The following is a 135214-nucleotide window of genomic DNA, read 5'->3' on the forward strand; positions in this document are numbered from 1 at the left end:
AAATTACACATGCTGTTTTCACATTTATGATCTGACTGTGCATGCTGCTATTAAACATGTTCTAAGTGATGTACAAAGAATTACATAAATTATATCACATACACAGTAGAAAAAGGGAAACCATATTTAAATAGGGTAGTTGAGCTACCTGTGGTGAGTTTCTCTAAGAGACTCCTTGATGGGTAAATGTGCCTCAAGTATAATGCCAAGTAAACTCACTGTGAATGCTGTAATCAGTCCTAGCATCCTCAACAGATGATAATACCTCATGTGGCTAAATTTGACTAGCAAGAAGAATAGTATCTGCTATACTGTATGCTCAGTGAGTGCACTTCTGTGGTCTGCTTTAGAGTTATCGGGCTCTTCTTTAATTTCTCCATGAAACACAGCACTACAATATTGGACAGGATACAGGATTAGGCATTACAAGTATTTGACGCAGTAGGTATTGTGCAATACTGTGGGTTGCTTTGAACTATTCAATTCTACATAGGCCACGGCATATTTATTGTGGCTGCCATAGCTAGTTTTAAATTTATAATTGGTATCTTCATGCCTATGATATGCCTCCTTAGATGTGTTGAGATTAAAGTTAAAAATGTCTTGTTATTTTCTAGGTGATTATTTTCAGGGAAGAGCCTCTCAGATGTGGCTGTAGACATAGCATACTGTAATTTTCTCCCATGATAAGTGTAAAAAATGGCTAATGACAACCTAAGACTTTCATTTTTCTAGCCCATTTAATTTAGACTGAAAGATGAATATAATAGTTTAATTTTAAGAAGCAGATTACCCATAATAAGCACCTGTCAGATGTCAAGGTGCTTGATGTCTAGAGGAAAGTTAAGAAGATTAACAAAATTCTTCTTGTGAAAACTTGGGTTTTTTAATGCTTTCAAAATTTTACCAATCGGTTGTTGAAAGTTCAAAATTTTTGCTGCTATCTGTTGGGAATAAAGAATTAGAGTCAGTGATGCCAGGAATAAAACATGGTGAACACCTCACATGTTCTATACAAAGATCAAACAGTAGAGCACTTTTCAATTCTCTTACTCCACTGTAAGCACTTTGAAGAGCACTTCAGGAAGTCTTTTTTTTCCAACCGCAACTCCAGTGCCCTGTGTTGTCAACTTGAGATGCATGTGGTGACTGGGGATGGTTCCACTTTAACATGAAGATGATCTTGCCCTTGGCTGATGCAGACAGCTGTTCTCTGAGGACTTGTGACTACAGTTGCTCCATAGTTCAGGAGTGGAATTTCCTACAGTCTACCTGAGCCTGCAATAACGAACTGGACTCCATATTAACTTAAAGAAGACATCAAGAAAGGACATCATCTGTTATACTGAACTTCCAGCCTCCTAACACACAGTACAATATGACTGTAGATCAATCCGTTATTACCCAAATGAGGATGGGTTCCCTGTTGAATCTGGTTCCTCTCAAGGTTTCTTCCTTTTGCCATCTCAGGGAGCTTTTCCTTGCCACAATCGGCCTCGTCTTGCTCATTAGGGACAATCTGATCATATTGATTCATACACATTTTTTACATTTCATAGACATTTCCATACATTTCTTTTGATTCAGTAAAGCTGCTTTGTGACAATGACCATTGTACAGTATATATATATATATATATATATATATATATATATATATATATATACACATATATATATATACATAAATATATATATATATATATATATATATATATATATATTTTTTTTTTTCTGCATTTATTTGTCATAAAATATGATCTGATATTTATCTAAGTCAAGATTATTGGCAAATAAAATGTGCCTGAAATAATAACACAAAAAAATCTGTTCTTTCATTTCTTTATTGAGAACCTTAAAAAGCTCAAAATGCTCAAAAAGGGTAATTGCAGTCAGGTTTTAGCATACCTGAAGTCTTGTTAAAAAATATCATAATGAAAACATCATCCCAACCGTAATGTATGGTGGAGAAAACATCATGATTTGGGTCTGCTCTTCTGCATCGGGCCTGGCCAGCTTGCAGACATTGAGAGAAAGATGTATTCCCAAAACGTATCTAAAAATTCTCTATGATAATTTACAACTGTCGGGACATCAGCTAAAACTCTGTGGAAGTTGAGTGATAAAAGAGAACAATGACCCAAAACACCAGAACAAGTCCGCAACAGCGTGGCTTCAAAAAACAAATCGACCTTTAGAAGGCAGAGCTCAGACCTCAACCCAATAGAGATGCTACAGAATGACTTTAAGACAGCCATACACATGTGACATCCAAAGAATATAACAGCGCTGAAGTAGTTCTGCAAGGAAGAATAAATTCAAATTCCTTTTGATCAATCTACAAGCTACAGGAAGCACACGGTTGCGGTGTTCAATAAAGACATAAAAGATCAGAATTTTTCGTGTTACTATTTTGGGCATTTTGTGAATATTCTTGGCGTAAAGAAAGATCAGATCACATTTAATGACAAATTGATACAGAAAAACATTTTAAAACACTTCTTCTTGGCACTGTATATTCTGTTATGATTCTGATATTTGTATCTGTCAGATATCTCTCTGCTTCTGTATGTTGGACCACAGGTCTGTTATAGGTGGGTGTGGTCTGTTAATCAGCTGGAGCTCCTGATTGGTTCTACTCTCCTGATATAAGGACCACCCCAAACACCACAGAAATTCTGATTGACTGTATGTTTTATCATTTGTTTTTGAGTGTTGTGCCAGAGAGAAAGATAGTTTGTGTGTCATAGTCTTTGTTGTCTTTGTTAAACCCTGTACGGACTGACTCTCCTGTTTATCTGAACCTTTTCCTGTTTGTCTATGATATGGATTCCGATTCGGCTCACCCAGTTCTCTCTTTTTGTTTCGGCTAACTCCTAGAGGTCGTAACAATTCACACACACTGAGTTATCCTATTGATGATATTGCTACTGGTTGTTGACTCCCTAGGAGGCTTCTGCATAGGATAGGATCTGAACTTTTCCCTCTTGTTCTAAATACTGGAGCAGAAAGACAGTTACTCGGGTCAATAGGAGTCAGACGAGCTGCCTGATGATTCCTGGCTCTCTGTGTATACAGTAGCTGTGAGGTAATTAAAGTGCGTACACGTCTGCATTTCTCTATCGTCTGTGCGTAAAGTAAAAAACAGAGAGGGAAAGTGCAGTGGAACATTAGTTCCATGAGCATGTAGGATAAATAAAAAATAAAATAGGGTTTCCACCATCAGCACCAAAAATTCAATTATTCTGATGACCTTGATAATGATGTAGAGTTAGCATTGGCCAGCATTACGGTCTCCTGGCACGCCCAGCTGCAGCCAAATGTTGCTGAAGAATCCAATCACTTATCGTCTGTAACCCTGGAATTCCAGCAGCAGTAGTGGCAGCATTTCTCAAATGACACCATCGAATTAGGCTGCACGGCTTGTTTTCAGCCTTCCTGAATTCTCCCACACCACACCACTTCTCTGCTCCCGCATGGCTTCCATTAACAACACACATCAAATTCAAAACACTGATGCTTGCCTTCTTAGCTGCAGTAAACCTGCTCCATTGGAATGGTGCACACGTTTTCAGAGAAGAAGTCCATACGTCCATGAATGATGATCCGAACTGAGGTGGCTGGAAACCCACTGCAGTTCCTGTGAACATTCAGTAAGTGGAACACACGATCCTTAAAAATCAATGTCTGTCATCTGTCTGGGGAAACTGTACACACAATCCTTCATGAACACCAAATAAGTTCCTGGAAGAACAGCATTTCAGATGTTTAGCAGGCGAAAACTCTCCACCTTGATGGTATTTAAGCACTGGTGAAATACTGGAATAACTGTAGTAAGGGATTATATAAAGGTAGTTTTTATTATCATCCTGTAGCGGTGTTCTGTTTTTCTACACAAAAGTCCTGGTTTGACTTGTTGTTGGGTTTACATTGAAAAAAGAACTATCTATTTTAAAAGAAAGCTTTGAAACAATAATAAACTTCTTCTGCAGTTCACCCCTAAGATCTATAGTGGTCAGGATGGTGGAGACCTGAGAAATAGAGTGATTAAATGGGGGTAGGTTTCGGGAACATAAATGGAAACAGTTTTTCTACAGGGATTGTAATTGGATTGGATGTCATATTTTCTTTATTTTTGTGTTGTTGTCAAGGAGTTTTGCAGCAATCAAGTGGCTATACTACTAGGCATAAGGGAATACGACAAGTCATAAAAATGTATGAGATTGCGTATGTCTCATGGGACCTTGTAGCTAGCTGTGTGTCCTCAAAGTGTCAGAAATGATCTGTCATCTCTATTGTCACCCTAAATCACCTCTACTGACACCTTCTAGACTGGCTTATTCAGGCTTCATGAGAAGTTTTCTCCTGCTCTGTCTGCTTGTTTTTCCTTCTGACATCACATATAAGCTAAATTGTTGAACTGCAAAGCTCAATAGAGTTTATTGTTTGTAAAAGAGTTTAAGGTTTCCATGTTACATAGTTTGTAGCTTTCACCTCTCATGCTGTAAAGACTAGAAAATGATGAGCGTTTGTGGATTCATTTGAAATTATGACCATTGTAAAGTGTAAACATTTGTGTGTGTGCATGTCTTTGTGTTTTTGTATGTGTGTATATGTTCCTATACAAGAAACTGGGCAAAGTAAGAATTTATTTGTAATGTTTAAACTGGTGTTTTAACTGTGCACATGACAAGAAACTGAAATTTAAATTCCATTTAAATTATTAAGGCATGAACATTCCTCTCCATTTCCCCAAACCCACTTCAGGTACTGTACAACGTTTTGGCTGTAGTGCTGCTGTCTATAATTTCTGTGTGCTAAACTCCACTGTAGTGTGAAGGACTACGACATATTGCAGTATATTTATTGTAAGCCTAATGTTTTACAGAACCAGCCATGTCTAATGTCCAATATTCCTTCTGTTTATAATATAGCTGTCATGTGCTGCATGCTTCATCTGGTGATGTATTCACAGGACACAAAAGCACTTTATTTCCTAGGCCCTCCAACACTTGTAACTTGTAGAGAATACAAAGTGTTAGATATATACGCTTTCTAGTAAAATTGCGATTGTGTATTCACTGGATCAGCTCCCAGTGCCTAAATGAATACATGCAAAAAGTACTATAATTTAGCAATTCAAATGCAAGTTCATGCATCACAAAAAGAGAGAAAATTGCCAAGAAAGGATTTTTTTCCCCTAAAAGGACAAACAGCATTAATTAGAGCAGTGTTTAAGTTAAAGCTATTTATGTGCGTTAAAATATTTGTTGGAAATGTACAATTCATGTCTAATGTACCAGCATCTTCCAACACAGCTAAAAGCTGAAATTTTCCGAACTGATGCATACGAAGAGTTAGAAGTTAGTCAGCCAGCCAGATACATTTAAAGTTGAATCATGAAACAGATTACGTTAATTTAAGTCTGATGTAATGAGTGCAAAGTTGAAAGACAGAAAAGAGCTTTCATCTGCATGATGAAAAAGCAAGTTGTCTATAACATATGCATACACTTCACATACAACTGTGTGTGCATTTATGTGAGTGTATAAGTGTGTGTGTGTGTGTGAGCGCACACACACATTATCATACAGTTTGTGTGGGTGAATGCATCTGATGTCTAATATGCTCTCCGTGTGGTTCCACCACTCTGAGCTCTGCTTCCCTCTTCGCTTTGGGCTTCGACTCCGTTTGCTTCACTTCTCAATGATATCATCTTCTTCATTGCAATTTCGTTCTCAATTACCTTCCCTGATGCTCTACCTGTGGTTCTTGTTTATGTGCTTCCGGACACCCTACACCCCTAAAATACCCCACACACAAAGAAACAGTGTCAGAAATAAACAGGAACATGTTGACTAAAGTGATGCTTGCCTGAATGACTTCCAGGCCAAAATGATAGCCTTTAGCTTCTCGTTGGGAGAATGGGGGAGCTTTGCCACTAGTGGGTCTTCACTGGATTAAAAAGGTCTTGTATTTTATTAAATCCAGAAAAAAATTCAACATTTCCACAAAGGGATCCCCTCAGGAATTCTATGGTGTCTGGCAACTATTCTTGAAAATATAGAGACATAGATAAATTGGATCTGTAATGTAGAGTTTCTTATTCAGTTGTTGTTGTTATTATTATTATTATTATCATTATTATTATCATAATTTTTATTTGATGCCTATTTATATATTTATAAAATAGCTTTTTTATATACTTTTTTTTCCTACTGACTGGCTGTTGTTTTCGTATGGGCTGGGGGAGGTAAATGAATGAGAAAAAAATAGTGTTACCATGCATTCATCTTGTTTTTAAAAAAAAATATTTTGGTGGGACATAGGACAAGTAATACTGTAGAACACATCAAGCAGGTTTTTGGATTTTTTTGTCTGTTTGTCTGTGCATACATAAAAACTACTAAACAATGCTTTTCACAGGTGTATTTGGCCGAGCTTGGGGAAACATATACAGTAGGTATTGTTTCATTGCAATTGACCCACTAGAAAAGAAGATGTGCTACATTGAAATGTAAAACTGTAAAATGTAAAACGCCCTTATTTCATAAAAAAATACACCAAGTTCTCAAAATCAAAATTTCAACAGATGGTGCAGATATGCAATTATTCAATTCAATCGCTCATTGTCTATACTGCTCCATCCTGTATTCTGGGTCGCAGGAGGCCTGGAGCCTATCCCAGGAGACTTAGGGCACGAGGTGGGCAGGGCACACACATTCACACACTACGACAATTTGGGAATGCCAGTTAGCCTAATCTGCAGGTCTTTGGACTGTGGGAGGAAACCCACCAAGCACAGGGAAAAAATGCAAACTCCATGCACACAGAGACGGGAATTAAACCTGGCCAGAAATCGAACCCGGACCCCGGAGGTGCAAGGCGATAGTGCTAACCACTGGACCACGGTGCCACCATTATTCAATTATATTTTAATTGTGTAGCGCTTTTAACTATTGTCATTGTTGAGCAAATCAGCTTTACACAATCAAAAAAGAATTACGGAAATTTGTATGAAATGTGAAAAATGTATATGAATCTAAATGATTAGATAGATGAGTTTTATTTAAAGTTCTGCATGCTTTATAGTAAAACAAAGTAAAACCAAAATTCAACAGATGGCACTGTAAATCTTTTTTAAATATGTGCTTGTGAGTGTGCAATTACATTTGCATGCACATATAGATTCCAAAAAAAATTCATAAAAAAAAGAAAGAAAGAAAGAGAAGCTAATTTTATTCTATTTTTATTAACACACTGTGTTGCTCTTTTTTTAATCATCTCTAGCCCTTTTTCTTTTGCTCATGCTTATTCTGCATGTAGACACAGAATAAATAAAAAACAGCCGACTTGCCTCGCTATATATCCTTACCTCTTTGTTGTTTTTGTCACAGCTACAGTATGTGTCCAGCAGTAATCCAGGTTTCTACATGAAAGCTGTTGATGAGTCTCATACACTATATGCACTACATATACGAATCCGTCTCATATATTTACTAGTTGCAGTGTGGGGGACTGTTGAGTGGTGGGAAAATTTTATAGAAATACTGATTGAAGTGTACACCTCATATTTGTTAGAAAGAAAAATACATTTCACACTAGATGAAGTCAATCCTACAGTCAACTGCACAGTGTGTGAGGTTTTTCTGGGGAAAAGCTTTTCTTGTTATCTTTTGCTTTAATTCAGCAATTTCACTTTAACAACACTTTTATGGTTAAGCATAGAGGAATGTATGGACAATTTATTTATTTATTTAAAATCCCAGCCCTGTCTGCTCCTGAAGGAATACTGACTAATCTAGCATTCTCCCGTGGTCATTTTTGTTTATGATAAAAAAAAAGATTAAATTACAATTCCTCATAAGAGTAAGGCCTGTCATTGGCCCTGCTGATTGACATGAGCTTCTCTGATTTCTAGATGCACAAACGTTAGGAATTGTTGGACACTTGTTTTTTTTTAAGTGAGAATTACTTTGATGAAATGATGTTGGTCTATATGATGCTGGGATAATGCTGAACAAATGACCCTAACATAATGTTTAGACAATATATGTTTGAGACATTAATAAATACCATGCCTATCTCTCAACTAAAATACAATACAACCTTGAAATAATATTGCTCCCAGCGGTTTCTTTTTCCCTGACCTTCTGTTCCTGAGCCAATACACATGAATTGGACACAAGCTTGGTCAATGCGTAAGAATGCTGAGAATGCTGAGTGCTTACTACTGGTCCATAAGGGAATCTTCAGCTGGTGCTAGTAAATGCACATATATTGCTTTGTCAAATGATAAGCAACACAAAAGAACTTATCCAAGTAGACAACTGCGATTTTATCTAACCATTTAATTAAGAATCAAGCAGGACAAAAAAAAAAGATTACACCCTAGATCCATTCTTCTTTTGAGGTTGTTTTGCATTTTAAAGGTCCTACACATTATATTTTTCATTAAATGTTAATATGATCTTTAGGGTCCTAATGAAAAGTTTGTATTATACATTAATTAAAAATTCAAAAGGATTGTGTAAACAAAACACTACTTTTACCTGGTAAAAACTAGCACTGTTCTCAGCAACCTGTTTCAGTACATGCTAATTTAAATGCTCATGACCTCTGCTGAGCCCGCCCCCCCCCCCCCGTTCTGTGGGGCGTGACACGTGGGGTATAGCGACGGAAGTGTAGTCCAGTGCGGGCAATGCTTTGGACTGCATTACCCACAAAGCATTGCCACAACGCAGTGCTTTGTGGGTAATGCAGTCCAAACTGGAAAACTATGGATTATAGAGCCCGAGCCTGTTTTCTTCAGTCGTTTTTGGTTTGATTTAAGTACGGAACCTACGCGGAAGTTTGTAATATCGCCTGACAACGCAGAAATTAAAAGAATGGACATGCATCGACCCGTTTGTCTTTCTCATCACTGCATGGGCATGAATTAACGGGCTGTTACGCTGCCGCGAGCAACAACAACAAAAGCGGAGAAACTTACTGAGAGAGATACGGACGCGATGTGTTTACTGATGTGTTTACATGACTTCTTAATCTTCGACAGACATCGTTATAAACCATCTAACATAACAAAGGTAAGCATAATATAGTTTTCCGACTATGTACACAGTTTGCAACTAGACAATCACCTTAATGCATTGTTTATTATAAACGGGCGATTAGGGATTATATAGAGACGGATGTACATAGAGAAGAAGCCATAACCATGTTCTATGAGAGTATAAGTTAACTTGCACTCGCATTCATCGTGATTATTAGAAAAGACGATCTGCAAAGAGTCATAGTAAAATAAATTACTCACTGAGCCTGGTGAAAATGAAGCAGGAACACAAAGCGTTAGTACAGATCCACTTTTAGGAGCAGCTTCCTAGTAAAACCTGCTTTATATTGACCCTCGTTTATAAAGCAGTCTGGTGAGAAATGATTATCGCAAACATGAACGCATTTAGGTAAATCAGCGGGGACGTTAGCTTTAAAAACAAAATTCAGCCACTGCGTCCTCAGTGGCTCAGATACCTAACCCTAGGTAGGTACCCTAGGTCACTAACCCTAGGTAGTGAATGACGACTGCTGTGTTCGCTATTACACCCAACAACTGTACACAACACTCGCTTAGGCGTCATTTTGCTCCAGCGGCGAAAAAACAATGGCCGACAGCGTCTTCTCACTCGGGGCGGGTCTTTGCTAAAACACCAGTGTTAATCAACTTGTGTAGGAACGCCCTCTTGTGGTGTGGCGTCACATCGACAGGGTTTTTTCGATTGGCCTGATTTCAGAAGGGGGATGTTACTGTAATAAACGAAAAGAAAACCACTGGGCGGCTCTTTATCATCGTAGAGTGGTTGTGTACGCACTCTCCTAACACACAGTTTAGTCCAAACAGCTTAAAATAGTGCATGTAGTGCTGTATGACCCCTTTAACAAATCATTATAACTTTCAAAAACATTGTCATGATGCTGTGTATTATAACTTCATTACACCGTCATACAATGTCACCACTAGTTCCTAGAATGATACAAAGATTTACTATTGTGCATATATATTCATTGTACTTTTATTTATATTTTTTCTTATCAGTGTAGCATAAAAAGTGATAAAGCTAGAAATGCAATCTGTAGTGGAACTCAGCATGTCAAAATAAACTAAATCTGTTTCTGCTCTAACTATATAGAAAGACTACTATTTTTTTTATTTACGGTTAAATACTACAAAGATATTGTTCTGCATCTTCGCATTGTGAGTTTGCAGTGTGTGAGCACCACTGAGAATAAGAATATGTATTATAATGCAAATTTGCATGTGTATAAGCAGCTCTCCTCCGCTCTCCAATAAGTTGTTAATTCAAGTCAGGTTGTTGGACTTTGTTCTCTTATAGAAAATGCTCTGTTTTCTTCACATGGCTCACTTTCCTCTGGGACTCCTGCACATCCACTGCATGATTGCGTCCCCCTGAGTATGTCTGCTCTAGCACATGAAGTACCGTGCCTTAGCATTCTATCTGACATGCACGCACACACGCATAAACCTTCAACCTTTTTTCTAGGGGACTGCTCTATATCTCAATAGCTGGCAGGCAAATTGATGCCCATGTCAATTAGATTTTTTAAAAAAAGAGAAAAGAATAAATAGCACTTCACGGGGAGAAGGATGAGGCTTTCATTTAATACCCGATTTCAATATTTGTCCCGGTTTTTCCCAACACTGACATTTTCTCCTGCTATAAGTGAGGATTTAAATTGATCTGATACATTGAATTTTTGGATTGTGAATTTATTACCTTTGTGAACTCTTTTGTAGCCTTACTAGTCACTAATAATCATATATTAAGAAGCACACAAACTAAAACCTAGCCAACTAAATAAATACATTTATTGTCATTTAACAAATTTACAATTTACAAATGTAATAAGGTTTTAATACTATAAGTATGGCCCAAGAACAAAGACTAAGTAGTATTTTAAACTACCGTTCTGATTGACAGAGGTGTATCGAAGGTGTAGCACTGCTGCCTCACCATACACATAGTAGTAGAAACCTGTAGTCAGGCGATGTCTTCATCCATTAGGGTTCCTCAGGGTTTTATGGTTTCCTCCCACCTCCATAATAACATGCAGATAGGTCGATAAGCTATTTTTAATGGCTATTGGTGTAAACGAGTGTGTGTATAATTGTAAAGTGCCCTACACCAATTTTCTTTATCTTGTTGTGCATTTAAAAGAACTTTTTTCCCTCTCCCTTCTGGTTTCAATGTCTAGAAGGTGCTGAGTGCCTGTCAGTACAGTGTAAAGATTAGCACTAACCTAGAAGAATTGCAGGACTTCATTTCATTACAGTGGAATATACTCCTAGAAAACTCTCTGACCCCTGTTCCATGCAATATCTCACAATATCTAACCACCCTGTAAAGCCTGGTGTGTCAATGCAACTACTGGAGCTCACATGATAAATCGAATGATTATAATCTTTTCATGGTTATGGTATTGCCTTTTTTATCCCCAAATTGTCCTACTCTCCACAAAAGCAAGCAGATAACACCACAGAAACTGAAATAGCTATCAGTATTCTCAGTTTCTTTTACTGTGTGCACTAGATGTAAAGAACACATGGTGCTGAATACTACACAGTTTTCTGCAAGCTCTGGCTGGTGCACAAGAACCCACTGCCAACTTGTGCCACATCATCTAAAGGGCAATTACTGAGGTCGACTAACACAAGTATAGTGATGCAACCCTGATCAGAGGTCAATAGGAGGTCATTTACTACTTTAACAAGTGCTGTCTCTGTGCTGTGATGAGTCCTAAATCCTGACTGATGGAGACTTTAGTGTTTCACAGGGTTCAGTTTTAGACTCGCTGCTTTTTTCCCTCTACATGCAGGACAACATACAACAATTATGTTGCCCCTCTGGGCAACATAATTAGTAAGCATGGTATTAGTTTTCATTGTTATGCTGATGACACACAATTATATGTCTCAGCAAAACCAGACGAGAAAAAACAGTTTAGTAAAGTTGAGCAATGTGTGCAGGACATAAGAGATTGGATATCAATTAACTTCATTCTGCTTAATTTTGATAACATCAGAAATATTGCCAAAATAAGAAATATAAATGATGCAGAAAAACTTTTTTTTTTTTTCCTGCTTTTATCACCTCTAAGTTGTAACGCCTTACTGTCAGGCTGTTCAACTAGGTGCATAAGCAAGCTTCAGTAAGTCCAGAGTGCAGCAGCAGAGTCCTCACTAGAACCAGAAGATACTACTGTAGCACATCACTTTTTCGCATTGATTTTAAAATACTACTAATGACAGATAAAGCATTAAATGGTCTTTAACACATCTCCTGTTATACTAAACTTCCAGTCTCACACCGTATGCAGATCACTCCCTGCTATCCGTTATCACCCAAATGAGGATGGCTTCCCTATTGAGTCTGGCTCTTCTCAAGGTTTCTTTCTATTACCATCTCAGGGAGTTTTGTCTTGCCACTGTCGCTTCCACCCTCGGCTTGCTCATCAGAGACGGTCTTATCATTTTGATTTATACACTTTCACATTTCATACAAACTTAAATAATTATTTTGATTGTGTAAAGCTGCTTTGCGACAATGTCAATTGTTAAAAGTGCTATACAAATAAAACTGAATTGAATAATTACCAGCTAAAAGCTGTTGACAAGCCATTGATTAGAAGCTAGGTAGTTAGTCACAAATAGCTAAATTTTGCCTAATGTCCATTTAGTTGAAGAAAAAAAAATCTGAAAAAGCAATAGTATAAAACAAGGTGCATTATATACTGTACTGTAGCTATTTCACTGTGCATAAGATGTAATACTGTATAGTACAATGTGAGTTCCTCCTACTGTAGTACAACCTGTACAGGTTTTAATTACCACTATAATCTATGTATAGTAACAATTTCATATGGAAGCATATGAAACATTATGTTCATTAACGTGCTAGCGGCGCTAACGGCTGCAGACAGGAAGTCACTGCCAGCACCGGAAGCGCGTTCATCATTACCGAGCATGACGTGAGGAGAGCCTTCAAGAGAGTGAACACCAGGAAAGCAGCAGGACCAGACAGCATCTCAGGCCGCATTCTCAGAGCCTGCGCAGACCAGCTAGCACCTGTGTTCACTGAGATATTCAACATCTCTTTATCTCAGTCGGTGATCCCCACATGCTTCAAAGAATCCATCATTGTTCCTGTCCCAAAGAAACCTCATCCTGCTTCCCTCAATGACTATCGCCCTGTAGCCCTCACCTCAGTAGTGATGAAGTGCTTTGAACGCCTGGTCAGAGACTTCATCATCTCTTCACTACCAGACACACTTGACCCACTACAGTTCGCTTATCGTCCAAACCGTTCCACGGACGATGCAATCTCACATCTCCTCCATACATCTCTCACTCACCTGGACACTCGGAGGGGGAATTATGTGAAAATGCTCTTCATCGACTACAGTTCTGCATTTAATACCATAATTCCCTCCACACTTACCACCAAGCTGGAGCACCTGGGACTCAGCTCATCAATGTGTCAGTGGATCTCCAATTTTCTGACTGGCAGACCACAGGCAGTAAGGATGGGCGGACATGTCTCAGCCTCCCTCACTCTCAGCACTGGAGCCCCCCAGGGTTGTGTTCTGAGCCCCCTGCTGTACTCTCTGTACACCCACCACTGCGTGGCCACTACCAGCTCCACCACCATCATCGAGTTTGCTGACGACACTGTTGTGGTGGGCCTGATAACGAACAACGATGAGACGGCCTACCTGGAGGAGGTTGGAAATCTGGAGAGTAAGACAAAGGAGCTGATAGTGGACTTCAGTACAAAGCAGGTGAGGAACTACCAGACCCCCCCGTCATCAACAGGAGCCCAGTGGAGAGAGTGGACAGCTTCAGATACCTCGGTGTTCACATCATGCAGGACCTGGCATGGTCCTGTCACATCAACACTGTAGTAAAAAAGGCCCGGCAGCGTCTCTACCACCTCAGACGCTTAAGAGACTTTAGACTGCCCTCCAAGGTGCTCAGGAATTTCTACTCCTGCACCATAGAGAGCATCCTGACGGGAAATATCACGACCTGGTTCGGGAACAGCACCATGCAGGACAGGCAAGCTCTACAGAGGGTGGTGCGATCAGCTGAGCGCATCATCCGCATCGAGCTCCCTGACCTGCACTCGATTTACAGCAAGCGGTGCTTGACCAAGGCCAGGAAGATCGTGAAGGACCTCAGCCACCCCAATAACAGACTGTTTACTCTGTTGCGGTCTGGGAAGCGATTCCGCTCCTTGAAGGCCAACACAGAGAGACTAAGGAGGAGCTTCTTCCCGCAGGCGATAAGGTCTCTCAACCACAACCACGAACTAACACAATCTTTCCATAATTGATCAAATCTATCAATCCTTTTACATCCATGAACACTATGGACAATTACACGCTCACCTTCCTTCATATCTACACTACATGTTGTACATTCACATCCTGGACCATTGCACAAAGACACTTTAATAACTTTGCACACCTACCTTCACAACTACACTACATGTTTACGTTTACATCCTGGACCAGTTCACAAAGTCACTTTAATAACCTCTGCACAAAGACACTTTGTTCTTTGCATATTTGCACACCCAGTACAGTATATTTCAATTTGTACAGTATATTTCTATTTTTATGCACATCATATTTCTATGTACAGTATATTTCTATTTTTATGCACATCATGTTTCTATTTTTATTTTTAGTTCTATATTTTCCTAGTTTAATTTAATTTTTCTATTTAATTTCTATCGTATTCTTTTTATTTATATTTATTTCTTATTTGTAAACTTTAATTCTCTTTTAGGGTCAATGGCAGTCGTATAATGCATTTCACTACATTTCGTACTGTGTATGTTTGTGTATGTGACAAATAAAATTTGAATTTTGAATTTGTGAACAAAAATTGTCAGACAGTGTAATGAGCAGAATGAGCAGAATGTATGTGTCTTTCTTCCCTAACCGATTCCTCCTCCTGCAGAATGTTAATAATGCTTTAATGGAAGTGAAGTTATTTGCTCAAGCTCAACAACTAGAGAATAAGAGACATAAGATGAGAGATAAGGGAGGCAGACAGAAAGAAACAAAAAAGAGAGAAAAAAAAAAAAACACAGAATGCCAGAAATGTCAAAAATCCTTTCAAATGCAAAGAATGAGAAAAGCAGCGTTACGGTAAAACCTGTTTTTTTTTAGAGAGAGAGGGAGATCTAAGAGATCATTATAAGTAAAAGGCCTGTGGAAATGAGGGATACTGAGTAGAACTGCACCCCCACCTGCGTATGCTGACCTGAAAGGTGTTGTATTTTCCTGGTTCTTATTTTTCCCTGCTTTAAAAGCTGTGGCTTTTCATTATTTGCCAATCATCCTGTGCACCCAATTTCTGCCAAGGGCAAATATTGCACTTAAAATTGACATTTAAATGGTACATGAAAAATAAGTTTGTTTTTTGTTTTTTAAGTATTTTAGGGAAAATTTTAGAGAAAATAGTATAACTGTATTTTGCTATATAGTAGGTACATAGAAACATATTTCAACATATTATCATTAAATTTATTTATTTGACAAAAATTTATTAAACGGTAATACTGTTAACATTTGACTGTTAAAGGTTAGTCTGACTTACCAATGCTAAAATTTCCTTAAAAGCCAAAAATGAAATGTTTTTTTTTTTTTCAGTTCAAATAATGTTCACATGTGAGACAAAATAAAGAAAAACAAACTGTTACATAGTTTATCATTTTTAAATCCCACTTAAAATTCGAATTCATCAACGAGCACACTCACCTTTCAACTTGAAATATTAGGTTGCCAAAGTTCAAGTCAAACCAGGACTTTCTTATGAATGAAGGTGTAAAACCATTTGACATTTCCAGAAGACCTCAAGCACAGTACGGTGATAAGACTCATAGCTGCACAAAGAAATTCAAATGGTTAAAACATTTTTAAAAAGGTTGTATGTCTATGATGGACAAGGTGGCTTGGAACTCGTTTCGTGAACATTCAACCACTTGCATATTATAGGAACTTTCTACTTTGATGGTATCCAAGCACTAGTAAAAGTAGAATAAGTGCATTAGTGTAGCAGGGGATTATATATATATATATATATATAAAGGGAAAATAAAGGGAGTTTTTACTCTCATAACTGTTCTGTTATTCTGCATCAAAAGTCCTGGTTTGACCTAAACACCGCTTGTATTTTAAAATAGTAAGCAATTCATTTGTTGACATGAACTGTTTAAATATTTGAAAATATTTCAAACTGGTTTATAGATTATATTCAGATGATTTTGTAAACAAGGGGAAAATAGCAGCTAAATTTATAACAAGTAGTCTTTACAAACTGCATGAATCATGTTTACATAAAATATAAGAATAGGAAAAAAAATTTATTTCGAGTATCTTCCAGTCTCCTGGGCCAACCTTTTTAGAACAGGCTAACCTAAACTGGACAGCTGAAAATTTTAAAAATATCACTTTCCAATATTATAAGTACATAGTTACACCTACAAAACATTTTTTAGGACTATACTAATACTGGGTAGGGCCAACCTTTTCTATCACATTGGGCTAAATTCTTAATGGGAAAGATTCCACAGAATTTTAGAAACATTCCTTTGATCACATTATTTTTGTGGATTCTTCAGTTCTGTATTCTATTCCATTCAGGTTTGGTGACTGGGAAGGCCACTGAAAAACACTGAACTAATTTTCCTGTGCATGAAACCAATTATGATAGGGTACATTATTATTTGGAAAGTAGCTATAAGGATATGGGTAAAAATTGTGGCCATGAAAAAAATTCACATGGTCAGAAACTATACTCAAATAACCGGTGGCATTCAATTGATTATTGGTTGGTTTTAATGAGCACAACCACCTCCACCAACCTGGATCCATGGATTCGGCAAATGGTGCCAAATTCTGACTTTCAAAAAGAAATCGAGATTCATCAGACCAAGCTGTTTACTAAGGCGGCACCATTCTGAGAAAACTCTGAATTAAAATTGTATATGAAAATCACAGGAGATTAATAGTTTATCAAATTTGAAAAGAGATTATCAAATATGGCAATAACAAGCATGCCATGGTCAAAAATGACTGAGATAGCATTTTTCACTAATTCTAATGGTTGGTGTCAAGCTGCTGGGCGGTAACAGCATGTTCTTATGCACTGCGAAACTGCCACATGACTATCTGATTAGATAATTGCGTGAATGAGTAGGTGTACAGATGTTCCTGACAAAATACATGCCGTGTGGTTGATTTCATGATGATTCATTAAAAACATTCTCTAACTTGATATCTGAACAGTTTCTTATTAAAATCTTCCAGGACACTGACCATCACTTTGTCAAATTTGAAAACTTAGTAAGTGCAGAATTAAACACATTATTCTCACAAGTACAGTATATAACAAATGCTCCAAATAATGAAACTTTGATTTTTTTAAATAAAAGATTTACAGATGGGGTCTTGGGTATACCCCTTAATCTCAATCAGTGAATACTGAATAAAAAAGATTCAGCCACGGCAATTATTTAGAAGTGATCCTGCAGAGAAGTAATTTGTCCCTCTGAAACTTTTAAAACCACTCTAAAATTTGCTGGTAATAATGACAATTGTCAGTGATCAATAAATAAAAAGATACTTAACATCCCTGAAAATCTTGACAAATGTGCTTGTTGTTTTCAGCCATAGTTCCATATTTCTGGTAACCTATAACTATATATCAGAGTTCGTGCGGAGTACACACAGTTAGTGTATGTGATTGCCGTGTCAATGAAGTTGTCAATTGACATGTTTGCCAAAGCACTTAAAGTGTACAGCCTCACTGTACAGAGTGTACAGCCATAGATGATGCTATTGGCAGAAGCATCAAATACCCCTTTTTACAGACCATTTCCTACTTAAAGAAGAAAATTGCATAGAAATGGACTTTAAGTCGTTTACCGGTTAAGTCTCTTCTCCTATAAGATTGTACAAGATAATTTAATGTCTTTATCACACAGACTCACAAGACACTGACATGTACACTTACCTAACCTTCGTCCATGCCGACGTACAGTACAAGAGGTTTTTGGAGTAAAAGTCTGGGTGGGAAATGTGGGAAAGGATAGTGAATTCTTAAAGGACCGATTCATCTCTCATTGCCCTTTGACCTAGACAAGGATTAGCCAGTGTCCCCTGGCACCCCTCAGATGTTGATGAGAACATGTACAGGAGCAGCCCAGTTAGTGCTGCATGAGACCTGGTTCATGTTGTGATAAAAGAATGGAGAGCACCAACGAAGCCACAGATGGTGATTCCTATCTGCTGACTAGGCTTTTCCAGCAAAGAAGGCAACTTCAAGTAGGAGCATAAGGAGAATGACTGCGTAGCTCAGTGCATCCTCAGAGTGTATGATCTCGTAGGGCACCTTGGTCAGGCCAATTTCATATCAACCCTGGACATACTGTAATGACCAGTACTTAATACTTTTATTCAAGCTCCATGGGGCACCCATGACCTTCCAGGACCTAATGGACATTGCCTTATGGCAAAATTGTCTACCTGAGCCAACCCAGTGCACCACCTCTGCAGCCAACCGTCTGTACCACATCTTCAAGAAAGCAGTACCACATGAGGGCAAGCAAGGCTGGGGTACCAAATTTGCTATGAGCTGACGAGAAAAAGTACTGTAGGTGCGGTTTGGAAGAATACCCAGCTCACTACAAAAAATCTGAAACTTTCTTTGGATTGTCAGGGTATTACCCTGAAAGGGCTGAGGCATTAACTAATGTCTCTAAATGACATTCTGTTTAACCCTCTTAAACATTAAAAGTTAATTGACAGAAATGAGGTCAATTGTGTGTTTATTGTACATATATTGGATCAGCTATTGGTTTTTTCCCTTCCCACTAGCCTCCAAATAACTTGGTGGTTATGCTTAGTGCATGTGGTTTTTATTTAGTATTTTTGCTCATTGTCAGAAAACTGCAATAGAGTAAACTCCAAAGCCTGAAGTGCATGCTTGGTTTAAATTGCTTTTTGAGTGCCTTTACTGGTCATATAAATTCTACACATATGTTGTGGCTGTGAGTGCACACACATCCCAGTGACCTTGAATGTTATTTTATCTAAAATTGGCCACAAAACTCTCTCCGTAATCCATCAATGGTACAGTATGTTTCTCTTAAAAAGAGATTATTTCATCCACAATCCTACTGTAATGCAGATGCTTAAGGAATTTTTTTAAGGCCATTCTTTTCCAGCACACATCTGAAAATCAACCATGTAATAGAATTACATTTCCAGCAGCATCCCTGATTTTTTTTTTTCATTTATTATGATGCAAAACCATTGAGAGTTAATTCTAGTGCTAGTGCATCATTACCTATATACATGTATGTTGATCTGAATATTCAGCTATGAAGTAGCAGTATAGGACACATTAATACGTAAAAATAGTCAGACATAACTTACATAATAACTAATACATAACTACACAAATAGGACATTCAGACTTTATGTAATGTAGCATTCACGATATGTCTTAGAGCCACCACAACCATGACCATGATAAAGCAGTTATTGAAGATGTATGAATGAATGAATGAATGAATGAATAAAAAAATAAATACATTAATCAATGATAGGAGAGAATGAGATATGGAGACTACTCCTGTTTCTGGCTTCATTTTATAAAACCCATTTGAAATGGGTATGTAACTAAATACAAATACTGTATGTTATTCAGATTTTAAAAAATAATGTGTTAGAAATACAGACGCAAATAGGAGGTGAACTGCATTGTTCAAAACAAAAATAAGAGAATAATAGTTCAAACAGCGGATTAGGGGATTGCGGGTAATCTTGCACTGCATACTCTGATAAACACATTCCTCAAAATTTGCATTATTAACAACCCTTACTATCTCAATTAAACTTTTAAAGGCAACTAAACAAATGCCTTTCAAAATCTGAACACATAGAGGGATTCGTTTGCATGGAACACCTACACTCATACTTATGAGCAAATATGTTGATTTAGCTGCCCTTACCTGTTGTTGATGAAGTGCTTTCCATCCTCATTTCACATAAATCGTGACTAATACATGGTCCTGTCCTTGCTCTCTTTGCTTTTAAAAGAGATGGCCCTTAAACTTACTCTTACTTTGTTTACAGTACCAGTCAAAAGTTTAGACACATGTCTGGATTTATTTTCTGCATCCTAGAAAAATTCTTTCAAAACTATGAAATAACACATATGAGATTAGGTCTGTTAACAGCTAAAATCACTCAACAGCAGTCACAATTGTTTAGAAAAAAAGAGGATAAAAACTTACAACCTGGTTGAAATTGGTTGGTTTCATTTCCTTATAATACAGCACTCAGTGTCTCATTTGACAATTTTATTGCACTTGCACACTTGATCTTTCAAATGTCCTATTCATTGGCCATAAATTGAATATAGACTCTATAAGGCTCTGACTGGCAACTTCTGATGTGTTAATGATCTTTTTCTAAATCTATTCTTTTATTCTTATATTTATTTTTTGGCAGTTACTGTGTTGTTAGGTGAAAATTTTCTTAATCTTTATCTATGCTAATTAATGTTTAACTTTACTATTAAAAAGTGATGTTATAGCCCAGCAACAAACAAATCTTTCTAAAAACTATGGCAAATTAATATATAAACTTACTTATCAATTCAATTTATGCAAAATTTATCATTAACCTTCCAAACAACAACAGCCAAAAGTCTCCTAGAATCCCCTGAACAGGAAATGACATTAATTCTGTGTCAGGCACTGGGAAAAAGCTTTAAGTAAATGCTTTATTAATTGAAACCAATAAAACAGTTAACACACAGAAAAAAAAGCTAAAGAATCAATGCCATTTTACTGCTTTAAAAAGGTATTTGGTATTGTCAATATTTGAGGCTAGTAGGGGTGCATAATTCATTTTTTAAAAATCACGATGTTGATTCATACACATTTCTGAATGATGGCAATTCGCTTGCATGTATTTACTTGCATTCAGATCACGCTGCATTCACATATTCGCTTATTCACTTGACTACACTCCCAGATGCTGTATTAAGTCACGCTCATTGGTCACACACAGTGCAACACAAAACACTATTAATTTAGCAATCAGGTCAGACATTAGCAAATGATTAATGCAAACAACTCGATCACTTTACTCATCTCGCTTCATGGTGTTCCGTAGTTCTTATTGGGATATAACTTACTGTAGTAGTTAAATCTGACATGTTGATTGAGCAATTAAAACTTTGACAACAATAAATTCTACACTGTAACCTGTTTTTAATTACCAACTTTTAACAAAATCAGTAAAACTTACCTCATTAAACTCACCATCTATACTGCTTTATAAACGCTGGGGGGCCTGCAGCCAATCTCAGGAGACTCAGGGCATGAGGCAGGGTACACCATGGACAGGGTGCCAATCCATCGTAGGGCAAACACACACTTACACACTCCCACAAATTCATTCACACACACAACAGGAAATTTGAAAATGCCAATTAGCCTAATCTGCACATCTCTAAACACACCAAGCACGGGGGGAACATGCAAACTTGTTGCACACAGAGACGGAAATTGAACCAAGAAACTGGAGGTGCAAGGCAACAGGCCTTATTAAATAATAATAAAAATAGATTGGCCTCCAAGTGGGGCAGTGGTAAAATGCTCGCCCTATCATTGCGAATTAGCCGAGCTCTCTCAAAGGGGAGGGATTAATCACGGCTGTACAGCCAATCAGGGGCGTCTGTGAGCTCACACAAGAGGAAGGAGCGGATAGTGCTGTCCTCCGAGTGTGTTACGCCGCCCCCAACAGTGCGTGAGCGAGCAGTTCGGTCAGCTGGCGTCACGTGGTTCGGAGGAAACACGTAATAGTCTTAGGCCCTCCCGACTGAGTGGTAGTAGTAGCCTTAATGTGGAGCCCCCAATTGATGGGAAGGAATTGGACATGACTATTAAGAAGAAAATCGAGTAGTTGATGGTTTTATTTATTATTTTTAATGTTCTATTTATGTTTAACAGCTTATTCATTTTAAGGATTCTAAAATAAAATGTATAAACACTTTTTATACAACAGAGTTGAAAGTGTAGACACCCGAGTACAATAAATGTGAGAAAAGTTAGGATCTTGGTTACCATGAAAAATCATGATTCACATTTTGACAACAATAGTGCAGCCCTAGTGCATAGGACCGTAATATTATAAAATTATTTTCAACATTCTTTGTAGTAGGCTAGTACATGTTAACCCAATTAAGAATGCTCCAGGGGATCAGGTAACAATTAAATTAGGTAATCCATAGATGATGAAATTGAAAGCTGAGGACAATCTCCTGCATTGTACAGCATCCTCATCCACAGCATATTCAGGCTCTAAGTAAGATAGAGATAACAGACATGAATAAAAAAATATATAGCATTAGTTTAAAGAGAGTCAGTTTCTAAAATACATGAGCTACACATGAAACACATCTAAAGCTCAACACAATCATCTGTTCACAATCTCACACACACACACACACACACACACACACATTCACCTTACCGGTCTGTGTCATAGATGCCCTTGTTCGCAAAGCCTGGACAGCCTGACCAGACGTCAGTCGTGTTTTCAGGAGAGCTGTGTCACAGCGACAAATAAACACTTGTTTATACACAATAAACAGTTAGAAGTGTGTGTGTGAGTGTTGGGGGGTCTGTAAGATAATAAGTATTTGCTGCTGACCTACCTTCCATGATAGCTTCCAAGTTGCGCGCATCAGTCCTGGTGCTGCTGGACCACTGGTTCATCATTATTGACTGAACTCCACTAAGAGTGATCAGGTAAACACACTCTAAAGGAGTCTCTAAAGCAAGTTGGTCTTTACTATTATACACAGAAAAAGACAGTCAAAGGACATCAGACTTTGTGATATGTTTTTCTTTATGTCTAAGATGGTGTAGGAAAATTTGTTTGATGTTAATATGGCTGGATTCAGGCAAACAACCATACAGTATTAAATATATGCATATATCAAGCCATGTAGAGCATTTTACACATCATATATCATATTTTCCCTAAACCATAGAATATCCAAAATAATTATTTTAATTCTTATCTATAGTATGGTGATAGGCATTAATATTTCTCTATTTTTAATATTTTTAATTAGTTTTATAGCAGTTTATGCCATCTATAGTGTTCCATACTGTATATTCATTAGTATTCAGATTTAACTCAAAGTAGCCATGGCCTAAACTAAAAAATATATACTCACGTAGGTATGTACAGTATACATGTATTAGCAAATGTAATTTTAAGTTTGTTTGTTACAAACCTATGCTAAAATTATGGATTCATAGAGAATGTTCACCCAGCATTTTCACTTGGTGAAGGAAAACATACCTGGCAAAACTTTTTATGTACATGTAGCTAAACATTCCTGACTTCATAAACTACCTCAAACAAATTACTTTTTAATTTGAATTACTAATTCATTGCTTACTGTTTTTCAAGTAGATGAAAAAAAAAAAATGGAATTACTTTATAATTTGCATTACAAAATGCTGGTACACGTATAAAAGTACAAGTTAGTTTGCAGATAAAAAAAAAAAAAGAGTGCTTACAGACCCAACGCGCTGTTAGACCTGGCTATTTGAAAGAATGCGGGCCTTCATAAAAGCCAGAGAAAAAGCGAATAGGTACTATCTAGCAAGGAATTTTGGTTGTTAAAAATGGCAATTTTTAAAATGTTGATATTACAGTCATATTCAAAATTTAATGCCGCCTCTTTTAAAATGTTTTTGTTTATTAGTCAAATACAACATCAGAAAAACTTTTGTCCATGTTATTATTGATTTTACTTAGTACCTCCATGATTGCACTATTAGCATCTATAACGTGAAGTAATCGTAGGGCTGGGTGATACAGCAAAAAAAAAAAAAAAGATCACAATATAATGTTTCATATCATTCGGTATCGGTAATTATTAAATATTTATAAATGAAAACCATTAGAAAAAAAAATTTATTTAACCACTTTATTTTAATTTACCAACATTACTAAGACAAATAATCTAGTCAAAAACAAAAAAAAAAGTGAAAAAAATCTTGTCTTTTATTTCTTATAATAAACTAAATGTGTTAAAAGGACTCACAGTTTATAAATAAAATGTTACAAAGTGTGTGCAATTGTTAAGTGTAACACTGAACACTAAAGTAAATTTGTAAGTGTTAAAAAGACTCAAACTTAATAAATAAAATGTCACAAAGTGTGTGCAATTGTAAAGTGTGAACACTGAACATTGAGAGAAATTTTGATTCACAATCTCCTCCCTGCTGTGTGGCACCGCACTCATTTTCGCGTGTTATTCTGACATGAGTTGGTGATGACACAACGCGGCATGGCTGCATAAGCTTATTGGCTGTTTCCTGGTCACTCATCACATGTTCATTCATCGGGAGATCTGATAGGCTGTTGAGATTAACGCAAGTTGCATGCTCAGTCAGCCAGCTGCATTTTAATAAAACTATAGCGCCGAACATTTTTTCAATCTTTATCGACAATAGGGTACCGTCAATAAATGTCGATACTGTTTTATCGCCCAGCCCTAAGTAATCATTTACTGTATGACTTTATTAGTCTCTCATATCACTGTAAAAGAATTTTACTTCCACGAAACATTGATCCTTTTCTTTTTCAGCCATTCTGATGTACAGTAGATTTACTGGTATACTTCAGATCAATGTCCTGTTGCATGACCCAATTTCTACAACACTTTAGCTGTCGGACAGGTGGCCTCACATTGCCTCTAGAAAACTCTGCTTTACAAAGGAATTCATGGTTGACGCCTTGACTGCAAGGTGCCCAGGTCGTGTGGCTGCAAAATAATCACCCCTCCACAGTTGAGCTTGACAGTTTGTATGAGGTTTTTCTACTAAAATGCTGTTTGTTTTTCCCCAAACATGGTGCTGGGCATTAAGGCCAAACAACTCCACTTTTGTTTAATCTGTCTATAGAACATTGTTTCAGAAGCCTTGTGGCTTGTTTAGATACAGTTTTGTGAAGCTCAGTTGTGCTCCACATGTTCTTTTTAGACAAAAAAAGGCTTTCTTCTGGCAACCCTGCCTAACAAACCATGTCCAGTCTTCTTCTAATTTTGCTGTAATGGAAATGTAACATAATCAATAAAAAGTATGAGGTGTGAAATGTGGCTCTTGTGTTTTTGTATTTCTTTGAGCATTGCACGGTCTAACCTTGGGGTGAAGGTCCTGGGAGATCCACTCCTGGGAAGATTAGGCAACTGGCTTTCCATCTGTCTTACTGTAGAACAATTAACTCCAAATTGTTTGGAAATTGTTTTAAAACCCTTTCCAGATTGATGTCCAGCAACAATTGTTTCTCTAAGATCATTGCATTGATTTCTTTCTCTCTTATCATTGTGTTAACATACCTGAATGCTCTAGACCATCAAACTGCCAAAAAAAAATCTGCTTTTATAAAGGTCTGCACGCCTGCTGAGGATAAATTAATTAAGGACTTATAATTAACAGCACCTGGCTGCAACTTACCCTATTAAATCCTGTGAAAGCAGCAAGGGGGTACTTATTTTTGCCTGCATGTTTTTTTTTCTTTTTGGCTGTATTTTTCTTTATTAATGGTGCAGTAAAAAATATTTAATGTTGCTATTTATCTAAGATTGTATTTGCCCTAAGACCCAATAGGATCTTTAACATTTTTATTATGTTTATGTACACAAAACACTCAGAAAAAGACAGAATTAAAATAGAGGGGCACTAACCTTAAAACGTGACTGCAGGTTGTTTTTAAAAGTTGGAAATACTTTGATAAAATAATGTTAGATGATATTGAACACAAGACATTAAAATTTAAAGGACGAGTCCAACATATGTACTAAATACAACTTCAAAACAGCTTTAAAAGAGCTTTTATTTTTTCTCTATACTGAAATACTGGTCAGTGACGGGACACTGATAGATATTCTATGGTCCATATTGGTTTATCAAACATAGAGAGCAACAAAATAACATCCTTCAAAAAATACTAGAAAAACAGTTGTGATAAACAGAGCCATATTTTTTTTACTGAATTGTATACCTTTGTGTTGTTTAATAACCTTTTGGTTCAATTCCTGAACAATACTTTGCTTCTTGCTTTTATCACCAGCACTGGTTATATTGCATTTGGGAGCCATAATGCTTCCCTCCAATTTTTTTTTTAAAAGAAAATTAAAGAGAGGGAAACAGAGAGATTTTAACAACACTCAAGAGATGAGTGGACACTTTTTTTTTACAAGAATACACGTGCTGATGTATAGGCTATAACCAGGTCTGATATGTTTACTTACGTCCAATCTGGATTACCGAGTGTAGCCGTATATGTGGTCAAACATAGATATAGCATAAATGCTATGGACAAATGTTCATATTCTGTTATTAGATCTTATGAACAACACTGTTATGTGATCATTCACTCATCATTATCCACACATGTGATTCTAATTTTTAAAAACAATGTTGGTGCAATGTTGTTTTGCGTGGATGACATCACAACCTGATTACATCTATAGGACATTGTCATACAACATTAGGGTTCCTGCTGGCTAATTATGATTTTTTTTTTTTTGTCTGGTTCATGATTCCATAATTTTTCCCAATATTGAGCGATTCAATATTTAACCACATTAACCATGAAAACAATGGCAGCCAACCCAGAGGTTGAAACGGCCACATTATAAGCATGGTCTGAGAATTACAACAGTTCTGGTTGTAATTTGCAAAATTAACAAACTAGGAGCCAGATTTAAACCACTGAGACCCTAAGAACAAAAACTGACAAAACTACAAAAAATGATCATAACCAGGTAATAAAATGCTCAAAATATGAGGCAAAAAAACTCTCGAATGTCAGTGTGAATATTACACCCAACCGAAAGCATGAGGCAACAAGACCATTGCTCTGACAAGTGAAACCCTGAAATATTAACCAGATGGCAGTGTGTGTCTTCTCACCTCTTCTGAGCATCCCACTGAGAATGATGCCACATACTAGTGCTCTTATGAACTGAGCCAAGGACGACAGCCAACTGGCATTCTGAAAAGGGAGATGTATCAAATAAGCAGCAATAAAATTGACTATAATCTTGGTATATGGAAAAAAATTATTTTAATTACTGGACAAATATAAAACGCATCACACCATTTAAATATTTTATCCCGCGTTTGTTAAATTCTTGAATCTGATGGGTACGTTTTGCATGGTTTAAATAAGCTTTCCTTTATACTCCCACACAGAATGGTCAAATTACTTTTTGTTACTGTGATGTTCCAACAAATACTGACAGAAAACTTGAAAGGTTCTAAAGACATGAAAATAAATGATGCCCGTTGCCTGTAATGGAATAAAAACTCTCAATTTCTCCTTTAAAGACCACTGAATGCTTAACTTCAAATTTCCATTTTCACTTACGCAAGCCTGGCCCCCTGTTGGTTTTAAATCTCAAATTTCACTTTGATTAAATAAAAATCTTTTGGCATATTCATTACCTTTCATCAGCCACTTGCTCATAGGGCTCTCATATTGCTATCTCATATTCTCATCATTGCTGATCACGTTGTTTGCAAGTATTTTTGTGAGAGTTTGAAAGTATACTGAAAATCAATTGCAATTAAACCTCAGATTCAGACAGTGTAAGTTAAACACTATACTGCTGCAGAGAACAATTAAACTCTGTTTTATTCATACAATTTATTTACCAATAACTAAAAAAAAATTGCACAGACTGAATCTAAATAAATCATGATTAGACATAAAAGGTGCAGTCCAAAGTACTGTTACAGGGAGAAGAAACTATATGAGTGCAAAATAACTTTAAATTGGACTCATTGGGATGTCTCTTTCCTGAATATTTTTTTTCTGTCTCACAGCTCTGGGGTCTCTGCTTCAATCCTGAGGCGCAGGTTTTTGTCTGGAGTGCCTAAATGTGCAAGGGGTTCGTCTGGGTGGACAAGTAAAATTTTCTTTCCCATTCTTTTCCATTCATTATTTTATATGAATGTGTATACCGAGTAAAAATAAGACTACGTGATATCAAAATACCGGCACACATTTTATATCAGTCTTCAAATATGCAGCATTGACACAAAGAAACCTGCCCGTCAGTGCTTCACCCATGTATTTAACACCTATACCCTCTAATAATTATGTTGAAAGAAAATAAGTGCTAAAAATTTAATCTTGAGCTACATGAGCTGTAAGGGATGGGTAGATTAGGATGTATTTAGTGTGGGGGGAATGGGGGCATACCACTTAGATTGAAGTTGGCCAGTCTGTCAGAAGAGATGTGGGTGAGAAAGTGTTGTCCACCGAAGAAGATAAAAGAACTGCAGTTTGCCAGTAGATGCTCCAAATCTTGAGGACTGAGAGATATGCCAGTTTTTTTCAGACAGCTATGCTGGAATATGCTATAGGAGGAATACATACATATGTATCACTGTTCAGGTCTTACCTGTAGGGCTGCTCACTGCCTATGACTCCTTCCCAATGAGCTGTGAAGGGCTGTGAATACATGTCTAGAATCTTTCTCATGGTCTCTGCTCGACTGCCCACTTAAAGAAAAGAAAAATACAATATTTGACATCAATGCAATGCAAGATAAGTAAACAATAAAAGCAAACACAGTTTGAAAACAAGAGTTTAAAAAAAGAAAACAAGATAAACTTCTAGAAAGGGTAATAGGTAACTGACAGGTTCCACTCAGCTGTCTTTAATATAAATAATTCACCATAGTGAGAGCTCATACAGCTTTCTGCAGTAACACTACTGCAAGCATCCATATAAATGCAGTGCATGTAGGCACATCAATCCAGATATGTAAAGTACAAATTCAGCGTGATTTTATTACAATTTATTTTTTTAAATCTACTTTCATACAAAATTTCATACAATTTTATTTAATTTATGTTCATCAAATCCACTTTTTCAGCCTACAGACTGTGAAATTAAATAACTTAGTCATTTTTTTACTAGGCTGCCTCAGGCATCTTAAATCATGTGAGAAAACAACTGTTCTAATTTTGAGCAGGCTTCTGCGGGTTGAGACCCGGCTCTCATTTGAATAACCTGGCCTGCACCTGAGTATCAACACAGACCCGGACATTTTCGAAAATCTACGGTTTTGTTTTTACTGCTAACGGCGCTGCTAAAAGGGTTATGAGGATGGCTACAGGTAGGCACGGGAGCAGCTGGGTTGTGGGCTGCACAAACGAAAAAAAACATTAAGTTTCTGCTTCCTGGCTCAGTGAAACTAAGAGCTAAATTGACTAACTTTAGCAAAAGCCCACTGTTGTGTTCCAACCACTGTGTCCAACTGCTTCACCACTCTGAGGCAGTCCAATGCTGGGATGGCCAACAAAACATTTTACAAAAAATGGCAAATGTTATGCTGTGTTTATATGGCCGTAAATATCACAAGCTAAAAGCAGATGTGGACTACGGTTCAGAAGATCCCAGGTTCAAACCCCACAACCACCAAGTTGTCACTGTTGGGCCCTTAAGCAACTGCTCAGATGTGTAATGAGATAAAAATGTAAGTCGCTCTGGATAAGAGCGTCTGCCAAATGCCCAAATGTAAATGAAAGACAAATAAGATGCAAAGTGCTTGACAAAACTGGCTGTAACTCGCTTAATTCTGAACCATGACAAGATTTTTTGTTGACTAACGTTTAATACAAACTTGTGCAGTACTAAGTCACTTTAGCAAATATGCTGAATGTTCTCAGAGGACATGAAAAGTGCTAAAAGAACTGTCAAAGCAAAAAAAAGCTAATAACTAACTCTTTCAAAACCTCATGTGGTATTTTTGGTGGAAATCCTTTGGGAGCCTTTTCATATTCTGTTTGATCCAAAACTAGTTTTAAACGTATGATTGGACAACAGCCAGCTTTCTATCCTTGCTGAAAAGTTTCCAGAAAAGCAGGGAGTGTGCCACTCTCATTACAGCAATGCTTGCTGAAGATGAGGCCAGGGTAAGGAATGCTCATTTGCATTTAAGCGACAGGCACAAAATCGTGCTATTTAAAAAAAAAACTATTTTAACACAGTGAGAAAGACGCTGTTGTGATTTATTCCTGAGGTATTTTGACCAAAGCTCATCACAGACATTTTATTAAGACTACACCGGATTGAATAAAATTGTGCAAAATGGGATATAATATGTCTTCTTTAAGTGCAAAAAGAGGCCATGCAACTTAAACAGGTCTAAAACAAGAGTGTATATACACCCAAACCTACTGTACTGTATATACACATATATATACACAGTTTTGTATAAACAGTGATGCTGGACAAGATGAAGAGAGTGCAGCGATGCATTCCATTTTTCCTGCTCAGAGTTGTGCTCAAGCAAGGACTAAAGGAATACAAATCCTTTAGGACTGTCCAGCTAGTGGGCTATGATGTGTGGTTTGACAGAAAAGTCATGTGACAGAAATACACTGCAGTCCCACAGTGCCGATTTTGACTGCATCAGATTGAGGTAGGATGCGTTTAGAGATTATGGACTGTAAAAATATAATTTGGTGAAATTCACAAGAGCTTTGCAGCAGTTTGATTGACAGATATCCTAGTTATGAGATGAGGATTGTGGATTGTTTTGGTTGTTAAACATTAAACCACCACCAAAACAACAACAACAAAATCCAAATCAATAGGCAATATCTGAGATGATCATATGTAGTATATCAGAACCAGGACCAGGACCCATACCCACAGAAGCACACTTCCAGGAATTACTCCTATAAATTTCAGGAAGAGCATGATTAATCCCTTATCACTCAGTGCTTAGAGCAACTCTCAGGTCATTCCAGTATTGTGTAATACACTACTTGGCCAATTCTGAAAGGTCAACTTATTATGCTGCATCAAGCAAAGAAAACAACTAAGAAGATTCAATATTACAGGAACTGGGTTAAGAACCCTACAACACATTACAGTATCAAAACCTGGAAGGGTAGTGCTAAAATGTTTGACTTGAACATCCCTCATAAAAATGGGTAGAGGAGGAGGCTGGAGGACGTTTTTGCATTGTTTATAAGGTTTTTCATCATCTTCAACAATCTGTGTAATTAAAAAGACTGCATGCAAAACAACTCAACACTTTAATTTGCTTTCACTCCTTGCGTAAGTTTTTTTATTACTGAACCCAGCCAACGTATTATTCAATTTATGAATTGTATACCTAAATAACCACAAACAACTAAAGGCTAAATTATTAATTATGCCAAAACTGTCATATCACTCATGTAAATTCACACTTGGATAGCAAAAACAACTTTGACAAAGCATTTTGGAATTTGTGCTTTTTCATCCACAAAAAATTCTTTTTCAAGCTGATGTTTTCCAAAACTGCAAAAACTGTGTTCTCATTTTGCTATCAAACTGTTCCAATACTGTTTACTAATACATAATGATTAAAAATTCCGCCATGAGAGACAAGCCCTGCAGGCCATGAGTAAATGATAGGAATAACAGCTCACTGAACTGTGATATAAAGAACTTAACTCTTGAATCTCGCTGGCCAGAATGTGGTGCTCAGTTCTAATATAGCACAGCCCCAACAGTTTTTCTGACCACAAAGCAAATCACAGATATACTCTATACTAATGCATGAGATCTATCATGTTGTTGTTCTCAGAAATGTACACAGAGACTTGAAAGGTTGCTGATTTAAATTATTTGCCAGAAGTGCATTTTACAAGCCTCTGGTAAAAGAGCCCTATACGGTGCGTCTTATATTACAGAGACACAAAGAAACAACGTCTTTGCTCTGCAGTCAGAAAAAAGTGAAGGAGCTGTACTGTAAAAGAAAATAATAAACACACTTTGCAATAATTACAGGTCAGTACAATTCAAGAATTTAGTTCTTTATGTTGCCATTTTGATAGAGAAACATAAAGAATGTCATTCTGGGATTTCACTGGCCTGTAACTGGGAATGTGATGATTATTTTCTATTGCAGCACAGCTCCTTCAATTTTTTCAGACTGATGTAGGATGCAATCCATTCTCCCTAAAGACAAATGACTGTATGTTTTTGATTTTTCTGTAATATGATGGGCATTTAAAAAAATCTTATTTACTTCAATAGAATTAAAAAGAGGGATAAAAGGGTTAGGGAGAAGATATGTGCTTATAGTTTTTATTCTGTTCTTAAATGATCACAGGGACTAACTTACATGTTCCACAATTTGGCACAATTGATAATAAGCAAGCCTGTACTTACTGTGATCATCATGTGGATCAACAATATCTGTAAACAACAGTTAAAGAAATGCCAGAACTGAAAAGAGAACTAAAATCTTTTAGAACAAATAGTTTTCTTTTTTTCTGTTATATGTAAAAATGTTAGGCAGGTGATGTATTTGATGTGACATTAATAGACTCATTGTCCTCTTTTACACCTTACATTAAAAAAAGGATACATGTGAACATGTGTGAATCCACTGAAAGAGTGTGCGCAGGTAAAACACGGTTCACCGGTGCCTATATGAGGAAAATGGAGACATTCATCACAAATTGTGCACGACACATCATTTTAAATAAGAATTCAAACAAGTGTAGTAACTTCAGAGGATATAATTATGGAGTGAACTACATTTGGTGGAAGAGCAGAAATGTGATAAAAGGAAATAATTTTTTTTTTTAATAAAAGGGCATCTGAAAGATTTAAAATAAGAAGAAAAAAAAAAGGCAAGGAAAGAAAAATGTCTGGGCACCCAACCAGGCAGAATCATTAGGCAGCTGATTGAGAGAAACCGAGTTAAAAGCAAAGGAAGGGTCAGTTAAATATCGGACTGCTGTGAAGACACGTAAAAGTAATATTCCACCAGTCTGCCAGCCAAAGATCCATTTAGCGAACTCACCACTTTGATGGATTTGCTTTGATCTCCTTTTTCTTTAGCTGCCTTTGCACTTCGTCTGTCCTTTTTGTTGTCACTTTCAACTGTAATCAACAGAATGCAGGCTTTAACACAGGAAATGGCAACCTGACGGTGAACTTTAAACGATGAAAACCTTTCATCGAAAACTAATACCAATAATAAACTATCACTATATTTCACTCACAAAATAACCTTTAGCATCAGTGACAGAGTAAAGGTTTACTGAACTTTTGTTGCTCTGTATGTCTATGGCCAATATAATTGAAAAATTATATACACACACACATCACTATGTCAAAAATTCAAATGCAATGTGTTGAGAACAAGTGGAAAAAGAAGAGAAAAAAAGAACAGCATTATGAACACTTTTATTGAACACTGTAATTAGTCCCTTTGTATCGTAAAACGTTTCAAATGTCAACTAATTACTCTACGCCATATCTTTTTTTGACATAATAGAAAATTACAAATTAAAAAAAGGCTAAATAATTAAAATTATTAGTCCAAAGAAAAAGTGTTACATCTATTCTTCCACTTAACCTCTTCTCAAAGCTGATATGTTAGAAGCAAAAATATAAAACCGATTGGGTGAAAATATGAGTACACACATGGACATCATTCCTATCCTCATCATCATCAATATCAATGACTGGTTACAAAATCGATCTTCTGTTCCACAGTATATGCCCATTTTAACTGGGACTCTTTACACCCCTTGCTGGTATCCTATCTCCATGATGATGTCAGAATAAATTCTCAGTTTGAAGCCACTGTAACTCCCACTAGTGGAAATATGGAAAGAAAATGAAAGCAATATTCTGAACAGCTTGGCAAGTTATACATAGCATGTGCTTGGGGACTGGAAATTCTACTCTGACCTCTCTCATCAAGAATGTTCTTCTAACTGCATAGCTGCTTCTGTTTTATTTATTTTTATTTTCCTTAGTATTCTGTGTTTAATTTAAATAAACCAGCCTGTTTTGTACCAACAACCATGCTACAGTTACAAACATTTTCCGCCTTGGATAGTAATTATTGGCAGTCTGAAAGGTCTGACCTACTGTATATACGTAAGGGTCATGACTGCTAGGCAGTGCAGCTCTGATTCATTATCTGAACATCATTTGGTGTTCATTTTAATTAATTACTTAAATGCAGACGTCTCTGACATATTAGCAAATGCTTTTTGTGCTCCATCTTGTCATTGTAATTTTTCCCTTTCTGTCAGATGTGAACATTAACTAAAACCCTTCCCTGAATGGCATGAGTTTATGTGCTGTGTTACCTGAGCTACCTCGGTTTTTAGCCTACAGATCACAAGGTGCACACTTAAAGACTGGAACTATCTAGTACAATTGCTGGGCCTTAGATATACTCAGTAACCCAGTTAACTTCTAAACAGTGTTTGAGCCAGAATTATATGGGACAACATAATATGTCAAATATTAACATGGTTACACTAATCATGTGGCATTTGTGTCTTCAGAACAAATAATTTCCTATTTTGTTTGAAATTTCTTGCTTCATGCATCCATATATAGTAATACATTTACATTTATTTCTAATTCGGATGAATTCTGTGCTTTTGCAATTAAAATGGTAAGATAAAAGGAGCATACACACATGATTTCCTTGCTAATGCTACTAGCTGTTAATTTGCAATTTACATGCACAAATTGCACATGCATTGAAATGGAATAAAAATAGTTGCATAGCATGTATAACCCAGTCTTACATATAGAGAAGGAATTTCTATGAATTATAAAAGAGATTATGATGATGTAAACCCTAAGTAGTTTCTTTGAGAGGATTTAAATTAGCATTTGTTTTAAGGGCTTTTTGAATGAGGTCGAAAGAAGAAGAAGAAAAAAGATTAACAACCTTTAGACAAAAATGCCTCAAAATGCCTTAAGACTTTCCTGTAATACCTTAGGGTTTTTTGTTTTGTTTTTTTCTCATTTTTCTTGCTACCTACAGCCATGACATTTAACCTTCCAGTAAGTTGTAATTTGAGTCAGGAAGTTAACACAGTGGCACTACACAAGTGCACAAGCAACCATGTGCTGGCCATTTTTATGACACATTTACACATACCTAAAATGTTTGTTAAGAACTCTTTAAAAATATTTGATTATGACATCAACATGCAAACATGGACAACAAACAACTCTCTTTTCCTGTGGGAGACATTTTTCTGTAAGCTGACATCACATTAGAGGGGAGAGTCATTACAAATCAATGTAAAGTTCAAACTGCCTGGTTGTCTTTTTCCAACAATTAAACATTCATTTATGGATGAGGGAGGAAATATTTTAGATCAACATTATCAAAAGACCATCTAAGCAATTATATTTTTGGACAATGGTGTTCTGCACTTTAGTATTTTTCCAAAGATATGCAATATCTGTAACACGCCTGAACAACATTACTAAGCCATGTTGTGTTGTGTTATATCTTCCCTAAATCTGAGCAGGCTTTGGGATGTCAAATGTAAACAAAAAGATAATACAACCTGCGCATATACAAGGACTGCACGCCAACTACTATCAGAAACTGTGTTGTGCCCACAACAGCTATATAAAGTATATACTAGAAATGCACCGAGCGATTGGCCTTGGATGTTTTTTCACTTGATCTGTGATTGGCCGATCAGCCTCAGATTTGACCTATTTTGTGCCAGGCATGCATTAGCTCCCAAGTGGCTTAACAGAAAAGCAGAACACAACCGTCTGCAGTGGGAAGTCTAGGTATATTGGCCACACACTCAGGGGTAAGGGGTACTTGCACTGTAGTCACACACTGGCCAATTATAGGCATCTGTTGAACACAGGTGGATAGTGCTTTCATCCTGACTCATAACTGTGCAGGGGTTAGTAGGTATCTTAGCTAAGGTAAGATTAGCTTTGTATCTTGTAAAGAAAAAGGATAATTCAGAGGCAATTAATAACAACTGTGGTATATAGTGGTATATAGTACCAGACCGTACCAGCCTTCTTTCATCCATGGCATGAGCAGCAGTTTGAAATAATGCGGTCGGCTAGCAACATTTTTTTGGGAAGAAGCACATGATCACCTTTGCTCTGCCTAGTTTGTAGCAGTTGCCTCGTTTTCAGTTAGACTTTATTTGTATTTGTATAAAAAAAAAGCTCTGTCCAGTAGTAACCTAGAGCACTTTTTTATTTTGAGATTTGTTTGAGTGAGAAAAATTGGTGTGACCTTATTTAGTTTTAAATAAATTTTTTCAACGATATGAATTTTACATTAAACTAAATTTACAAAAATATTTCTGCATACTGTCAATTATAGGTATCAGGAAGAAAAATCTCAAATCAACCGAAATTGAAATCAGCACATCACCAAAGTCAGAAATCGGAAACGGCAAAGAAATTTGTAATCATTGCATCTCTAAAACAGTTCAGATTTAAAAGTCTACATTTTTGCGAAGTTTAGTTAGCATAATCAACATTTTCTTTCTACACAAAATATAATCCACAATAATTATGCTGTCTGTTGTAGAAAACACAAAAGCTCACACAAAGTCATTAATTCATGAATGCTCCAAACCAACAGTTTTAAATAAAACATTATGTGATTTTACCCTTTTGATTGATGTGTGCATATTAATTACAGAATTTAATGTTCATTCTATTTATTATGCAATAATTCTTTTGAAATGCATGGAAACATCAACATGCAGGAGGTTCAGGTTCAGGAAGTTCTGATCTTGCTTACCTTGCTCATCCATGTAGAGACGCGTGTAAAAGACCTGCAAGGAGAAATCCCGTGAGATGGAACTTATTCCTGGTCCCTGCAGAACAGCAAGAGCTTCTAATGGCAACTCCAGCAACAGAGAGTCTGCTAAAACTACTACAGATTCGCCATGCTCTGAAAGTAATAAAATATGCACAAGACATACAGCCTTCTATGAATGTGCACTCATTCCCAAACATCAATCTACATCTACAACAAACATGCTCAATGCACTTATGTGAGGGTGTCTGCCAAATGCCACTAATGGAAATATAAATTACTTGATGGAAGGGTTTCATTTTTATCAGCAACACATCTTTTTCTACCTAAAGAAAGGACCATTAAATATCTACACAAAACACCCATGAATACTCATGGACAACCCATGCTGAAATTATTTGATACAAGGTATAGCGACTTGCATCTATATCTAATGGGACAGGCTATGTTGAGACTGACGAATGGATTTGTCTTCTATAAGCATAAGTGCTACTATGCGTTAATTATGTTGGCACTAAAGCAGTGATTACCAGGCAAAGCTTTATCTGTAGCCGCTCCCTCTTTTTTATCTTTGGGCCGGGCTGCCTCATCGATGATTAACGATTGAGAGCACTGGCTGAAAGAGACAGGAAGAGAACAAAAAGGAAAAATACATGCAGAAATAAATAAATGTAAAAACAGGGATTTACTCAGGTGAACTCTTATTGGTACCTGCTTATGTACATGTATACTAAAGAGAGTGATATAGACTAATGCAAAATGTTCCTCGTTTACCTGTTGCGTTAATTATAATAATATTAACATTAAGATACGAGGCGATAACAAATAGTTTCAAGATTAGTTTTATAACACGACAACAGATGGCAACACAAGGCTTCATGCGCAGTCACAGAGAGCTCAGAATTTCATTAGTCAGTGTGCCAAAAGACATTGTCCTGTGTACATCAGGAGCTGTGCAACTGGTGCTATTCAGGCCACCTACATTATCACGTCTGCTATTTCATCACGGACAAGATGTTAGAATAAACAGTGAACGTGAAAGAGCGGAAGAACATAACTGGAAGACGGCAAGAAATCAGGAAGACCTTCAATGAGCTCAAGCCATCAACTTAAGCATGAGATATTCCATCAACTTAAGCATGTGGATTGTTCTTCGTTGCAGATGAAGAGCCTATCATTCCCGTGACTAAATAGTGTGCTTTAGTTTTCTAAATTGGATTCTTCTCCACTGGTAAGGTAGGTTTTTAACTTTTGTACTGTTTTTGAAAACACACTTAGTTCATACTGTATACTGTACCTAGTTTTTGCTGTTTGGTAGTGTTGATTGCAGTGTGATTGAAGTAGGTCTAAAGCAATTAGTTCTCAGGTAATTAATCAAGAGTAGTTTCAGGCTTCCTTAAGGTGTGAATTGTGGGCAGGGCTTAGCTACATATATTGAAGGTTAATAAGAATATTCTGCAACAAAGGTAGTGCACAGAGAATTGATTATAAAAACTTGTAACTTCTTGGCAAACAAGAGTTTAAGACAGTTACCTCAGTCTAGCATGTGTCTTCAACCTATCGCTGTCAGTTCTCACAGACCAAGATGGTTTTACTCACACAGCAGAGGCAGATCTCCCAGAAACCTCATCTACCCTCCAGTACCGTCTCATTGTCCTGCACTGGTGGTAGGTGGGCTCTGGAACTGCCAATCTGCTGTAAAGAAAGCAGACTTTATCTCTGCCCTAGCTACTCATTACTCTTTTGACTTTCTGGCACTAACTGAGACCTGGATATCTTCTCAGAACTCAGTTACACCGGCTGCCCTATCCTCTGCCTATGTATTTTCTCACACTCCACGAGAAACTAGCAGAGGTGGTGGTACGGGTCTCCTCTTGTCCAAGAGATGGTCCTTCTCGCCCATCACCCTGTCTCATCTCAGTTTTTCATCATTTGAATTTCATGCAGTTAAGGTAACCTCTCCAATTAACCTCCACATCTTAGTTATTTACCGTCCTCCTGGCTCTCTAGGAAACTTTCTAGATGAAATGGACATACTTCTTAGTCTTTTTCCTTCTGCTAACACTCCTCTCACTGTTCTAGGAGATTTCAACCTTCCATCTGATAAACTCCAATCCTCTTTCCTTCTCCCTCTTCTTAACTCCTTCTCTTTAACTCTAAACAGCTGCCCTCCTACACACAAGGCAGGAAATTCTCTCGACCTTGTTTTCTGCCGCCCTTCCCCAGTCACAGATATAACTACTATTCCTCTTCATAAATCTGATCATTACCTGGTATCCTTCACCATAACCCTTCCCATTCTATGTAAACCTAACCACCAAAATGTCTCTTTTACCCGCAAAAACCTTCACTCTGTCTCCCCTTCCTCTGTGTCTTCATACACCCTATCATTCCACCCAGACTCCTTCTCCTCTTTACCACTAGAGACTGCGACTGAAACTTTCCTCTCCTCTCTCTCCTCATCCATAAATCTCCTTTGCCCGCTGTCATCTAAACCAAGGAAGACGTCTTGTCCTGCTCCTTGGCTATCTGATGTACTGCGCAACAACAGGAGAGAATTAAGAACTGCGGAGAGAAGATGGAAGAAATCACAGCTTGATGGAGATCTCATCTCTTACCAGACTCTTCTTTCCAAATTCTCATGTGATGTGACTTCTGCCAAAACTACCTTCTTCAGACAAAAGTTGGAAGCGTCTGCACATGATCCTGGCAAACTCCACAACAATATCTCCTCACTACTCAACCCACCGACTCCTCCTGCCCCTTCCTCTCTGACTGCTGACGATTTTGCCACATTCTACGATGGGAAGATTGCAGCAATCCGCCAGTCCTTCGCTCTCAACCAAACTCCTAAGGCAAAACCTCAGGACCTTTCCTTCCCTCCTTTAGCAGAATTTTCCAACTTGTCATCTGACGAGATTCAACAGATCATCTCGTCATCTAACCCCACCACCTGTTCATTAGACCCAATCCCTTCCACAATGCTCCAGGCCATCTCACGAGACCTCCTTCCCTTCACCACAGCCATCATCAACCAATCCATATCATCTGGTCATGTTCCTGCCGCTTTTAAGAAGGCGAGGGTTATTCCCATCCTCAAGAAACCCTGCCTGGACCCATCAGAAGTTAACAACTATCGCCCGGTATCACTGCTCTCTTTTATTTCCAAAATTCTTGAAAGAACGGTTTATAATCAAATGTCTCTTTATCTCTCACAGAACAACCTTAATGACCCAAACCAATCTGGATTCAAAGTGGCACATTCCACAGAGACAGCTCCATGCTGCTAGATCTGCTAAACTTTCATCTGTCCTCATCCTCCTGGACCTGTCAGCTGCATTTGACACCGTAAACCACAAGATTCTATTATCTATTCTTACAAGCCTTGGAATTTGTGGAACAGCGTGGCAATGGTTTGCTTCTTACCTAAAAGATAGGTCATATGAGGTAACATGGAGGGGATCTACATCTGCCCCACGTAGAACTTGGTCCTCTTCTGTTCTCCCTCTATACCCGGTCTCTTGGTAAGGTCATATCATCGCATGGATTCTCATACCACTGTTATGCAGACGACACCCAACTTGTTCTCTCCTTTCCTCCCTCTGACACTCAGGTTTCCACCCGGATCTCAGCATGTCTGGCAGACATCTCATTTTGGATGGCTGCTCATCAGCTGAAGCTCAATCTCAGTAAAACCGAACTGTTGTTTATCCCTTGTGACTCATCTCCAGGTCAAGACCTTGTGATATCCATGGACAACAACCAAATCACTCCCTCAACCACTGCCCGCAATCTTGGGGTAACCGTGGACAATCATCTGTCATTTTCCCCACACATCGCTAACCTTACTCGCTCTTGTCGATTTCTTCTTTACAATATCAGAAGAATTCGCCCATTTCTTTCTTCACAGGCTACTCAGGTGCTTGTTCAGTCCCTTGTTATTTCAAGACTGGACTACTGCAACTCACTCCTGGCAGGCCTGCCTTTGTCCACGATTCGTCCTCTGCAACTGATCCAGAATGCAGCAGCACGACTCGTTTTTAACCTTCCCAAGTTCTCCCACACCACCCCACTCCTCCGCTCCCTGCACTGGCTTCCTGTAGCTGCCCGCATCAAATTCAAAACACTGATGCTTGCCTACAAAGCTAAAAATGGCCCAGCACCCACTTACCTCTCTGCGCTAATTACACCACACACTGCACCACGTTCCCTCCGATCCTCCAGCACTGCTCGCCTCATCCCACCATCTCTCAGGGATCGAGGGCGGCATTCATCCAGGCTCTTTTCTGTTCTGGCACCTAGGTGGTGGAATGAACTTCCTCTAGATGTCCGTACATCAGAGACTTTGAGAATCTTTAAACGACGACTCAAGACGCATCTGTTTCTCCAGTACTTGGACTAACCCCCCCCAAAAAAAAAAAAACCCTCTTCTCAGATGTGTTGGACTAATGGTACTTAGTTATTAACCTAGTTAACCCAGTGTAAGTATGTATCCAATGTTGTAAACATTAAAGCACTTTTTGTAAGTCGCTCTGGATAAGAGCGTCTGCCAAATGCCTAAATGTAAATAAGGCGAGGCAGCTCCGCAGCTTCACCAAGTGCAGGCTCATTGTCTATTTCAACATTCTCGGCACTGTGCATCCAGAAATCATCCTGCCAGGTTTTAAGGCGTCTGCCGGAGGATGTACGACAAAAGCGAACAAATCTGTAGCATGCAAATCTTGAAACTTTTTTGATACCCCCTCGTAACAGACTAAAAGACAAATACCTGCCATGTTACAGTAAATCATTTAGACTGGGGTTCTTTATTCTAGTCCCAGAGTCTCACTGCCTTGGACAAACTGAACTTTCCTTACTGCTGTCACTCCTGATTAAAACTGAGCAGTCATTTATAAAGTCCTTTATGAGCTGGTTCAGGTGTGTCAGCAACAAGGCAAATTAAAATGAGCAGGACCATGGGGGTCCCAGTCCTAGATTTAAGTGCCCCTATGCTTTCCAGATTTTTTTTTTTTACTTGGGGAAACCCAGATGCCAACAAACAATGAATACAAGCACAGTGGCACAGGGATGCATACAGTATAGATCGTAAAGCAGCTTGTGTACATTTCAGCTGCACTTCTTATCAAAACTTAGACAGCCTGACAGATCAAGCAATAGTAACAGAAGTAGCTTAGTAGCTTCTTACTCTGAGCGTGTGTGCGCACCTGAAACATGAGAAGTCAAACTGAGAGATGACCGGATGCAGATAGTCGTCCATTCCTTTAACCACAGCTTGAAAATGCTCCCTTAACTCTTGTTCTGTAGTTTGTTTCTGTACAGTAAAAAGAAAGGACAAGAAAATATGGAGTAAAGAATTTACTAGTAAAGATTTTTTTTTGTACAGGGAGATAATGATTAAGATAGAAATAACATTTTGGCCCGTATTCACAAAGCTTCTTAGAATTCTTTCAGAGAGGCAACCAATTTCCACGCAGTGGTTGCTATATTAAAGTTCTTACATTTATTTACCATACTGATTTATTACTTGTTGTAATAAAATTTTAGATTGATGGGAGCAGCTCTGTTTTAGTTTCTCTAACAGCACCTCTGACAGTAGTCGGGAAAGAAAAAAAAGTTGCATACTTTATATTTCTCAGTGATATGGAAAGCTGTATTTTTTGTCTCGCTGACTTGTGAAGAAAATAAAGTGTAGTGAGGACCTTTCGATCAGCAGCCGTTAAACACAGAACCAGCTCTACTTTATTGCATATCAGTTAGTTAGTTACTCATCATCTGTACCACTTTATCCGTATATAGGGTCACGAGTGTGTGTGTGTGTGTGTACCAGCTGTTTGTTTTCATCATTCTGCACAGCATTTCTCAGCCAGCAGGACTCTTTGATCATGGTTTGTGCAGCGAGTTGTCGGAAGGCTTGGGCTTGCTCTCGAAGCTGGAGCAGGACAGACGGCTGCACCCGGGCCCTGGCCACCCTTGAACATGCTAACCCACCTGCAGCAGCACAATTTTTTTCTTGAAGATGCATGCTATTTCAGGCAGGTCTGAACAGTAATAAGTCCCACTGAGCAAATACTTGGTTTAAAACACTGTGCGCCCCTCTTCATATCCTGGACATTCAACTCTTAATAGTGCATTCTGAGTAGAACTTTTTCTTTACTTTACCTTAGTCTAACTACAGTATAACCTTAAATGTGGCTTAGCAACACTGCAATACAGAAAATTTATTTAAAAAGTATACAAAGAAATGAACACAAAACTTACATACTGACATACTATTCTGTACATCTATATGAGCAGGGCATGGAAGAAATTCAACAGGGAAGTGATAAGACTTTACCTGCTGTATGCAGACCTTTAACTTTCTGACTTTCAGATGACTTTTCCGATTTTGCCATTTCATAAAAAGCCCCATAGAGCACTGAACTGCAAGAGAAAAACAGAGTAATACTGGGGCCCACAAAGTTTAAATATTACGTTTACACTGATTCATATGAATTCATTATGATTGATGAAGCGTCAGAATTATTAGATGCACAATGCATTTTGCTACATAACTTTGTATGCATGTGTATATTTATAAAAGTGCAGTGTGAGCCGCACCATGTCAGCAACCTTTACAATCGCTGTATCACTAAGCATCACTTATAGCACCCTCTAGCAGTGAAGCCCTGAAACTGCATTAAATGTACTGCTTGTAGAATGCAATATCTTATTCAGTGCACAACATAATGAAATGCTATCAGATGGCATATAGGGTAAACAAAGGCATGCATTTAAGGTTACACATGCACAAGCTGGAAATTTGGAAAAGCTGTGATACTGTAAAAATCCCTCATTATTGTTGTATTTAGACTTGAAATGTATTGCAACATGCATTATAGTATTATAATGTGCCCACTGGTATAAAAAAAAAAACTAAACAAAAATGGACAGTGATACAACTGCAGCATTTTTAAAGCCATCACCCTCAAATTCCTGATCAAATAAATATATATGATTTAATTTCTATTTCAAATGTCTGCAACTCTGCAACTTCTTTTGAGCACCACAGTCAGTAACTAAGATTAATCATACTCACATGATGGACAGTAAAGCCTTTTCAGACATGGGATACGTAACGCTGATAGCTTCAATCAGTTAACAAATAAAACTCAAGTGGCACGGATCCGTGCTGGCATAAAGTCTTATACAGAATGTTGTTTGTCGACAAAGGAGGCTTCAGACATCGAACTGTGCATTTGGGTTTTTGCATATGTCAGATAGGACCAAAATTATTACCTTTATAATTTGTAAATTTGACCTTTACCAAAATATGGGAATGACTTCACAAAAATGTTGACTTCACCAAATGCTCGTATTATTATAATTTGTCAACATTTACAGTGAAGCATTTCGCAGACGCCTTATCCAGACGACTTACATTTTTATCTCAATATACATCTAAACAGTTGTGGGTTAACTTGCTAAAGGGCCCAGTAGAGGACAACTTACTGGTCGTGGGATTTAAACCTGGGACCTTCCGAACCGTAGTCCAATGCCTTTACCTATGGCTTGTTAGGAAGTTTTACTTATTTATGTGTGTCTTCCTGTGTTGGCACAGAAACAGAATATGAGATTGTGTATGTTTGTTTGTTTGCTTAAAAGCAATAAGGGTTTTGAGCAAAACCTCAATAAGGGTGACAAAATGATGTAAATCTTTGCTTTGATTTGATTAAATATGCATTTATTTATGCTGAATAAACACTACACCATGTGAATTTTAAACTGTCACTTGACACTTGACTGTGATTATTAATAAACCTACTATACACACAAAATCAGGGTTCTCAAAGTCTGGACTCTGGTCCGTATCCGGACCCCACAGCAAGTCGATCTGGACCCAGCCCACACCTCAAATTAGCAATGCAATATTACAAGGTAATAAAGTGTATGTTCCTACCTTCTAATAACACTAAAAAACGTGATATATTCAACAATAAAGTGTTAGTTTTTTAGTCTATTAGGAGATCGTTGCGGCGAACCTGGCCTGAGATTAAGGCTAAATGTAATAGTTTCCCTGTTCGACATCGTTATGTACCTATACGGTGAGGATGTTACCATACAAATACGCAAATAAAAGGTCAGTGTCTCCATCTACTGACCTTTTCTGCCAAGGTTTAGGTAGCTACCTATATTCACTCTTTCTGTCCTCCTTGATCACGTTGTAAAATTCTTTGTTTTTTTATTTTTGCTCCAAGGATTGATGTAAAGCACAATGGCAGATGCCACAAAAGCACAAGCTCACAAGCACTTTGGACGGGAGGAAAAAGCGGCGTTTTACACACGTTTTTAAACGTGACATGTGAATTGACCCTTTAAGCATCATGAAACTGGGACTTAAAATATATATAATTAGTGTCTTTTGTTGTCTATAAAACACCTATAAACTTTTTTATGTTGAAAGTTGGAGCTGTTTAGGTTTACAAACAACAATTTGCACTAAATTTGAATATATTTTGAATCTTTCTGACACTTGAATGTAAATGACTTTAAAGTTAGAGTTGGTTTGGTTTAAGCTTCTGATTGCAGTCAAAAAGTGTCATTTTTCTTACTATGTTTGAATGTATTTGTCTCAGACTGCCTTAAGCTCGAATGCATGTTGCTTGTAAACTGTAACCTTGTGCTAGTTGTGGTATGTTTTTAGTTATCTATGAATGTTAGCAGGTCCAACACAGAAGGACTGCTGTTGTGACTTCTATGTAAAAATGACCAGGGTCCTCAGGCATGAATTGGCATGTCCAGATGCTGTCATATTAATAGAAAGAAGTTTGCATGTCTGAAAGGGTATGATAGCAGCTCCTGGTAATAAAGTTATTGTGATTACACATTTATACTTACTAATGGTTGCTGCATATACATGGTCAGAAGTAGTAATTCCACAACAGAATAAATTGAAAAATTAGGTTCAATGTATAAAAATGTATGTACTATATGTATAGTTAATACAATACTGTGCAAATGTCTAACGCACCGTATGTTTTTTAGTACAAACTTCTCATGCATGGTTATTGTTTGACTCTGTTATTAAGTTTATATATTTTTTTTTTAAATTCGGATTTTCAAACATTAGATTTCCAGGAAAATATCTGCACACTAGAAAAGATCGATGTTGTGCAAAAGACTGCTATTCAGACAAAAACAACAAAAAAGAAAAGAAAGCTTCTGGGTTTTGCTGCATGACAAAAAATCAGGTGTGACTGATCCTCAGAAGGACTGTGGCTGGTTCTACAGGATGTTCAGTAAAACTAAGCGGCTAATTTTGTTATAAAAACTGCAGAATTTCTATCCAAGACTATATTTTAAACAAAGGTTCACAACATTGATTACTGACTTTGTTTCATTAATTACTGTATACTGCTTTGTATAGTATTTTTTTAATGTACTAAAAAATGTTAAGACATCATTGCTCTACAGCATTGTGTCTAATATTTTGTACGTGTCCACAAGGTTGGGGTGATTAGGCCAATAGACAGGAAAAATGCTTTTTACCAAAAAATTTACCAAAGAGCTTCTCCTCTGTATGTTTGTATAACACACTACTCTGTTTAATAAAAATACAGTATGTCCTCACCTGTCTTTATTATGCTGCAACAACAGAATTTTGAGATTGGGTGGCAGTTCTCCCAGGAAGTTCTGATGGTTAGGGTTTACAATCAGTTGCCTGTAGGCCTAAGGTGGTTAAAACATAAAACAGTGTAAGCAGCCGTAGTGAAAACAAAGAAGTTGTGAATCTCGCTTTAGTGCCTGTTGTCACTTGCATTGGGGGAATTGCTTATCACCCCTTCAGTGTGTACTACTCCACTTTCAACTGCACAGGTGTGTCTGAACATGAAATGATTTTTGTTCTAGTCTAGGGTTTAAAAGAGCAGCACCTTGGATATTGTCTGGAGTGAGTGGTCAATGGCTGAAAGCAGACTGTGCTGGCTGGGCTGAGATAATTTCAGGTTGTTCTGTAGGCCCAGAAGCGCCGCCAACTGAGATTGACTACTGTCCCAACAGGCAGCACGTAACACTCTGGACATCTCGGTACAGCACACACAGCTCTGAGATCAGTGGAAAGGCAGGGTAATCGTTAAACAGTAAAAATAAAAAGTAAGAACATTAACGTGCATACAGTATAAACCGTCCTTTACTCCCAAAACCATGTATGTATAATAAAAACAAACCCAGAAAAATTTAAATCTCTCTCTCTTTCTCTCTTTATATATATATATATATATACTGTATACATATACACAATATATACACATCCTTTAGCAAAATATAACTTTATTTACAAACCATTATCTACATGATTGACATTTGTTTGTAAGCACACACAAAGTCATCTCTTGCACTCATGATGAACATGTGTGAACACATCAGGCGTTATTCATATAATTTTGATTGTGTAAAGCTGCTTTGGGACAATGCCAATTGTTAAAAGCGCTATACAAATAAAATTGAATTGAATTGAATATAATTGCATAATTAGATTATTTTTACCCATGTATGGAAATTTTTAAAACACCCAATAGTTGTGCACTGGGACGTAAAAGGCTAATCTTTACCCTAATATTATATCACTTTGCATCAGATAATGTGCGCGAGGTCTTTTTATTTAACAGTAGAAGAACTTATAACCTGTAGCAGGGCGAGGTACTGGCCTAAGACAGCTGGGTCGTTCTTGCTGTGAGACTCCAGTAGCTCTTCGCAGACATATGAGAGTAGCTCAGGCAGGTTTTGCTGCAGCCCAAGATTCAAAGCCTCAGTTAGAGTTTCACTGGCCTGCGCCAGCATCTGCTGTACTCCCTTTCCATTGTTCTGTAGGACAGCACATGCAACAACTCATGAAACGGGTCACACTTATTAGCGGAGATTTGTATGTGTGCAATTATTTTTAACCACCAAAAGTGAGAGAAATACTGTATATACTCATATCCGAATAGGAATTATGTACACAAAATTAGGTTATGTAATACAGATTTAAATCAGATGTTATTATACATTAGGATGAATAATGTTTGAATTTCAAACTATTGAAGCAAAATTAATTTGGCAACATTAAAGATGTTGAAAGACAACTGAAATTCTGACACTTTCGATCTGGTCTAATAATGGTGAATTAAACAACCTATAAACCAGGCCAGATTATTTTAATTTATTAATTAAAATAATTTATTCCTTGTTTTGAAAAGCAGATACTTTGGGCCAAGAGGAGAGGACAATACACCACAGAGGTAGTGGACAGTCCTTTTGCGAGCTAAACCTTGTAATTTTAAATGGAGACGTGCAGCAAGTGCGCTCATAATATAGAGCAACACAGTCAAGATAAAAAATCTCAAATTTTCATAATGCCGCAAGTGCACAGCAGCTCATGTGACAAGAACCAACCAATCAGATTCACTCTTTCCCCTCCTCCTTGATCATGGTGAAATTCTCCATGTATTCTTCTTTCTTGAAGAAGAAAAGCACGCCCCCATCAAGTCTACTACCTCCAGATTGGGAATGACTGCTGTCTGGCTCACGGATTGCATAAATTGTCTAAATTCTGGATTACATTAAAAAAAAAAAAAACCTAAATAACTGAGTACTTAAATGGCGGATCTAACACGTTAGATTACCTGTTACATCAAAAAAGTAATCCAAGTACAAAATAACACATTACACCCAACACTGTTAGTGGACATACTACAGATTGTGCTCTTATCTAAAAATTGTGGACTTCTGAGGTAGTGACACTTCATTTGTGCATTGTGCAGCACCACACACACTATGAGGTGTACTACTTTTGTATATCAGTATGTTCTGTCCTGTGATATTCTTTAGATAAGAGGTTACACTCAAAAGCATCCTACCCAAAGGAATGTAGGAATCTGTGAGAAAACAAATTGATTTGTGCTGCAGGTCCGTGAATGAGAAACTCGTTAGGGTTGTGTATGCAGACAGGGTATGTTCAGTCACACTCTTGGCAATGTCATTATAACTCTGACATATTAAAAAGTCCTTGTGAATGGAGCTTAATAACGATGTGTAATGTGTAATTAGTTTTTCCCACCCAATCACAGATGTGTGCGTGCGTTTGTCTTGGGCGACTACTCAACCTGCATTTCGTCACTTTTAATAGTGTCTTCTCCCTCTGCTCTGTTTTCCACCTGGTGCAACAGAAGGACTTGAATGAGTACTTTGCATATGATTAACAAATAAATGTTAATTAGAACAACTATTTACACAGTCAATCTTTGTATTAGTACTGATACTGATTTGAGAATTACAATTTCATCGTGCATACCAAGGCAAATATGGTCGATACGCTCCATAAATGCAGCAAATCACCAAAATGAACTAACAAGGACCAAGTAAAAAAGATGACAAAGAAACACAATGATTGTCTACACTAATTTAAATAATAATAAAATTAGACATGCTAAATAAGGAGCAGTGCTAAAATTATAAATGCAGTGGCCCCACATAACTGGTGTCAGACACCCCTGGCTTAGATTGTCTAGTAAATATACTTCTGATATGAAGAGTATACCATGATTGGCTTGTCCCACATATAAGTGGGGTAGAGTGGATCTCTCTGCAGTGCTAACAGCCTCAGGCACTTTCCCAACATGCCCAGTGTCTGCATTCTAGTTTCAACACAGTCCTTCATAAGAGACTGGACCACAGTCAGCTGGGTAAAGATCAGCTGACCCACAGACTGACCCATTGTTAGCCATTCCTGCAGGAGAAACACATGACATTTGTTGAATCCAAAATTCGAATGAATGAATGAAGTGCATATTGAATCTTAAGCTGCATTTTCTTGCAATTATTTCTGAATAGTTAAAAAATGATGAGACAATGTTATTAAATCTGGACAGACATTAAATGGCAAAAGGATTGAAAAACAAACTTGAAATACAAGTGTGTTTGGCATACATAACTATTATTTAATTAAACTAAAAGTTGCATCAGAAAGGGCATCCGGCGTAAAAAATTTTTTTAAAAGTTGTATGTGGATCGGATGGTCCACTGTGGAGGAGCCGAAAGATCAACAACAACATTTAATTAAACCGAAAACAGGAAAAGAATTTACTGCAGTGTTTAGGGACAATATATACTTATGGGAGAAATAAAGTTTACCCTTCTACAATTCAGCTTTTTATAAACAAGCGTTATATAAAACTCTCATGCGGCCACAAAAACAATAAAAACAAACAAAGAGATACATTAAATATATATATATATATATATATATATATATATATAAAACTTCTTGTAAAGATCACTTGGGATCATTGTTTTGTTGCAGGACTCGATTTTGGTCTACTGTAGCTTATATTACTGGATGGATAGTCTCACATTTTTCTCAACAATATTCTGCTTTAAAGCGGTGTTCATTGTCGTCTTAATGCCTGTAAATTTGCCATGTCCGCATAAAAAGAAAAGTCATACCCAGTAAGACTGAGGCAGAGATGTTTGGCATTCATGCACAGCGTCATGTTTGGCAAAAAAACATGTGTTTGGCATGTAACCACAAACACCTCATAACAATTGACAGGCATGGTGGTTAAGGGGTGTTTGTGGTCACATGCTTATGTCTGTTTTTTGCCAAATATGGCGCTGTGCATGAATGCCAAACATCTCTGCCTCGGTCTTACTGGGTCATTCGATAATACAGTGAAACCTCGGATTGTGAGTAATGCGGTTTACGGGAGTTCCGCAAGACTAGCAAAGATTTTTAATAAATTTTAACTTGAAAAATGAGCAAGTCTTGGTTTACGAGTATCGAGTAGCATGTATCACGCATGCGCTTCTTGTTTTGATGCAGAGCGTCACGTGATCACAACTGAGCCAATGGTTTTTCTCCCTCTTGCGGAATTGTGGGTAATTGTCTCCCCTGCTCGGTCTTAGTGTGTGTCTCTTACTGGTATAATCAACATCCGTGCACGGGTAAACTGTTTACTATAACCATGACCATGTGTGTGTGCGTAAAACATCTTTTATTTTGTGTTCGTATGTGTGTATACAGTGCACATGTACTGTTTATTATAACACACATGTGCGCACGCGTAAAGCAAAAGAAAGTCTCATTAGAGAGGTTAAGGATACATTTTCTCTCTCTTTTTTAGCATCCCGTTGTGTGCCCGTAATTTGACACCATGTATTTATTTTTTTCATTTATTTTTTTGGCCTGTGGAACGAATAATTTGAGTTTCCATTATTTCTTATGGGAAAATTTGGACCCGGACAGGTGATCTTGGACTGAATTTGCTGAGAGGACCCGCAACAGACCCGAAGGCTCTCCATTTGTAAACAATCCTTCTCGTCGCAAAATAATTAATTTAAAATTGTGTCTTGAGGCCTTTTAACTTTTCCAAGATTACTGAGCAGCACCAATCATTTCTCTGAGGTCATGGCTGATGTCCTCTTGGCATGATGTAGAAACACACCTGAGTGCTCCAGAACCCAAACTGTCCAAACTTCTTGTTTTGATGAAAATGCAGACACACTTCTCGATGATAAGTTAATCGTGTGCATTTCATTAGTAACACCTGTCCGGTAACTACCCTAACTTGATGATTATGAAAGAAAAAAAACATACTTATTTTTTCCCACCTGGTTTTTAAATGATTGTTTACTTTTTCAGCAAAATGGACTGCAGTGGGCTCCATGCCACCACAGCCAGGTCTGTCAGTTACAGCTTTCTTTAAAACGTTTGCACAATTCAAACATTTTACTGCAGCTAAAAGTGTCACAGCTGTATTGTGCAAAAACAAATGTTTGTTTAACATTTATGGAAGGTTCTCTAAAAGCTGTCTTTTCCATTATTTTAAGTCAGAGAATGTCTCATAGTAACTGTTACAAAACAATTAAATGCTACATGTTTCACAGTTAAATAACATTCAGTTCTAAACATCCAAGCATGTTTTATTGCTTACTCCTTAAATATTTTCTGTAATAACTAATTGCTAAATGAAAAATATCCACATTCATAGATACTTTTAATAACATGCCTCTAATATTTTTGATATGTTTTCCATATTGGCCACACTAAAAAACGTTTGTGCAGATGAATAAAATAACACTTGAATTTTTATTCTAGTTATGTGGTGCTATGAGTCTGAGAAGTGCGTTTTCTACCCTTTGTAGATCGTTAAGGTCTGCGGTGCTTCTTAAATACTCGTCCACAGCTCGCTCAGTGGAACTCATCCTGCTCCGGATTGTTGCTTGGACCGTTTCCTCTTCACAGTTCTTCTCCAGGATCAACAAACCAAGGTCAGCCAAAGCTAGCCTAAAACGCACAGACACGCGCATGGCAGGCAGCCAACACCACCCACCCTGAACACACACACACTCGCACTGTAAACAACATGCTTACTGTTTGCCAGCCTTTAAAATATATATACAAAAATAAAAATAAATACATGTTCAAATTCATGTAAGATCATGTAAGGTTATGTACTTTCTCTATCAAAGATATGGACATAAAAATAGAAAATCCTTAAAGGGATTGGGAGCTACAGCACTGGTCATAAATGATTCAAAAGCTTTATGAATCATAAAATCAATCATTATTATTTGAGAGTCAAAATTTGGATTCACTGCAGACTGTTTACATGATTATTTCCTAACCATTCGTGTTGTACAATGCTCAAAAGACTATGGGGTTTGCTGAAGGTCATGTGTAAAGCTCTCTGGCATCTTTTAAGAAAATACTTGCTATATTAATGAAATTATTACACTGTATGTGAGAATTTGTGGAAACTAGAGATGGGGGAAATAAATCGATTCAGATATGAATCAAGTGCATCAAATACCTTTGACTTGCCCTTTTCTCCAAACTTTGTGAGCGAATTAGTCTCAAACACACCCATTACACACAATTACACCTGTCTCAAAACATGCTAATTAGTAAAAAATTGCATACGTTGGAAAAAGCGTGTGTCTGTTAGAAGCCGCACGCTCCCACATGCTTGCAGTTGATATTTGAGACTTTGGAGGCACTTGAGGAGGGCATTGACGTTTTTTTATAATCCTACAGGTAGTGCATGTTTATATCCCGTGTGGTAGGAGTGAATTGTTTAGAAATAATAATTATGGTGGATGACAGAGAGACGTGCTGAATTAAGTATTAAATTCTTGCATTTAAATCATGTTTGTAGTGTTTAAATGCAGTCCTTGGTTTTTAAGTTAGAAAACCAATGTAATAAGAAATGGGCTACTTATTTTTTTAAAGGTTTAACATTGTAACAAAAGTGGGAAAAATGTAACATCGAATCGGGATATTTACAAAATCAAAATACTTATAAAATCACAGTTATATTTAAAATGGCACCTAGGTATCAGGATAATATTGTATCAGGATGTAACTGGTAATTCCTATCCCAAATGGAAACCGGTCTATGCATGATGTGTGAAGATCTATTTATACATATTTATAATTTAATAAACTAATTCAAATTCAATAAAAATAATAATTCTGAAGAATTTTTCACTTGACATTAATGTCTCCCTGTCTTTCACAAAACAAGTTAAAACAATATGATCGGTCCAGGAATCTGATTGCTTCGGCACTTATGACTCCCCCAACACAGTTTGAGTGTTTATTTTCTAATTTAGCATAAACAACCGCTGAAGAGGATGCCAAAATCCTCCAGTTGGAAAACTGAAACAAAACAAATTACTGCCTCACACTAAGACACATTCACACAGCTAATAAACTCATAAAATCTCATCACATAGACTGTCAGGATATAATAATAATGTTTCCTGCAGCAACAGAAAACTGCTGGTCAGGAGGTAAATAATCTGTTAAAATTATAATGAGGGCCACAGCGATAAGCAGGAATGGTTATTATTTGGACAGTCTATGTGACATTGGCTGTCATAGTCTCCAGCTGTTACTGACCCATTCTGCAGTCATGAATTTGTTATGAGACACCTCAATTTATTTATGAAAGAAATATCTTAAATATCTTAATTGGAAAAGAATAAGTGAATATAAGCAAGGCATTTCAATTGTCTGGTGTCTTATTTGATCTGTATTCCCATTTCACCCCCAATGTTTATGATGGGCTTCAGATTAACCATGACTCTGATCAGAGTAACATATTAGTGAATAAAATGATAAAATTTAAGCAGATATGTGCACCTAACACATCTTTTCATATGGCTCATAGCATATTTAAAAAAAAAAGTCAAATGTTATATACTATACACTTACAGAACACTTTATTAAAAATGCCTGTACACCTATTCATACATCAATGCAATTATCTAATGTGGTAGCAGTGTAATGAATAATATCATGCAGGTACAGACCAGCTGCTTCAGTAGTTGGTAAAAGTGACTTATCGTTGTACAAGTATATGCATTATTATAACTTAATTTTCAGGTTTATATACAGTACATAAACGGGTACCTCTTGAGTTGGGAGAACGCTGAGGCATCTGGAAAGTACTTCCTCCTGAAGGGATCCAGCCTGCTGTGTGAGTGAGATCGCATCAAGCAAATGCCGTTGTTTCTTTTCTTTTGTGGAGCTGAAAATAGCCAGCATTCTTCATAAAATGAAAAAAAAAAATAAAAGGGATAAGTCAAGTAAAACTTGAAGTGAACTTTTCTGAATTTTTTCATATAAATAATATAAATGTATAAGGTAATATATATATAAAATCATCAATAAAAAATGTAAGGTAAATGGTAAATTGTTTTGTAGGATGAGTCAAAAAATTGGCGGTCCCTTCGATGATCCCTGACCTTTATTTTGTGGAGCTTTAACATCCAATACAGTGCCTTGCAAAAGTATTTATACCCCTTGACCTTTTCTAAATTTTGTCATATTATAACCACAAACGTAAATGTATTTTATTGCGATTTTATGTGACACCAACACAAAGTGGCACATAATTGTGTAATGGAGGGAAAATAATCAACAGTTTTTAAAAGCTTTTATCTGAAAATGTTTGTAGATCCCATTTTCATTGCAATTACAGCTGCAAGTCTTTAGGATATGCACATCTAAAGAGTGTTATTTTTTAAATTTTTGCTGATTCTTCTTTGCAAAACAGCTCAAGCTTAGTGAGATTGGATGGAGCATCTGTAAACAGCAATTTTCAAGTCTTGATTCTTGAATTCTCAATTGGATTTAGGTCTAGACTTTGACTTGGCCATTCTAACACATAAATATGCTTTGATCTAAACCATTCCATAGCTTTGGCTGTATGTTTAGGATCGTTATTCTGCTGGAAGGTGAACCTCCGCCCCTGTCTCAAGTCTTTTGCAGTCTAACAGATTTTCTTTGTATTTGACTTCCTCCGTCTTATCATCAACTTTTCCCTGTCCCTGCTTAAGAAAAGCATTCCTACAGCAAACGCCATGCTGCAAATACCGTGCACAGCGTTAGTTTTCCACCACACATAGCATTTTGCATTTAGGCCAAAAAGTTCACTTTTGGTTTTATCTGACCAACATTCTTCCACATGTTTTCTGTGTCCCTCACATGACTCTCAAACTGCAAACGAGACTTCTTATAGCTTCCTTTTAACAATGACTTTCTTTTTGCCACTCTCTAATAAAGGCCAGATTTGTGGAGTGAACAACTAATAATTGTCCTGCGGACAGATTCTCAATGGCCTCTTGCCTGCTTCTCCAATTAATGCTCACCTTGCCTGACTGTTAGTTTAAGTGCACGGCCATGTCTTGGTAGGTTTTTCGGATGATGGATTGAACAGTGGTTGATAAGATGTTCAAAACTTGGAACATCTTTTCATAACCAAACCCTGCTTTAAACTTCTCCACAACTTTATCCCTGACCTGTCCTGTCTGGTATGTTCCTTGGGATTGATTACTAACCATCTCTAACAAACCTCTGAAGGCTTATTTACAATGAGACTAAACTACACACAAGTGAATTATTTAATTCTTTCCACTTGGTTTTAGTTTGGAGAATTAGAGCAAAGGGGACTGAACATAAATGCATGCCACACAGATTTTTATTTGCAAAAAGTTTCGAAAACTATTTCATCACTTTACTTCCACTTCAAAATTATGTGCAAGGCCTGGTGTTTTACCTCAGCGTGGTTGCCTGCTCTATGGTTGTCTCTGCAGCATGAGTCGTGTAGCCATGCTGGCAGAATGTTGCAGCACTGTCCTTCAGCATGTCACACACTGCACTCAGCTTCTTTACAGTCTCAGCACTAACACTGTGACCAGGACAAGTGACCCTCAGAGACTCGCGACACAGAGCTGCACCTCTGTGGGAGAACATACTCGCTGAAATGTAAGCTTTGCAGTTGTATGAGAATATAAATAAAACATACGAGATATTTTTCCAATTTTTAACAATAAAAGGTTCCGTCCATGGGCACATGTTACACCCTTACATGGCTTGTAGTGATGCAATGTAGAAGTGGAAAACTGGGGCACGATTCGGTCTTTGCTCCAGAGCAGACCTAAAGAATCTAATGGCTGTATCTGTGATCTGATACACCTGTAAAGCAAAAACAGAGCAAAAATGGGTTTTTTTTACTGCTGCTGCAGTGGTTTATTGTAAAAAAAAAAAAAAAAAACTTTGTTTCAACCAGCAGAGGGTGCTCCAGTTTTAGCATAAAGGCTAACCTGGATTTAATTTGGACAGGAAGCCAATTTCAGACCAGTAACCATGTAAAAATTGCCATGATACTCTTTCTCTCCACTTATCCTATTCAGGGGTGCAGGGACCCTGGAATTAACCACCATGCCACCTACATGATAACCTTAAATGCGGGTTAACCTTAAATTCATGATACTCTATTATCATAGCACTGTTGCATATGCAGACATTAAAGAATTGCACCTGTGAGTAAATATCGCCTCTCTTAAGCTGTGCTGTGGTGTTCAAGAGGCTCTGAAAGAGGTTGTACCAGAAGTCCTCATCCCCACCAATGTCCTGAGCCTGCTCCAATAAAGCAAGAGCCTGGCCATGCTCCTGCTCCAGACTGGCCAGAACAGCCAACAAATAAAAACTCTTAGCCAGTGTGGTTTGGTCTCCAAGTTCCTGGGATACAGAAGGGATTTCATTCATAATCTATTAATACAGATCAAACATGCAGCCAGTTGCCTACTGCTTAATTTTAACTATTGACATAATTCTAATGACACTTAAGTGCTGTTTCTCACCTTGGCCACTTGGTGGGCCTCAGCTAAAAGAGTTTTAGCAGACTGATACAGTCCCATACTGATGCACACTGCAGCCTTGTCTAGCCACAGCTCCTGTATAGTGTATCCACTCAGCCCCTTCCTGCACATGCTGCCTTCAGCAACACCGTGAAAAGGTATTGTCTAAGGAGTCAAGCAATGCCTACTATTAGCTTCCATATAAATATTACAGAAAAAGGGTGAAAACAATGTAAGCTGTCTTCTCTTTTAGGCTCTAATGCCCTCAACAAACTCACCTTCTGGATCATGTTGCCTTGAGCCTGTATACGAAGTCCTGTTCTTTCCTTTTCGAGACCAACAGTCTTTCGACATCTTGATGCACAAAAATATTGACAGTTAATATACAGGGAAATTATAACTTTCTTACCCAAGTCAATCCACACAGTCATGTAAAATGTAAAGAATTTTGCCATCAGAATGAAAATAATGGTTCACAGCAGAATGGTAAGCTACATACCCTAAAATGATTCAAACTGAAAAGAAAATATAGACTATTTGTCATATACACATATGCTATCTCTTAAATAACATTACATCACTTTGTTCCTGTCACTTTCATTTTTAAATATTTCCACAACGTAATGTGGAAATAAGTAGACTGTAATGAATTCCATTTTACATGCATTGCTATTCCTTTTTTTTTTTCATTCAACATTATGCAATTAAGGCAAGTACCTAAAATTAAATACCAAACCTGTGTGTTTGTTTTTTATGCTTTTCATTGTGTATTTGTGTCAAAGGTGTATGAGGCTCAGTTTGTCTGACATACAAACAAATCCAAATTGTTTATAATTTGGGGATTTGCTGTATTAAGAGTATTCCCTAACATTCCTTACTACAACCACTATCCCATTACTGATAGCTGTATGCCGTACATATAATATCTGGTCTCATGTGACAATCTGGTTTCACTGGGCTGCTTTCAAATTGTGCAGTCAGATCAGACCACTGAGCAACCCATTCTCTAACACATACCGTAACATGTACATTCAGAGAACCTCACCAGTATTACCTATAAGCTCCTCTAAGCCCTAGTTATAGATTACTGTAGAACACTGATCACATGAACTGCAATCATGCAGTGTGCTACAATGGATGAAACAGTTCCTTTTGTTTGTTGTATTCATTAACGATCTACCAGATGGTCTTTGTTGTCAGGTAAAAATCATTGCTGATGACACAAAGGTGTGCAAAGAGGGGTCATTGAAAGGTGAGACTGATAGGGAACAACTTCATGAGGCAACTAAGGGGTCATTTGGCTCGCAGTTTCAGTTCAATAGAGCTACTGCTTGTACAAAGTCCTTTATATCAAGAAAAGCAAGACTACTGTACCTTCATATGGCCGATGTGAAACATCCAGAAAGGTTCAGTTGGAAGCAATAGAAGTGCAAAGGGATTTGGGTGTCGAAATGAATAGGGATTTTACCAGTATTTCTTCAGTGTTCTTTAAGCACACTAAGGCCCAAGTAAATAAAGTCACCAGGCTAGGTGAAATGATATGAAAGTCATATCAATTCCCGGATTGAGCAAGTTTACTGAATGCAACTATTTATTGTATTGGTTAGACCTCATTTGGTGTGCTGTACCATTGTTTGTACGTCCTGTTTTGCAAAGAACCAGAAACATATTGAATGTCTGCAATATATAACCACAAATCTAGTGCCTGATCTAAAAGATCTCCCTTATAAAGAGAGACTGAGGAAACCGAAGCTGCCTAATCCATATTACATGCAAGCACAAGGAAATATGATTAAGAATGAAGTATACTATTGACATGTACTCAATTACCAAGCACCTACTGAGAAAGGACTCAAAGAAGATTGCATTTAGGGTGGTAGAAGTAAATGCAACCACAGGGGGCACAATCCAGTGCTTTCTTGTGCCAGTCCCAAATCTGCATTAATGCAGAGGGCTGTGGCAGGAAGGGCATCAAATGTAAAAAAAATTGCCAAATCAATCATTCAAATAATTAACAGAATCGTACCTTCCATACCGGATCGGTCGTGACTGATAAAGTCAGAGAGGCCAGTTTGAGGTGGTTTGGACATGTTAAGAGGAAAGATTGTGAGCAAAGTGGTAGAAAGATGCTGAGGTTGGATGCAGTGAGAGGACATGAAGGTAGTTGGTGTGAGAGAAGGGGAGAAACTACTTGGAACAAATTTTGATAGATGTCACATAGCATTTTCCCTCAAAATTTTAGGGTTAATATTCCCACGTCACATATGTCAAAACAACAAAGAAATGCAGTAATATCAGATTAAATATTAAAAAAAAAGATATTTTATAATTATAGTTGTTAATTAGGATCAAACTTCAAAAATTTACTTGTTCCGCCACATGCTACCCAGGCATACGATTGGTAACGATATCATGGGTATAGAAATTCACAGAATGCCACATGACTGCAACAGGACATCGATTAAATTTAATTGGGAGATCATGAGGTACTGTAAAGTCAAGGATAAATCTGATTCTTCTGGAGACTCAGGGCACGAGGCGCAGTACACCCTGGACGTGGTGCCAATCACAAGAATTTTTAAAAAGAAAAAATAATAATATTATAAATGTAATAATTTCTAACTGTTGTTGCTCCTTTTAAATGCAGTGTTACTTATTTTTACCGGCCCAATATCAGCTCTTACTGAAGATACTGTTGGCTAAAGCTTAATCTTACAAAGTACGCATAAAACTGCCAACTCCGTATAAATGTCTCTTACAACATTTGCTCATCTTCAGGAATATGAGCAAAGCTTAGCAGTGCTTCTTTGTAGGGTGAGGAAGACTCAAGCCCCAGTTCACAACAGGTCTTCACTATCCTGAAAAAAGAGAAAAGCCTGTCCAGGTATACTGTGATAATACAGCATAAAATCACAAATAAGCAGAGATACATAAGGAATATAGAGTGACACGTAAGCAAAATGGCTCAATACCTAAGGCGATAAAGGTCAGAACGGCTCTTGCTGAGTGAGAGATTGCAAGCAATGACCTCGGCCAGGTGCAAAGGGGGCAGGGTCAACAACGTCAGAGAGATGGATTCCAACTCTTTCACAAGGACATCTAGATAGAAGAGAGTCCGATTCTGAAAGCATATAAACACACACTCAAAGAAAGAACTCATCCTTAACAGGTTTAATATATATTGACAACAGTGTAAAAGAGCCATATGTTAACAATAGATTGGCTTCCCTTCTACTCAATATTCCCCCAAAAGAGACAGCAGTAACCCGAAGTGTAAAAATAAAAATCCATGTTCCTTTAAAAACTTAAAATTCTATGCTAGTTTCCACATTTCAAAAGCAATGTTTTTTTTGTCCAGTGAATAATTTAATTTAATTCATTTACAGCAGATCAATGGCATGGATTTCTGTCTCTAAGTTTAAGTGGAGTAAAATCAGCCTTCAATTTCACACTTGCTAAGCTAAAAGGTTAACATTATTACCTCATCCACAAACGAACTACTGAAACCTCAGCAGGACATAAGGGAAAGATTTTTCTATGGTACTCAAGGTGAAGGGATGATTTCGAAAAGTAGTTGGACTGACCAGTGAGTGACACAGGTGACTGACACTGTAAAGAGTGTGAATGATCCATCGTGGAAAGTCACTGACCTGCATACCAATGCTTTGGATGTTGATGGAGCTAGGTTCGCGCACATGTTTGATAGCCCGGCGAAACTCTGCGGGGCACTCAAACTGAGCCCATTTCTCTGGGTTTAACTGATAAGAAATGTCCACACATGGGACCTTGGGCTTCGTCTGAACAGTTGAAGGCTAGAGAGTAGAGTGCAAGGTTATGAGTTTTCCAGTTTGTCCAATAAAAACTATAAGCTAATATAAGTCTGTGAATGTTTGTCATTTTGTATGCAAATTGGCACTTTTATAACAAGTCACATAAATTTGAGGTCAAACTGCCCATGATGCCCATGTGCGCCGTCTTAACATCTGATCCAGAATCAGACTTCCCTTTGTTGTTCACAAGAGCATTATTGGACAATCACTGATGTCAGGCGAGAAGTGACTGTTTGATGGTGTAAGCAAGGTAAACCGTGTCTTCACGTAGCACACTTTGTCCACCTTTACATTTTACTACAAAACCAAGTTTAAGCTTTTGGTTCAAGTGAACTGAAACTAGAATGTTACGGCGTACAAAAACATTTTTTGTAAGACTCATTCATGAGTTTAATGGTTGGTTTTCCAAATACTTAGATATATAAATCTCTCTCTATATATATATATATATATATATATATATATATGTGTGTGTGTGTGTGTGTGTGTATGTGACAAACCTCATTAGACTTTAAGCTTTCCTCTATATCTTTCTCCTTGGCCTTTTTAAGACCATCTGCTCCAACAGACTGGGACATGGCTTCCTCAGCCGTTTCCATAGACACCTGGAGAAATAACCTGAAATGTTAACTTTACCAAATTAAAAACACACACGCACTTTACTACAATGCAGTGGGACCGTGTGCAAATATTCAATAAAGTTTGCAAGACACTAAAGTGTCATTTGTTGTTGCTCCAAATTGTAAAAGTTTTGCCAACATGGAAGAAATACTAAAACGAATTATGTTAAGCAGTAATTTACTCTTTTGCCATTGTTAAAATATCATTTTAACAATATTACTGGCTTATCTGATGAATCTACAATATATTGCGAAAAGTATTCGATCACCCGCCTTCACATGCATATGAACTTGAGTACTATCTAATTCTTAATCCATAAGGTTTAATATGATGTTTTTCCAGCTATAACAGCTTCAAATCCTCTGATAAGGCTTTTCATAAGGTTTACGAGTGTGTTTACGGGAATTTTTAACTCTCGTCCAGAAACGCATTTGTGAGGTCAGACACTGATGTTGGACGAGAAGGCCTGGCTCGCAGTATTTGCTCTAATTCATCCCAAAGGTGTTTTATCAGGTTGAGGTCAGGTTGTGCAGGCCAGTCAAGTTCTTCTACACCGAACTCGCTCATTCATGTCTGAGTACTGATGCGCAGTCATGTTGGAACAGGAAGGGGCCATTCCCAAACTGTTGTTACAAAGTTGATAGCATGAAATTGTCCAAAATATCTTGGTATGCTGAAGCATTAAGAGTTCTTTTTACTGGAGCTAAGAGGCCGAGCCCAACTCCTGAAAAACAATCCTACATTATAATCCCTTCTCCACAAACTTTACACTTGGCATGATGCAGTAAGACAAGTGTCGTTCTCCTGGCAAACGCCAAAGCCAGACTCATTTATCGGATTGCAACCAGAGAAGCGTGATTCGTCACTCCGAAGAACACGTGCCCAGTGACATTTTGCTTTACACCACAGCATCCGATACTTTGCATTGCACTTGGTGATGTAAGGCTTGGATGCAGCTGCTTGGCCATCGAAATCCGTTGTATGAAGCTCTCCACACGCTGTTCTTGAGCTAATCTGAAGGCCACATGAAGTTTGGAGGTCTGTAGCTACTGACTCTGCAGAAAGTTGGCGACCGCTGTGCACTATGCATCTCAGCATCCACTCACCCCACTCTGTGATTTTATGGCTGAGTTGTTGTCGTTCCCAATCACTTCCACTTTGTTATAATAGCGCTAACAGTTGACTGTGGAATATTTAGTAGCAAGGAAATTTCATGACTGGACACAGGTGGCATCCTATTCATGCTGGAATTGACTGAGCACCTGAGAGAGCGACCCATTCTTTTACAAATGTTTGCAAAAGTGGTATGCATGGCTAGGTGCTTTATTTTTACATGGATTGAAACACATAAATTCAATTATTTGAATTTGGGTGAGTGAATACTTTTGGCAATAAAGTGCATTGATGTATATACACTACTATTTGCACTTCTGGTAAATGCTGTACTTCAATTCGTCGCTGAGTACCTGTACTATGCAATGAAAACAAAGTTCTATCTATCTTTAAACTAGATTGTTTGCAGAACAACAGTTATTAAAGGTAACTGTAAAAACAATCACTAACCTGCCAGATCTGCACAACATATTCATGAGCTTGTAACAGGTACTGCTGGTGCTTGATAGATACTCTTGCCTCCATGACAGCAAGTAGTGTGTGTGCTTGCACCAGCATATCTAAAGTGCGCACATCTTTCAGCCGAGTTTGGCTCGGCCCAGACGAAGGAACCTGTACACTCGGCTGAGACGGACTGCTCACTGGGTCAAACGCATTCACCTGATCAGGGGGTTCTGACGAAAATAAGATTTCATGCATTATACAAGCAAACCAAATATGTAAATGTTTTTGGTAGCAAGCTTAAAACATTGTGCCATAAATACATTGAATACATACAGAAACACATTTACCAAATATACCGTCTGCATGTGTTATTATAGTTGGATCAACTTGGTTACTGTCACTCTGTCTGGCTTCCACTCCAGTGGAGAGCAAAATGTCTATGGCTGACTGGGTCTGCAGCTGTGCTTCGGTCAGAGGGAAATTATTATAGTACAGCCACTCTGCAAACTCCAGCAGTATTTCACACTTTTGCATCTGATTATCAGCACTCTAAAGAGCGACAGCACAACAAATATGAAAATTAATTTTTAAAAAATTATAATTTTTAACTGATGAAGCTTAACATTTTGAACAAATGAGGAACGGTTGTTAACATTAAATACACCAACTTTAATTAAATATTGATCAGGTGGTGCCACATAAAACCACACAAAATACTGAATCAATGTTGTATTATTATCATATTTGATACCTGTAATTCGTTGATTGCGTTCTTATAACAGTGCTTTTTTTGCTGTGTGTCCCTGCTAGACAGAGCCACACGATGCCACATCATAGCACAGGCCACCTCTCCGAACTCCGTAAACTTGGGCATGTCCAACTCAATGCTCTCTCCCAGCTGAGCCTTCACCAGTACACTCTGCTTATAGAGGGTACTTCACACACAAACACAGCAAAAACAATGATGCATAAAATACACAAGCAAATAAGCTGGCCCTGTCAAGTAATCTGAAAGAGTTTTACTGTTAATCATTTGCCTCAGTACGGTCAACGTTTTGCACACCTGGAACTTTGCACAATGTTTTGCTCATGACTGGACGTGGCTTTTCCATTTTAATTCCATTCCAATTTTATTTTATTTTTTGTACATAGTATAAATTTTATAGCTAAAAGCTTTATATATTTGTTTATTTTTTATTATTATATTCTTATTTTATATTATTTATTTTAATATTTTCTTTCTTATACATATATTTTTTCTTTTTTTCTTCTTAGTTTTATTACAAAAACAGAATTCCAAATTATATGGAATTATACTAAAGAAAAATGTACATAAAATTAAAAAACTATTTCCAATCCCACATCACTTGCTTTACAGTATATGCATTCTTTGAAAACTCTATTATTGAATAATTGTTGACCTGTATACTGTAGTGAATAATTGTTGACCTGTTAATACATTAAAAGAGTATAAATACAATATTTAAAAAAATATATTTTTTTGTAAGTCGCTCTGGATAAGAGCGTCTGCCAAATGCCTAAACGTAAATGTAAATAAAAAGAGTAAAACTCACAGTCTGTGAGGGCTCCGAGGCATGTCTATGATGGCCTGATCCAGGACCTCCAGGCCACTTCTCAAACTACCACCATCTACATGGATTTGAAACATCACATTGTACATGGCTGCTCTCACTGCCAGATCATCTTCAGCTATACCTATAGAGACAGTGGGTAATCATGAGAGTTATGCCTTACCAGCAAAAGCAAAAAAAAAAATTATTAACAACAAAAAAATTTACATTTAGTATTAAGTATTTTTTGTGAGCATGAGTGGCCAGGACAGCAAGAGAGGCAGACACAAGAAGGAAGTAAGGACAAAAAGAGAGGAACTAATAAGACAAAGGCAAAAAAATGGTTTCTTTGGGCTCCTGTGTGATTTTTCATTGCTCAGGAACTGCTTAAGGCCTCTTAGCCCTATCCCTTTTATGGCAATGAGTGATACTAAGCCAAATAAAGTTATCTTGTTTTTTTCTGTGCTGTAAATGTGTGATTATGCTCTGTCCAGTAAGAACAATAAGACAGTGACCATCATATTGCAAAAGCAGTTTCTTAGCACATGGGTACATCCTAAATGCCTGTTGCAACCTAGAGTGTCTATAAAACCATCTGTGCATTAGTTTACTATATGATTTAAAATAAAACCTAAACTAATAAAGTATTTTATTTAGATTAGATAAGGCATGACTACAGTTATACATACATTTTATTTCTGCACGATCACTAAGAGCACATTTGCTTTTCTCATTGTAATAATTAGGCGATGAAGACATGTGACCTGTACTAGCTGAAGTCGAGATGCTGAAGTGTAATAATAATGTAATGCTATGGATATCTGGGCAAGCACATGCACAAGCTACTACAAATAGTAGGTTTTTAGGCAACATCTACATGGAGGCAACCAGGTAAGATATGCAACACCTAGTCACGTCCCTATGTAAGCCTTCCAACTGTCTAAATTGGCATGCAGGTATTATTTCAACACCAGGCTTGAGAGTAAACCTATGTTACACTGTTTTACCAAAATACATTAAAAATAATTAAACTTAGACAGTTAAAACTTATAAATGGTTCAAATGAGTTATCAGCTATTTGATGGATACTTTTTTAAATATTCTATAAGACATGGTAGTGCAGTTGGGCATTATAATTTATGAGTTGGGCAGCACAGGCAGCTAACAGCTCCAGGTTGATCCTGTGTTTTGTTGTTTTTCTTCCATGCACAATCTTCCCCTATATATGCATGGGTTTCCTTTGTGTTCCTTACCTGTCTTGATGACCCAAAGGCATGTCAGTAGATTGGCTGTACTAAATTGGCCCAAGAGGTGAATAAATGTCATTGTTTTATATAAAACACAGCTTTCTCATAACTGCTTCTTCCAGAGGCATCAGTACAACATATCGGTACACAAATATTATTTGTGTCTTTTGTGACCAAAAGGTTTGTTTATCAATTGATATGCAAACATTCATTTGTATATGTTCTAGCATTTGTCATTCTTCATTTCTAGCACATAATGTTACATTTTCTTAAAAGTCAGTGGCCGTATTCATTGAAAAAATCTAGTGCAAAGAGTTGTTCCTAGTGCCGAAATTCTAAGACAATTCCTAGAACTGTGAGTATTTTTCAAGAATTCGACTTAAAGATAAAGAGCAGATAATACTGTCATTACTTAGAAAGCATCTTAACCCTTAAAACCTTTAAGAGGCTTATACAAACTTTGCCACCTCAATGGATGCTCCAGCAAAGTAACTGAAAAGAGCAGAGCCATTTTTCTCCACTAACTTTCAAATAGATTGAGTACAAAAATTACTAGAATGAAAAATAAATTTAAAAAATGTGTGTGCGTGTGTGTGCACACTTTGGGTAAAATAGGCAAAAAAGCTCTAAAAGCTTATATAATATTTTGACCAAAGTTTCGCAGTAATGCGGGTCATGCTTTTTTCATACCCACATCCAACGTACAAAAAAAAGACAAGCCACCCACCTGACCTGATCTATTATCCATAAATCAAACACCTGCACTTATGCACTCACTAACACACACACAAACACACACACACACACACACACACACAAAAATTAGCACAAGACTATAAGGGACAACTTTACTCTTTGTTCCTCACTCTCATGGGGGAGAATCTAATGCAGTAAATAAAAAACAGATAGTAAAAACAGAGTTCTACGTGTAAACACAATGCAAACAAAATCCAGACACTATAAGGAGAAAAAGCGTGCCTTTTTATAATAAATCTGCCTCTGCGTGTAGGACATGTGTACATTTAATGACAGAAAGAGGGAAAAGAAGGCTGAAAGTGATTTTCTTTCTGTACATTTATTAATAATTAGCCCGACCCTGAATACTCTTTTAGTCATGGACCCTCACGCCAGCAACCCGCAATATTCGCTCCAAAGATTATCTGAATCTGCCCAATATAAGGGGACAGTATGTGTGCGGGTCCCATAGGCTGTACTGTTAAGCCAATCGTCATAGCTAGACGTTTTTAAACTATGTTCGCAGCTCTCTAAAAGGATTCTTGTAAGCTTTTTTAAAATGGCTCCGAAGGTTTTTTTACATGTTAGATGTTGCTAGTTAGTACTGGTGTAACTGGAGTGTCCCGAGGACAAAGACTACTAGGAATGGAACTAGATTAGTGAGGAATAAAATAAGGCATTATAAAATTAGACAAAAAAATGTAAAGACAAAAAGTTTTCTGTGGCTGTAAGCCGTAGTTCCTCACAGAGCACTTCAGGACTCGCAACCCCTCCCCCGCTCTTTTGTCTGCAGAGCGCTAACTGCTAGTGCTTCTCATTTCAAACCACACACACATGCTTGTTTTACAGTCTCCACTTAATTACTGATAGGCTTCTCAAAAAGCAGAAAACCTATCAGCAACACACAATCAACATTTACTTGTGAGAGTGTACACTTTTTGTGCATGAATGGCCAGGACGGTTAGAATGGCAGATACAGGGATGAAGGACAAAACGACAGGAACAAATGAAGCGCAGACAGAAAAAGGTTTCATGGGGCTTCTGTATGGCGTTCACTTTGCTGAAAAGTGCTCTCAGCCCTCCTAGCTCCTCCTCTGTTGATCAGGCAACGAGTTAGAAGTCCTGCTTAAAAGGACATGCCTATTTTTGTGCTTTCAGTTGAGCATTGGTGGTTCAGTGGTAGAATTCTCGCCTGCCACGCGGGAGGCCCGGGTTCGATTCCCGGCCAATGCACATACATGTTTTTCCCTTTACTTTTCAGACTTTATTAAACCTTACAAAGCTTTTGGTAACTACAACAAAGTTTGCAGAAATGTTTCAGCTATGTTTTACTGTGACTTTTATGTTGTGGTTATAGAACCTAACTAGAACTTACTGTTAAAGTCAGGCACTGAAGAAGCAGGTCCCGTTTGTCCTTCTGTTTGAGCAGTCATGACTTTATTTCTCACCTGCCAAAAGTCAAAATGATATGCTTTTATTTAAATCAATGTTGCATGGTAAAACAGATTTTATCATTTTCCTATTTGTATTGCATCAATCAAATGAACAAAACCTTTTTTTTTTTCTTTTATTCTACATATTACAACTGTATATGCCATTGAATGCACAAATCAGTAATTTAATTTTATTTTCTATTGTTTTATTGTTAAAAAAAAAAGATATAAATTAAGTAGGTAAGCTCAGCAATATCACAGCGGATTGAGTTTAACTACACCACAGCAAAGTTAAATTCACTAATCCAAGTGGTCAGAAGGTGCTGCTTAATGTTATTATAACAAAAACTCTGACAAAAGAAAAAGAAAAGTGCCATTTGTTACAGGATCCAATATGTTTTCTCTAAAATGTAAAAAATAACTACTTGATACTATAAATAAAAATACTATTTATGCACTGAAAAGCCTTCATAACGGCTCTAATCTGAGGTGCTGTTTGTTAATTGGTGATTTTTCAGGCTGGTAACTCTAAATGCACTTCTTGTCTGAAGCAGAGGTAAGGTTTAGTCTTGATTTCCTAAAAAAAGATCTTCATGAGAGCCAGTTTCATCATGGTGCTTGATGGATTTGCATGGGCAATTGCATTTGATAATACCGTTCTTGTAAGAACTTTACCAGAACAGCTGACCTTTGTGACCGATGTGAAGCAGCAACTGACTGTTCTTACTTAATTGCCTAAATTCATGTGTGTTACTTTATAATTTTGAAATCTCCGGTATTGTTCTAAAATGTAGAAAATAAATCCACACTTGTGTCCAAACCTTTGACTGGCACTGGAGAACTTCCCATTTTTTGCTGTTACTAGCTTAATACCAATACTACATATTACATTGGTGCCATTTCTAACATGTTACATTAAACATATGAAATACAAATAATGGAGTTCAAGCACTTACGCTGTCTTGTTGATGATATGTGTGAGTTAGTGCCCTGACAATAAGCTCCAGTGGTCCTTTGAGCTGCTGTCTCTGCTCAGGCGAGTCCAAGAGAGGAAGGCAGGAGTTCCAGTAATGCCTTGCTGCGGTCCTGCAGAGAGGCCAACTACCTGCCTGCACAGCATAGCTAAGGGATAATTAAATATGTTTTATTTATAATTAATTAATTATAAATAAACATTTATTAAAAATAATTAAATATGTTACTCAGTGCAAATATGTTAATTTATACAATGAAGACTCTTTATATGCAAAATTCAAAGAACTTTATTAATCCCAGAGAGAAATTGCTTTGTCTAGGTTATACAGTTGCTCTGATTAATTTACCGAAAAATAGATTGGAAAATAAAAAGATTAGACAGAAAAAAAATGAAATGAAGGAATAAAAATTTAAAGAAAAATAACAATAAATAGAAGTAAAATAGAATAGAATTAAATCATGTGGTTTTATGTACATGGTTGCCTGTTTTACCTGAGACAATATTGTATGTGTTCTTTCAAATGCATTGTATGTATTAAAAAAGACACAGCTACAGTGTAATGATATTTTAGACAAATTTATAGTACATGGTAGAGTTGATCGGCTATCATCTACAGGTATATTTAGATGGTAGATTATTCATATATTTATAGAACCACTTACTGTTGATAGGATGGATTTAACAGACTGACCTGATGCTAGTTAGAAGCATAGCAAGAGCCTCAGTGTGTTTGGCAAGATAGCCACAGGACTTATAAAGCATGCTTAGTCCCCTCAAACATGCAGCACTGCTCAGCATCTCCTGCACTGTTGTCACGTTGTACCTAAATGCATACAATACATTTTGTAGTATTTAAAGAATATGGTGTAAAAGGATAACTGCAACGAATATATGCTTTATTTGCCTTACAGTCATTTTTACTACTAAAGTGGAAAAATAAAGTAAATGTAAGTGCTCTGTTTTGAACAGAGATCAAAATTTAACATCAAAAGGAAAAAATGTTGCTGCATTGGCCGGGAATCGAACCCGGGCCTCCCGCGTGGCAGGCGAGAATTCTACCACTGAACCACCAATGCTTAGCTGAAAGCACAACGGCAGGCATGTAACTTAAAGCAGGAAGCACCAGCCCCCACTGCTACATACAGAAGGGATGGGGGGAGGAGCTGAGATGCCTAGAGCACTTCTTCAGCAATGGAAACACCATACTGCAGTCGCAAGAAACACTCTTCTGTCCTTATCTCATTTGCTGCTGTCTTTTTGTCCCTATTTTATCCCTATGTCGGCCACTCTCGCATTCCTGGTCATTAATTCTCAATACACAAGAGTTTACTCACAACTAAACGGATGTAATGTTTACATGTGTTGAGATTGTAAAACAAGCATGTGTGTGGTTTCAAACAAGGAAGCGCTAGCAGATCACGCTACATCGACAAGGGACATAGGGGGAGGGGCTGAGAGTCATGAAGTGCTCTGTGAGTAACAGGAGGCACGCATTGCAGCCACAGAAAACGTTTTTGTCTTCACGTTTTTTTTCTCCTTTTTTAATTCCTTGCTTCATTCCTGTGTCTGCTAGTTTTACCTTCTTTTACAATGCTGCACCAATATACAGTAATCCTTGTCCTTGTGACACTTAAGCTTCAATAGTACTAAATGCACACAAGATGTATAAATGTCTAACTCTTAATGAAATAGAAATGTTATAAACGAAGTGAGAGATGCCAGAACGTCCCTATACGTTATAAATGAGGCTCTGCAAATAAATAAAAAGACGTACTCTGTAACCCAAAACATCCAAATGCATCAGCGTCCTTAAAAAAGATTCCTTTAACCCTTTATGAACCATATTTAAGTGTTGTCAACTAAGCCTTTCTTTCATTGGTATGGTTTTCCTCCTATCCTCTGCTGAAACAGTGTTGCAGTAAAAACTACTCACAGGTTACACTCTGAGGTGTTCGCCTTATGGATGGCGGTCTGATCCAGCTGAAGTGCATTCTGGGTGCAAATTATAACAAGGTCATGATCAGCACTCTGATGGGCAAAGCGAGCAAGCTGAGTCCACGCGTAAAGCTCCACTACAGGATCAGACCATTTACAGTCACTTGCTATCTGCACAAGCTGTCTCATAGAATAAAAGACGGGGTAAAAAAGGAGAAAATGAGAAAGAATTAATGAGAAAGGTCACAAAAAAAAAAAAAACAACAACAGAAAACTTTTAGAGGCAAGCACAGGATTAATAATACAAGCCAAACTTTTTTCTTTTTCTTTTTTTTAAAACAGCGTAGTAGACCATACCGTTGTAAGACTGGGCACAGAGAACTCCATCAGTCCGGGGTTACTATTACACCGCAGCATCTCCACTCCAACTAGTACACGTGACATGGTCTGCACCGCCTCATTTTTACACTATGAAGATCAAACATGCCCATATTGAAATAAAATCTACATGTAAGGGTTTCAATACCTTTTATAGTTATTTACTCCAAATAAAATATTTAATAAGTTTAGAGGTTATCATAAACCTATAGTAAACTAAGGCCCAGATGGATTCGTAGACACTCCCACACACACCTCATCATCAATGTCAAGGTTCTGTCCAATCTGCTGTTGCAACAGGCGTTTGGTGTTTACCCATGTGCTGAGAAGCTGTTTTCGAACCATGATGGGCACTGCGTCGTTGTTCCCATTAGACAGACGCAGAGCATAGTCACAGATCTACAGCACAGAAAAGACAAACATAATTCTATTTGTTGTAATCCAAGGCTTAAAAGTAATTTCTCACAATAGAGAGACAAGCATGCAAAATTAGATGATGCAAAACAATGAGGTATTACACTGTAAATCACGTGAAACAACATAGACAAACGTTTTAATACATAATTTTTTTTATTTGTAAACAGATTTAAATATATAACAGATACCTTCAAAAGGTATATTTCAAGCTATTGATACTTAGTGGAAGATTTTAAGGACTAACTAGAACAGCCAATCAAACAATGTCACACATTTACTGTGGCTATCAACAAGAAACTCAATTTCCCAGACTGCTGTGCAGCCTACAAACATGGAAGGAATGGACTACAACTCCCAACAACACTTTTCTTTGTTTAGGATCTCCTAATTACTAATCTGCAGCAACTGTGTTCGGTTCAGTGCATGGTACTTCAGCTGTAGTCTGACATTATCAAGCCGGTGGTTTGCCTGTGATATTTTGATTGTGACTCTGATTATTTGTTTTGCCCTTGACATTCTGGTTGTGCCTCATCTGACGCTTACATGTTTTTGACTTTGATTCAGTCCCACATTGTAAATCGTCTGTTATTGATAAATAAACCAACACTGATCTCCATTTGCATTTATTTAATTCCATCACTATTGTGACAAGTAATCATCCATTCATAGATCCATTCACCCAGCCACCTAATGCACTCAAAGGTCTAAGCTAATTTAAGTCAAGCCACTTTTGGCAAAAGTTTTTAAAAATATATTTTATCTAATCTAGATTAATGTTTGGGCAGATTCATCGTTACAAACATAGATGACTCTCCAAACCAGTGTAGAATGGCTATTACTTATTACAGAGTTTAAAAAGAAAGGCTAGTTGATAGCATGAATTTTAAGATTACATGTAGTTAAGTTTGCAGTAGGGCAAACCGTGACCTGCTCAGTTTTGTACATACAGTATCTCTATCCTGATTTGAGCTTTAAAATGAAACTTAAATCAAACAATCCTTCCTCTACAAATCTTCCTCTGGCAGCCATGTTGTGTGACATTTTTTTATTCTGCTATTTGGAAATAAATACAGTCATGGCCGAAAGTTTTGAGAATTACATAAATATTGGAAATTGGAAAAGTTGCTGCTTAAGTTTTTATAATAGCAATTTGCATACACTCCAGAATGTTATGAAAAGTGATCAAATGAATTGCATAGTCCCTCTTTGCCATGAAAATTTACTTAATCCCAAAAAACCTTTCCACTGCATTTCATTGCTGCCATTAAAGGACCTGCTGAGATCATTTCAGTAATCATCTTTTTAACTTAGGTGAGAATGATGATGAGCACAAGGCTGGAGATCATTATGTCAGGCTGATTGGGTTAGAATGGCAGAATTGACACGTTAAAAGAAGGGTGATGCTTGAAATCATTGTTCTTCCATTGTTAACCATGGTGACCTGCAAAGAAATGCGTGCAGCCATCATTGCGTTGCATAAAAATGGCTTTACAGGCAAGGATATTGTGGCTACTAAGATTGCACCTAAATCAACAATTTATAGGATCATCAAGAACTTCAAGAAAAGAGGTTTAATTCTTGTTAAGAAGGCTTCAGGGCGTCCAAGAAAGTCCAGCAAGCGCCAGGATCATCTCCTAAGAAGGATTCAGCTGCGGGATTGGAGTGCCACCAGTGCAGAGCTTGCTCAGGAATGGCAGCAGGCAGGTGTGAGCGCATCTGCACGCACAGTGAGGCGAAGACTTTTGAAAGATGGCCTGGTGTCAAGAAGGGCAGCAAAGATGCCACTTCTCGCAAAATAAAACATCAGGGACAGATTGATCTCCCGCAGAAAGTATGGTGAATGGACTGTTGAGGACTGGGGCAAGGTCATATTTTCCGATAAAGCCTCTTTCCGATTGTTTGGTGCATCTGGAAAAAGGCTTGTCCGGAGAAGAAAAGGTGAGCACTACCATCAGTCCTGTGTCATGCCAACAGTAAAGCATCCTGAAACCATTCATGTGTGGGGTTGCTTCTTATCCAAGGGAGTGGGCTCACTCACGATTTTGAAAAAAACCAGCCATGAATAAAGAATGGTACCAAAACACCCTGCAACAGCAACTTCTTCCAACAATCCAACAACAGTTTAGTGAAGAACAATGCATTTTTCAGCACGATGGAGCACCGTGCCATAAGGCAAAAGTGACAACTAAGTGGCTCGGGGACCAAAACGTAAAAATTTTGGGTCCATGGCCTGGAAACTCCCCAGATCTTAATCCCATTAAGAACTTGTGGTCAATCCTCAAGAGGCGAGTGGACAAACAAAAACCCACTAATTCTGACAAACTCCAAGAAGTGATTATAAAAGAATGGGTTGCTATCAGTCAGGATTTGGTCCAGAATTTGATTGAGAGCATGCCCAGTCGAATTGCAGAGGTCCTGAAAAAAAAGGCCCTTCAAATACTGACTCTTTGCATAAATGGCATTTAATTGTCAATAAAAGCCTTTTATGCGTATGAAGTGCTTGTAATTATATTTCAGTACATCACAGAAAAACTGAAACAAAAATCTAAAAGCAGTTTAGCAGCAAACTGATATGAAAACTAATATTTGTGTCATTCTCAAAACATTTGGCCACGACTGTACATAACTTTGTCTTTTTGCATCTTCTCCTCCAAAATGTACAAAATGTTAAATGTATCCAAAAAAAACTTTTCCAAAATGTACAGACCAAGGCCAACAAAAGGTATCATTTTATTTTTTTTTTATTTGTAAAATTATTTGTTTGTGGTTGGATGTTACTCTGACTCTGGGGGTACCCAAGAAATCTAACAAAAATCTGGCAATGGGTGGCGCTATGGCACTATTGCAAATTCCACATTGCATTTCTATGTGCAACTTGTAAGAGCACCATTTGGTGGCACTATTTCAAATAAGCTTTTTGTAATAATTGACTTGCAAATTGCAATGGCGCCACTTGGTGGCCCCATTGCAACTTGCACATAGAAATGCTATAAGTAGTGTTTTATCTCATTAATGCTTTGTCTTTTTCACATCATACTTTGAGGGGGCACAAAAAAAACTTGACACTTTGAGCTATGTATCATTTATCTAATCAATCATCTCAAGCGGGGACCTGGAGCCTATCTCAGGAGATCCTATCCCAGGTACACACTGGACAGTGTGCCAATTTCATTGCAGGGCACATACACACACTACAGGCAATTTGGGAACACCATTTAGTCTAACCTGCATATCTTTGGACAGTGGGAGGAAACTGCCGTACCCACTAAGCACAGGGAGAACATGCAAACTCCATGCACACAGAGACGGGAATCGAACCCGGACCCTGGAGGTGTAAGGCAACAGTGCCAACCACTACACCACCGTGATGCCTCAAGCTATATTTATTCAATATAAACTTTTTGTGTGTAAAAAAAAAAATAAATTAATTAATTAAAAAATCCAGCTGGAAAACTCCTTCCAGTCCTACACAAGCCCAGCTTGTTAGGGTTTAATTCAGTTTATCCAATCCACATTTTACTAAAACTTTAATAAATCCCTAATTAATTAGATATTTAGTACAGGTTCTTTTGCGATATATAAAAAGAAGAAGACAAAGGCTCAGTTGAAGCATACATTTCAGACTCCCTTGCTACAGGCACCCAAACTCAGACAACAGATACATGATGATTTGGAGCTCAAGGCCCTATGTTCTACTTAGATATTTAGGCAGTCCTCCAAATTATCCGTCAGCCATACTGCAAGTGTGAATATGATTGTAGTGTGTTCCAGAGGTGCATGCCTACCCCTAGTGTGTGCTGATGCAAATATTTCAGGTTAGGAAGGCAGATAGCCAGAAGGCAGTAATCTGGTTTATCTGCTTCAGGGTTAAGAAAAAGACAATCTAACTGACGTAATCATCTCAGGATTAATCTCTTGTTCCTTCCCTCCATCTCTTTCAAACATGAAATTTTATGTGGCACTCTATTAGTCATTATTTGGGAAAGAATTAAGTGTAAGCACAAGACAGATTAGAAATCGGCGAGAAAATAAACCAGGGTAAGATCCAGTACAATACCTTGAAAGTTAAAGATAGTGCTCTTGTTGGAAAAAATAAATAAAAAAAAGACACCTGGGATAATGGATGATATCTGATCATAACAATGTTTTCTATGATGTACAAACACTGTCTGGAAATCAGATAAGTTGTCAACTATTCATGCCAGCAAAAAAATATTATAAGGTATGGGGGTAGTGCATTTGAAATTTCCACACTGTGGGACGAATAAAGTTTTTTTTTTTCTATGAGGGCATTGTCTAGACTTTAATGATCCACAAAACCCCTTGCATATGAGAAGTCACATTCATTCGAACAAGGCATTCAAATCATTTGTGAATGTGTGTTATCCTGGTACAATACCATGTAAAGAGTTACATTTATCAAATCCAGGGTTGGTAGGAAGAAAATGCATGGTGTCTCACCTGCAGAGCCTTCTTGATGTCCTCTAGTGGAATGGCAAGACCGGAGCCTGATTTCTCTGTTCCTTTCTTTACATTTTTTTTAGTCTTGTCAGCCTGACCAGTATGTACAGATGCCCGACACCAAGGTTGGATGATACCCTGAGCCACGGCAACACACAACAAGACAAGCAGCACCACTTCCCTATGGTGACAGTAAATAGCATCAGCGTGACTGTATATTTTGTGAAATATAATTAAAAGCATGAGGACGCCTCACCCTGCATCGCCTGTCTGTCTGAGCAGATCAATCAACTGGCTGAAAGTGGGTACGAGCTTGTCCTGCCCCTTAGTGGCAAGAATGTGGTTATTGTAGTTCCACAAGTATACGGCAGCATTAACCACAAGCCACGGCTCCTGCAGCTCTGCCCCGAGTTCTGCTCCTCGCAGGAAATTAGCTGTAGCATAGACTGACATCTCCTGAATCCATTCACTATGAAAACAGAAAGTAAAAAAAAAACCAGAGAAAAAACAAAACCAGAAAGACAGATAGTAAAACAGAGTAAGGAATATTGATTATCTACATCTCACAGCTCATGTCTGCAAAGAAAACTGATAAAATTTTGTCTAATGTAAGCAGACCATAATATGACTTTATATCCCTGAATATGCAAGTAACATCATTCTTTGTCACATCACGAGGCTATTTTATGGCATTTGTTTTCCAAATCTTTAGCTTGAAACTGAAAATGTCATTAAATGCATGCTGTGGTGCTGGATAGGGTGTACCAATTTCCCTTCTCAGATGTTGACTTGAGCGTGAAATAGGCTTAACACTTAACATGATGAGGCAGTTATGTGAACAGTGGTGCTTGGGAAGTTTAGAACACATTGTATGTTACTATTCCTTCTTTTGTAAACATAGGGTGTCTGTAGAATGTGTGAATGTCTATACTTGGATTTGCAGTGATTGGATTTCATAATTGATGATTGACTGTGGCCTAATTATAATAGTATTTACACCAAGGCAAATGTAAACAAGATATTTTCTTGTTTGTAAAACCTATAGCATGCACTTAATTGTTCATTGGAATATTACTGGAATTCCCAGCATATGACATCCAACACTTATCAAGATGGGTCACTGCCTTTAGATTAATTATAAATGTTTAAATATTTTTTAACTAATCATATACCATTAACAAAAAAGGAACTGTGTATTATATACAGTGGCGAAAATAAATATTTGACACATCAGCATTTTTATCAGTAAAGAGATTTCTAAGTGGGCTATTGACACAAAATTTCCACCAGATGTAGCCACCAAGCCAAATTTCGAATTCATACAAAGAAATCAGAACATTTAAGTACACAAGTTGAGTCATTATAAATAAAGTGAAACGACACAAGGAATAAGTATTGAACACACTTTATTTAACACTTTATAGAAAAGCCTTTGTTGGTGATTACAGCTTCTAGGCGCCTCTTGTATGGAGAGACCAGTCGTCTGCATTGCTCAGGAGTGATCCTGGCCCATTCTTCCAGACAAACTGTCTTTAAAGAGAGCCATTAAAGATAGAGCCCATCCCTCTAGTTTGCCGGTCCAAAGGCACTGTCCCCGAGGTTCATGTGATGTTGTACAGTATTGTCAACCATCACATTCCAACAGCATCAAAAGCCTTAAGCATTTCGGAGTTGTTTGACTACCTCAGTGACTTCAGACCGAGACATGTCCACAGATTCACATCCAACTTCCAGCCCAACCTCCTGTAAGGAATGCGTGTCCCTCAGGTTCAGGAGTTCCTCAAAACGCTCATTCCAATGTTCGACAATATCACCAGTCAAAGTCAGAGTCTCACCACCCTTGCTAAACAGAGCTTGGGCAGTGTCTCTCTTTCCCCTCCTGAGCTGCAGAACAATTTTTCAGAACCTCTTTGAGGCGAGCAGAAAGTTGCTTACCATGGTCTCTCTTAACCTTTCCCATGCCACAGATATTGCTTTGTAGTGCTATTAATAAAAAATATTATTAATATAATATTCAGCAACAGATATTAAAGTCGCAATGTAGATAAAAAAAAATCACTTTTGCTTCATCAGTGGGAACTGTTTCCAAAGAAACCATATCTGCAAAGCACATAAACTGCACGTAGTGTAGAAATGATATAATTATAATAAATTGCCACTACTATTACTGAGACTTTATGTAGCAAACAAAAGCAAGCAGATTGATAAAACAGAGTGAGATCTTGGATTATTGCTGTAATATTAAATATCATCACTCCTGAAACACAACTTGGTTCATCTATTTAGTGGACTTGAACTAACAGCTGTATAATTACAATTATAGTGTATTACATAAAAAGGCCAATGAAACTCATATTATGCTAGAAAGGGTTTTAATGTACGTGGGTCAGTCACCAAATTGTTCGGAGAGCATCCTATTTTTTTTTATATTAATTCCCTATTAATATTGAAATATACCACTTGGTGCTATTTGTGTGTACCTGTAAAGAGTCCACTGAGGGTCATTCTCAAGTGCGGGTGCTCTTCTGTTAACAGGCGGGACAGGCAGGCCATTGAGTTCTACCCCTTCAGAGCGGAGTTTGTGAATAGTTGCCTGAGGGGACACACAACAATGTATTTAAAACGAGTGCCAGAGACTATACATCATATAGCCAAGCAACTATGAGATCATCATCATAGACAGATAGTGTAGGTTAAGGAAATAGGCACGGCTGGCCAATAATCATCTTTAATGGATCTCGGCCTTTCTCTTGTCATAAAAACTGGTCTGAAAGTTTAGCTTGAGGTGCTGGAGGTTTTAGGAAAGAAAATTGTTGGAAGCTAACAATGCGGAAGAGTGGCATGCGGGCGGGGTTATGTAACGCACCCCAGAGACAGACACCCCAGAAGGCATGAAATTGAATGCCGCCGTCTGATCTCCGCATTTTAGGACAGCCGTGAAAAGACTGCTCGAGCTCCAGCGGCACTTTCACGTTCAAACAGAGCCAGCTTTCATGATCCTGCCGCCGAAGAGGAAAAGGCAGCTGAGTCTTCATGTTAAGGCCCTAGTTCCCAGCTAGGATAGCCGTCCAGCCGCCGGACATCAGGAGAGAATTCCGTCTGTGTCCGCACCCAAGGAGAGGTGTGAGGGGCAATCAGCTCTTTTCACACCCTTCCCCCCTCCATTAACCCATTATGCTAAATAAAATGACCCCCTTTTTTCCCCTAACACCCCTATCTTACCTACGTGGAGTCAGCGCGGTTTCGCACGTAGGCCGTAAGTACGGTTCATCGCGATTCACCATGGGTTTTGGCATAGTGACTACGTTTCCAATTGCTCCGCGCAGAAAAATGAAGCGTTACACTTCTTTGCCGGACCTCGCGGAATGTATTACACATGACACAGTGCCTACTCTCTACTCACCCCTCTATGATGTTTCTGCGTATTCGCAGGTTTACCCTTTCTGTTCATTTTTTAACAATAAGTGCTTTATACTTCTTATGAAAGCCAGTTACATTCACTTGTGATGCTAATTGCAACCTAGTATTTCAGACTGCATTTGCCACGTTGCTTCAATTATGTTAAATAATGCTGGGGTTGGCCCCTCACAAGACCGGCCCAACAGGAAACTTTTTAAACGTCCTTTTGATCAGTCGACTTCTGGCTTTATTAGAAAATCAGCTAAAATAAAATGTACATGGAACCTCTTTTATTTCATGTCATTACATACATTTGTCAACAGAAAGGCAAAAACCAATATATCCATTCTGATTCAGGACTGAGTGTAGGCTAAATGTTTGAAAGGAATAAAACAAATTTTTTTTGCCAAATGTATGTTCCTGGGTTCTGAGCGTAATTTACCTCAGCATTGATGGAGTGAACCTCAGCCAGCAGACGCAACAGCTCTCGAGTTTCACTCTCTTCCTCGCCCATCTGTTTATCTGGGGTCACAAAACACACACACACACACACACACACACACACACACACACACACACACACACAGTTCTTTTAATAGACACCAGTATTCATCTTTGCAAGAATTCAAGCAAATTTGCCTATGCTGTCTGCACACTCAATGTAATGGCCGTCATTAATCAATTACACCTGGAGGGTGCAATATATTTGCAGTGTCAAATATTGGTCCACATATTTAAAATGATTTCAATATTGATCATTCTAGAGTGTTAATCCATTCAAATGAACCTTTGACACAGACCACTGAGGGCCCATAATGATTCCAAAAAAAAGAAACATAATGAAAGTAATGCAAACAGATCTCTTACGCTCGATTTTCCATCTCTTGTCATCATAAAGCAGACAGAAGCGGCAAGCTGCCCTGCACACATCCCACACCTCGTGTTTCCGTGCAGCTTTAACTAGGGATGCCCACAACCTCGTCCTGCCACAGATGCGAACAGAAATACAAGACAATACAATGACAAACTATACCAACATTTCAGCTAAGCAATATGAGGTTTTAGTGGGGTTTTATCTGTATTGGAGCTACACCAGGATTGAAATTTGAATGGGATCTCTGTACTCATATACACCTAAGGGCAATTAAGTAACCAATCCACCTACCAGAATGTATTAATTTATTTATTCTTTGGTGCTGTGGTATTTTTTTTTTTTTTTTTTCAAAAGGCAAAAGTTAAAAACTTACAGATTTGAATACAGGAACACCACTGTGTTATTATTATTAGTGTGTTATTGTTGGGCATGGACTTTAAATTCTCTCAGGACACTCACTAAAAATAAACTTTAAATCCTTTGAACTTTGCACAGAAAAATTAAAATGAAAAACATTCTAGCTCTGTATTTATTTACTCTTTTCAGGTAGTTTCAAATGTATTTTCAGCTTGTTTTCAGTAAGTCGTATAGTACACTATTTCTATTTACAGACACTTTTCAGTCTTTTTTAGTAATTACAACAATTTTTACACAGAAACATGCACATTTAGTTAGGTAACTAGGTTAGGTAACAAACAATTAATGCTTTCTAGACCAAGCTATTCTTAATGCCATGTTCTCTCTCTCTCTAGTTCTGGTGCGAGCCCTCTTAATGAGCTCCTTGTGGATTCCCATAAATCACACAGAGCTGCTTCACATGTTTTCACCACAATAATCCTTGAAACCTTTTGCAATACTCCTATGAGGTTAGGAAACACAGATCCAACTATAACTCAGATTTCACAGAGATGTCACATCTTGGAAGTAAACCGGTATGCAAACAAGATAAGCAACTTCGAATAACCCTATACTGCACCTCTCTCTGTCATCTGTGTCTCTCTCCAAGCTGGAAAGATGAAATTCTATTTTTTGTACACACGTCCTGTAGTGCTTGGCCTTAGCAGCAAGTTGCTCCACTTGGTCCTGTAGGCTGCTAGCAGACACTGAATGTGAAACATGAAAAGCAAAACAAAGTTAGAAAGTAGTATCAGCCAAACTGTATCCACAAGAAAAATGTGCAGAACCAAATAATCAGAAAAACAAGTCATAAGGATGGGCTGTTATGGAAAAATAACACTGCACAACAAATATTTGTAAAGGTTTTGCTTCCTGAAAATTTTTTGCTGATTGTGATAGGGACCTTATAGGTAAACACAAATATAGTTTTAGTTTGGCTGCACCACGTAGACATTTTGATAAAAATAGACGGTTATTATTTTATTGGCAATAATGTATTTAAACCACAGTAGGGCTGTAGCTATAGAATATTTTAGTAATCGGGTATTCTATCTATACAGAGCCAGTGCTATATTTTAGGAAAGACATTACAAAAGAGGAAATTTTGGGGGAAAAAAACGGTACATGATAGCGTTTTAAATAAGCAGTTACTAAATCGATTATTAAGAAACCTGACCTTGACCCCTGTCAGCTGTCCAATTACAGGCCAATATCAAACCTCCCCTTTATCTCTAAGATTCTGGAAAAGATAGTAGCACAGCAACTATGTTCATATCTACATAGAAATAACATACATGAACTGTATCAGTCAGGATTTAGGCTTCATTATAGCACAGAGACAGCACTCGTTAAAGTAGTAAATGACCTCCTATTGGCCGCAGATCAAGATTGTGTTACCATGCTTGTATTACTCGACCTCAGTGCAGCTTTTGACACTATTGACCATAGTATTCTTCTTCAAAGATTGGAAAATGTAGTAGGAATTAAGGGTACAGCCCTCTCCTGGCTCAGATCCTATTTGACCGATCGGTATCAGTATGTAGACTTAAATGGTGATTATTCTGCATGTTCTCTAGTGGAGTTTGGTGTTCCACAGGGTTCAGTTTTAGGCCCACTGCTTTTTTCCCTTTACATGCTTCCTCTGGGCAACATAATCCGTAACCATGGTATTAGTTTTTACTGTTATGCTGACGACACACAGTTATACATCTCAGAAAAACCTGATGAGATAAACCAGATTAATAAAGTTGAGCAATGTGTGCAAACCATAAGAAATTGGATGCTAATTAGCTTCCTTCTGCTTAACCCAGATAAGACAGAAGTTCTAGTCATAGGACCGCATACAGCTAGAAGTAAGATTCTAGATCACTCTGTAACTTTAGACGGCCTTTCTGTCCCATCAAATGCAACAGTAAAAGACCTTGGTGTGATTATAGATTCCAGTCTTTCATTTGAAGCTAAACGATGCAGAAAAACTAGTTCATGCTTTTATCACCTCTAGGTTGGACCATTGTAATGCCCTACTGTCTGGTTGTTTAAGTAGGTGCATAAACAAGCTTTAGCTAGTCCAGAATGCAGTAGCGAGAGTCCTCACTAAAACTAGTAGATACGAGCACATCACACCTATCTTATCTTCACTTCATTGGCTCCCTGTGAAATTTCGCATTGATTTTAAAATACTACTTTTGACATATAAAGCATTAAATGGTCTCGCGCCGCAGTATCTGAGTGAGCTAATAGTGTCTTACGATCCGCCACGCCTACGTCGATCAAAGGATGCAGGCTGCTTATCAGTACCGCGTATAATGAAAACTACAGCTGGGGGCAGAGCTTTGTCTTACAAAGCCCCAAAGTTATGGAATAGTCTTCCAAATAATGTTCAGGACTCAGACACAGTCTCAGTGTTTAAGTCCAGGCTAAAAACCTATTTAATTAATCAAGCATTCTTATAAATAGATTTGCCTTACAGTAGGTAAAGGAACAGATCTGGTGGACTCATGGACGTAGAGTATTATGGTGAACTGGTATGTTTAGATTCTGTCTTTCCCACTCTCATTGATCACTCAGGTTTGTTGATGGTGAGGTGATTGGTTGCTTTCATGAATGTGATGTAACAGAGACCTGAGACTTCACAGGCCATGAAACTGGCCCCCGGGATTCTGCCGCCAAAGAGGAAAAGGCAGCTGTGCTCCAGGTTAAGGCCCTTTTTTCCCAGCCTGGATCGCCACTCCAGTGCCTCAAAATCAACAAACTTCCAAGGAGCGCTGGGTGGGGCTGGCTGGCCAGTCAGCAAAGAGGACAATCGTTCAATGGAGCATGCAGGATCTGCTGCCCACACAGGCCCATCGCTATCACTCGCCAGCCTTTTGCCTGAATGCCAGCAGGGCACTGCCTCCAGATCCGCACATGCACAACCTCACAACTTTACTTGCCTTTTTTCTTTCCTACCTCCTTAAACCCTCTCCCTCTCTATTATCCATAATAAAATTACTCTTTTCCATAAGACCTCGCCTTGTGTCTGTGTCTCTGTGGTGCTGCCCTACGTTAAATCTGTTACGATCTTATAGCAATTTATTTTTGAAGCATCAAAGAATGACAAATAAATAATTTCATCCATAATTATACTTACTGCTATAAACCTAAACAGTCTTTTTTTTCCATTTTTATAAAATAAAGCTTTTGAACATAACTATTATTGCATAAAGTGCAAAGTCTGCTGTCCTAAAATCTTTACTGAGTAAAAACCAGATTTTGGTTGGCCTGAAATTACATTTACGTGATTGTAAACTTCAGCTTACACAAGATTCACAATCACTGTGTATTACCACTCTTAGCCACAGGCACAAGATGAGAAAGATCAATCAGTGGTATCAATTTGCCACAGAGCTCTGGGACGTAGGGTGAATGTAAGGAGGAAATAGAAATGCCAACAGCAATATAAGTGGTACCCCACGTAACTGTTTTTATGTGCTTGTTAACTGCTGTGACTACTACCACCCACAGTCGTTCCAATGGCAAAACATTAAAAGAAAATAAAAAATAAAAAATAATACCTTTAGCTGTGCTTTCTGCATCCAGGACCATCTGGAAAGTGTCAGGTGCCAAAGCAATACCAGCACTAACCAGTGTGGGGCGCCAATTCTTCACTGGCTCGTCACCCAGCCACTCTTTCGTCTTTAAATGCAAAAAAAAAAACCCTCCAATTATTACAATACTGAAAGCTGTAATTTTAATTGTTCTGCTTGTTTTTTTGCAGTTTCACATATCTACCCTAAAACCCCAGACGCCGGTTAGAGCAGAAATACAATTGTGTAGCACTCAAGTGATCAGACCTGTTGGATAAGCATGGCTGCCTGGTCCTCTGGGCGTGTGGGAGTGATGTAAAGCTTGCTACGAAGTTGAAGGAGGTGAAGGGAGAAGGAAAGACGCTGCTGGAACTTGCCGCTCTCATCCAGGCTTAGAGCTGCACGGAGGTGCTGTATTGCAGGCTCCAACCTCTCCGCTTCCTCCTCTATAGCAGCCAGCTCAGCATGGATCTGACACCGCATGTCCAGCAACATGCTTATATTACAAAAAAAAGATGTACATTTAACAAACACTGAATATGCACTTAGTTTTTTAATATATCATTTTAACAAAGAGGACCATGCTTAAAAACAACCACTGATATAAGAGTCAAGAAAAAACAAAATGTTAATAACGTCCAGATGTAAATAGGAAATACGTGCCTATTAATGTTTTCTAAGGCTTGTGAGAGAGTGATCAGGGGGCTTTTGAGGTTTTTCCGTAGATTATGCTGAAGTAGAGGTAAACAGCTGTTCCACAGAGTGGCACACACACTCTGTGTCACCTGAGCATCTCCCTCTCTCACTGCTCTTAGAAGCAATGCTTCCAAACGTCTTACTATACTTAACTGGGCCTAAGAACAGAAAGATTTCCCAGGTTAATCGATGCACAGTACCACAGACTATCAGTGCATGTAAGAAGAGCTGAAAGAAAATTTGGTAAACATACAGAGTGTAAATTCTAGTGATGTAATTACACTTCACTGTGCATTACGGTGTGCATTTGTACAGTAGCACTAACCAAAGCTTAAATTCAATTGATACATAAAAAAATAACAATTTTGATCATATTCAAATCGTCCAAGCTTGATCAGTTCAAACCTTCATAACCCTTTGCAAGCCATATGAAGTTTTATATAAAATATATTAATTTTTACAAGTGTTTTATGTTCATGCACGATATTAAAACTTAATCAAAAGAATTTATTCATTAGAACTTATAAAGTTTGTTCAGATCAAATATATTTAGATTTACAGGTGTTTCATGTCATTTATGCATAATATTAAAACCTAAATGAAAGAATTTCATTCATCAGAACTCGTTTTTATAATGTATTTTGTGTAGGTTTAACTTTGTGTCATGTTCGCAAATTAATCTCAACCCAGTCACTTAATGAAAGGAGTGTGGGAGTGTACAGTAAAGTTGAATGAAAACTCAGGAAGTGAGAGGAAAGAGGGACATGAGGAAGAAATCTAGGTGCTATTAGAGAGTATTGGACTAGCCGGGAACAGGTAAACTTGTGAACTTACGATTTAGTTATACTCGTATTTTTAACTGCCGATGATTGTTTGCTTATATGAACATTTTCCATTGAAATATCACGGATATCGCCACAATGAATTACACCCACTTGAAGCTAATGCATTCAATAAAATCAAAAAACCTTTACCTCCACACTGCCTTTGGTATAGTCTGCAATGTTGCTGTTCTGTTTACTAAGAGCCAATTCACATTCAACACACTCCACCATGATACGCTGAACAGCAGCCTGGAGCAAAAATAAAAACAAGCACAATCTTGTTCTCTACTTCACAGAAATTGCAGGTAATGAGTAACTATTTTGTGAAATTACAAAGTAAGAAGGACTCAGTCCACTCACAGTGTCATCGATGGTCTTTAGCTCATTTACACACTCCTCAGCCATGAACTGCTGTCTTAACTGGAGAGAGAGGAAGGACAACTCCAAAAGGAGCTCAATCCTGCCAAAAACCTTTACTTTATTGATCACTATATCACTCAGCTACATCAGAAACTTATTAGAATCTATAAATGTATACATTTTATAAGGTTTACACTATCGAAGGATAACCGATTTACCTGTCAGACAATGGGATGTGAGACGTGTCATCAGTGTCATGACTATAACGGTTGGAGGCAGCTGATGGGGTCTGAGATGATTGAGTTAACAGGAGAAAAATCTCCCTCAGTTCATCCAACTCTTTTCCACCTTTATTCACAGCCCTGCAGGAAACAGCAAAGATACAAAAACAATCCAGTGTATTATTTACCATCACTCACCCTGAGGGTGAAATTACACAATAACAGCAGAACACTCTGGATCTTTAGAAAGAAAAATAGAGCCATAAACTGTACTACATGAAGCCAAAGCCTCATATAAAGACCACACCACAGGTAGTTTTTTCCCCACTAAGTAGCAACCCCCAAAAGCAACCATAGCGGAAGATTCTATTAAAAACTGATGCTTGTAGTTTAAAGCCAAAACAGTAAAGTGTGTGCTGCAAATTGAACGGTTATTGTACCTCAAATTTTTTAAGTTACCTACTCAACAGGTAAAGTGTACTAAAGGTTTATTACAACAAACGAATGGCTTCATTGACCAGTTATTAATTAAAATTAACGATGTGTTCTGTGCAGTATCGTATCATGATGTGTTCCTTGTATAAAAATTAAGATGTATTAAGTTGATGATACAGACTTTAATCTATTTAAAATAACTGTGAGATTGGATTGCTGATGTGATGGTGGTGAAACAAAACTTTTGAGCCAGATAAACAATGTGAACACACACACAGTGGTTTCTCGGCATACTCATGGCCCAGCTCACAAATTTTTGCCTTAAGAAGAATGTTGCCTCAGCATACAAAGCTTTTTTGGCATATGAGCGTGTACAGCTTGAAGCCGTTCAAAATTTGTTTGTGTCAATAGAAAGCCAAGCGCAGCAAGTTTACATATTTTTTTGTGTTTTTTTTTTTTTTTGCATTTTGTGCAAGATTTAGTGGTCATAGCACCATGGGTCCCAAGAATGTTTTTTAAAAAGCGTAGCAAGAAAAAACTGGGGGCCACTTTTAGTTTTGTTTTTAAAGCAGCCAGTGCCAAGAGGAATCATAAATTAAGGTTCAGTAAGGTTTAATGACTATTTCATATTTATCTGTTTCATATTTTACTTAATACATGTCTTTTCTAAATGTTTTTATTGTTTTTAAATGCAAAAATATGATTATTGTGTTGGAAATTGGGAATATTATTAATAATTAATTGAATAAAAAATTAATAAAGCTTTTATTATAAAACCAGGGACTTTTGTGCATGCAGCTGTTTCCAAATTTTAATAATGATTAATTTGTGGGTTGTCCTTTTCCCCTACCAGAACACATAACCATTAATTTAAGGCAAATTTAATTAATGAACTAAACACACGTGCATTCAAGCACTACAGCTCAACCTCTCAAACATGAGGTCTTCACGTGCTGACTGCGTGAGCGACCCTGTGCGCATGCGCCAATAAGAAATAAGTTTTAAATAAATAAATTTAAATAAATATAAACCACTATATTACAAGTTATTAAACAAAATATATTCATTTGTATTGTTCATTGTTTATATTGTTTATATATTCCTTATGTCATAACTAAAATATAAACACGTTTTACTGGCAGAATTCACCATAACATCTATGACTTCACCAACACCAGAATCCTAACCACATTACAACCACATCACTCCAACATTACCCTAGTAATGTTATACTACGCATTATACATAATAAGAACAGTCATACTTACTTAACATGCACGCATAATACACCAAGTAAGTAAATAAACTAACCATTAAATAATCTTAAAAAGCTAAATTATCTTAAAACTGAGTTTAGTGCTCGTGAATGGCGCGTTCTGATTGGTCAATCCAGTCAATCTTATTTAAAGGAACCACAGCCTATTTACAACACAATTATCTCAGCTGAAAGCTAGCGTACACACTAGTGATGGGAAGTCTGAATCATTTAAGTGACTCGGTTCTTTGAATTAAGTTCATCAAAACGAACGAATCTTTTTTTTTTAGTCATTTAGCTCATTTCGTTCTTTTGATCCGACTAAAATTCTAAATAAACAGAACAACACCCCCCACCCCACCCCCATATCTTCTGGTCCGAGTCGTTCGTTCTCTTGAATCTATTAGACTGCATAGCATCTATGGGAGTCACGTAACAAAAGAACAAACGACTCGGAGTAGAAGACTCATTGAGAAAGAATCGCTCAATTCTGTCTACTGTGTACTGCACTGCATAGCGTCTATGAGAGTCACGTGACAAAAAGCCGAACAACTCGGGCTAGAAAACTCAAAGACGAATACTCATTTCTTATTCCTGTACATAACCTAGTAGTTTTGCGATGCTTTGCGCGTGCGCGCCCAGTAGAAACTGAACGAATCACTCTCTGAGGCTACCATTTCTTCTGAGTCACGTTAAAGACTCGTTCAAAAAGAACGAATCTTTCATGAACGACTCATGAATGAGCTTTGCTTTTTCATTTTGAGGGGGACTTTAATGCTGTCCATTTCCTGTTGAGCCACATACCCAAGGTGTTCTTTTGAATTAAGATCTGGTGATTGTGAAGGCCACTGAACTGTCAGTCAAAAGTAATAAAATCATAATCCTCCAAGATGCAGAAGAACTGACGAGTAATGATATAAAATTTCACTGTACTTCCTACATGTGAAGATGCATTTATTTATTTTCCACACCATTTGTCTTGTAACGTCAGGAGGGGCCTGAAACTTATCCCAGAGGACATATTTGAAAGGGCTTGGAATTACATTGCAGGGCACAAACACTCATAAAATACATTCAATTTGCAAACACTAAACACGTCTTTCTATTGTGAGTGTAAACTGGAGTATCTGGAGAAAACCTATAAAGCAAAGGGGATGCAAGCTCCACACATACACACAAAGCACTCTGCCCTGGAGGTGTGTTTCAACTAGAGTTAATTTTGTCAACGAAAATAATGATGAAAAATATTATTTGAGGCGCTTTTTTCCTGTGACTAAAACGAGACGACGACGAGACGTCACGGATATCAATGAACAGTGACGAAATTAACTTGCAATATTGTGAACAAGTAAAGATAACTAAAACGTGGTTTTAAAAAAAGAAAAACTGATAAAACATCTGTCTTTATTTTTGTCAACATTTAATTTTTGTCACAATCCACTGCAATATATTTTAGTTGACTAAAACATGACTAAACAAAAATAGGATAAGATTGACTAAATATGATAAAAACCAACAGGGACACTTGTATTAGCAGACTCCATTTTTAAAGATATACACAGATCAGCCATACCATTATGACCACTGACAAATGAATTAAACAAAATTGATTGCAAATTATATACCAACAAACTGTTGACAGGATTATGGGCACCAAGGCTCACCCATACTCAGAGGAACCAAAAGCCAGCCCGTTCACTCCAGCAGCAAAAAAAAGCAAAAAAGTCAAGGCTGTAGAAGGCAAAAGAAAGGCTCCAGAACACCCAGTGTACCATAGCCCACTGCTCGCACAGCAAAGCAGGCAAGGAGGCCAAGACTGCAACCAGGGATCCAAACTAAACTACTCAGATCCAAATCTGAAGTCCATCCAAAGATGCCCCACCCCACAAATTACAACATCTAAAGAATATTGGGCCCATCTCTCTTCCTTGAGTAGCAGGAAGTCCTACATCTTACCAAGTTTCACCCAGTGTATTTTCCCGTAAAGGTTGACCGTTGTGTGTTATTTTGCACAGAGTGATGGCACTTTAGTTTCATTGTACTGTACTTGTTGTAATAAACAAAACCTGTCTAGCACATTATATACACAAGGGCTAACTATGACTGTTATCATCATTTAATCTGCAGGACACAGCCATGTTTTTGCTATCAATGGGTGAATAATTGGTCCACATAACCATCACTATTTTGACTTGTAGCAAACCTCAAGAAAGGAAATCCAGTATCATACATTACATCTATAGGAACAATTACATGGAAGTAAAAACAATGCAAGGCTCACGGACACATTACTTAAATACAAATTCGAAAAACAAGCACAAAATTAGTTATCTCCCTACAGATGCATCAAAAAGCTATATAATCCAAAAATAACATCTACCTTAACAAATCTCAGGTGCATAGTACAAAATGCTTGTGTTTAAATTAATTAGAAAAAAATATCAATGTGGAATCAATCAACCTACTTTTTAAGCTTCTGCAGTTTATAGATAGCAAGTAATTTTGGACTTGCTTTTGTCAAAATGTTGGAGACATCTATAAGATCGAGCTGTACCTGTAAATAATGGCAAACAAAATATTAGCACATAACAGTGCATAGAAATTCTGCAACACATCTAGAAAACTGACATATTGAAAAATAAGGGAACAGAAAAGGAACTACACAAGGCTTATTTGGAAGCATATTGACAGGACCAAGCAGGCGAGGATGCTCAGCTGTGTGGCCAGAATGTAATAAACAGTATAATTGAGCAGAGGGAAGGGTGAATGATTTACCTGTATGGAGAAAATACGTGGATACAGCTCGGGGGTGTGCTGCTCTATAAAATCAGAGGTGACCTTGGAAAAATCAGCAGCCTCGTTCTCTTTACCAGCATCCACCAGGCACTCCACAAGGAGTCTGAGCATAAATGCAGGGGTATTTAAAAAGTTAGCCTCAACTCATGCCACCAAGTTTGCTAAGCAAAAAAGTAATTAAAAAAACATCTGAAGCTCATATTACATCATCAATTCAGCCCGCCAGACAAAGTCAGGCTCGGCTACCTCCTCCAGAGCACTGAGCACCTGTCTGAGAGAGGAAACGAGGTACCGCCTCCAGCCAGGCCGCAGGAAAGCCCGTACCGTCTGAAGGTACAGAACAGAAGCGTTGAAGACTAGAAAATGGTATCTGTATGAGTAAGAGGGAGGGGAAGGAAAAGATATAGGCAGAGAGAGAGGGAAAGAGACAGCAAGAGAATTAGTAGTGCAAAAAAATTTATATGGAGATAAGGTTTTAGACGTTATTCACAGGCCCTCATAGAATTCTTGTTAGGCTGTGATTATATTCTTATTGTTTACAGACTGATATATGTCTTACATTAGTATCTTTATCCCTTGGTGGTATTCTTAGACCATGACCTATTTGTACCAGGATGAGGATATGCTTTGATGTAAATTACAAAGCACTTTTGTAAGTCTCTCTGTATTAAGGCGTCTACCAAATGCTGTAGTTCCAAATGCAATGGATATTTTTATAAAGCAAAAATAAAAAAATAATAATAATAACAATATTGACAGAAATACTGTATGTTATGTTAAGCATTAGAGAGACGGAAACAGAAAAACAGGAGTTGGCAAATAAAAGATGGGATTAAAATATTCAGGGCATGTTATCCCATAAGATGGCCAAGTAAGCATCACTTTGAACACTTTCTAGCTGTTAAGATTATCTTAACACAGCAGTGCTTTGGGGGAAACTGAGCCTAGTTCAATTATTCAGAGCTGTTGCTCTCTCATGAGTGCCGCTGTCTGATTTCTTAGTACGTCTCAATTTCCACTATGCTCTCTCCATGGATCAAAGACGTTGCAAAAGGCAAATGAACGTTGGATGGTAACAGCCTTGTATTGATGTGCAAAAGCGTAGGCAGCACAGTGACCAGTTTCCATTTAAATCAAAGCAGTGATTATGGCTGCAAAGGAGAATCACCAAACCAAAAGGGCACCTGAAGACTCTATTAGGAAGCTAATTTAACCACTAGAGTGCTAATGTGTCTGCATCTCAATTTCATGGGAAAACATATCTGTGACCCTTTGACTCATTTTTTTTTTTTTTTTTACTTTTTTTGTCCAGCACATCCACACAACTTAATTGAGATCTCGGGAAATTTTGAAGCCAAGTCAACCTTAATGGCTCCTGCCATTTTTCATACTTTTTCTTCTTCTTCTTTGTTACTTAACGGTGATTCTAATCCAGTAGGTTGCATTACCGTCAACTGTAAGTCTCATCTCCTTCAACTTCCCAAGCTCTTAAAAGGGGTGTACTTAGTCTGCAACAGTGTTTAATTTGGTTGTACAGAAGGTGGCGGTACTGCAACATATTGAATGCCAACCACTAGTAACCACCAGGAAGACAAGAAGACAAGTAGGTAGTACGTGTCACAGTAACATCCACCTGAATGCCAGGAACCAAGGCTTCTCGGCAGAACAATGCCCAGAGCATCAACCTGGTGCCATCTGTTACCCGGGTAAGCGACACACATGCACCCAGCCATCCATTTTTTATAAAAGGAGCCATGATTCATCAGACCAAAATACCTTCCTCTTTTATTCTATGGTCCGGTTCTGATGCTCAGTTGCTCGGTGTGGGCCCTTACAGTATGTACAACATAACAAGATATTAAGGTTTATCACTTGTTATTCATTGTTAACCACCAGGCAGTGTTTTTAGGGTATGGAAGATCAAATATGCTGTGGTTGAAAAACAGATCATTGAAGTGATTTAGTTGAAAAATGGCATTAGAACAGACAGATTTGTTTTTTTTTTTTGCCTAAACTGTACCTCACTTATCAATAACTACTGAAAGCTCGCCCCAGATTATAACATTTCTAATATACTGGGATTGTGTGTTGAGATATTACTCTGGTTTATGATTAGTCTTTATCTTTTCTAAGGTCTAAATGTACAGGGTTTAAATAAGGCTGCTTATTTTTCACCTATCTGAGATTATGTCCCAAAATATACCTAATCTAGTTCCTTTTGCGCTTAGACAAGATAGCAATTTTTTTCATGATACACCACCAAAGAAACGGCACAGCATTAGTTTCTCTCATACTTAAACGGCACTTAAGGAGAATAAATGGGAAAGTAATGTTCCATTCTCCCCCCACCTACACAGCCTACCTCGGCTTGTCTTTGGATATCTCTATAGCCTTCAGGTAGTAAGTCACAGCTTTATCCATGTCCTCCTGGAAACAGAAAAATAAATATTGCTTTTCATGAAATACCTAAGAATAAAAGATGTTAAAGAAATGATGTTACAGTCCACGGTGCCTAAGCATGCACCAAGAAGAACTATACCCTCATGATCTATGACGCACATCCTTCTTATATAATGTTACCCAAAAGTGACTATAAGGCCTCTAATGAATCTAGGAAGCATGGATTCTCACCACAGAGGCAATAGTGCGTGGTGAGTTCAGCTGAGCCTGGCAGAAGTATGCGCGGCATAGAAACTGATTAGGTGGGGGTTTGCTCTCTAAGTACATCATTAGGCAGTCCTCTGTGATCTCCTTACATCCCAGCTGAAACGGCAACAGGCACACACAAACACAGTCAAAATACAACAGTATGAAAATGCACTCCAGATGATGAGTCCAGATGATGAATATTTCAGCCCAGTGCAGCATTCACCACACTACCTCATTAAAATCTCCCTTAAGCATGTGAGTTATAATAATGTGAGAGACATATTAAAAAGCACTTTAAGCAATTATTTGTGTTATATTTTTATATATCATTATATTCACGTAATATGAATAGCCAGTAGGTTCCTATCTACTTCATGTCGATACAAAACGTCTTCATGAAAGGGATGTGATAATAATCTATAGGTGCAAAAGATCTCAAACTTTTTTCTTTTTCTTTTTTTAATTATAAGCTACACCTCATTTTTATTCTCTCTTGAAAACCAAAGTATTGGGTCTGTGTATTATTCCAGTACTTGTTGCCATGGTGGGATAATTGGTACAGTAAAATCACAGCACATCTGAGTGGCATGGCAATTATAAAAAGGTTGTGACCAATCATCTTCGCCCGTGTTATCACTCCAAAGCACACCATGGTTATTGCAGTAGAGATTTGCACTTAATTCACTCTGTCTCCGCTGCAGATTAAGATGTTTCATGCATTTCGCAGATAAGAGCTCCAGTGTCTTAACATGTCAATCTTTGGTGCTTGAGATTTATTTCAAACAACTCTTTTTCGAACTGAGAGCACCACCACACGTATTCAAAGGAACATTTTTTTTATCACACAGCAGTTACAGATAAGATTATTTTTCCATGCATGAAGAAGTGTAAAAATTGTCAACGTTCATAATGGGAAAAAATATGCACCACATACCAGAGCATTACTTTCTTTTATGATCATCCTGACTAGCTATAGGAAATATGCCTAGAAACACCATTAGATAACATTACATGTGCTTATTTGTTTTTGCTGCTTCATTTTCACCTGTAAAGTGAATAAGATTTGTTGTTGTGTTTAATATACCTGTTTTATACAATGCTTTGATTTATTAATTAAAATGTGATTGTTTTCAAATTATGGGTTCATGTCTGCCAGGTAACCAGTTGCTGAAGCCAGTTAAATCAATTCGACCTTCCACTTTGCAGTGATATCACCTGAGCTTTAGTTATTGGTATTATAGTTCATCTAAGGGGATCCGACATATTATGCCACGTAACTGCACAAACACACAATCAGTGACTGTAGTCTCTGTTACTATGCATTATTCCCTCTACGCTATGCCTCAATAGTGCTTTCCATCATTACTACAGTAAAAGACAATTTCCAAGCAACAGTGGCACAACTTACACATATCCAACTTGTCTATTTCCGTGCATAATTCATCGCCAGCAATCATTCTCTAATTCATTATTAGGATAATTTTATAAACAAGTGACCGCTGTTGACTAAATATTTGGATTCCTTGACTTTTTCCCACCCCCAGCAATGACAATGTTATATTAAAAAGGAAATTTTCAGGAACACTACTACACCCAACACTTATAATATATTTGCATATACACCCAATACCATACTACTACCATGCTAGTGTTACCAATAAGAATGGGTCATGTAATATCTTAGAAGTGGTGTCTGGTCCTGGAGTATGCTTTTTCCTGCATATTTTGGTGCAAATATATTGTGATGTGATTTTTTTTTTTACTTGCTCTCAGTTAAGCTTAGTTAAGCTTTATTTGAACATACATAAATATATACATTACAGCACAGTGAAATCTCTTAATATTATCCCAGCTCTATTCATATTCCAGCTTTGTTAGGAAGCTGGGGTCAGAGCTATTATATGGCTCCCCTGATGCAGACAGGGTTAAGGGCCATGCTAAAGGGCCCAACAGCGTAGCTCAGAGCCGCAACCTGCTAAACTACCGCTGCCCCAAAGGTGTGATGGCCAAGTGTTCTATTATTAATATCTATACAGTATTTTTTTTGTCTATACAGTAAATATCCTATGAGTGTAGCTACAAAGTAGATGCAACCATGAACTGTTGTTATATGTGTTCTATTTAAATCAATAAATGATTTTGAAATCTTATTGCTTTGGCTGTGTAGGAGCTATTGAAAAAAAGCACACATCTTGACACTAAAGGTGACCCAAAGAGAGAAAGTACTGGGCTGGGAGTAATTCTTTCAAAGGTTGAAAGGTACAAAGGACTTTTTCGAAGCTGGTTTGATAAATACTTTGGATGAATGCAGGATGATAATAAATGGTTGTTAAGTGCTTACCCTGAGAGCTTGCTCAGCACACAGAACAAACAGCTCAGGGAGAAAACACCTAGTATCTGATGCCGAGATAGCATCCTTAATTGCTGCATAAGCTTTCCTCACAGCTTCAGGATCTGCAAGAGACAGAGTTACCAATTACAAAATGTCGGAATAACTTCTCACTTTCATATATATATATATATATATATATATATATATATATATATATATATATATATATCTGATACGTGTTTGATTCATGTTTCAGACATGAATCAAATACGTATCAGACAGGCAGTCCCATTATGGCTCTAGCGTACTGAAAAGACTTATATTTAAAACTTTAATTTTAATCTCTAATCTGCATCATCAAAAGTCCTGGTTTGACTTGAACGACAATTAATAATACATTTTAAACTTGGTTATGTAAATACAGATATGATTATGTTTAAAAAAAGGCGTTCTGGAGCAATTTTTACCGTCTTTGTCCTCTGATTGAGTCAAATATTGTCGAATTTTGAGATCCATTTGCCACCAGGAACCAGTTACAGTCTGATGTTTAAACTGGAAATAAGAAGCTGGGTTATTCTAAAAGCAAAGTACAATAACGACATTTAATACACCTAAAATATCCGGTGTGTCTGGTAGCACGTCGGTATTTAAAGAAAAAAAAACGGACGAAAAGTTAAGTTAAACAGCTAACCAGCAGCCGCTCGAGGTTCGCGTGCCTGTTACTAAGACCCGTATCATAGCAACCAAGAAACCCAGTGCGCGCGCGCGCTCATGAAATGTAGTGTTACGTCATTTCTCTAGTCTAAGTCTGACTGTGCGTCTGTAGTACTGCTCATATACGTACAGTATATAAACTCATCATAATACTTGTCACGTATACTAATCGCATCTTTTACGTTTATTTACACATTAATATTACGCAGAGGTGATGTCATTGCATTACCAGTGTATTAGCAGTTCTGGGGAAGTTACTCAAAAAACGTAATCTGCTACAAAATAATAATTACTACCTTAAAATTATAATTTGATTACATTACTGATTTTTACATGTAAAAAGTGATCAGATTGCTAATTACTTTACTTTCAAGTTACTTTAAAAACATGTGTCACGGCGTGCGCCTCAACCTGTTGACCCACTCTGTAGGCTCCCTACGTAGCCGTCCCTCCTCCTCCAGCATGTGCGCAAAGGGGCGTGGCCGCCAGGTCGGGCCGGCTGGCTATAACTGATATTATTGAATCTCGGGCTTTCTCCGCGTTAAAAATCCTCCCTCTTCCCCCTTCCTCCCTACTTTAACCTTTGTCCTTACTTGTTTTGTTTTTTTTATAATTAAATAAAATCGTAATGTTATGGACATTTGTAACTGTAATCAAATTACATGCATTTAAAATGTAATACCTTACATTATTGAGTTATCAGGAAAAGTAATTAGATTTGTATTCTAATTCCATGGATCTAATACACCTTCTAATTCCATTGCTTCCCAGACTTTTATTTCTTTACAAGGTTGAAGGCATTCAGAATATGCAATAATCTCATATGAACATATGATATTCAGATGTGCCTTAATAACATAAGTAGGGCAGTGGTCAGAATGTCCCAGGTTGCCACTGTTGGGGCAGACACCCATAAAATGGGATTGTTGCACCAGGGAGGACATCCGGTTTAAATCCTGTGCAAAGTTGTTGTGCAGATTAAATGAGTCCACTGTGGTGTTCCCTTAATGAGAGCAGCTGAAAGTCCAACAACCCTAAATGAACTTCTCCTCTGCAGCAGAGGTAAGTTTTGGTCTTGCTTTCCTAGGATGGTCTTCACAAGAGGCAGTTTTATCATGGTCCTTGATTAGTTTTGCAAATGCATTTGATAATACTGTTCTTGCAAGAACTGTTCCTGACCACCATGTCTTAAAACAACAACCAAGGGTTTTGCCAAGGATCCTGCACAGAGCAATGACCTTAACATCACTGAAAACTTTTGGAATGACCTAGGATGCCTAATCCATGCTAGATCTTCTTGTGTGATGCCAGTACCCAACCTTACTTATGCACTATTTTTGCTGAATTAGTAGTCTTGTGATTATAGTAGTGTGCTTGTACTGTACTATACAGTAAGTGATTAATGGGTAGTTCATAAAATATAGTTTTGAATTGTACATGCTATACTCCCACAGCTAGGTCAGAGGAAAGAAGTGAATGGAACAGTAATGATGATCTGGAGAGAGTTTTAATACTATGATATGTTTTTGGGATATAGTACAAAAATAGCTCATATATGAATTTGTTTGTAGAAATGCAAGTGATGGATAAGACCAGGATGATAGACAAAACATGAACAAGCCTTGCCCAGCTAAAAAGGGAAAGCAGCTAACGTAAAATTATAAGAATTAGAAAAAGGGAGTGAACTACACATACCTTTTTAAAAAACACTACAAGGTATCTGCACCTCTTTACCTGTCCTAGGCTTCAGGATACACAAACAGCAGGGAGATTTATATTAGGTTTTAAATTCTGCACTAAGTTAGCAGTAAGGAAAAAAAAAGATACCCACAGACAATATATATAAAAAAAAACCTTGAAAGGAACCAGATTTAACAGGGAACCCATCCTCATCTAGGTAATAAAGGAAAGCAGAAATTGATCTGCGGTCATACTGTGTGTTACCAGGCTGGAAGTTCAGTATAACAGGAGAGGTGTTTAAGTTAACATGGAGCCCACTTTCTTTATTGGAAGCTCCTGCAAACAGCTGCCTGCATCAGATGGTAAAGTGGAACCGTCCCCAGTCAGTACACTCATTCCAAGCAGACCACATGGGGCATCCATGCAATGAGATCTCCAACTAGAAGTGTAGCTCCAGGAGGAGTCAGACAGGTCCAGTGGGGGTTTGAATCACTGGGAGCTCAGTAGCGGCATGTGTCACTTAACAGATAGATAGAGAGAGAAGAGAACAGTTATGTATGGTCACAGTCTCATGTATAATGTATATTTTGTGCAGAGTGCCAGCAGTCTGTGACAAGACTAACGACGACAGAGTAACTGCAAAGAAGAGCCAGAAGGAAACACAGACACGAGGGATCCCTTGGAGGTAACCCAGCAACCAGGAAGAGAAGGGAGAGAAAGAAAAAAGAAATGAAAAAAACTCACCCAACTTATGTTAACTGTTGTGTGGACATCTGGATTGAATGGAAAAACACCTGTATAGTTAATATAAACGGAGATGAACAGAAGGTTTTGGTAGAGCAGAAGGGATTCTCACCTGTAGCCAATGACGAGAGAGAGAGAGAGAGAGAGGTAAACAGCAGGGCCACAGGTACAATAGGTAACAGTAGAGTTTATATCTGTTTAATGTGTTCAACTGGGATCTTAGTAGTTTCCTAAATAAGTCAGAAATCATCAGCTATATGATGGTCAAAGTGTGACTTGTAATGACACACAACCAGTAGCACTGAATGCACTCTATCACAGTACAGGTCACGATGGAATTCTTCATGCCATGGTGCACAGTTTTTCGACAGAACAGCAAAAAAAACATTTTTTTTCTTTTTTTTTTGTCATTTTTTTCTCTCTTAGTTTTGAGTACAATGAAGTCCTGGTGCATCTTATATAATGAGAGAATATGCACTCGGGCACTTTAGATACTGTATATGTTTTAGATACTTTTCAAATAGGCCTATTTATGGCAAATGAGGAAATTCCGCTCTGAGACTGTAAGAACTCGGAACTGTATTACCTTTTTTTTTCTTATTTTCATTCAGCTCTGAGTACCTTTGATTGCTTGTCTCATATACCCTTTGTAATCATCTTGAAAGCCAACATATTACATGTTTATCCAGTACTTTACCTTTCTCTTTTTTTCTCTGTCTGTTTTGCAGGTTTTTACTTGATTTTCTGCTCTGCTGGAGTTTCTTGTGTGCACTGTTGTACTGGGCCCTACTGACAGCAGGAGGACATGTTTTCAGATAATCACAATCTTTTTTAAGAAACTCAATGCCTACCAGTGGAGATATAATGTACATTCCACAGTTAAGGCAGCTCAGACCCTGGCACAGCAAGGAAATATCTATCTTATTGCTTGCATACTCCTGGTTTCACACAGAACATAATTCAATCAATAGTAACCTGAAACAATAAAATATAGAGTATGAATGCAGTTTATTAGTTCACGGCTCATATTTCACTTTAATAATATCTTTATCAAACTCAAGGTCATTTTTCAAAAGTATTGCAAAGAGAGAGAGAGAGAGCTGAACCGAGAGAAATGGTGTTTTAGTTCAGATTAGGGACTGATGAGGATTATTGCATGCACTTTTGTCAAATAGCTATTGCTCTGTAAGCTCCACAATAAGAAAATTAACTCAGTAACATAATTGTGACAAAAATGCATGTAAACACAAGATACAGTTACGTTTACCATGTACATTTGTGTACATTCCAACTACAAGTGTACATGCATGACCATCGAATACCCACTGGCGCAGAGTTAATGTAGTGATTTGATTTGATTTGAACAATTTAAAGTTGATTTTTCAACACTTTTTAGGAGTCTAAACTAAACTCATATGGAGGTAAAATTCTATTACCATATATAAAGTAAAAATTGATCTCTTAACTAGATTTATTTTTAATAATAACTCTTTCAGAGAGTTAAAATCCAAAGTATTCGTAACAAACATGAGTTAGACTGCTGACTTTAAAGTCTGTGAGCTCTGTGAGCAATTCCAATTACACCCCATTAAGCCAACAATACCAGCAAATTATATAGAACCTGAATTCCGGAAAAGTTGCTAATATACACAAGGCCTTTCCTGAAGCTTATGTTGTTCTAAAACCTTTATATACCTTTCAGCATTCATAGTGCCTTCCAAAACATGTAAGCTGCCCATACTGTATGCACTTAAGCACCCCCATACCGTTAGAGATGCTGACTTTTGAATTGAACGCTGGTACTGTAACACCCTGAAAGGTCTTCCAACAAAAATGTCACATTTGGACTCGTCTGACCATGGAACACTTATCCACTTTAAAACAGTCCAGTTTAGTAATGTCAGTGACACAATCATGTCGTCTGAGACCACTGGCAACCTACAAAGGTTTTCGGCCTTGTCCCTTACACACTGGAGTATTCTCCAGTTTCTCTGAATCTTTTGATGATGTAATGCACTGTACATGATAAGATTGCCAAAGCCTTTGCAATTTGACGGAGAGATATATATTTTTTTAGCCTGGCTGAATCTTGCCCCCGTGCCAACTTTTTAAAAAGTTTTTTTGAAATGAGCTCATTAAGTGGATAAAAGTGTAAAATGTCTCTGTTTAAACATTTGTTATGTTCTCTATGTTCTATTGTGAATAAAATAGTGGCTCATATGATTTGAAAGTCTTTTAGAGTTTCCTCTGTGTTTCTCAGTTTCCTCCCACAATCCAAAAACATTCAGATTAGGCTAATTGGTGTTCCCAAGTTGCCCAATGGATTGGCAGCCTGTCCAGGGTGTACCCCGCATGGGATAGGCTCCAGCCCCCTGTGACCCTGTATACAGGATAAGCGATATAGAATGATGAATAAATGAATGAATGAATGAATGAATGAACACATATTTACATTTAGCAGACGCTCTTATCCAGAGCGAGTTAAAAAAGTGCTAAAGTTCCCACACAGACCCGAGGCATATAATAATAATTATATGAGATTAATAAATTCTCCCAAATAATTATTTATTAAAAAAAGTATCATTTAAAAATGTAAAAAATGCTGAGTGTGGCACAATGCTGCTCACCTTCAGTTAATCCCACTTATCAAACACAATATCAAAACATCCTACTTTAATTTGTTTTAATCACAGAAGCAAATGTCCCAGCACAGCAATACAGTTCATTAGTCCATTTATATTTAATTTCATGGGTAAATGAATAATAATAATAATAATTCCTTTGAATTTTATAGCACATTTTTCACATTTGATCTCACCATCGGATAAAAAAAACGTTAACTAGAAAAGTGTTACGTATAAGCGAACATCTGGAAGCTTTGAAAGAAAATAAGTAGCATCTGGAAGCGTCTGGAAAGAAAACAAAGAGGAACAGTAATAGGGATAGAATTAATTATATAAGTGTCTGTAGCACTTTAGCAGTCCTGAGAGAGGGGTGTTTTGTTTTGGTAAACGCCTGAATGTAAAGCATATAAAGCCCTGTGAATATTTAAAGATGTGACTGCAATGCTTCTTCCAACAGCTTCATAAAATATCCTCATAATAGCAAAGATTAGATTATGCAAGCTGTTTAGCCTTTGACTATATATTTGCCTCAGGCTCTTTTTAAAGCCATCAGTGGAATTAACTACAGCTTAAAGTTGTTTAGGTCACTTTTCAACATAACATTGTAATAAAAACAACCTAAAGATTGTTACTTCTACAGTTAAACTTTACAGCCTACCAATCATGTTAGCAGGCTCAGGCTTCCCTCATTTACTCCAAATAAGAAGAGCTGATAATGGGAAACTGTCATTGTCATCACCCGAAGATTGAGCAAACTCAACCACAAATTCTCAGCCTGAGTCATAACTCCTTGCTGACTTCAATCTCCCTTTCATTTTCTTACTTTTTATCTGTTTCCCAGCTGGGTGCTGAACTAACGCTAACAATGTGACTAAAGGAAATTTAACTTTACATTAAAATCTGACAATGCAGAGGGTTGTCCAGACAAGCTGAATTGCAAAATAAGTGAAAACAGGATCATGGTTTTGTTCATAAGTCTAGCACATTCAGCCACAAAACATTGGTGATTCATGGTATTGGATGAATAAATACAATTATTTGTCACATATACGTCAGGGCATTGGTGGCTCTGTGGGTTTTTCAATGCTTTGTAGAAGGCCTGGTTTCAAACCCCAGTGGATCCAGTGCCGGTCCCAAGTCTGGATAAAAATGGGAGAGTTGTGTCAGCAAAGGCATCCAGGGTAAAAACCTGTGCCAAGTTGTCTGTGGATCAGATGGTCCGCTGTGGCAACCTTTTGATTGGAACAGCTAAAAATCCAACCACATTTATCACATGCATTACAGCACAGAAATTATAATTAGTGTTATTTCATTTTTGTAAATCCCAGCTTGTTAGGAAGCTAGGGTCAGAGCAACGGGTCAGCTAGATCCACCAGTGACAGAACCCCAGAGCCAGAACTACTGTATTGAACCACCACTGCTCCGGCCTTCCAGTGACCACGAGATGAGGAGACCTTGGGGTTTCCACCATTCCGGTTCATTTCAAAGTCATTCAGTGGGGTTGAGGTAAGGGCTCTGTTTATGCTACTGAAGTTCAGCCACACCAACGTTTCTGCAAGATGTTTGGGACATTTGGTCCCAGTCAAGAGAAATTCTTAATGCTAATGCATAAGGCCCACATATGGGGGAGTCATATGGGGGAGTCATAGTCCAGTGTCTGGCAATTTTTGACCACACAGTGTACAATAGGTAGAGAAAAATCATCAAGTTACAAGAATGGATACATGTGCACTTTGTAAGATTACTAACTTACTGTACCTATATCTTCCAAATTAATTTTAAAGCACTCTCACTGCCACTTATAGGGGTCTGTCAGAAAAACTGATTCCTATAAATAAGTGTAAAAGCTAGAGGTTCCGAATAATCAAAAGGGCTAGGTTGTATTTTGCATGTATACGATTCATTATTGCATGCTTTTCTTCTAAAGGTTAGTAATGAAAGAATAGGAAATTGATGGCTTCCGACACGACCATATGCACAAATCACTTCCTATTAAATAATGATGAAAAGTCAGTTCAGCACTGGAGCAGAAAGATTAATTTGTGTAAGATTTGTGTGAAGTTAATTCAGTTATTGATCAGCTTTACCTAAGGGTCAAACATTATTCATAGTCATGGTAGCATATTAACATACACATGTCAGTTTTTCTCTCTTTTTTCTGTAAATACTACATCAGAACAATTAGCATCAGACTTAAATTAATGATAGGACATGCTATCATTTATCTTTAATGAGAAAATATATAAAATCTTTTAGCTTTGTTGGTGGAACAACTTGCATCACTTCACTTTGCTAAGTCTTCTAATCTGCCCTTTAAATTTACATGCATTAAAAAAATTGAATCTCATTAGTCTATTTCACTGGTTTCGAGTTTCCCACTTGATCACTCTATATCCGGTAATTATGGTGCCTTAATGTAATTTGCAGTTGAAGGACCAAATCTGAATTGAGTGTGCATTCATTTGTGGTGGGGTTTGACATGGGCAAGATGGATGAATCAGAACCATGTGAAGCTGTGCACCTGCTTACAAGTTTAATAACGAGTGCAACTGATTGATCACCTTGTTAAATTTTCATCACATTTATCCGGAATTGTTTTTTTGTTTTTCCTTGTGTGTTTCTTTTCTTTCTCAGCTATCTGTTTGCCTTTCAAATGCTTTGTGCATGTTAATCAATTGGGCAATACAGTACTAATGTCTCATGAACTCTCATTAGAAGTAAAAATATATTGAAGAAATACTAGATTTATGACTGTAGGGTAAAATACTCAGTAGGGTCCCTATCTTTTCTGAGGTGGTTGACCATTCGGTCAACCACACACTTTGCTGTTTCTACAATCTGGCCCATTGACCATGTTGGTTTCTCTGCCCTATCTACCAAGTCCAGTCTTCGTGCACTTACAAGGGTGACATCCCTCAGACTTATCTTCAGTAAAGACAAGTTCACCTCACTTAGTTTAGCATGCTAGTCGAGGTCTCAGGGTATGGCCAATCGTGTGCACTCCCATTTACTTGGAGTCATAAGTGATAGTTGAGGTGTTATGGAAGACCAAACATCAGATGCCTTGTCATCAGACAAGCGACTGCAGCCATTTGAGAGGTGCTAGTTCTCATAACTTACCCCCTAATACTCCTAATAGTATGTATTATGACGTACTACTGATATCAGGGCAGAAAATATCCCTTGTGCTTAACATCATGAAAGAAAGAGAAAACTTTCAAATAAAACTATTAGAAAAAAAATATGTATATATATTATGCTGGAATGACACATCCTATGAACCATGCAAAAGAGCAGCATGGAACCGGGTGGCATCTCATGACCTCCAGTGTTCAGCGCGAAGATGGAACTGGATGATGATGACACAGAGGACTTTAACAGAGGAGATTTTACTCCTATGGAAATTTTATGCTGGCTCACACAGAATTCAACTGGACTTAAGTAGTCAGTTATCAAATCCCTGTGGAATGGCATACTTATATTTTCATCATGAAGCTCTTGCTGTGCCTCAGGGTACCCACACAGACATGGTCTTCATTTAAGCCAACATTGAAATATGAAAGCTTTAAAACAATTACTGCAAGACATCTGTTTCTGACAGAGACACTATCTGAACACTGCATGTTTTATCCTCCTGTGCATAAGCAATACACAGCTGAGTGAGGACCGGTGTAGACTGGGTTTTAGTGACGGGGTTTTGCTTTATGTCTTTGGTCATGATGCCTTCTTTACACTGGTTATTAACTGTCTTGGTAATAATGTACCTCTTTTTTACCATAGAAACATAAGTCATGTACCAATGTTATAGTTTGTTGTCCCTATGTCTGCATAATTGTCCTCCTGATTCCCTGGTTTCCTCTCATCTTTCAAAACATGAACATAGGTGGACTGGATATGGTATAAACAGAAGGTTTATATCGCCTGTAGGTGTAAATGCTGCTCTTTGATGAATTGGTGGATGTATTCCCACCTCACACCGATGTTTCCCAAACAGATTCCGTATTCGGATTTCATAAGTAGTGATGGGAAAGAAACTGTTTAAGCAACGCAATAAAAAAAATGCAGGCAAAATAATGCTTTTCATCCATATCAAGGGTTAAAACTGTCAAAAACAGTCATAATAGTTAGCACGCGGTAAAGGATGACTGAACACAAGTGTTTGAGCTTGGCATTACGTTTATTAGGGTACACACTATCAAAAAGAAAACATAAAAGCAGGGACAGGAGGTCATTGAGCTGCCCCTAATTCTCAGCTACAGTAAGCTTGTTTTTAGGATGGAAGTAAAAAAATAATTACTTTTGACTACGTAGAGGTAAATTCTAGTTATGAAGTGGAATAAAGTATTGATATTACTGTAATTGACCTATATACATTTTTTTTTTGTATTTTCTTGTTAAAGCACAAGACTGTAAAACTACACTGACCAGGCATTGTAATAATAAAATAAATATGAATACAAACTTTTTTCAGTGGCTCTGTTTTAAATGCCGTTGGCATTAGAGGGATAATCGTGCACTGAATAGCTAAGCCTAGATGTACTGCGGTAAATAATGATTTTTGAAAAACATTCTGATTGTTTTGAGAGACTAAGATATGTTTTACATAAACTTAATTATTCAGACCTAGTAAATGATATAATTATGTGTTCAGTGGAAGAAAATGCACTTTTGCAAATTTAATAGATACTTTTTGGTTGCCCCCCTGAAGTTCCAGAAGTGACTACAAGGGTTATATCCCACTGTGGATACGAAATTATTTGATTTGCATAAACACCACCATGCATTTAGCAACTTAAAGTGAAATCATCCCTGATTGCATATTCATTAAAGCAAATATGCAAATCAAAAAGCTATTTCGGTCATGTGACAGATGCAGTCTTTTGTATGTTCAAACGAATGCTTTTGGTCCTAACTGTAGCATTTTCTAGTGGTAAATATGAAACTATTACATTTTTTACTTTACAATCCATGTGTTAGAAACTAGGCTAAATAAGTGAAAAGCTTTTAGCTCTTAGAAGAAATAAAGAAAATGAAAAAGGGACCATAATTAGCTGATTCTTTTTTTAGCGTTTTTTCTGACGTTAAGCGTAAGGAGGTGTGCAGAAAGCCCACATCATTATTTAAAGATGCATGTAAAGAAGCAAAACCCTGCCATATTTTTCCCGCACTAATTGGTGAAGTGAAAGAGCACACCCTCTCAACAACATCTAACCTTTGTCAAATGGAAGTTCAACTGCCGGTTAAATTACCAAAGCATACACTGTTCTTCGCTGGCTTGTTTGCTATATACCTAATCATTTCTTTTGATTTTTTTTTTTTGCACATGCTAGAGGGTGAAACCTGACATAACTAATAGTTTTTCTCTTTTTTCTAAAGCCCAGTTTCTGAAATTTGTAAACAGAAATGATCTGTTTAATGCGTGAAAGTGATTTTTATAATATTTATGCCATGCGCTTTATTGGATTATTATCAGCAGGCTCTTACACACACAAACACACACACATGCACACACACATATTAATGCATCAATTTCAGTAGGTCTGAGTGAACTTTCATTTAACTACTACCTAAAGCTGCAGCAACGTAAATAATCATGTCTGGTCATGCAAGTTATGATATAAATTGCCTGTTAATTTTTTTTTTAGAGTATGACTATAAAAGATCAGAGAGAGAGAAGACAGAGACATGATACTATTCTCATTGTTTTATATTCCATCCTTTTTGCGTTATCTCCACAGGACTGACTTGAAGTTCGTAGCACCTTCAAAACGAACTTTATTTTTATAAGACAATTTTATTAACGGATGTGCCATTCAAACAGTAGCAAGGAGTCATATCATTATGCACTGTCTCTCTAATTTGATTTCAGAAAAGACAACACGTAATTTTTTGGACATAATCTTGCTTTGTCCAACTGTCAACAAGCCTTCGTATTCCCTCATTAAAAAATGTTTTAGGCTGAGCCTGCGAGCCACGAATTCACAGCTGTCTTCATTTCTTCATCAGAAGTAAATCTTCATCCTCCTAGGGCTACATTTAGTGGACCAAATGGGTGAAAATCTGATGGAGCAAGATCAGGACTATAGAGAGGCTGCCTTAACACCTTAAAACAAAGTGTTGACAGTGTGGGCAGAAGTGTGTGGGTGTGCATTGTCATGCAAGATCACGCCCTTGGATAGCAGTTCTCTGTGCGGTCAATCCGAAGTTTAGGTTTCAGCTCTTCAATGAGCATCTCACTGTAACGAGCACTGTTATTTGTTGAACCTTTTTCCTGATAATGTTCCAATACTGACCCTTAAGCATCCCAGAAAACTGTAAACATTGATGAATCTTTGGTCTGCGATTGAGGACGTTTTAATTTCATACTCTGCCGTTTACCCTCAGGCTCGTAGTGATGAATCCGTGTCTCCTCACCAGTAATGATTGTCTTTAAGAAACTTGCACCTTCTTTAGCGTATCAGTAAAAATTTTTTAGACAGATATCCAAACGCTTCTGTTTATGCTCTTCCACGAGTAATTTCCGCACCGGGTACACCCTCAGACCACAAAAAACTAATCACTGCACGCTGCTCATCTTCCGTGCAAATCACAAATAGGGCATTTAATCCATCATTTAAAAAAAAGAAAAAAAAAAAAAGAATTTTGTCAGCACAAAACCATGCTCCTTACTTTTGGTATTTTGGTAATTGCGTCCCACACCACTTCCTAAACCTCTTTTACCACGCCTTCACCTTTCCATGCTCCTTTTTATTTTCCCTTTAGTCTAAAACTCTTAGTTTGTTGCCTCTGGGTGTGTTAAAGCACACTTTTTGACCCTAACCCGCTCTGGCCTCTTGAATCCCATAATCTTCCCATGCAGTTGGCTTCTTTCGTTCTATGCATCATTCCTTCCTGTTCACTTAGCTTCCCTTCTCAATGCCACAGGCTTCCCTTTTCCTCAGTCTTCTTTATGTCTCTGATAGGGGAGACTGTGTAATCCAAAGAAACTACAAGTTGTATTTAGGCAAATATTTTACTAATGCTCTATATAAGGAACATGTTTTTGGATACTAGAACTGAAACATTCAAAAGTGTCTTAAGGAAGCAAACTAACTTTAACTTAAATTCACAATGATTATACTAGTTGTAAATAAAGCATCGTTTTTTAAATAGGTGGCACAGTCATAGGCCGTAAGTAGCTATAGGTGCTGCATCGATCCTGAGCTAGTGTTACTGTCTGTGTGAGGTTTTGCCTTTTTTTTCTCTGTTTTTATTTTAATTTTCAGTTGTTATGGTTTTAGTTTTGCTCTCTGGCTATGAGGTTAGGAGTGTGTGAATATGTACAGTATAGTGCTTTGTATTTCATTTTTCTAACCTAGAGTTCCAGGGACATCCAGATCCACTGCGATCTTGACCAAAAGAAACTGATTATTAAAGATGAATGAATCAATTATAAACCACGAGAGAGAGAGAGAGTACTTTATTAATCCAAAGGGAAATTGTATCGTTACAGCAGCCAGTAACGATAAATTATTTACATAATATACAACACGTATCAAGTAGCAAACAAGAATTACAAGATTGCAATAAGGAAGGAGAAAAAAAGATTTACAATTAAGATGTATTAATGAACCCTGTGAACAATTTAAGGTGCATTAATGAGGTAAAATTGTGTCAAATTAATGGTGCGATAAAAAGGTATAAAAATGCTATTAAATAATATGAATACGAAAATACTGCTTCTATGTACACATCAGTGGCAGCCTCTCTAAGACTACAAGGGAAGCTCCGCTTCCTCTACTATGTCAGAAAATAAATAAAAAATAAATTAATAAATTGTTTGAAGCTGGACAGTAATTGGATAAATGCACCAAAATCGTCACTTCCAGGGAGGCTCAGCTTCTCTGGGAGTGAATGGAGCAGTGGGCGGGCCAGGACGCTGGGCTGCTGCATGATGATTGGAGGCGCTGTTTAAAGGGTGGAACCCCTTTTTTGATTGACAGCATGTCTTAGGTATACATCAGTGCTACAGACATTCGAGTTTAGTCCCGTACGGATTTGCAGGTGAAGTGGTACGACGAACTGCTGCACCCTGTATTGTTTGCTGAAGATATAAACCATTTTTGTTTTTACAAATCATTCTTTAAATAATAAAAAGAAAACATATTATAGCATTCTTGTATTTGCTCCTTGTTGCAGCATTGTAAAGTTAGTTCGTTCATATAATTAAAGTAGCTCATGGAAGGGGAAACTATAATGAATTTTATGATGAAGGTCTAATATGAGCTTCCCCTGTTTCAAAAGCTAGCAGCCGCCACCGGTACACGTGCATGATAATTGCATATACAAGTGGGAATAAAATTGTACACAAGGTGCACCAGTAAGTATTAATGGAGAGAATAAACCAACAAGTATGTAACCAGCAAATACTAATAAAAAAGCAGATGCAATGGATGAAGGATGTGGCCATAGGACATTAAAGACAGAATGTACATGAGCATATTTATTGTGATGTCGGAGAATGAGAGGGGACGTGAGGTGTTCTCCTTGATAGTTTACAGTTTGTATAACATCCATCTCTCCACTACTGGCTCCAAACATTCCAGGGGAGTGCCCAGTCCACAAGACCCATGGGAGTTGTACTGTGGTGTCTGGCTCAGGATCCTTTGTTTGTCTGGTGCATTTCATGGGTGCATGATCAGATCGGTATCTAAAGAGTTTGGAGGCTAGATGGGTTGCCTTGGGATCTTTGACTGCAGGGTTTTTTGTGTTGTGCATTGGGTTTCCGCGATCAGACAGACCAGACAGACTAGCCTTCACTGGCCAAAGCCTTGGGTGCCTAGGATCCTGTCATGCTTTACTGATATATAATTGATAGTCAATGTTATTATGTAGTATTAATGTCATGGCTGATTGGTGTATATGTATGTACACACACTCACACATGCACACATTCACAGAGAGAGAGAGAGAAAGAAAGAGAGAGAGAGAGGGGTTTTAATAAAATCCCTTAAATCTTGGTAAGTGTAGTAAGAATTTTCTATGCGGTTTCACTGCATGCAGATTCTCACATTACTCTTTTTGACATCTCTGTCACAAGTTTATGTTACAATTTTGCAATTAATGAGTAGGTTTTTAGTAATTTATCAGATTTCCAAAACTTTCATCAGAACCTGGATTCCAGTCCTTGCGTTAGAGGCAGTATAGGCTGTCACTTTTGTGGAGGAATTTCATGTGAGTGTTTGAGCATAGTCTATAGGGACAGTCAAAGTGATTCAGCCTTACAGATGAGTAGTGAATAAAATCCTAAATTCCTGTTACTTTTATGTACATCTACAAGATAATTCAACACTTAATTACTGCACATTCTAAACAGGATATTTGGAGCATTCCAATTTTACAATTTCCCTTGGAATTAATAAAAGAGTTCCATCCATCCATCCATCCATCCATCCATCTATCCATCCATCCATCCATCCATCCATCTATTCATCCATCCATCCATCCATCCATCCATCCATCCATCCATCCATCCCATTGTTTGGCTAAAAATTGCAGTTTAATTTAAATAAGCAAGTACGTAAGATGGTTTCTGCAGTGAATAATATTTTGCCTTTTAACCCTAACTGATGCAGTGAGTTGCTCCTCATTTTTAAAGCAAGCATATGTTGGAGGTCATATCCTGCGATCATGGAAAAGATGTTATGTGGTGTGAAATTATTGGCCTGCATCAAGCAAAGAAAGCAACAAAGGACACTCCTGAATTTACTGGAATTGGGTTAAGACCTGTCCATTGCTTCATTAACACGTGGAAGAATTGTGCAGGAGATGGCCATAAGGAAAACACATGTTACTGAGTGTAAAGACTTCAGTTTGATAGAAACCATAAAGATTGCCCTGTGGAGCAATGGGAAAAGAGAGATGTGGTCTGATGAGTCCAGATTTTTGTTTGTTTAGTCGTTTAGACATGTCCGATTGTTCAGGAACTCCTGGATCATAGCACACCAGGCTTTCCTACTGTAGATGCTGTCCATTTCTTGGCAAGGATACTGGAGTGGATTGCCATTTCCTTCTACAGAGGACCATCTACAGACAATTTAAAAATGCCAATCAGACATATTCCAGGACTCTGTTGTGAAAGAGTGGTTCTAGGAGTATGAGGAATCATTTTCACACATGAATTGACTGGCACAGTGTCCTGAGTTTAACCCCCTTGAAAGTCTTTGAGATGTGCTAGAGAAGGTTTTATGGAGTGGTTCAACTGTTGCATCATCTATACAAGTTCTCAGGCTAAAATTCATGCAAATCTATACATAAACAAATTTTTTGTTGTTGCATAAAATTTTAGAAATGATGCTGTGGCGAATGCATGAAACAATGATGTGGCGAGTGCATAATCAAAGCTAAAGGCGCTTCAACAAAATATGAGAATATGTGACTTTTTTGACATATAAATATTAATTTTTGTGGATCTTTTTATTCCTTTTAGTAATGGCATACATCCTTGGATGCTTCTCCTTCAGTCATCTTACAATGACTGGAGCCTTTAGCCAGGAGGTTGTGTCATCAGATGGTTACCACCTATGTTAAGTGCTCTAAGCCAAAATAGAATTTCACCTAAAGATGAAATCGGCATTTGCTCTATTTTATTTCTCTTCTTGTATAACTTAAGTTAAAAGCAAAACTATTGCTTTCAAGTAATATTTAACAAGTTGATTTGAATATGGCTTTGCATGTTGTACAAACTTTATGTTATAGTCTTCTTGCTGTGGTGTGTCTATATCTTGTAAATCAAATAGCACAAATACACCTTCTTTAGTGCTCCAATCTATCAATATGACCAGTATTCTATCAAAGAATCAAGATGACCCAGTGGGTAATTTGGGTTACTGGCAGAGCTTGAAGTATGAAGTGTTTGGAGTTATGTAGTCGTATTCAAGTTGGTTACAGGGGAAATTCGCAGACACTGTGTTATTTTTTCTACTTTGGAATAGAAGGTTGCATTAGAACTGCAACAAAATGTGAAGCCTGTAAAAAAAAAAGAGGCAAGAAAGGCTGTAGTGATTAAAATAGGAGCTCACTAGAGGAGGAAGGATGCCTTTGTGATGCAGCATAAAACATTTAGTGCTCATTTATTCAGTGAATGCTTTATCATGTTCAAGGTTGCTGGGGTTTATACATATATTTATATTTCGTAAATTATTGGGGAAAACATTCGTTTATCTTTTGGAAAGTGTAAAAAAAACGCCTTTATGAGATAATATCAATAGCAGATGTATACCAGAATAATAACAGTGGAAAGAGGCAGCATTAGTCAAACCTTCTGTGGGAGTAGGCAGGAGTGTTCAGAATTCCTTCAGGAGCAGGTGGAAGTGAGATTAAACTCACAGCCCTGTGCACATCTTTGCTTCAAGAGACTTTATTTTTATCAACAAAAGTTGACGTTTTTTATTTAAACCAAGTGAAAGGCAGTTTAATCAGATAGTAGAAAATAACTGGATGGTCAAAATATATGTGGACACATATATGGGACATTTCCAAACTATCGACACAAACTTTTTAAGATTTACCTCATTGTAGCTAAAGAGACACCGCTATTATGCACAAAAGTCTTTAAAATCATAGTTTGCCAAGGTTGATGTGGAACCACTCAAGTGGCTTGAGCTCTGACCTCAAACTCAATGGAAAAACTTACTTATATACATACTTTTGACCATATCATCATCCATCTAGAAACCTCTGTAGTCCAGCAAGAACCCTTGGTGACCAATGGTGATACAATTACCATTATATTTATTCCAATGTTATGACCATAGTATGAACTTCAGTCACACATATGCATTTACACTACAGACAATTTTGGAACACCAATGCATGTCTGAATGTGTAAGAGCAAACTAGAGTTTTCTGGGGAAACCAAACAAGCACAGAGAGGTCAAGCAAACTCCATGGACACAGACCCCGAGGCAGGAATCGAACCCAGACCCTGGACGTGCAAGATGACCATGCTAACCAATAAGCCACCATGCTGCCTTTTAACCATGTAGAGTATCTTTACATCCATACATCCCATCCATGGATCAGTAAGCTCTGGAGTCCAACAATGCACTGTGAAAGCCAATGGTTTTCTCATCTTGTACGACCGTGGTAAGACTTCTGGTCAACATAGTATCTTTACCTGGGGAAAAAGGTTAATAATACATTTAAGATTGATGCCACATGTGTGCCACCTCCCTTGATGGCACAGTTCCATGCAAGTAGAGATAATTGCAAAATCATTAGCCATTTAGTCATGATTAAGCACATATGGCATCCCATTTAAATGTTAGAGCTCCTTTACATAAAAGCACAAGCTCTCTAGAAAGCTTTACTTGGTACCTTTATTAATAAGGAAATATAATGCCGTAGAAATTTGCATGAGTTTCCTCAGAGACCAGAAGCTGTAAAAACGATTTGTATTTTCTTAACTAGGTTACTTTGATGGTGACAATGAAATTGAATAAAATGATACAGAAAATCAAAAGAAGCAGTGGCAAGTGATTTTTATATGCTATTTAAATAGGAGTAGCTGTCTGCTTGCCATATTTAAGATATTATCTTAAATATAATGTATATTGGTGCCATCTATTTCATAGTAATTCCATATACAGTGCCATTATGCAGATTATCAAACACATTTTAATATTACACAAAGACAACCCAAGTAAATACAAAATGCAGCTTTTAAATGATGATTTCATGTATTTAGGGGAAAAAGCTGCCCAAACCTACCTGGCCCGATGTGAAAAAGTAATAAATCTAATTAATCAACTAGAGGAATTTCAGCCCACTCATCTTTGTAGAATTGTTTTAACTCAGCCACATTAAAGGATTTTTGAGCATGCCACTTAAGAACCTTCATTTAGTTTTTTGTTAGCTTGTATATATGTGATTTCTTTATTCAACAGGTCTGGGAGTAATCAGGCCTGGGTGTGGCATGTGAAATTTAACCCAGCTTTTTTAAAAAAAAATCCGACTAATCATAGTTCAGTCATTTCTTAGGCATCTTTGGTAACCATGTACCATTACGTATTCACAATATTTTTTCCAAACTTTTTGTTTGGTAAAGTTGTTTTTACATTATATGATACTAGTTTTCTTTTTATCAGAAACTTGACTTTCTGAGGTTGCAGTTGCTATACTTACTGTGGTTTTGAGTCCAGTTGTTCACTCAGTCTGGTGCACACTACATCCCACATCCAGCCCACGTTTACTACCTTTTTGTCCCCTTCTTCTACCTGGAAGCCTCCAAAAATAGTGCCTGAGACATCAGCTTTTTATTCACTCGCTCTAACAGGCTTTACTCATGACCTTAGAGGAACTGATAGCTGTTTCCTGCTTTTTTATTTGTTCCATGTACTACTAAGAAGAGGACCATGAAGGTGCTGCTTTTGGAGATGCGTTATGGAATTTAACCTGAGAATGAAAGGTAGAGGATGTGGGTGTTGAGAACTTGCCATCTCAGATTTCAGGCTGAAGGGAATTGTTCATGATCTTACAGATCCTGTGTGTATCTGTGCAAAGACATTTTCATATTCAGTGGTTAATGAAGCAGCATTAAGGCCACTTCTAGAATGCAACTTGCTAGAATATAAATGCCAGGAGCTAATCCAGCTAGTTTAATGCCTTATAACTGTTTGTGACTGCAGTGTGTCATTATATTCCAAAGCTTTAATTCTATGTTTCAGCTAAACACCACCAAACTGGCCACTAACAAGCTTTACAAAAGCTTGCCAGGTTTTCTTTGTCTTTCCTTATAAAAACATTGAAGGCAACATTTTTAAAACAATCTAAAGCAGTCAATCAGACTATTGAGATACTGGTACTGCTTAGATATTTTTTGAGCAAATGGATGACATGGCAACAATCTCTTACAATATATAGCAAACTTTTTTTCTATCTAGGCATTGTATTTGGATTGTACTTGTACTGTATGTGTTGGCTTTGTAACAATAACTGTTCTTGTGTAGCTTGCTACATGAATAAAACAGTGGAAGTGTATCGTCAGCTTGCTATTTTTCATGTCTTTCATGTTGATTGATTGATGCCATCTATTATAGTCAGAAAAAAATCCCTTACTCTTTTTCTTCGCTGCATTCTGCTACTCTTTCCTAAGTAATTTAGGATACAAGAGTCAAATGTTAGTAAGTAAACAATATCCAAAAGCATATCAGTTGGCAAAAGTATTACATGTTGGAGTGATACAGACAGACTGAAGCTGGGAAGGAGAGACGAACGAGATAGACACTTTTATTTAACTGGTAGGGATAGTGTTAGTATCATCTGTACAGTCAGTCAAAAAAGGGAAATGTAAGAATGGTCTAGCTGTGAGTTGAGTGCAATTGTTTCAAGAAGTTCCACATTCCATCCTTCCACCTGCTTATCCCCCGTGGGTATTAGTAAAGCAGTTTGTATGACTCCAAATTTGGACAGAGGAACCAAATCAAGGAAGCTAGAATGATTTTTGTTTCCCATGACGTGTGGTAACAATATGGATTCCATAGGCTTGATTCCATGGAATGAGTGTGAGTATAGAATTAAGCTGTCTTTTTCACTTTCATGTTTCTCGGTGAGTGCGGAAATGGAATATCAGCAGGACAATTTAATCCCTGAAATAGCATACAACAGTAGATATTTTGATTCAGGATATACTTTCTAGTCTGGCACGGTGGCTTTGTGGTTAGCACTGTCCCCTTGCACCTCCAGGTCCTGTATTAGTTTCCGTGTCCGGTCTGTGTGCATGTTTTCCACGTGCTTGGTGGATTTCCTCCGAATTCTTTGGCTCCCTCCCACAGTCTAAAGGCATGCAGATTGGGCTAATTGCCGTTCTGAAATTGCCTGTTGTGTGTGAATGAGAGTGTGAGTGTTGACTGGAGTTCCTACAGTACCATGGCCGTACTAAATGGGAATAAATACAATGGTCACCATTGGCCTCCACAGTCCCTATTTGGACTCCAGAGGTTTATAGATGGATAGGCACTTCCTAGTAGCCTACCTTCCTAGGTCATTCAGTTTTATTTAATATATTATATCCCTGATCCAAAATCATGCAGGAGTTCCTTAGGAGTAACTGTTTTCTTGGCACTAAATATTATTATAGTTTACTAACATCTATTACAGTACTTAGGCCATAAACATATATAGGTGTGCTCAAAAGTTTGAAACGCTGAAAGAAATTGTTAAACATTGCCATTGATTTGGAAAATATGACCGATATTGCAAAATATTTTTTTCCTATTTAAGGATAGAGGTCATGTGAAGTAATTAATTATCATATACAGTAGCTGTTTGACTTCTTTTTAAAACCTAATGATAATTAAAATCATCTAAACTACCCTAAAAAAAATGCACATATCCTTAAATGTTTGGCCACATTATAAACACACTGGTTGCTGTTGATACTGCACCATGGGGAAGACAAAAAGACCAAGGACAAGACAAAAGACAAAGGATATAAAATGATATCACAACACTTGTGAAAATGGCAGTCAGTACTGTTCAAACTATGATAAAGGGGTGAAAAATTCTTCAGTGCCAGAAGAATTGTTTGGAAACGAAAAATACAGGCTGCTTTGGGGAAAAAAAGTGGTGGTGTTTTTTTTAAGGACCACAATAAGGAGGTAACTGAAGACAAATGACCTGCATGGTCTAGTTGCCTGGAGAAAGCCGTTAAAAAGCTGTGCCCATGCCACAAAAAGACCTGTTTGCAGTACGGCAGGCAGCACCTAGACAAGACTCACAGCTTCTGGAGTCATTTGGAGTGATGAGACCAAAATTGAACCTTATAGTCACAACCATAAACGCCCTGTTTGGAGAGTTTTCAACAAGGCCTACGGTGAAAAGTACACCATCCCCACTGTAAAGCATGCTGGTGGATCTCTTATGTTTTGGGGCTGTGCGAGCTCCAGTGGCACAGAGAAGTTAATCACAATTGATGGCAAGATGAATGCAGCATGTTTTTAGGAAATACTGCCAGACAATTTGTATTCTACAGCACGGAAGCTGCACATGGGATGCTCTTGGATGTTCCAACATGATAATGATCCAAAGCACAAAGTTGACCCGGCAATGGATACAGCAGAAAAAGTGAAAGTCCTGGAGTTGCCATCACAGTCTCCTGATCACAATATCATTGAGCCACTTTGGGAAGATCTCAAACATGCATCTCATGCAAGATAATCAAATAAATTTACAGGAACTGAAGGCATTTTGCCAAGAATGGGCAGCTATATCACCTGAGAGAATTAAGGATGTCATGCACGATTATTACAAAAAACTGCATGCCATCATTGATGCTAAAGGGGGCAATACACGATATTAAAAACTTGTAAATTAAGAGATTGTGTCATGCCCTGATGCCTTACATATGAATTTGAGTCCTATAAGAAATAAAATAAATTCGTTTTGCCTTTCCTCATGTTTTCTTTAAATATACACATCTTGCAAAGTGTGGCATTCAGGCCCCTTTACTTTGATAACCCTAACTAAAATAAAGTGGAAGCAATTGCTTTCAGAAGTCACCTAAGTAGTAAATACTGTAGAGTTCATCTGTGTGTAAATTAATCTCAGTATAAGTACAGCTGGGAAGCCCTAAGAGGTTTGTTAGAGAACATTATAGTAAAAAAAAAACAGCATCACTATTAGTCATGCTTTCCACAAATTTGGCCTTTATAGAAGAGGGGCAAGAAGAAACCCATTGTTGAAAGAAAGCCATAGGAAGTCGAGTTTAGTTTGTGACGTGACATGTGGGGGACACAACAAACATGGCAGAAGTGCAATCTGCTAGAGTACATTATGTGCATGACTAATATATATTAATAATAACTTTTTTTATTATTATTTTTTTTTTTACCAAACTTAGACTGAGACTTTTTACATCCATCAGACTTTTTATCATAACATGGTGACATTTTCCTTATATTTCCCACCAAACAGGCATTTCCTATTTGTTTACCTACACATAATACAATATTGGCAGTAGCGTTCTGGGGTATCACTTTATTTGAAAAGTTGATGCATGGTGCCTTATACCACATTGATTAGCATACACAACAGCTTTCCAAAGCAAGACTTATGAAAGATTTATAAAAGTCTAATATCAAATCTCTTTACTGTAGGTGACATTGTGTGTTTTATGTAGCATAACTTTTCTTTAACTGAAAGATAAAAGTCATCTATTTGTTTCCACAACATGTTTATGATTTTTTTTGTGCCAATTCCATTCTGAAATATTGTCTTCTCAAATAAGTGTATTTGTAGAAGGTATTTATTAATCCTTCATAACAATATTACAAATGCCAAATCAAATAGTGCATAAACTTCTTAAATAAGTAAAACTTAAAAACTACAACTACTATTTACCTACATCACCTATTCAGTAGAGACAAGCTTAAGGTTCTTACACCAAGAATATAAAGTCCTGTGTAAAAGTTAGTGCCCCCTCGTTTATTTTTCTGCTTTGTGTAAAAACTTAATAAAAATCACCTGATCGTAGCAGGTCTTTGTATTAGACAAATACAAACCGAGATGAACAACGACATATATTTTTTTTCACAGTGCCAGTTTTAATATATATATTTAAAAAATGAAGCTGTAGAGATGTGCTGAAAAAGTAAACATACAGATTGCTGGGAAAAAGAAGTCGCACTGAAAGAAAGCATTTATATATATTATATAAATGATATATATATATTGTCTGGTTTACAGATATATTACTACAGATATATATATTACTGCCTTGTTCACATATAAATAGATGTGCAATTTTTGTTTCAGTTTCACACTAAACAGCTATATAAGCATTTTATAATATTGCAGTGCACATTATCTACTGTATGTTATGGCAGCACGGTGGCTTACTGGTTCGCATTGTGTCCTTGTACCTTCAGGGTCCGGGTTTGATCCAGCCTTTGGGTCTGGTTGCTTGCTTGGCTGGTTTCCTCCATGTATTCCGCTTTCCTCCCACAGTTTAAAGTCATACAGATTAGGCTAATTGGCATTCCCAAATTGCCCGTAGTGTGAGAATGCGTATGTGAATGTTGACCAAAGGTCCTACCACGGTCATAAAAAGGGAATAAATACAATGGTAATCACCATTGGTGTCCACTGTCCCAAGTTGGACTACAGAGGTTCCTGTATGGACGGATGGATTATCTATGTTGCATATTTAATGGCCACTGGGTGCAGCTGTGTCATCATGCAATTTATGAAATTATCCAATGAGCTGATCACATGGAAGCAACAGGGGTAATCAGAATGGAATGTTGATCTCATGGTTGTTGGAGGCAGGTGGAGTCATCTTGTGGCAGATGGGCAACAACAGCAAAATACCACATTGGGCTTCACCTCATTAAATCTCGCTTGATTTCTTTTTTCCTGTCTAGATTCTACAGACTGTTGTGCATGAAAATACTAGGAGATCAAGAGATTTCTGAAATATAGGAACAGGCTTTTCTGACATCAACAAACATCCCATTTTCTATTTTGATGTTTGATGTGAACTTTACCTGAGGCTCTTGTACTGCTGCCAAATTATCCTCACAGATATATTACTGTCAGCAATGTGTAGGCCGCCTCAGCAGCCCACCCTCACAGCCAGCTTTCTTTCTTTGTCGTGATATTTATAGAAAATATTTTTTAAGGCGATTGTCAGGGTCCCATGTAAAATTGGGGCTTTTTTTTCTCAAAAGGAAAGTGCAGAAATACACATCCAGAGAAAAATCCAAATATCTAGCATTAAAAGAGCATTTAGACTGATTGGTACGCCTCACTCGTATATTACACAGTACACTTTGCACATTTACTAATAAAACTGTAATGGTCTACACAGATTTGTTACTATAAAAATCAATTTTAATATCTTTAGCAAAACAGATCTTGCACATTCTCATATAATAACTTTTTTCACAACATACATGTACTCCAACTAAGAATGTCATGACTATAACAGGCTCACAGTGATTTTTTTGGTTTTCTTTAATCTATAATAGATGAAATTCCAACAATTTGGTGCACAAGTAATTTATTTTAAGTTTTTTAGCAATTAACACAGAGTACAGAGTATACAGTGGTAGTTAGTACAGGGGTAGTGATATAGGTGCAGTGGTAGCTCAGAAGGCTAAGGCACTGAGTTACTGATCGGAAGGTTGGTGGTTCCCACCAGGTTGCAATTGCTGGGTGCTTGAGCGAGGCCCTTAACCTTATCTGCTCCAGGGGCGCTGTATCAGGTGAGCTGTGTCATGGCTGACCCCACGCTTTGATTATTTACGCTGGGAACAAGCAGTGTGAAAAATAAACATTTAGCAAATCTAATTTTTCCCACTGTCCCTTAGCAAGTTTTGTTTTTAACAGATAATTTCGGGACGCTTTGCAGCATTGAATTAACAATCTAGGTGGGAGTATGTATATTTTTGACATCGTATGCATAATGAGGTGGCACGGTGGTGTAGTGGTTAGCACTGTCGTCTGGCACCTCGTCGCCTGATTCCTGTCTCTGTGTGCATGGAGTGTGCATGTTCTCCCCGTGCTTGGTGGGTTTCCCCCAGTTACTTGGGTTTCCTCCCACAGTCCAAAGATATGAAGGTTAGGCTAATTGTTGTTCCCAAATTTCCCATAGTATGTGTATGTGCCCTACGATGAATTGGCACCCTGTCCAGGGTGTACCCTGCCTTGTGCCTTAAGCCTCCTGGGATAGGCTCCAGGTCCCCGTGGCCTTGAATACAGGATGATAAAAGGTGAGTGAGTATGCATTATTTTAACTTTTTGATACATTTTGATATCAGAAAACCAAAATAAATTTAACATTCAGCTCCAAATTTTGGGGTTTTCTTCTAATAAAGGTGTATGCTTGACCAGAGAAAACTACCATTAAGACATAATTAAGAGCCCAATAATTATTTGTTATTTTAAAATAAGTGCATAAATTAATTGACAATACTGTATATAAAGTTAACTGGAACAATATTAAAATTATTACAAAACTGCTAATGGTAAAAACATAAAAGATAAAGACAAGCTAAAATCAACATTATTTAAATGTTGAACTGTAACTAAAAAACAGTTGGGAGAAAATAGCCTGTGTAAGTAGACTGTAATTTTTGGGTGTTGTTTTAATTTTAATAGAACTGTGACTAGACATGCTTTAGTTTTAAACTGTGTAAATATGCTTTAATGAACTGAAATGTGTAGGGTGAGGTGATCGATGTTTTAAATGAACTATACAAAACAATGAAAGCTTTTAAACCTAAGATGAATCTATCCTAAGTTTCTTTTTTATTATATATATTTACACACACACTACCGTTCAAAAGTTTTAGAACACTTGCAAAGTTCTTTTTTTTTTTGTTTAGTGATTTATTTTTTACATTCTACATATGGAATTAGGTAATTACGTAACAACAACAAAAACAACAGTTAATTGTTATTTTAAGACACAGAGGTCAGCCTTTCTGTAATAGTTCTTGCAAGAACAGTATTGTCAAGTGCATTTGCAAAATCCGTCGAACACCATAATGAAACTGGCTCTCATGAAGGTCACCTCAGGAGGGCGAGACCAAAGCCTACCTCTGATGCCGAAGTTCATTTAGAGTTATCAGCCTGAAAAATGACCAATTACCAGCACCTCAGATTAGAGGCGTTATGAAGTCTTTACAGAGCATAAGTAGCAGAAACATCTCAATATCAACTGTTCAAAGGAGATTAATGCCTTTTTTGGACGCCTTCAGCATTCCTTTACAATGTAGAAAAAAAAGAATCAGGAACAATCATGGAGTTAGAAAGTGTTCTAAAACTTTTGAACAGCAGTGTGTGTGTATATATATATATATATATATAATTTTTTTAATTTATGACAATTCATCATGCTAGCATTTTTTCTGTTTTTTTTAGGTCTCTATAAACCTTGACACTTTTCCTTAATAGTCTTGTATGACAATGGTTTGATATGGTAGATAAAGCAGAGTGAAGAGATTTAATCTTGCTGAGGTCTTATTGTCTGCAACAGAATGTCTCCTGAACCTCAAGGCAATCATGTGCACAATTTATTGGGTGAAAGAGATATAATCAAATTTGCCATTGGAGAATACCTATTTCCTGATGTCTCTGCCCTGCTATAAGGTCCCGCTGTACAGTAAGTGCCAGATTATGATGGAGTAAGTGAAAGTACAGAAAAAAAAACATTATGCATTAAAAAAGATGTATATGCATAATTTTGTTATGTCTAACTGGCCTCTGGTGCCATAAAATGCAAAAATCTTACATTCAATAAATATATTCGTCTGAGCTTCTGTCACAAGCACTAAATGTAGAAGCGTGTTTTAATTCTAGAGAGCTCCCTTTTCCTCCATAATCGAAAGAAAATAGTGACATAACCATTATGCAGAAAAGCAGATAAATGTGACAATTACTAAGCTAAAAGTGGTGGACATGCATTAGTCACAAGGTGCTAAAGACGTCTTATAATCTCACACAGAAGACAATAGAAACTGCAGTTATTAAAAGTGATTAGATTCCACAAAAAGTCCACATTTACTCCCATGGACAAACACGCATAACTAACTGTTTTAACACAACAGAGCATGTTATACTAGTGTTAGTACCTGTCGCTGACAGGTAAAGAGTTTGTAGAAATATTTAAAAGGTTAAAGCTAAGAATAAGCTGATCAGCTTTCATGCAAACAGTGATATTCTTATAATTTCAGGTTGAACCCAACATACATGTCTGCCTGTCTTTCTGAATGGCAGAACTCTCCATATAACTTAATAATATAAAGAAATAGAAATTTTGTACATTTTGTAAATAAAATTTTTGTTGAGTTTCTTTAACCTTGTTTACTCTAAGTTGTACGTCTTTCATCATCAGCCAAATACACTCCATGTTCTGCAACTGGAGAGTGAATCACAGATGCAAGCTAAAAAAAGTAGATCAAATAAAGTTGGAGTTTTGCTTTAAAACGAATCCAGCATGTTAAAATTCACTTACACCACTTCAGCACTGTTATTTCAGTGGCGAAAATATGAACCACTCCCAGTAAAAATATTCAGTTCTGCTTTTTCAATTAATATCTATTGGTGCAGGTGTTTGTTTACATTGAGCAAGTAGCTTATTAGTAGCTTATTTTAAAGTAGATTATTAAATCTGGCACATAACTTTGTTTTTATACAACATTTTCACTTTTTTTTATTTTACTTATGGTGCAGACTAAATTAAGGCAGAGATCTAAGTACTGCAAAAAATAAGTGCCTGTATACTCTGTGTAGACTGTAAACTATCGCTTTGATTGGCACTGTTGAGTGACGGGTATAGCCACGCCCAACTCGAGGCGAAAGCCCTGAATGAGTAAATAAAAACAATGTGACTTAATTTGGTTGGACAGACATACAGACATAAATAAAATGTAACTATATCATTGAGGGTGTGCGTTCAACACTGTACAAACAAAACTTTCTTTTATTTTTATTGATGAATATTTAAATCAACTTTGGTAATGTATGATTACAAACTAAGGAAGATGAGCCAATAAATAAGCAGAAAAAAAGTTTAATAAGATAACAAACTAAACAAACAGACTCTTTATTTTACAATGACAATAGAAAAAAAAAGGATCAATAACCCATACCTAAAATATAGCATTTAGAAGTTGAGGAAGTACAAATCATACATTACATCTTTATGAAACAAGTAGGATGAGCAGCACAGTGGACTATTTTTATGTATAAGTTCATGTCTTGCTCTGTTAATATCAAGTAAAACATCAGGGGTATTCTGATCTAAATATACTGTATGTACTAACAGAAATGAAAAGCAAACAGAACACAGAAAAAAGCAACCAACTAGAGACTGATTCCCAAACTGTACGGAGTTTCAAGCATGCCCAAGTCCAAAATACTAATGTTTCTTTACACATTTGGGAGGTTTCTGGACTTTGTACAGAATTTACATCTGTATTGATATTTGCAACACCATTCCCTATTGCCAAACATAACTTAAAAATGACTACATATGTAGGACTACAAAGAATATTTGCGTGCCTGTGAAGAAAGCAACATATTACATGACAAACCAGTTTTTTGGATGGAAGCAACAAAAAAAAAAAAAAAAACACGAATGTAGGCTAGCAAGTCTGACAGATTTCCACCAATTCAACCTCTCTATCTCTAACAAAGACATGGTGGTTAGAACTAAAAATCTAAAATTTGCACCAAGTGACCTTTTCCCACTGATTCAATGTCCATTGCTTGTGTTTCTTTGCCCAAGTAAGTCTCCTTTAAAATTGGATGTTAAAACATGTCTGAACCTTGGAGGACCTAAATATAAGGAACTTTCCAACTTGCCTTAGACTAAAGAAGCTAATTGGATGAGTATTGATACATATCTACTGAACTAAGAAGTCATCCAGTTGACAAAAATCAACTTCCAGATAACCTCACCTGGATGACTCAGAATCCTCCACTGCCATGCCCAAAATGGTCTACCATCTGTAATTGTGTTCCTCTAGTGTGATGTAAGTCTACCTAATAAAATAGGAAATGGCTGACACTCTTACAATTTACAGTGATGGAAAAAAAAATCTTCCATTTGTTTTTTGATTTTCTTCTCAGCAAGTAGTACTGATTGAGTCACTGAGTTTCTTTGCTTCCATCTGTTCATTTTCTATCCCCCAAAGACCACAATGGTATCCAGCATGTGCTGTGTGGCTGGTAAACTGTTCCCAAAGCAAATAAGACAGTGGTGTTCTCAATTGAATCTTTTGCTGACAGGCAAAGGTCAGCATGGATATCGATTTATGTATGACTCATGGAAACGTGATAACAACTTCTATACTTTCTCATATATATAAAAAAAAAAGTGCATGTAAAATGCAACATGAAAAAAACTTAAGCATACTGAAAACATTCAAATGGTTCAAATTTAAAAGAAAACTGTAAAATGTTTAACCTTAGAAATGCAAGATGTTAGAATATTTTAAACAAGTTGAACACAATGTTTGAGGTTTCACATTAAATGAAGCACGAAGGACTTCAGAATGTTGTGGCTTATTTCAGACCTGCAACAGCATGTCTGCCTTGTGTTAACAAACTTGCTGCTGGGAAAGCCATATGGAAAATAGATAATACTGTGAAGAATACTGTGTCTTCATCTGAAGGAGGTTAAGAGAGAGATGGAAACAGAACAAACAATAAAAAATTTCTGAATCTTCTGAACTATATCTCACAGTTTGGTGGATCTTAGGCTCGCTTACTTAGTTTCATGAGCGTCATGAACCATAGCACCAAACAGATTTTCTACCACCTACAACACTTTCGTTATATCACATGAGGGAAAAAAAGAGAGCTGTTGTACTTAATATGAGCACGGCTGTAATGCAACTAGGCATAAATGTGCAGCCCTTGCAATTCTTTTCCTGTCATAATGTTTCTTTAACTTTTTTGTTCGCAGATTTGATTGATTTGTTTACAGTGTACAATACATTGTTTCACACACCATGTAGTGCACTTGATCAGTGGTTGGAGAGGAATTTGGGATGTGTTAGAAGGTAGTTCACAGTAGCTGTGAATAGTACACTTAGATATGCGGATTAGATTCGGAACAAATAAGGAGCCTTATGTTGTTTAAGATGACATAACATGTAGCTTTTGGCAGGAAGCTGCTCTCCCCTCTTTCTAGTAGTGTACAGTACTTCCACCTATGCTGGTGACCGACAGTTAGCGATTGTTAGAACACCTGTAATGCGGAGTGATACAGTACATATAGCTGAACATCCCATTGCTTTTATACTCTATATCATCACTCATGGGATGCCTCTCATCCAATCAGATTATTCGGAACTAACTCTTGTATAATTAAAAATAATTAATTAGAATATGAAAAGTATCATTAACAGTTGTTTGAAGTATTTTTATGAGGCTGTAAGCTGTGTGATTTTGCATGTTTCTTTAATGTAGTTTGTGTTATCTTCTATATTATTTTATCAAGCCAGTATACATGCTACAGGTTTAAACTAGACACCCAGTGTGTGGCATATTTCATATCAAACCTTGTTGTTTATATACATTATATAACTCTGTTGTTTTTAACTAAAAGGAACTGGTTGCTTAAATAGAGATTAATTTCCATTGATTAAATCATTCAAATTTGGCAACATAAAAGTTGAACATTATAATTAGCATTAACAGCATAATTGCAAAAATTAGGTGCTTTGTATTTTGTTTTTTTTATATAATGGTACTACATTGTAAGTCTGACAAAATGCAGTTCTGTGGTCATTATATCTATAGTGTTAAAAATCTGCATCCAACATAGACATTTCTTACAGGTTTTGTGAGCTTTATAATATGTAATATTATAATATATTATTTAGTTATAAAATATATTTATTTATTTATCTTTTTTTTTAAATCACGGTTTGGAACTGTGAAAAAAAGACACACCGAGAGTAGAAACAGACATGAGGAAGCAAACAGGATGGCACATCCTGTACTGTAAGAAAGAGAGAGTGAGACAAACAAAAGGTCAGACGGGAAGTTAGCACAGAATATGGGAGAAGTGTCAGGGATGGGGCAGAGGAGATTAAAGACAGGATGGAAACAGCATAATAGAGGAGATTGAGAAGCTCTGGGAGGAGGAAATATATATATAAAAAGTTAGTTATGAGACAGGTGAAAAAAAATCATCATTATTGGAACAGGAGGACAGACAGAGAGATTGATGAGATTCGAACATAATTTGTTGCAGGCTGAAAGAATTGATTATGTGAAGACAGTCTAGTCTAAGCTTTTCAGTGGTAGTACGTTCAGACAAAGTGGTGTAGGGTGTGTACAAAGCTGTAAAGTCTCACAAGTGCCTTTCAGTGGAGGTAAAAGTAAATTGGAGCTGTTAATGCATTATTATACTTCATTGATTTTCCTTTAGTTGCTCAAAGAGCAACAATTTGCCTGGTAATAAATTAAAAGTGTTAAAATCGTCAGAACTTCTACAAACAGCATGAAGAAGACTTGGATATATAAAGTGCAATAAAGTGAATCTTCTGTCCACGTTCACAACCTGACCAGGTCATGTTTTTGTTAATGTTTTACCCTCTTTTAAAAACTGAACCATAATTCTAGTGATGGTAGAAAGAGTTATTATTGGATTCCTATAAATTTGCCATCCTCAAGTGACCAAAAAATCTGGCATCTTTTAAAATCAGAAATTTTATTCGATTTTTTTTATTCTAGGCATAAGAACATTTCAATCTAAAAAAGAGGAAACCAACAATAGCTACAATAATGGCAACAAAAATTGGTATATACATTTATAGTACACCTAAGAGCAAGGTCAGTAAATACATTCTGTGATTTTTTTAAATAATTTTTTTTTTTAAGTAAAGATGTTCGAACATTGTCAGCTGTCAATGAAAGGTATACTCAGAGGAGAACCTTCAGTCTCTGTGGTGCCCCAGGTTCTGTAATATGGTGAAACAATTCCTTGCCTGTCAATTGAAAAAGCTCTCATTCTTGTGTGAACATGTCTAGTCTATGAAGCATCTGAGCATTTGCTTCAGGAGCATTAGCTTGATGTGTCTGGTGTCTGATTACTGTATATTTAAAACATTCTGACATGGATGTTGGATGTCAGATATGGGCAAGTTTCCAATGTAGTATTTTAATAGATATTCAACAAAACATATATGCGAAGGGCACCAAAATCAGAATAAGAATAAAAAAAAAAAAACAGCAACATATCAGTGTAGTAAGAGCATGGTGGGATCTGATTGGACACAGTAATAACTCCATTCAATTTCACCTGGTGAGCGCATGATCATGTAACTGAGAAGAAATTTATGACAACATGATAGATGCACTGAGAAACCAACAGCATTTTTCAATATTTTTGGGTCTCAGGGGGACCTTATGGTCTTCATTGTAGTTTATTCTACCAGGCTTACTATTATTTATGTATGTTGTTAAAAGTTCATTTCTTATATTTTTGTAGATGCATTAAAGATTATTTTTACAGAATCATTTTTATATGAATAATGACATGGAATAATTTACAGTAATGTACTCTTGGGTTGAAACATGCAGGTAGACAGATAAGCTATGCTGAATTGCCTCTAGGTGTGAATGTGTCTGTAAGCACTCAATTCACCCAGTGTTTTCAGAATAGGCTTTGTATCAACTGTGAGTCCTGTTAAAATACAGTTTTGCACTCTATGTAAGAATACAGCACAATTTACCCTTACTGTGTGTGTGTGTGTATATATATATATATATATATATATATATATATATATATATATATATATATATATATATATATATATATATATAGGCTACTGTACTGTACTGTATAGCAATTAGGCTAGAAATATTAATTATAGTATTTACCTACTTCCAATAAGCTACTGTAAATAAATAACAAAATAAAAAATGTATGGTACAGAAAAAAAAAAAAAAAAAAAACTATGTTTCTGTTAAATATTCCCATCTGTTCTCTTGTATGAAAAATGATGATATCACTGATATGATGAGGTCTTCTGTGAAGCAGTACTATGAAAAACAGCACTACTTAATTATGCGTTGCACTGGATTCTGCAGAGCTGTGTGTGGTGCCAAGATTATTAATAAGAGGTGTGTCTCCATCCATGGTGCTGATAGTTAATACCATATATTTCTGCTGGTCTTGTCCCTAAAGTTAACCTCTAATGTTGTGGAAGGTTCATTTGTGCTAAATTCATCTGATATGTTTATGTTAACAACTACACAATACTGTAACTAGAAATTACACTCATTTAAAGCCATTGTTAGTACTCAAAGTAAATAATCAATATCAATGCATCAGGCGTTAAGCTTATGAAACTAACAAACAGACAAAAACAAATACGATTTGTTCACCTGCACATTTATGCAGCCTTTTAATTCAGCCAATAAATCAGCCAATCATATGGCAGGGGGTAAGGCAAAAAAATCATGCAACTACAGGTCGAGCGTTTCAGTTAGAATGCGGAAAACTGTGTCTTTGATGATCTTATAGTTGTTGCTGCCAGAAAGGTTGGTTTGAGTATTTCATAAACTACTGATCTCCTATAAATTTTACAAAATATTATGTAAAGATAATATGGATTTGTGCAAAACAAGCGAACAAACAAGCATACAAAAAAAAAAAAAAAAAAAAAAAAAAAAAACCAGATTGATTAATTGGTTCGAGCTGCCAGGAACAACATAGGTACTAAAATAATAATACAGTTTTTACAGCTAAAGTGAGCAGAAAGAAGATTAAGGCAAAAACAGGAATCTAAGAGGTCAGGGGTGTTTAAGGCATTGGACTACAGTTTTGGAAAGATCCCAGGTTCAAATCCCACAACCACCAAGTTGTCCCTGTTGGGCCCTTAAGCAAGGCCCTTACCTCTCAACTGCTCAGATGTACTGCATAATGAGATAAAAATGTAAGTCGCTCTGGATAAGGGTGTCTACCTAAATGTAAATGCAAGGCCATCATGGGCATGGACTCTTCCAAATTGGATTTAATGTCTTCTAAGGTAGGCCAGGTAAAAACAGGCCTTCCAATTCTGTTCTTTTAATCAGCAGTGATGTTGACATGTACAGTATTAACAACTTCACATATGCCTTCATAAGTACTCATAATTTCATGTTCCAACTGTCAGAGAAGCTGCATGCTATTCTGGTTTTAGGTCATATTAGAGAAAGCTTAATTAAAGGAAAGTTTAGTTTAATATTTTTGAGCCAAGAAAATTTAATTTCGAAAAACCCCTGGTTTAATTTAGCTAGAAAGGGGGTGTTAGTTAAGCCAACTTAGCAGTTAACCGTGGTTTAAACTCTACATAATGTAAGTAACACACACACACCTTCCTAATCAGCCCCAAAGTTGGCATTCAACGTTTATTTCACCTTGTGCTCACAGAGACAGTGGGCTTTGCTTGACACTTTTGTTTACACCTTGCACTGTTTCCTATAACAGTATGTCTGCACCAGTAAAGAAGTCAGTAAATTCAGAGGGGATAGAAGATCTCAAGGCAGGTCAGGCCACCATGCTCAGTAAGTAAGCACTGATTGTGTTATTTGTGGAGGCGCATGGTGTGTCGGTGCTCATTGGCCAGATCCAAACTTTGTTACAGCCCCAAGTCACTTTCACTGTGAAACCGAATTGCAAACCAAGTTTTTTTTTAATCATCCACTGAAGTGAATATGTGTATGGCACACTTCCTCTGCCAGCTGAGACAGGATTACTGCATCCCTATCCGTATGCAGGGGAAGTGGGCAGGTGCAGCCTATTAGCTTTGCATTGTGCATTGGTGTTCAACATGCAGCCATCCCAATTCCTCCTGAGAGAGCCGAGATAGCCTATTTGATCTCTCTTCTGACAGAGAGGACATTCAAATGAGCCACTGCAGTTTGGCAGAATGCCGTCTCTGGCCACTCCACCCTGGATTTATTCATTACAGCCTTAAAGCACACGTTAAACAATGTACTCACGGGGTGTTATGTCATCCCTGCTCTGAATCTTACAGCAAAGCTGTTCAGTGGCTGATTATGCAGTGATGGGGATTTGTGGTGGCCCAGGCAAGGATTATCAGTGGAAACACTCTCGTTTTCCATCCCAGTTTCTATATTAGATGGACAACCACTGGTCCCGGAGTATCTCTCTCTGGGGTTTGCAACGTTCCCAGAGCTACCTCAAAGGTGTCCACATTCCAGCTCCTTATCCAGGGGATTCACAATTCACCACCTGGTTCTGGAAAGCCTTCTGTCTATGTCTGTGGGCTTCCATTCAGAGTATAATGACCGAACTGAGAGGGGTACACAGGATTTGGAATGCTCTCTCAGTTGCCGGACTATCTACAATCCCTCACTGTGGGCACAAAAGTGAAGATGTGCAACAGCTAATTGCACACATTCATTAGCCCTCAGAATGTTATGCACTTTGCAGGGACCTAATTCATGTGCCTACTGTCAGCGAAACTGCATGCTACTATGGTAGTCAGGATTTTGACTCCATGTATTTCCCCTTAGCCTCTAAGGGACAACCCGCCTCACTTGGCACTTTTTATTTACATCTTGTGACTCTAAAACACTGGACAATATAAGATAAAGGGGGGGGGTCACCTGGTCTTTTTCCAATCTACAACTGACTACAGTATTTGCAGTGACTATGATAGCCTCATATTCCTGTTCTTGACTGACAGGAGTGGAACCTCAAAGTTTCATGTGTTGTGCATGCTGAGATGTTTTTCTGCTCACCCCACGGATGAAGTGTGCTTATGAGAGTTACTGTACTCTTCCTGTAAGCATTCCCCTTTAATCTCTCAACAAGATGCTTTAAGCCTGCACTTGCTTTACTAACAGGATGCTTTTTTTTCCCTTTTGTACCATTCACTTTAGAAATTTCTGTATGTGAAATTCCCAGGGGATCAGCAGTATTGTAAATACTCAAATCAGCCCAGTATTTAAGATGATTTCTTGAGATGATTATTGCTGGGGCAATTATTTTAGGTTTACCAGCACACACTGTGTTGAAGGTCAAATGGCCAATGACCGTATGGTGGCAGTTGTGGCAGGCTGAAGTTGAGAGAAGTAAGCCGACAAGGCTGTTGCAGTCCGGTAGCGCTGGAAGCAAGCTGGGGGTCAAGGCATAGAAGCAAATCACAGTTCAGCAGCAGGAGCAACAATCCAGAATTTGAGAGGAAAGCAGCCAGTGTTGCTGTCACAGTATGATAGTGGCTGCAGTAGACTAGAACTAGAAGAATCAAAGTCTAGGTAGTGACCAACATTTTAACGGTGACTGAGTCTTAAGATCTGGGCATAACTGACTGTAGGCAAAAGTGTAGAGAGAAGGGTCACAGTTTATCAGTGAATGATCCTCGAAGCACGAAAGACCATTTAACCACTCTGTGGCCTTCACGGCATGGCTCAGTATGCACCATCTCTACTCCTCATTCTCGCAAACTGGCATCTCACTGCCTCCTATCCAATAGAGGAGAATCCAAGGCTGTAAGCAGAGATGTGCTGCCTGATGTGTCATATCTATCGGCCCCGCCTGATTGCATCCCTGTCGATGGGATGGCTACTGCGCTGAAGGAGCTTATTAGTTTCAGTTTCTGTGCTGTGGGCATGATACCCGAGGCAATAATTGCAGATTCTCCAGCAGCAAGTCCAAATGGCCAATCACAGCTTGGTGGCAGCAGCGAGGACAATACGAAATTTGAGACCAAAGAAGCTGACATGGCTGTTACAATCCTATAGCGGCTGTGGCAGTCTGGAACTGGAGGCGTTGAAGTTGAGGGAAAAACCAAGATCTTAATGATGGCTGAGTCTTGAGAGCTGATCATAACTCAAGGCAGAAGTGCTGAGGCAATGGTCAAAGTTTACCAGTGGCTCATCCTCAGCAAGCTTTCCAGCGGCAAAGCCTAAAAACATGGACAAAACTGTGATACAGTGCAATAGTTATACAGTAGAACTGTAGCTATTAAATCAATTGATAAGTTGTTTCATGCAAACCTAACAGCTAATTGGGATCATAGATGCTAGAAGGATATTAAAGAAATTTGCAAAGATACCTGTTCATTCAATGAATTCATACACTGAACATGGGCAACCTGAGGAAGATCACTTTCTGGGAGTACTGACAGTATCTTGTGGATATACCTAATTGGATATTATTTAGGTGGTGGACCATTCTCGAAACATTAGTAATGCTGACACAGTGGTTTGTGTTCATGGTCATGATCATGGTCCTTGTCCTTCCTCTACTCCTGAGGAAGTCACCCCTAAACCCTGCTGGAATGATGATGATCCTGCTCTTGGCTTTGATGATGTTGTGTTTCCGCCACCTCCTGGCTTTAAAGACTTCATGTTCTCTCCACCTTCTGTCTCTGATGACATCATGCTTTTCTGCATCTTGGCTTTGATGACATCATGCATGCTCTCCTCCTTGGCATCAATGATGTTATGCTCCCTCCACCTACTGATTTTTATGACATCATGCTCTCTCTGCCTCTTGACAGTGTTAATGTCATGCTTGCTATTCTGCCCTATTATGATGTTGTCATTCCTCGCTCTGGCCTTGTTGAGGTTGTCACTCCTTCCCTCCAATTTTCTGCATTCCAGTGCAGACCACTCCTTTCTATTGAAGCCTCCCTTACTGGAAATTGATGCTATGATTCTTAATGACTGTTCAGGGCTACCAGTTAAAGTTGATTTGGAAGCAGTGCCTTTGGGGAATATTCTACAGTAACATAATTTTCCTTGACATGCGCTTCAGTTGACAGCACTAAAGCAATGACATCCGTATTCTGATGTATTCGTTTACATTTTTCATGTGATTCTACTGTGATTCATGTCTCATTCAATGTGTTATCATTTACTATTATGTGAAGTGTTTTATTATTACATGTTAAGCATAATATTGTTGACCGGCTCAACACCGGTGTTGAGATTCACCCTTTACTTAAGTGTGTATAAATAGCTCTTGCAAAGTGAATGTTTATTTCATGAAGACCTTTTAATGACTGATTTTCAATCTCATTAGACCTTAGGTCTGTCATGCACTGAATCCCCTGCAGTTTGCCTATCAAGACAAGGTTGGTGGAGATTTCTTTACCTGCAGTATCATGCTTACTTTTGCCTTGACGAGGAAAAGGGTTCTTTGAAGATCATGTTCTTTGATTTCTTCTCTCCTTTCAACACCATCCAGCTCCTCCTACTTACAGTCAAGCTGACTGACATTCAAGTTGATTCATACTTGGTGACTTGGAATACACACTACCTTACCAGGAGGCCACGGTATGTCAGAATGAGGGACTGCACCTCTGACATCATGGTCAGCAGCACAAGAGCTGCTTAAGGGTCTGTACGTTCCCACTCTGTTCACTTTTGACTTCAAGTACAACTTGGAATTACTGCCATTAGGTATGAGCACGGGAGCAGGGGGAGTACAGGAGCCTAGTGGAGAATTTTGTGACCTGGTGCAAGTCACATGAACTCCAACTGCACATTTCTAAGGCCAAGGAAGGCTCATATATATATGAGAATAAATGCTGTAATATATATATATAGCATTTATGCTGCTTAACATCTATTCACACACTGTTGTAATATGGTTCATACAGCATCCAGATTTTATAAGGTTTATTTTCACAGAACAAATCTTGGACATTAAGCAAGTTTTTTTCCCTTTTAGCTATTTCTTAAAGTAATGGTTTGATAAATTGCAGTTGTTCAGTGTTTTTTTTTACATTTAAGAGTTATTTTGTGGAACTACTACATGTGCCACAAAATGCAACACAACAGCAGATTCCCTGGTGGACCAGTGGTTAGCATTCAGCTCCATGCCTGCTAAGACCGGGGTTTGACTCCCGCACAGGGCATTGGTTTAGTTTCAGAAAGGAAATGGAAAAAAACCCTGCCAGCAGTAAGAACATTTCAAGGAAAACCTTCAGTTGAGAGACAAAATAGATACTGTTAATCAACATTTATTTGAAGTTGTGGTTGCAAATTGTATAGGGTCTATTTGTTCAACATTATTCCAATATCATGTAGTC

At 37.5% G+C, this 135214-nt stretch overlaps 1 protein-coding gene and 2 non-coding genes across 4 annotated transcripts; 1 reads left to right on the forward strand and 2 right to left on the reverse strand.

Moving 5' to 3' along the window:
• Window positions 1-22098: 22098 nt before the first annotated feature.
• LOC128528489 (cilia- and flagella-associated protein 46) lies at window positions 22099-96468 on the reverse strand. Of its 2 annotated transcripts, XM_053501333.1 has the most exons (59): window positions 96366-96468; window positions 95908-96020; window positions 93549-93680; window positions 93280-93344; window positions 91123-91287; window positions 90897-91020; window positions 90587-90675; window positions 86429-86572; window positions 86211-86310; window positions 86001-86099; window positions 84994-85184; window positions 84598-84826; window positions 84319-84439; window positions 81345-81471; window positions 80362-80477; window positions 79937-80016; window positions 78576-78688; window positions 76352-76564; window positions 76096-76276; window positions 71473-71616; window positions 71197-71307; window positions 70838-71019; window positions 69596-69727; window positions 68885-69050; window positions 67871-67943; window positions 64517-64658; window positions 63694-63877; window positions 63290-63491; window positions 62949-63172; window positions 61265-61369; window positions 60585-60746; window positions 59907-60055; window positions 59694-59792; window positions 57213-57288; window positions 56938-57099; window positions 56615-56815; window positions 56163-56269; window positions 55851-56033; window positions 54203-54338; window positions 51922-52119; window positions 49328-49516; window positions 48894-48944; window positions 47434-47613; window positions 46683-46853; window positions 46382-46479; window positions 43109-43194; window positions 42599-42762; window positions 41979-42085; window positions 37305-37390; window positions 36757-36909; window positions 33007-33086; window positions 32566-32626; window positions 32367-32393; window positions 28594-28693; window positions 28392-28504; window positions 27098-27179; window positions 22816-22952; window positions 22632-22706; window positions 22099-22459 (listed from the first exon to the last, which is right to left on the reverse strand). In XM_053501333.1, exons 1-59 carry the CDS (start codon window positions 96412-96414, stop codon window positions 22359-22361), a joined length of 7650 nt encoding a protein of 2549 aa, XP_053357308.1. In that variant the 5' UTR covers window positions 96415-96468; the 3' UTR covers window positions 22099-22358. The 2 variants fall into 2 exon arrangements, with proteins under 2 accessions (XP_053357308.1, XP_053357309.1); XM_053501334.1 differs by lacking the exons at window positions 90587-90675; window positions 90897-91020; window positions 91123-91287; ... (2 more) ...; window positions 95908-96020; window positions 96366-96468 and adding an exon at window positions 88135-88224.
• Window positions 67658-67728, forward strand: trnag-gcc (transfer RNA glycine (anticodon GCC)). The gene has a single exon. It is a non-coding gene; the product is annotated as a tRNA-Gly (tRNA).
• trnag-gcc (transfer RNA glycine (anticodon GCC)) lies at window positions 69910-69980 on the reverse strand. The gene has a single exon. It is a non-coding gene; the product is annotated as a tRNA-Gly (tRNA).
• Window positions 96469-135214: the final 38746 nt, after the last annotated feature.

The sequence above is a fragment of the Clarias gariepinus genome, chromosome 8, assembly GCF_024256425.1.
Source record: "Clarias gariepinus isolate MV-2021 ecotype Netherlands chromosome 8, CGAR_prim_01v2, whole genome shotgun sequence".
In the NCBI taxonomy this organism is placed as follows: Eukaryota; Metazoa; Chordata; class Actinopteri; order Siluriformes; family Clariidae; genus Clarias; species Clarias gariepinus.

Coding starts and splice junctions, on each gene's coding strand:
- LOC128528489 (XM_053501333.1), bottom strand. CDS start 96,414: ATGGATCTCAAAATTCGACAATATTTGACTCAATCAGAGGACAAAGAC. Junction 28,694..32,366: donor TGATCCACATGATGATCACA/GTAAGTACAGGC, acceptor CTTTTCTTTAAG/TGGGCAGTCGAGCAGAGACC. Junction 27,180..28,391: donor GGCCAACTTCAATCTAAGTG/GTATGCCCCCAT, acceptor CTCCCTTTTCAG/AATGCCAGTTGGCTGTCGTC.